This window comes from Brassica napus, chromosome C5 (assembly GCF_020379485.1).
Source record: "Brassica napus cultivar Da-Ae chromosome C5, Da-Ae, whole genome shotgun sequence".
NCBI lineage: Eukaryota > Viridiplantae > Streptophyta > Magnoliopsida > Brassicales > Brassicaceae > Brassica > Brassica napus.
In genome coordinates this window covers 26519576-26663754 of record NC_063448.1, presented here as the reverse complement: position 1 = coordinate 26663754, position 144179 = coordinate 26519576, and the positions used below count along the sequence as shown (strand labels likewise).

Here is a 144179-nt window from a genome sequence, read left to right as displayed (position 1 = left end):
AAGAGGCCCGACTGTCCGGCTGCAAGGGAGATTTGGCAGTCGTGGATGGAGATTTTGATCTCATCCTAGCTGACCTGAAATCTGCGTGCTTTCTTCCGACGTGTTCAAAAGGCCCAGAGGGGATAGATCCGGTGCTCGGAGAAAGCGGAGGTGATGCGGCTCCAGGCTTGGACGAAGCGACGGGTGAAGAGGGAGCGTGAGTTCTGAGGATGACTTTGGTTAGATCTCTTGCGAGAGATTTTTTTTTTTTTTATGTTTGATGTTTCGGCCTTAAATGGCCTTATTTCATATTTCGGGACTGGCCGTATGTGGCTTTGAATCCCTGCCGCTCTGCGGCTTTCTTTATATGACAAGATGATCGAGTTGCATTTTTCATAAGTTTACGTATGGCGTGGAAGGAGGGTGATGAGTTGTCGTCTCATATCCTTCTTCGCTGTGAAATGTTTTGGTCGAGATCCGTTTCGAGAGTTTTTCCGCGAGATATGGACTTTGCGGGATATCTGAAGATATCGAATATATAAACAGAGGCATGGTTTTGGGATCTCGTATCTTTTGGATATCATGCCTTGAGATGTTAGAGACCAGTGCGCTGGGTTTAGGGCAAGACCTAGGTTTACTTTCGGTTTTAAGATTTTATGCGGTGACTAGCTAGCTATCGATTTATCTGTCGCGATTTTAACCTGATTCGTACTGATTTAAAGTCCGCGATAGGTTCTCGGCTTATATGACTTGTTAGATATGAATCGAGCATCTCTCTGGAGACAATTTTTAAGCCAACCGGAAGTGCTGGACCAAAATTTCGGGTTTCTATTATAGCGCTATTATCCTTGTGTCGGATGTATGAGAGTCATCTTCCTGAGATGGCTATGTCTGTTTAGGACGTTCGGGAGTTCGATGTGATCAGCACCGGACTTGGCGGCAGATGCCGTCGTTTATAGTTTTTGCGCAAAATATGTGTTAAAATGTTCAGTTTTTGACGGAGTGTCCGTTTTCGTCGTTCGGAAGAAGTAACTCTCGAGGCATCTCTCGCGACGTCTTGCGATGCCAAAGGCTGTTTCTCCGTAATGGCTGATTTATTTCCGAATATCGAAAATGTTTTGCGGATAAAAAATAATTTGCTTGGTTAAGATATGTCGGAAACATCGAAGGCGTGGTCGGATGTTTTCAAATTTGAGAGTATACGAGTATACGTATCCACTCCCCCCCCCCTTTTTAATGACGGGGGACAGCTGAATTTGCCTTTCGACAAACTGCCTACGTACTCCTTATGGAGATCAAGCCGTCTCGTAGTTCGGTCATTGCGAGTTGGTTTGTTTAGTGATAGTATTTTTTGAGATGCATCGCGTTCCAGGTCCTTAGAATTTTTATGCCTTGCATGTTGGCTATTTCGTAGGAGCCCGGTCGGACGACTTTTTCGATTTTATAGGGTCCTTCCCAGTTTGCCCCAACTTTTCCCGCGTTTCGTTCAGCGGTGTTTTGGAAGACTTTGCGAAGGACCAGATCTCCTTGATTAAATCTGCAATTCCGTACGTTGGAATTGTAGTACTTTACGGCTGCGTGTTGGTAATTTTGGATTCGGATGAGCGCTCGATCTCGGCGCTCGTTAATGAGATCGAGATCATCCAGGAGCATGGCGTTATTGAGCTCCTCTCGTTCAGGAAGTAATCTTCTTCGAACACCGGGGAACTCTACTTCTGCGGGAATCATGCATTCCGCTCCGTTTAAATTAGGAAAGTAGGAGAACCCTAGTTTCCCAGAGGTCCCAGATATCTGCTAATACCACACGCTAAGCAATCAGAACACGAGATAACAGCGATAAATTATATGAAATCGTTAAAAGAGAGCAAAGAGAAGTCTTATTCCGAATTTGCGTATGAGCGTTTACAACAAGGTATAAGCCTGGGCTCGAGAGCTGTCGGCGAGATTCCTAGTTCTAACAACCCTAAGACGGCTAAACCTAATTGAGTCGCAGCTCGAATAACAAAAACGGAAAGTTGCCTAATTGCCCTAAGTGCTAAGTTTTCTCTGAGAAAAGTCTTTTTCATGCTTCTCGCCTAGGACTCCTTATATACTGGCTCCTAGGTCGGTTTGCGCTTTTCCTCTTCTGCCCTTAAGCCGTCATAGCGTAAAAATGGAGATATTCCATTTTTTCCGATCTTTGTAATTATCTTCAAAATTTCGTATTTATCCGCGGAAACTTGACATTTATCTTTCCTTGCGAACCAAGCGTAAACCGTCATGCGGCTTACGGGATGTTGGTTAAGAAATCGTAAGTTGGACCTCGAGTCATGTCTTAGGTCCCTTTGGGCCGTCTTCTGACTCGAAGCGTTTATTACGGCTTGTTTCGATAAAGAACGAACTTTCCGCGGTTTTTACGGTAAAGTTTGATCGATGACTTAGAATGGCGGGAAACATGAAATGGGTTCGCTACGACCTTCGGGAGATAGCATCGAAGGGTAGACGAGAATGCATGGACTAATGTCGTATCGACGTTTCGGAAGAGCTCGGTCGCTACATAGCGACCGAGGGGAACGGATGCTCGGTCACTACGTAGCGACCGAGCTTGGCTCGAGCTCGATCGCTACATAGCGACCGAGCGGAACGGACGCTCGGTCGCTACGTAGCGACCGAGCTTTGGCTCGAGCTTGGTCGCTACGTAGCGACCGAGCGGAACGGACGCTCGGTCGCTACGTAGCGACCGAGCTTTGGCTCGAGGTCGGTCGTTACGTAGCGACCGAGCGGAACGGATGGTCGGTCGCTACGTAGCGACCGAGCTTTGGCTCGAGCTCGGTCATTACGTAGCAACCGAGCGGAACGGATGGTCGGTCGCTACGTAGCGACCGAGCTTTGGCTCGAGCTCGGTCGCTACGTAGCGACCTAGCTTGGATCGAGCTCGGTCGCTACGTAGCGACCGATCGGAACACGCATTCGGTCGTTTCGTAGCGACCTTTTTCGAGCTCTTGTCCGATATCTCGTGTTTCCTCCGCAAAGCTTTGCGTAAGAAAGAATCTATTTCGAAAAAGTATTTGTCGAAGAAAGTTCTCATTTTCTTCTTCGGACGTTTTGAATGTTAACTTCGTCGTAACCGTTTTTGACCCCAACAGTTTTCAGGTTTTGGGGTGATCTGGAGGAAAGTGGTGATTTTGGTGCATTTTGGAGATAAAATTAGGGCTGTTCAATATGGTAAAACCGAACCGTACCGAACCGAACCGAACCGAAATAAAAAATATAGTTTGGTTTTGGTATATACCATATAAACCGAATGGATATAATTTTATAAAAACCGTAGGATTTGGATATGGTTTGGTATATAACCGATTAAACCGAATAAACCGAACAAAACCGATTAAAAGTAGAAACATGTAAATATGTATCTATTTTATAACAAAACATGAAAATCTATTTGTTATATAAGTTAAATTTGTGTTAATAACTATTACCATAATGTTATAGTAATAAAGAACCTTATATAATTTGTAAAACATTTGAATACATCGTAATTCAGACATCTTATTTTCTAAGTCTTTTTTTTTTTTTTTTTTTTATCTTTTTGCTTTATTTTAGTATTCACTAAATTAATATGAAGATGATAAATTTGATGGAAAATAATTAATGGAAAATTTTCACAACTTTTTTCTTATCTATAAACAAACAGAGTTTTGTGTTCAATCGAAAAAGCATGACTTTAATGAACACTAAATATGGAAGAGTGGAAAAACGTTTCTTTCATGTTTCTGTTTTGTTTCATATTTTTATTTTCAAATTTTTAGGCTCTGATTTTAATTATAGATTTGATGATTTTATTTGATGGTAGAAGCATTTTTACGTTTTTGTTCATTTATTTGAACTTGTAATATATTTTTAATAAATGAATGTATTGACAATATGACTCTAAAATTCATTTTATATGATCTCAAACTAAATAATTATGTTTTTTGGTATAAAACCGAATAAACCAAAAACCGACGGTATATAAACCGAACCGAACCGAAGTAAATATGGATTTAGAATGGTAGTTATATTTTACTAACCGAAATACCGAAAACCGAAAAAAACCGAACCTAAACCGAACCGATATCCGGATTGAACACCCCTAGATAAAATGATAAAGATCCGTAGCTGACCATCGACCAGTCTAGCGATCGATGATCGAGGATGATAATCGATCAACACACATTCTGTGTTGTCGATCGACGGCGAAGCGCGCAAAGGCCAGATTGGTTCCAGACGACTTTAAGCCCAAGTCCCACAAGAATTACCAGATTACCCCTGATGAGTTTTAACCTAATATTTATGTGCTCTGCCATTGCTCTAGGCATCACACGCTTTCTTACTTTCATACAACAAAATACTTAGAGTCTTAAGTTTGGGGAGAAGATCCAAGAACTCCTTCAGAGATTTGTGAATGAAACTCCAATTTTCTACTATATTCTATTTATGCAGTTTTCTTACTTCTTTGTGATGAATTGCTTAGCTATGTTTGAGTAATTCTCCTTGTTAGATTTAGGATTCAGATATTCATGAGGGATTAGCCCAAAATATAGAATTGTTAAGTATTAGGATATCCATCAATTAAACTGTTCTTAATGCATGTGTTCTAGAGTAGATAACTAGGACTTTGCCTATAGATTTTAGGGCGCAAGTGGAAGCTTGGTTCTCTGTCTGAATTAGTTTAGATTGTGCTATGATTGTTAGAAACAAGCGGAAGATGATTTAGTTAAACCTAGTGAACATGTCAAATCCGTGCGTAACGCTCCCTGGAAGGTTCATAGATCGACAACTCATTATTTGTATCGATCGACGGGCTGAAAGGTGTATGGACTGATAAATCGTTGTTAGTATCGATCGACACTTTCTCAGGACCAACAAGCGACATCTGAGGTCCTAGATCCGGCGATAGATAGTCTAAAAATACGGAAGTTGATCGACTATCCTTATTGTTTGAGTTCTAAAATATCCATTATATGCTTAGTATCCATATCTCTGTAATCCTGATTGTCTGAATAGAAATCATAAGTCTAACGCTTTCCATATATGTCTTAAAAACCCCAAATCAATCAACTGAACAATTACTTGTTCACAACCTTGCTATTTACATTTAAACATGTTTGCCTAGCTTAATCACATAACTAGTAGATCTATTGTGTGCCTTAGCTCCCTGTGATTTCGATCCCTAGGTACTGCAACTCGACCTCTTATTTGAGAGAGTACAAATCACTTATAGGGTAATTTGAGTGATATCAAATTTGGCGACGCTGCTAGGGAGCATCGATCGCCATTAGATCAAATTTAGTTAGGTTTAGTCTAGGTTTTTGTTACTTGCAAAAACTGATAAAATTATTTCTTGTCTTTTCAGGTGCATGCCTAGCAGTACCAGAAGCAACAAGGAACAAACACTGCTCTTTTCAGATCCTGCCACTTAGAACGCTCAATCTGCAGAGAAAAACTCACTGCATCGATCGACAACAACACCCGTTCGTCGACCGACACTCGCCTTCCACCGTCAACTGAGACTACTCTTCTGTCGACCGCCCATACCCACCCGACATCAATCGACATTCCACCTAGGACATTGTTCGATACTGAACTGCGAGACATGGTTGTGACTATAGTTCTAATTCAGGATGAGACTGGAAACATGCATGACCATGAGGGTCATCTGCGTAAGGCAGCAGGTCAGAAGATAGATTTGACTATTGACCGATGGAGACAAACAAGGATCGATCGATATCACCTACTCCACATCGATCAACAGAAAGGTTGCATCATGCGCAACAGTAAGGATTCTAACTCACGAGAAGTTTGCAGCTAAACACCCTCATCCACCCAAACCCTTACGCATCAAGAAGTCAGACATCGATCGGCATCATGAGCCAGCTACCGATCGACAGATATACTCCACCGACGTTCGACACGACCCATCCATCGTCGATCGACGACCACCTCTGACGTACCGAGTGCAGCTACCAAAGATAGATGTAGCATGCCTGAATGCTATCTGAAACCCATATCAACCTTCAAAAAACATTGCAGACAACTTCTGTCAACATTTTGACGATGCACCAGAGTCTATGCAAGTTGATCAGACTTCTGAGAGGAGAACCTTGAGGAGAAGGAATGAAAAGGTTCCCAAGCATCTAAAGAGAGGAGTTAATGAGAAGGAGATGAATAATTTCATCAAAAGAGTTCGCAGGATACCCTTGGACAAGCCGTTTGAGGAGGCTTACTTTACCCACAGGTTGTGGATGTTCTTCAGGGAGACCAAGGAAACTGAACATGACATACATAGGATCTTCAATCAGATGAGAGAGAAGATGAAGCAGAGGATTACAATGAAGAAGAAGAGTGATCCTGAGAAATTTGCAGTGCCATGTTTAGTGAAAGGCATTGAGTTTCCATGTGCGGTGTGTGACACAGGTTCATCAGTCAGCATACTACCCAATGCATTGGCAGACCATCTGGGTCTAAAGATAGACACTTCGGAGGATTCATTCACTTTTGTGGATCATTCTACGAGGATCTCGGGAGGAATCATCAGAGACCTTGAGGTGCCGATTGGCAATGCATTATTTCCAGTTGACTTTAATGTCCTGGAAAACCAGCTGAACAAGAACCATTCTCTACTACTTTGGAGAGTTTTCATGGCTACTGTAGGAGCAGTTTGCAACATGCAGACTAATCAGTTGTGTCTAACACTGATAACCCCTGATGTCTACTATGATCCAATCAGAATTGTTAAGCCACAGACGTCCAACACTGGAGTTAACACATTGTGGGAACCGGAATTCACACCGTCGAGATTTGTTAATTGGAGGAAAGCCAAGCTAACCTAGCCTTCCCTGAAGGTCCCGGTTATCTGCTGGGCCATGCACAACACAATCAATATGAAAGAGTCGAAAGTAAGAAATCGTAAAAGATCGAAAAGAGAACAAAGAGGTCTTATTTCTGAATTCGCGTTTGAGCATGAACAACATGTAAGATCCTAGGCCACGAGAGCTGTCGGTACGTTCGCTAGTCTAGCCACCTAAGTTCTAACCTAGTCGAGTCGCAGCTCGATAGTAAAAACGGAAAAATGCCTAAATTGCTCTAAGTATTAAGTTTGCTCTAAGAAATCTCCCCCTTGCTCCTCGCCTTAAGCCCTCCTTATATACTCTCTCTACGTCGGTTTGCACCTTTTCTTGGGCCGGATTCGTCTCGATATGGGCTTTTCCATTTTTCGTCACCCTTCATGATTATCTTCGGAAACTTGACATTTATTTTTTCCTGCGAATAAAAAATAGACCTTCATATCAGCCTTAGGGTCAATCCTGTTCTAAAATCGTAATTGGGCCGTTTAGCCACAGTTCAGGCCCCTTTTGGGCCGTTTTGGGACTTAGACATTTTTACGATTTTTCCTAAGAAACAGCCGTTGGTTTTTCCGAAAGGATTCCAATTCCCCGTATAGTTAAGGCAACTGGTGTTCAAGCTAACCATAGCCGTTTTATACGGCAGGCAGGAATCCGTTTCGATGACCAAGTTTTTTATAACTTTTCCCGAGACATGGGTATTGCGTCCAAGGGCCCGAGGATTGTGTTACGGGAACTTAGACGATGATGCGCGGTTTCGGGACAGGAGGTCGGTCCTCGTCCATGGGCGAGGTGACCTCGGTGCGGGTCGTCCTCGCCCATGGGCGAGGTGACCTCGGTGCGGGTCGTGCTCGCCCATGGGCGAGGTGATCTCGGTGTGGGTCGTCCTCGCCCATGGGCAAGGTGACCCGTGTTGAGACAGTCGTCGCCCTAGGGCGAGGTGGTCGGTCCTTGCTTATGATTGAGACCTCATCCAGACTGATCCTCTTCTCAATGTTCCTCGGTTCGCATCCGCGAAAAACTGTCTTTTACTTGATTTAACCATTTTCCGGGAATGTCTAATTTTCAAGGATCGATCGAGAGTTGGTTTTCCGGGAACTTTCAGGCATTGATTCCGTCGTCACCGGTTTTGACCCCAACAGTTAGCCCCCCAGCTAGCTAGGATCCGTGGACCTGGGTGTGAGGTCCTAGCTTGCGGTATGACTTGTTTTGATGGAATTAGACGTAATCGTTTGTCGAAAGTCCGAAAATGAATAGTAACCTTTTTTCTTATATATAGGTGGAGTAAGTTTTTTCAAAGTCTTTATTAACTTCTCTTCACAAGAAAATTTCTCCAAGGTAGAAATTTCTCTTTACCTTTGTGTCAAAGTTTTTGTCTTTCAAAAAATGACTTCAAGAAAGAGATCCTCTAAGAAAAAGACTTCCCCTCAATCATCTCCTGGCAATCCTTGTACCAATGAGGAGATTGTTCCCAAAGAGGAATTCGAGGTCGAGCAATAAGAGAAGGAAGCGTACTGGGACGCTTTATGCGGTTCAATAACTCCTCTGCTCGAAGTCTTCTATCCCAAGACCCGCGACGCAGCTTGATCTTACCCTTCCGAGCAGGACCTTTCCCGCCTATCTTAAGACCCTTCGGGAGTTTTACAGAGTCCCGAGCAGGGTTGTGTTTCGAGTCCCGGTGCATGGGGAGAGTGCAGAGGATCCCCCGGAGGGATTCTTCACATGCTACGAAGCTTTCCTGACACGTTGTCGCATGTGGTTCCCGATTCCTGAGGCCATAGTCCGCGCACTCGACCGTTCTAAGCTGTCGATCATTTAGCTAAACGTTGCGGCGTTGCAGAACTTTTTTGGTGTGTTGATCCTGAGCTACGAGCTCGAAATGAACCTCAGCCCCGACTTGATGAGGACATTCAACCAGAGCCGGAACCAGACCTAACTGAACCTGATATCCAGGACATGATCAGCAACATAACCAAATCAGAGACAGTTCAAGAAGTGCCAGTACCAACCGTATTCAAGGGAGCTATCACTAGACAAAGAGCTAAGATACTTCAACATAAATTTAATGAAAGCATGATACTTGCTTCTGATCTTGGACAGGTTAAACTAGCTGGTGAATCAAGCTTGAAGAAAGATGAACTAAAGGGTGAAGAACCAGCTAAGGAGAAACAAGCATCAAGTGAGGTTATGTGGCCATTCATCTCGGAGCAAGGCCACACCAACCTGATGATCATTACCATGGAAGATCAACTTGCCTAGCAAGTCTCTTGGACGAATCTAGCAACTAGGCTAAGCTCTTTGTGTGTGCTCTTTTTCCCTTACTCTTGGTTTTGTCCCAAATGGGTTTTCCGGAGGAGGTTTTTAACAAGGCCACAACTTGCTTCACACTTATACCAAGTGCTAAGTTCGATCCAAGGCTAAGAAGACTCATGACCTTATTTCATGTTTTACACTATAGTTTGTTTCCTTATTTGTATTTTCGTGACCTAAGTGGAGCCTGTTCCCTTGGTTCTATTTATATGTTTTTGCAAGCCCACTTTTGGGGCAGACTTTGAATAAACATAAACTTTTCTTTTAAAGAAAACCCTAGAGCTCTCAAGCTAGAACTCGCCTCCTTCTCTTTGCCTTGTGAGACCAGTACCTCCACGGCCTAGAGGAACCTTGTGTTGTATCACGAGCCTTCCATATCTCGTGTGGTGCACTTCATTCCATCAATCCGTTCCAGTTCAGATCCTCTTGGTTGATTAGATCAGTCCATCCGGATCACCCTTGTGTTAGATCGGTTCCTTCTCTCTTGCTTGGGAACATACAGCCTTTGATAGCTCAGGCTTGTATCATTTCTGGTATCAGAGCTGAAGTTCCTTCAGCATCAGGTTTTATCTATCCTGTCTGTTTTATTTACAATTGTTTTTAGTTTCATTTGTTTTTGCATTCATATAAAACCCATAAAAAGTCATACTTGTTTCTGTTGCATCTAGTTTATCTTGTTTCTATTTCATAAAACCATAAAAATTTGTGTTCTTCATCCTGTCGAGTTTAGTGGCTGCTAGATCTTTATTTTCATTCAAAAAATCATTAAAACTTGTTAGTAAAAGCTTGCAAATCCGAGTTTCCTTATTTGGTCGAGTTTAAAAAAAAAAAAAAAAGTTTCCTTTCTTTCAACCGTGTGATCAACCTTTTCCTCTTTTACATCCAATCTAATATTCCTTTGCATATTGTCGATTTTAAATTAAATTTTCCTTTTCTAAAGTTAAAAAAAAAAAAAAAAAATTCATATTGCATATTTCCTTTACTTTGGCCGATCACAACTTAAGTTTTCTTTTATTTTCTCTTAGGTTTATATTACAAGAGAAAAGCCGCCATGGGAGAAGAAACTCAAGCAGCTTTGATGCAGGCCCTCCGTGATCTGCAAGAAGAGATGAAGAACATGAGACAAGAACTTGGAGGCAGGATGGACCGGATTGAGCATAGGCCAGTCATTAGGCCACAGAGACGAGTTGACTTTGGAACAGCTCAGGCCAATACAATGCCAACGGGCACAGCTCTAAGAAGAACCGGAATACACTTCAACGACATTCCGGAGGCTAGCAATACTCATCAACAACCAGAAGATGACCCCAGACCTTTCTATCCCCAAAACCAGAATCAAAGGAGAAGTGAGGAACAAGATGACTATGGCGAAGAAGATGAAGAGGATGAGGACTTCTTACCCCGGCCAAGAGCCCCACGCAGGCAAAACCGCAACCAAGGGTTTGAAGAAGGAGACTTCTTACCGCCACAGAGAGCTCCACGCCAACAAAACTATAATCAAGGACCAGAGCACATCAAGATGAATGCTCCCGGCTATGCGGGAAATGTTGATCCAGAAGCTTACCTAGACTGGGAGAAAAGGATGGATCACATTTTTCCCTACTATAACCACCCTGGTCCTAAAAGAGTTGCTTTGGCTGTAGCTCAGCTCATGGACAATGCGCTTTCCAGGTGGGATAGATTGTGCTCCGATAGGAGAAGGAACGGCCTGAGGCAACTAGACTCTTGGTTAGACATGAAATATGCGATGAAGCAACGGTTTGTGCCTCAACACTTTCACAGAGACTTGCAAAGGAAGTTACGGGCACTCAAGCAGGGCAGCAAGTCAGTGGAAGAATACTATGAAGAGTTTGAGAAACTAAGAAACCGCTTGGACCTTAATGAAGATGAGGAAGCTACCATGGCTCAGTTCCTCGACGGTTTACATGAGAGGTTAAGCTGCAAGGTGGAGAGACATGTTTATGCTGACATGAAGGACCTGTTCCATCTAGCTATCCAAGCTGAACAACACATCAAGAAGAAGAGCTCCAAGGGCAAGTCTCAAGTTTCTTGGAATTCAAGCAATATCAACTACAACAAGTCGGTGGACAAAGGAAAAGGGGTTGAAGGAGACAGCCGGCCTAAGCCTCGCACCACCGAACCCACGAAGGACAACAAAACCGAGCCAGCCAAAACTACCAACCCCCAACGTGCCAGAGACATCACCTGTTTCAAATGTAGAGGCCGAGGACACATGGCAAGAGAATGCCCAAACCAGAGGGTTATGCTGCTCACTGATGACGGCTATGAGTCTCGTGATGAAGGAGAAGTACCTGAGATTCAAGAAGAGTATGGAGAGGTTGAATATGCTGATGTGGGAGAGAGCTTGATGATCAGACGTGTGCTTAGCGTCCTAGTGCAACCCGTCGAGACAATCCAAAGAGAAAACATATTCCACAGCCGTTGCACCATAAAAGGCAAGGTATGTAACCTTATCATAGATGGTGGGTCTTGTACTAATGCTGCTAGTGCTTACATGGTAGAGAAACTTGGCCTAGAAAAGACAAAGCATCCGCATCCATATAGGCTAAGGTGGTTAGATGATAAGGTTGAGCTTAAAATTAAAGAACAAGTGACCATTCCATTTAGCATTGGTAAGTATCAAGATGAAGTAGTTTGTGATGTAGTCCCTATGCAAGCTGGACATGTATTGTTAGGAAGACCATGGCAGTGGGATAGAGAAACTAAGCATGATGGTAGAACTAACATGTATACATTCATGCATGATAAGCGTAAGATAAGCTTAGCACCTCTCACCCCAGCACAAGTTCATGAAATTCATTTGCAAATGGTTAAGGAAAAGGAAAAGTCTGTTAAATAAAACTTTCTTATCCGTCCTAGCTGCGTAAGAAAGGCTGCTGCTACCAAACACACAATGCTACTAATGATCTTTAAGGAGCTTTTGAGTGCAGGTTCTGATGAGTTAACTCTTCATCCAGAGATTACTAAGCTTCTTGACATGTTCAAAGATGTGTTTCCAGAGGAGATTCCACACGGTTTACCCCCACTCTGAGGCATTGAGCACCAGATAGATTTTGTGCCAGGAGCTGCTCTGCCAAACAAATCGGCTTATAGGGTGAACCCGGAAGAGACTAAGGAGTTGGAGAGACAAGTTCAGGACCTATTGGACAAAGGATACGTGAGGGGGAGCCTCAGTCCATGCGCTGTACCTGTCTTACTTGTACCAAAGAAGGACGGGACATGGAGAATGTGTGTAGACTGCCGAGCCATCAACAACATCACCATCAAGTACAGACACCCCATTCCACGGCTTGATGACATGTTAGATGAGCTAAGCGGAGCCACCATCTTCTCCAAGATTGACCTTAAGAGTGGGTACCATCAGGTAAGAATGAAAGAGGGAGATGAGTGGAAGACAGCTTTTAAAACAAAGCAAGGTCTATATGAATGGATGGTGATGCCATTTGGACTTAGCAATGCTCCTAGTACTTTCATGCGTCTCATGAACCACATTCTTAGACCATACATCAGTAAGTTTGTTGTGGTTTATTTTGATGACATTTTAATTTACAGTACTAGTTTACTTGATCATGTGACACATCTTGAGCAAGTACTAGACACACTTCGACAAGAAGGGCTTTATGCAAACCTCAAGAAGTGCACATTCTGCACTGATAAACTTGTCTTCCTAGGTTTTGTTGTGAGTTCACAGGATTTACAGGTTGATGAAGAGAAGGTTAAGGCCTTTCAAGAGTGGCCAACTCCAACGAACATCAGCCAAGTCAGAAGTTTCCATGGTCTAGCTAGCTTCTACAGGCGGTTTGTCAAGGATTTCAGTAGCATAGCTGCACCCCTTACTGTTGTGGTGAAGAAGAGTATTGGGTTCATTTGGGAAAAATCTCAACAGGAAGCCTTTCAGACCTTGAAGTATCGCCTGACCCATGCACCAGTACTGGTCTTACCCGACTTCAACAAGACCTTTGAAGTAGAATGTGATGCATAAGGGATTGGGGTAGGGGCAGTTCTTATTCAAGAAGGAAAACCCGTGGCTTACTTCAGTGAGAAGCTTGGTGGAGCAGCTCTCAATTATCCGACCTATGATAAAGAGCTGTATGCCTTGGTGAGAGCTTTGGAGACATGGCAGCACTACCTGCTGTCTAAAGAATTTGTGGTACACACTGACCATGAAACCCTTAAACATCTAAGAGGGCAAACCAATCTCAAGAGGAGACATGCGCGCTGGTTAGAGTTTATTGAGACATTTCCCTACATTATCAAGTATAAGAAGGGCAAGGAGAACATTGTAGCAGATGCACTCTCCAGGAGATATGCTTTGATTGCAACCATGGAAGCAAAGGTGTTGGGATTTGAGTTCATCAAAAGTTTGTACGGAGAAGATCCGGATCTTGCTGCTATCTACTCAAGTTGCACCAAAGGACCACAAGGAAAGTTCTACTTGCATGAGGGATTTCTTTTCAAGGGCAGGAGATTGTGCATTCCTCAATGCTCCTTGAGAGATCTAATCACTAGAGAGGCTCACGGAGGAGGGCTCATGGGTCACTTTGGAGTAGATAAGACACTTGCTGTGGTCAGGGAACATTTCTATTGGCCGCATCTTAAGAAATCAGTAGAATCTCATTGCGCAAGATGTGTAACTTGCAAGAAAGCTAAGTCTCGAGTCCAGCCTCATGGCCTTTACATGCCACTGCCGATTCCTACAGCTCCTTGGGTAGACATCTCCATGGATTTTGTTCTAGGATTACCAAAAATTCATCACAAGGATTCAATCTTTGTTGTCGTGGACAGATTCTCCAAAATGGCACACTTCATACCTTGTGCCAAGGTGAATGATGCGTCCAAAACAGCTGATCTGTTCTTTAAGGAGGTGGTGCGCTTACATGGGGTGCCAAGGACTATTGTATCTGACCGAGACACCAAGTTCCTCAGCCACTTTTGGAGAACACTATGGAAGAAGTTGGGTACAAAGCTGCTATTCTCTACTACTTGTCATCCCCAAACTGATGGGCAAACTGAAGTTGTCAACAGGACGCTCTCTACGCTGCTTAGGGCAACCATTGGGAAGAACGTGAAGAATTGGGTTGATTGTATCCCATTCATCGAATTTGCATACAACAGAGCTCAGCATTCAGCCACTAAGATGTCCCCCTTTGAGGCAGCCTATGGGTTCAACCCGAAAACCCCTTTGGATCTTAAACCTTTACCTCCAGCTGAAGTTGTCAGTCTTACCGGGGAAGCTAAAGCTGCCTATGTCAAGGAACTCCATCAGAAGGTTCAAGAGAATTTGGAGAAGAGGACTGAGCAGTACACTAAACATGCCAACAAGGGCCGCAAGGAAATTGTATTTGAACCAGGAGAGTGGGTTTGGTTACACATGCGGCAAGAAAGGTTTCCTAACCAGAGAAGTTCCAAACTGAAGCCAAGAGGAGACGGCCCGTTTCAAGTTGTTGAGAGGATCAACAACAATGCCTACCGTCTTGATCTGCCAGGTGAGTTGAATGTGTCTTCTACTTTCAATGTTACTGATCTATCTCCTTGTTTTGCAGATGAACCAGTATTGAGGTCAAAACCTTTTGAAGAGGGAGGGAATGATGAGGACATTCAACCAGAGCCGGAACCAGACCTAACTGAACCTGATATCCAGGACATGATCAGCAACATAACCAAATCAGAGACAGTTCAAGAAGTGCCAGTACCAACCGTATTCAAGGGAGCTATCACTAGACAAAGAGCTAAGATACTTCAACATAAATTTAATGAAAGCATGATACTTGCTTCTGATCTTGGACAGGTTAAACTAGCTGGTGAATCAAGCTTGAAGAAAGATGAACTAAAGGGTGAAGAACCAGCTAAGGAGAAACAAGCATCAAGTGAGGTTATGTGGCCATTCATCTCGGAGGAAGGCCACACCAACCTGATGATCATTACCATGGAAGATCAACTTGCCTAGCAAGTGTCTTGGACGAATCTAGCAACTAGGCTAAGCTCTTTGTGTGTGCTCTTTTTCCCTTACTCTTGGTTTTGTCCCAAATGGGTTTTCCGGAGGAGGTTTTTAACGAGGCCACAACTTGCTTCACACTTATACCAAGTGCTAAGTTCGATCCAAGACTAAGAAGACTCATGACCTTATTTCATGTTCTACACTATAGTTTGTTTCCTTATTTGTATTTTCGTGACCTAAGTGGAGCCTGTTCCCTTGGTTCTATTTATATGTTTTTGCAAGCCCACTTTTGGGGCAGACTTTGAATAAACATTAACTTTTCTTTTAAAGAAAACCCTAGAGCTCTCAAGCTAGAACTCGCCTCCTTCTCTTTGCCTTGTGAGACCAGTACCTCCACGGCCTAGAGGAACCTTGTGTTGTATCACGAGCCTTCCATATCTCGTGTGGTGCACTTCATTCCATCAATCCGTTCCAGTTCAGATCCTCTTGGTTGATTAGATCAGTCCATCCGGATCACCCTTTTGTTAGATCGGTTCCTTCTCTCTTGCTTGGGAACATACAGCCTTTGATAGCTCAGGCTTGTATCACGACTACTTTGAAGGGCTATGGTTGACACGAAAGACCTCGATTGACTACTCATACCGTATGGCTCCTAAGAGACATATGTCGATAATCCAGGGGCATACTTCAAATCCCAAGGGATGGTTCAAGCGGTTTTTCTATGTTCGAATTGATGGCGCATCCGTCGAGGAGAACTGTCTCCCCTTGTTCTGTGGAAATGGAACTTTTATCGTGGTATGATGGTTGGAAATTTGGTTCGTATAGATACTCGGAGGTATCTAACGCATTTTATTTATTTATTCATTTTTTTTTGCAGCAAACAGTATCCGGAATGCAGTGGCGCTCTACCAATCGCGAGGCATCTCCCGACCTTTACGTGCATCGGATATGGACGAGCCACACCCCGACGCTGTTCCCGATCAGAGGGAGAGAGTTAGGACCCGAAAGGACAAGGGAATCACTCTCAAAGACAGAAACTTTGTCTCAGAAGATCTTCCGCTACCCGGATGGAACCCGGGTTTCACCCCGGGTGATGGGAGTGGAACCAGCGAGGCTCCCCTTCCGAACGACTTCTTTGCCAACCTTCCTCCCGGTTTTACTACTCCAGCATCACTGGATGAAGCGTCGAGGAGAGAAGTGGTCGCGGAAGGTTCTCGGTTGATCAACGAGGTTTAATCTCCGAAAAATTATTTTTTTTGGCGAGTCTTCGTTTGTCACTTCCATGTTTTGACCCTTGGTTCGTGTAGGTAATATTAGGAGTTTTCAAGGCTCCTAAGACAAATGTTGTAGTATAAAAGATTGTCGAACCAGTTCTGAGGGATATCAAAGCACCGAGAATGCAAGTACTCACTTAATCTAAGTGCAACCAATGATTTAGATGAGTTTTAAACTACTACTAATACTAGAAAGCAATAACATAATGATACTTTCTTGACTAAGGGAAAAGAGAACTCATGGGCATAGGGATTAGACCTTGGGTGATCAAGTATCGAACTAAGGATGACAAATGATCAATCAAACTATCAACCTTAAGCCTAGACACAATTCTAAGCAAGCTCTATGTCTAGATGAATGCTCATTTGCTAACATATCTCAAACATCAAATGTCTTTGGTTGAATAATATGAAAGCAATCATTACTAACAAGTCTATTAGCTATTTAAGCACCTTTAACAACAAATGTCTTTGGCAAAGTATACTAAAAGCCTAGAAGAGTTGTCTCAGGCATTTCATCAAACACCTTTTGGGTGGGAAATGTCTATTGATCAACTTTTGAGTGGCCAACTCAGCAGATGCATTATGAATACTCTACTAGCAAGGAACAAGAATGATCTACACTAAAACATCCTAGAACTAACCTAATCACCCTTAATCTCCCTAACCCATGAATTCAAAAGGTGATTACTCACTAATCTCCGTGATTCCTCTTAAGCCCATATTGGATTTCAGATTAATCATGTAGAGAAATAGATAAGAAATCAACAATAACACAAGAACATAACAATCAAAATCCAAGAGATGAACTTCTCAAGAGAGTTTTTTTGTGTATTTCTCAATAGATCCAAAAGATCAATCCTCATGGTGGCTTACAGAGTATTAAAACATAGGTTTAGAAAATAAAAACGTGCATAATGAAATGACCAAAAGGCCCTTAAGTAAAATAGAAAATTGACCCAACAATAGACTCGGAGCGACCTCGGCATGTCGCTCTGAGAGGTCGCTCTGGCCTTCGGGAGCGACCTCAGTGGGTCGCTCTGAGAGGTCGCTCCGGGCTTCGCTTCGTGTCGTCTCGCCATAGAGACGCGAGCGACCTCGGGGTGTCGCTTTGGGAGGTCGCTCCGAGAGGGGTGTGAGATGCGAGCGACCTCGGCGCGTCGCTCTGGGCAATTCGCTTCACTGGGTGAATATGGCGAGCGACTTCACGGGGTCGCTCCAGCTAGGTCGCTCTGAGAGGTGCTTTGGAGCGACCTCATGACGTCGCTGCGGAACCTCGCTCCCCTGCTCTGCTCGTCCAATGATCACATATTTCACCTCCTTTGAGCTCCAAATGCATCCAAATAGCCCCAAGAACTCCATGTGGCACTCCAACACCTGATAGAGACTCATCTATGCAAAATGTAACCTAAACATGGCTAAATCCTAGTCTATATGATCAAAATGCACATGGATGAATGGATAAGATAATGGAAATATGCAAGATATCAGTAGGGAATGCGGGTCTTTAATTCAACGCTTAACGGAAGTTTCAGAGAGGCGCGTCTTTCGCACTTCAAGGCCGAAGAGATCGAGAGGAAGTTCATCCATTTTCAGAACGAGGTTGCGGAAAGAGAGCGCAGACAGGCTGAGTCACATTCCCGAGCTCTCATTCGTGCGAAGAGGAAAGGGAGGAGGGCGATTGCTGTGTTCAGGAGTTTCAAGGACGCTCAAGACTACGTGTGTGACTTCCGCGAATGCCGCGGTTCGGTTGGTACCCTTTGGAAGTCGCAGAACGCTGATTTCTCTTTTCTCTTCGAGGTTGCTGAGATGTCGGGTCTCATGGATGGGTGCGCCCAGGCCGAGTCGATGGTTCCTCCAATCGAGGGGAGGATCCGAGAGCTTTGGGAACCCATCGAAGTTTCGGAGGACACGACGGAAGCGGGAGCCAATGCTGCGGACGAGGGAGTAGAAGTGGATCAGCCCGCGGACTCATTTGGATCCTCGATTTCCGGGTATCTTGACCTTGATCTCTGAAGGTCATCGGGATTGTTTTCCCTTTGCCTGTATCTCAAGATTTCGTGTAGTGTTTTAGGCCGAGTGTGGCCATTCGTTATTTGAGTGTGCTATGGCTTTGCAAGGTCATTTGACTATGTATGCGGGACTGGCCGTTGGTGGCTTCGAATCCCAGCCGCTCTGCGGCCTTTTTATATATAACGAATGTTCTTTTGGCATTCTATAGGTTCTAGTTTATACTTCTGCCAAATGTCGAGGGAAAGACACGAGTAGTCACTTCGTATCTTAACTCTTAATTTGTCGTTCCGTTCGTTTGCTCTTTCGAGGGTATTCGAAAACGTTTAGGAGTTTTACAAAGTTTCGTGAGCGTTTTAGATGTGGACGATGAGACATGTTTTAAGATCTCGTATCTGTTTTGATATCATGCCTTGAGATATTAATGGACTAGTAGGAATGGGTTTAGGGCAAGACCTAGGTTTACTTTCGGCTCTAAGGCTGTGCGACGACTAATCGGCTTTCGTTTTGCCCGTTGGCGATTTCTACCTGATTCTTTCCGATTAAAGTCTACGACTGGTCGCCGGCTTATATGACTTTTGTGGGAAGAATCGAGCACTCTCCAGAGAACGTCTGGTGTACTGACCAAAATTTCGGATTTTCTTGTATAGTGCGCTATGGGCATTTTGTATTTTAGAGTCACGGATGGTCTGTGTATTTGGATAATATCTTTCGAGAAATATTTACAACGTCTCGCTTTCTCGAAGATAAGTCTTTTGCTGTGAGATGGCTACGATCTTCGATTTTATAGAAGATGCGTTTATCCGGTCTTGCTTGACCATGAGTATGTGTGAATTATGTAGGAATTAGTTTTCGTCCTAGGACTGCTTGGACGGTATGCCCTTATCTTGGGCGTTTCTTAGGCCAACCTTAGATTACTGTGACTTATTGTAAGTGAATCGTAAGATCGGAAGAAGGTAGAATTTATTGAAAAAGTTTCAAAAATATCGAGTACATTCATGGATATTTCGGACTTTGTGGTAGTATACGAGTATACGTACCCACCCCCCCCCCTTTTTAACGAAGGGGATAGCTGAACTTGTCGATATGACAAGCTGCCTACGTACTTCTTTCGATGATCAAGCCATCTCGTAGTTCTGCTTGTTGCTGCGGGTGTTCCTACTCGCCGGATGGGATTGTTCCGGTTACTTCAGCTGTTGGGGATTCAGTTGGATCGACGAACGTTTAAGGGGTCGGGCTGTCCGCTAGGAAGGCAATGGACTCGGGGACTATGTCGCTGTCTGGAGTCGTTGCCTGGTCGGGTGATTCAGGATCACTTTTTATGGAGCTCTCGGGAGCGTTTTGAGCTTTCATAGCCCGCTTCGGGTTGACCGCGGGGGTGTTCCGAGTTTGTCGTAGTTTATTGTGGGAACCGAAATTCACACCGTCGAGTTTTGTTAATCGGAGGAAAGCCAAGTTAACCTAGCCTTCCTTGAAGGTCCCGGTTATTTGCTGGGCCACGCACAACACAATCAATATGAAAGATTCGAAAGTAATAAATCGTAAAAGAGCGAAAAGAGAACAAAGAGGTCTTATTTCCGAATTCGCGTTTGAGCGTGAACAACAGGTGAGATCCTAGGCCACGAGAGCTGTCGGTATGTTCGCTAGTAGTCTAGCCACCTAAGTTCTAACCTAGTCGAGTCGCAGCTCGATAGTAAAAACGGAAAAATGCCTAAATTGCTCTAAGTATTAAGTTTGCTGGTAGAATGCTCTCCGTCCTAGGTCCTCCTTATATACTCCTCCTTAGGTCAGTTTACCTCTTCTCGGGCCGGATTTGTCGTGAAGCGGGCTTTTCCATATTTCCTTCTTCTTTGTGATTATCTTCGGAAATTTGACATTTATCTCTTCCCGCGGATGCGATAAACAGTCATACCAGTTTTTGGGTTCAAGTCTTTTGGGACCAAAGATGGGCCGTTGTCCGCAATTCGGACCCTCTTTGGGCCGTATCAAGACTTTAGCGTTCTTATGATTTTACTCGTGAAGTAGCCGTTGGTATAGGAATGGTTCTTCCAACGGAACCCTGTTTCTTCGCATAGCCGAGGCAGTTGGTGTTAAGTTAACCGTAGCCTGCTCTACTACGAAGAATAGGAAACTGTTCGAGAGACATAACGTTCCCAACTTCCCGAATACTTTCGACAATGTTTTTTAGACGGAACATTGGTGTCGTATCCACGGACCCGAAGACTGAGTTACGGAAACTTCGGACGAAGATGCATGGTTATGGGATGGGACCGGGTTCGGAATGGTCCACGGAGAATTGGCAGCGGTCGCCGGGCGAGCCGATCCGCGGCACGATTGAGCGAGCCGACCGGCAACACGGACGTGCTCACCGGGAGAGCTGGCCCGTGTCACGGCCGAGCTCGCCGGCGAGTCGACCGGCAACGTGGCCATGCTCGCCGGGCGATCTGGCCCGTGTCACGCCCGAGCTCTCCGGCGACTCGACTGGCAACGCGGCCGTGCTCGCCGGGCGAGCTGGCCCGTGTCACGGCCGAGCTCGCCGGCGACTCGACCGGCATCACGTTCGTGCTTGCCGGGCGAGCTGTCCCGTGTCGCGGCCGAGCTCGCCGGGTGATCCGTTTCGGCTATTCGTTTTCTTGGCTTTTGAAGTTTTGACCAAGATTCGGTTTTTCCAAGGACTTTCGGACATCGATTCCGTCGTGACCGATTTTGACCCCAACAGTTAGCCCCCCAGCTAGCTAGGATCCGTGGACCTGGGTGTTAGGTCCTAGCTTGTGGTATGGTCTGTTCTAGGTGGAATTTAGACGTAATCGTTTGTCGAAAGATCGAAGGTGAATAGTAAAAAAGAAAAAAAATTGTATAAGTAAGGGAAGTAAGTTTTTCAAATTCTTTACTCACTTCTTTCCTTAAGAAAAGATTTCTCCAAGATAGGAATTTTTTTCTCCAAGATCTCTCTTTGCTCAAAGAAAATGCCTTCAAGAAAAGGATCTTCAAAGAGGAATTCTTCCTCACGCTCATCTTCGGGTGACTCTTCTGCCAATGAGGTGATCGCCCCGAAAGAAGAGTTTGAAGTTGAGGAAGAAGCAAAGGATGCGTACTACAAAGCTCTTTGCGGCTCGCCTCCGCCTTCGCAAGACATTCTGATTCCTAAGAGGCCCGTGAGGTCGCCAAACGCACCCCTTGCACCGAGCATGGTCTCTTCCGACTACCTCACGACTCTCAGGGACTTTTACCAGATCCCAAGTGGAGTCGTATTTCGGATCCCGAACTGCAACGAGAGTGCGAAGAACCCTCCGGAAGGTTTCTTTACTTGCTACGAGGCCTTTCTGGTGTATTGCCGTATGTGGTTTCCGATCCCTGTTACCAACGTCCGCGCGCTTCGCCACTTTTGGCTTTCGATCAGCCAGCTAAGCGTTCCGGCCTTGCAGCATTGGCTGGGCATGTTGATCTTGAGTTACGAGCTAGGAATGGACCTTAACCCTGGCGACCTCGAGGGATTTTGGTCTACGAGAGGAACGGGGATCGATGGCTCATACCGCATGGCGCCAAAGAAGGGTATAGCTATAATTCAGGGGCACACTTCACATCCTAAGGCATGGTTCGAGCGCTTTTCCTTTGTCCGGATAGATGGGGAGTCTGTCGAGGAGAGCTACCTCCACCTATTCCGTCGGGAGTGGAACTTCACCCGTGGTAATACGAATAGCTATATTTTTCGTTTTGATACCTTAAAAACATACGAAGACGTTTTTTTATTATCTTGCAGTGAACAGGATCCTTCCGCCGACTCATGCCGATCTTTTTGCCAAGTGAGATCTCCTCCGCAGCAGGCCGTTCTTCTGGAATTCCTTTACCGTCGAACGGATTCGAAGCGCGGTGGAGCTCCATCGATCTCGAGCCGTCTCTCAGCCTCTGGACGTTCCGTATGGCGTAGAATCGGTCATTGATGTCTTGCCTACTCAGAGGCAGAAAATCAGGTCTCAGAAAGGCAAGGGAGTTGCCTCCGAGAAAGTTGCCTCCGAGAACGTCTTGGGAAACCTTCCACTGCCAGAATGGAACCCTGGTTTCTCCCCAGGGGAAAGGAGTGGAACCAGCGAGGTTCCCCTTCCCAGCGACTTTTTTCCCGAACTTCCTCCCGGTTTTACTACTCATAAGTCGTTGGACGAAGAGTCGAGGAGGAAAGTAGTCGCCGAAGGCTCCAGCCAGCTTAGTCAACGAGGTTTATCCTTTGAACTTTGATCTAAATTATGTTTTTTTTTGTTTCCCTTTCCGATCTTAAGTTCGTGTAGGGGATGAGGGTGTTTAATGCGGCGCTCGATAGAAGTTTCCGGGAGTCGCGTATCTCTCACTTCAAAGCCGAGGAGGCTGAAAGGGAACTCTTTCGGTTTCGGAAGGAGGTCGAAGAACAGAGCCGGAGACAGGCTGAGCTCCATTCTCGGGCCCTTGTCCGTGCGGAGAGGAGAGGAAAGAGAGCGATTGTCGCCGAAATGAAGCGGAGGGCTGCTTTGTTTGCCAGCGAATTCGAGAGCTTTAAGGATGCTCAAAAATTCGTGGGCGATTTTCGCGAGTGCCGTGGCTCGGTCGCTACCCTCTACGAGTCGCACAAAGAGGACTTTTCTTTTCCTGCTGAGGTCGCCGAGATGTCGGGTCTTATGAACGGGTGTGCCCATGCCGAATCCTTGGTTCCTCCGATCGAAGGAAGGGTCCGACAGCTTTGGAACTCCATCGAGGTCTCGGAGGACACGGCAGAAGCGGGAACCGGTGTCGGTGATGAAGGTGCCGGAGTTGCGGACGGAGAGGTGGATCAGCCCGTGAGCTCGTTCGGGATCTCCATGTCCGGGTTCCTCGACTTCGAGCTTTGAGGATTGTTGGGATTATTTCCCTTAGTTTTATTTCGAGGTTTGATGTATCTAGGCCGAGTGTGGCCGTATTTTATTTATGTGTGTTATGGCCTTGCGAGGCTATGTTAACTATGTGTTTGAGACCGGCCGTTTGGTGGCTTTGGGTCCTAGCCATTTTTTGCGGCTTCTATATATATGATGAATGATTGACATTCTGTGCGTTTTAGTTTATACTTCTGCCAAGTGTGAGGGAAAGATACGAGTAGTCACTTCGTATCTTAACTCTTAGTTTATCGTCTTGTTCGTTTGCTCTTACTGAACGAGGGCGTTCGAAAACGTTTAGGAGTTTCGCGAAGTTTCGTGAGCGTATTAGATATAGACGATGGGATATGTTTTTAAGATCTCGTATCATGTCTTGAGATGTTAGTGGACCAGTAGGACTGGGTTTAGGGCAAGACCTAGGTTTACTTTCGGCTCTAAGGCTGTGCGACGACTGATCGGCTCTCGTTTTGCATGTGGGCGATTTCCACCTGGTTCTTTCCGATTTAAAGTCCGTGACTTGGCGCCGGCTTATATGACTTGTATGGAACGAACCGAGCACTCTCCAGAGACCGTCTGGAGTGCTGACCAAAATTTCGGATTTCTTGTATAGCGCGCTATGGTATCCTCGTCGGATGTAAGAGAACCTTTACTTTTACGAAAGGTTAGACTACGAGTTCTTTTTTTAGAGCGTTTTTGGGTTTATCCGTCGGGGCCAATCGACGGGCAATTTTTAGAGTCGCGGACGGACCGTGTGTTTGGGTAATGTCTCTCAAAAATATTTACGACGTCTCGCTTTTTCCGAAAGGTATATCCTTTCTAGTGAGAAAGTTACGATCTTCGTTTTTAGAGAAGATGTATTTTGTCTTGCTTGACCATTGATATGTTGTGATTGTTGTTTAAGTTAGTTCCCATCCAAGGACTGCTTGAAAGGTATGCGTGTTTGGAGACCCTTGTCTTGGGTGTTTCTTAGGTTAATCTCCGATTGTTGTGGCTTATTGGAAGTGAATCGGGAGACCGTAATAAAATGAGTTTTATTGGAAAAGTTTCGAAAATATCGAGTACATGTGTGGATATTCCGAACTTTGTGGGAGTATACGAGTATACGAGTATACGTACCCACTCCCCCCCCCCCTTTTGGAGAGGGGGATAGCTGAACTTGTCAATAGGACAAGCTGCCTACGTACCTCTTTCGAGGATCAAGCCATCTCGTAGTTCTGCTTTGTTGTTGCGGGCGTTCCTACTCGTTGGATAGGGCCGTTTCTGCTACTTCGGCCGTTCAGGCTTTAGTTAAATCGGCGGCCGTTTCGTGAGTCGGGTTTTCTGCTGGTAGGGCGATGGACTCCGGGATCGCGTCGCTGTCCGGAGCCGTTGCCTGGGCAAGTGATTCCGAATCGCTCTTCGTGGAACCTTCGGGAGTACTCTGAGTTTTCTTGACTCGCTTTGGGCTAACCGTAGGGGTGTTCCGAGTTTGTCGTAGCTTATGCTCGGCCAAAAAGCAGAGCCTAGATTGTTTCTGGCATCCGAAGATTACTGCTGTTCCGTTTGGTGTTGGGAACTTGATGCTAAGGTGGTAAGTCGACGGTACCGCCTTCATTGCGTTGATCCATGGGGTTCCCATGATAACATTATAGATGGCTGGATTATCAGCGAAGTCAACGATTTTCGTGACTTCCTTTGCCTTGACCGGAAGTTTGATCGATCCGAGGGTCATTGATGTTGTGCCCGAAAAACCGGTCAGTGGTTTTGGTTCCGGGATGATTTCCCGAGTTCGATGTTCATTCTCCTGAATCGTTCTCGGTTTTTCGAGGGATACCCATTGCCGGAATTTCGACCGGTACCAGAGAGTTTTCTTCAGAGCATCGATCGCCACTTTGTCGCTGATCCCGGTGACTCTTGCCATTACTAGCTTGAATCTGTTCCTGAACTCGCGAAGTGGGTCGTCTTCTCTTTGAGACAGGCTCCAGAGATCGATGTCCGAGGTTTCTCTATCCATGAACATGGAATACTGCTTGAGAAACTCTGAAGCAAGTTGGCGGAAACTTCCGATGGAATTTTGTTTTAGGCGAGAAAACCATTCGAGCGCGACTCCTTTGAGGTTTTCGACGAAGAGGAGGCAGTAGCCAGCGTCTCGTTCGCGTTCCTTGAGTTTTCACCTCCCCATCGCGATCTGGAAAGACTGCAGGTGCGCTTTCAGGTCGGTGGTGCCATCGTAGATGGGAATTTTGATCTTCCCCGGGTCCGAGACGTTGGTCTCAGTAATCCGGACAGTGAACGGGGTTTTGCGTGCTTCCTCGAGAAGTCTATCGATCTCGGGCGCAGCGCTTGTCGCGTGGTGGATTTGTGATTTCACCGCTTTCACCTCCGCTGCGGTTTTCGCGATGTACTCGCGGAGATCGTGGATCTCATCAGGATTTCTGGCAGCCTTGCGAGCTTGTCTCCTCATGTTCTACCCAATAGAGGTTTTCTTCTTCCTCGGTCATGGGTTTTTCGAAGGACGCATCCTGCCGAGCGGACTGGCTTCGCGTTCTTCTTGGGTGGATGTCAGCACTGTCGTCCGAGTGCTCGGACTGGTCGCTTATATCCAGGCCGATGCGCTCGATTTCTTCTCCTTCGTTGCTCCCGGTAGGAGGTGGAAGGTTCTCCGCAGTTGGCTGTGCACCTGGCTGGAGCATTTCATCAGGGTTTTGGCCTGAGGAAGCCTTGTCCGCGTGTGCAGCTCGATTGCCCGGAGTTTCGAAATCAAGTCTTCTGCCGCTGCGGGATCTTGTGGTTCAGCGCGGGGCTTTGCTCCTGGCCTTCGCCGTTAAGGTTTCCACCTGTTTTGCGAGAGAGGCCACGAGTTTTCCTTGTCCGTCCGTCTTTTTTTGAGCGGAGGCGAACATTTCCTTCATCTGGTCTAGTATCACGGCGTCGGCAGTGACCGTTGATACGTTTCCAGCTGGAGTTTTATCAGCGTTGGCATCGACGGGAGTCCCGTCGTGCGTTAGCGGGTCTTTGTCAGCGTTGGTCATCATATCGGACTGAGCGTGTGTGGTTGCGAGAGAGATAGATCTGTACCCCCCTCCTTCTAGCGCCAAACTGTGGGAACCGAAATTCACACCGTCGAGTTTTGTTAATCGAAGGAAAGCCAAGTTAACCTAGCCTTCCCTGAAGGTCTCGGTTATCTGCTGGGCCACGCACAACACAATCAATATGAAAGATTCGAAAGTAATAAATCGTGAAAGAGCGAAAAGAGAACAAAGAGGTCTTATTTCCGAATTCGCGTTTGAGCGTGAACAGCAAGTGAGATCCTAGGCCACGAGAGCTGTCGGTATGTTCGCTAGTCTAGCCACCTAAGTTCTAACCTAGTCGAGTCGCAGCTCGATAGTAAAAATGGAAAAATGCCTAAATTGCTCTAAGTATTAAGTTTGCTCTTAGAATGCTCTCCGTCCTAGGTCCTCCTTATATACTCCTCCTTAGGTCGGTTTACCTCTTCTAGGGCCGGATTTATCGTGAAGCGGGCTTTTCCATATTTCCTTCTTCTTAGTGATTATCTTTGGAAATTTGACATTTATCTCTTCCCGCGGATGCGATAAACCGTCATACCAGTTTTTGGGTTCAAGTCTTTTGGGACCAAAGATGGGCCATTGTCCGCAATTCGGACCCTCTTTGGGCTGTATCGAGACTTTAGCGTTTTTATGATTTTACTCGCGAAGTAGCCGTTGGTATAGGCATGGTTCCTCCAACGGAACCCTGTTTCTTTGCATAGCCGAGGCAGTTGGTGTTAAGCTAACCGTAGCCTACTTTACTACGAAGAATAGGAAACTGTTCGAGAGACATAACCTTCCCAACTTCCCGAATACTTTCGACGATGTTTTTTAGATGGAACATTGATGTTTTATCCACGGACCCGAAGACTGAGTTACGGAAACTTCGGACAAAGATGCATGGTTATGGGATGGGACCGGGTTAGGAATGGTCCACGGAGAATTGGCCGCGGTCGCCGGGCGAGCCGATCCGCGGCACGATCGAGCGAGCCGACCGGCAACACGGCCGTGCTCGCCGGGCGAGCTGGCCCGTGTCACGGCCGAGCTCGCCGGCGAGTCGACCGGCAACGCGGCCGTGCTCGTCAGGCGAGCTGGCCCGTGTCACGGCCGAGCTCGCCGGCGACTCGACTAGCAACGCGGCCGTGCTCGCCGGGCGAGCTGGCCTGTGTCTCGGCCGAGCTTGCCGGTGACTCGACCGGCATCACGGCCGTGCTCGCCGGGAGATCCGTTTCGGCTGTTCGTTTTCTCGGCTTTTGGAGTTTTGACCGAGATTCGGTTTTTCCAAGGACTTTCGGACATCGATTCCGTCGTGACTGATTTTGACCTCAACATTTTTGCTCGGCCAAGAAGCAGAGCCTAGACTGTTTATGGCATCCCTAGATTACCGATGTTCCATTTGGAGTTGGGAACTTGATGCCAAGGTGGTAAGTAGACGGTACCGCTTTCATGGCATTGATCCAAGGAGTTCCCATGATGACATTGTAGATGGCCGGGTTATCGACTACCGCGAAGTCAATGATTTTGTCACCTCTTTAGCCAACACTGGGAGTTTGATTGATCTGAGGGTCATTGACGTTGCACCTGAGAAACCGGTGAGAGGTTTTCGTTCCGGGACGACTTCTCCGAGTTCAATGTTCATCCTACGGAGGGTATCGCGGAAGATGACGTTGACTGTGCTTCCCATGTCGATAAGGATCCTTCCCACTTCCAGGTCTCGGATTACCAGATCGATAACCAATGGGTTGCAGTGAGGTTTGTCGATTCCGATGGTTTCCCGCTCTTCGAAGACGATCGTATCGTTACGGGCGTCGTCGGTTGGGGACCGAGGCAGCCAGCTTGAACTCGTCTCAGCCTTCCATCCATAAGCTTTGATCGACGGGATCGAATCGCGATAGAATTGCGATCCTCCGATGATCATGCTCACCCTTCGACGGTTGATTAGTTTCCACGGTCATCCTGCCTCCTTCCGCGTTTCTCGCCCGACTGATTTTCGCGGGTGTCATTTTCGGGGGACTCTTTATTATTTTTGGGAGGGCGATCGGAATTCAGGAGGAGGTCTTATATGCCTGTGACCTTCGAAATTTCACCGGCGAGGAGCTTCGCAGCAAGCCTTGCGCCGAGAACCTTGCAGTTCATAGTGGAATGACCTCTGGTTTGGTGGAACTCGCAGTAGGAATTATCCTTGAACTGGTTCCTGGCCCAGGTATTTCCGGAAGTCTTTCCCTGTTCGGAGTTGATAGCGTAATTATGCTCGCCCTGGAGATCTTCTCCCTCGTGGTGGACATACCTGTCGTTACGAGGGTTTTTCATTCTCGCGGACGTCTTCTGCGGGTTGTACTTCTGGGAGAGGACTTTCATCTCTTCTTCCATCATGATGAAGTCCGTTGCCTTGTGAAGAGCGGTTCTCGGTTTTTCAAGGGATATCCATTGCCGGAGTTTCGACCTGTACTAGAGAGTTTTCTGCAAAGCTTTGACTGCCACTTTGTCGCTGATTCCAGTGACTCTTGCCATTACCAGCTTGAACCTGTTCATGAATTCGCGGAGGGGTTCGTCTTCTCTTTGAGATAGACTCCAAAGGTCGACGTCTGAGGTTTCCCTATCATGAACATGGAATACTGTTTGAGAAACTCCGAGGAGAGCTGACGGAAACTTCTGATGGAGTTTCGTTTCAAAAATGAAAACCATTCGAGCGCGGCCCCTTTGAGGTTTTCGACGAAGAGGAGGCAGTAGCCAGCGTCTCATTCGCGTTACTTGAGTTTGCACCTTCCCATCGCGATCTGGAAAGACTGTAGATGCCATCGTAGACGGGAATTTTGATCTTCCCAGGATCTGAGATGTTAGTTTCCGTGATCCGGGCAGTGAACGGAGTCTTCCGCGCTTCCTCGAGAAGTCTGTCGATCTCGGGTGCAGCGCTTGTCGCGTGGTGAATCTGCGACTTTATCGCCTTGACTTCTGCCACAGTTTTTGCGATGTACTCGCGGAGATCATGGATCTCATCAGGATTTCTAGCAGCCTTGCGAGCCTGTTGGCTGCGGTGGATCCGAGCCTGATTCTCGGCCAATTCTTCCTACTCTACCCAATAGAGGTTTTCTTCTTCCTCCGTCATGGGCCTTTCGAACGACGCGTCCTCCCGAGTGGACTGGCTTCGCGTTCTTGTCGGATGGACGTCGGCACCTCCGTCCGAGTTATCTGACTGGTCGCTTATGTCCAGATCGATCCGCTTGATATCGCCTCCTTCGTTGTTCCCGGCGGGAGGTGGAAGGTTCTCCGCGGTCGGTTGTGCGCCTGGCGGGACTGTTTTGTCAGGGTTCTGATCTGAAGAATCCTGGTCTGCCCGTGTGCCCCGATCGCTCGGAGTCACAAAATCGAGTCTTCTGCCGCTGCGGGCTCTTGTGGCCCCGCGCGGGTTTTTACTTTTGGCCTTCGCCGTTAAGGTTTCCACCTGTTTTGCGAGAGAGGCCACAAGCTTTCCTTGTTCGTCCGACTTTTTCTGAGCGGAGGCGAACATTTCTTTCACCTGGTCCAGTATCACGGCGTTCGTTGGATACGTTTCCAGCTGGAGTTCTTTCAGCGTTGGCATTGACGGAAGTCCCGTCGTGCGTTTGCTTGTCTTTATCAGCGTCGATCGTCATACCTGACTGAGCGTTCGCGGATGCGTGAGAGATAGATCCGCACACCCCCTCCTTCTAGTGCCAAACTGTGGGAACCGGAATTCACACCGTCGAGATTTGTTAATCAGAGGAAAGCCAAGCTAACCTAGCCTTCCCTGAAGGTCTCGGTTATCTGCTGGGCCACGCACAACACAATCAATATGAAAGAGTCGAAAGTAATAAATCGTAAAAGAGCGAAAAGAGAACAAAGATGTCTTATTTCCGAATTCGCGTTTGAGCGTGAACAACAGGTAAGATCCTAGGCCACGAGAGCTGTCGGTACGTTCGCTAGTCTAGCCACCTAAGTTCTAACCTAGTCGAGCCGCAGCTCGATAGTAAAAAAGGAAAAATGCCTAAATTGCTCTAAGTATTAAGTTTGCTCTAAGAAAGCTCCCCCTTGCTCCTCGCCTTAAGCCCTCCTTACATACTCTCTCTAGGTCGGTTTGCACCTTTTCCTGGGCCGGATTCGTCGCGAGATGGGCTTTTCCATTTTTCGTCACCCATCATGATTATCTTCGCAAACTTGACATTTATCTTTTCATGCGAATAAAAAATAGATCGTCATGTCAGCCTTAGGCTCAATCATGTTCTAAAATCGTAAGTGGGCCGTTTAGCCGTGGTTCAGGCCCCTTTTGGACCGTTTTGGGACTTGGGCGTTTTTACGATTTTTCCTAAGAAACAGCCGTTGGTTCTTCCGAAAGGATTCCAATTCCCCGTATAATTAAGGCAACTGGTGTTCAAGCTAACCATAGCCGTTTTATACGGCAGGCATGAATCCGTTTCAACGACAAAGTTTTTTATAACTTTTCTCGAAGTCTTTCTTTGATAATCATAAGCGAGACGAGACATGGGTATTGCGTCCAAGGGCCCAAATATTGTGTTACGGTAACTTAGACGAGGATGCACGGTTTCGGGACAGGAGGTCGGTCCTCGCCCTTGGGCGAGGTGACCTCGGTGCGGTTCATCCTCGCCCATGGGCGAGGTGACCTCGGTGCGGGTCGTCCTCGCCCATGGGCAAGGTGACCTCGGTGTGGGTCGTCCTCGCCCTTGGGCTAGGTGACCTCGGTGCGGGTCGTCCTCGCCCATGGGCGAGGTGACCTCGGTGCGGGTCGTCCTCGCCCATGGGCGAGGTGACCTCGGTGTGGGTCGTCCTCGCCCATGGGCAAGGTGACCTGTGTTGAGACGGTCGTCACCCTAGGGCGAGGTGGTCGACCCTTGCTTATGATTGTTCTTCGGTTCGCATCCGCGAAAAACTGTCTTTTACTTGATTTAACCATTTTCCGGGAATGTCTAATTTTCAAGGATCGATCGAGAGTTGGTTTTACATGAACTTTCAGGCATTGATTCTGTCGTGACCGGTTTTAACCCCAACACACATGATTCATAGCAGCATGCTACTGCGATTTTGAGGATGAATACGAGACAGAGTATTCAGGATTGATCGATAGCCGAACCCAACCATCGATCGACAGTGCCATTCATCCAACGATCGATACCCATTCCAGAGAATCGATCAACAGTATTCCTGCGAATGAGACTTTCGCCTTGCTAGAACACTGCTATCCAAGCTTTGCAGTTAGTACCCAGACATCGATTAATTACCGTCACGGTGAGAAGATCAGCAGACAAGGCGACTATTCTATTGACAGTCGGGCGGAAGATAGCCATCACGAGATCTTTGCAGTAGACACTACCTGAGATGTAATCTGATGAGTATGACGAGGATTGCCACAGAGAAAAGATTATTGAGTACCATGGTCTAGCCATGGATGATAGAGGACTTCTCCATACATCGCTTGCAGATGCGAAGCCAACATCGATCGACAGCAACATCAAGCCATCGAAAAGACGCTCATCACACACCATTTTGAGGTACATGTAAAAGATAATACAGATTATGGTTATCTAACTCCATATGAATTTGGTATTGTCAGGGATCCAGAAGGCCAAGCACGAGTCATGGATGGACGCATTCTCAACATATCCAAGGAGGACATAGCTGAAATCATTGCCACGAATGGGTCCAGAAACTTCCTGGACACGCTGAACAGAGCTGTGGATCCACCATCGATTGACGACGCAGCTGCACTATCGATCGACGACCAGTTCGATTTCAGACAAAGCACACCTATTCAGAACAGAAAAAGGAAACCTCGCTGGGAGAGTAGAGACGAGTATGGTGTATACAGAGATGAGGATGGATTTGCACGTGCTGAAGATGGCAGAATCATCCATGTGTCCAAGGAGGACATCCGAGCTATTATGCCCGCAATTGTTGGCAACACCCGTATTGTTCTACCATAGTACGCAGAGGTACCCATACCTTATGTGCCAGACGACGCCAGTTACAACAAAGCAGAGATTGATGAGATGGTAGCAGAGATCTACAGAGTTCTTCGGACTTCAGATGATTATCATTCAAAGAGGCTCGATGACATCTACTACCCATTCGACAACAATATCAGCTGGTTGACCACACACACATATGAGATGAAGCACGACAAAGACATGATTCAGAAACAGCATACAGTGGGCGCATGAGCATCGAAATCGATCGACGATCACACTCAGCCATCGATCGAAGCCCACACTCGAACATCCATCGACGCTCGACTTGCATCATTCGAAGACATGCTTCAATCATTCACCTACAGGCTTGATGGTGTCTACTATCCGCTCCGTGACGATATCGATTCATTGACCACACACATGAACGCGTGCAGCAGGAGATAGACATGATTCAAAGACAGTTAGATTTTCAAGCAGAACACTTACCATCGATCGACAGACGGACACGCCTATCGATCAACAACGAGGGTCCATCACTACGAGGCGAGCTGGTAACCGAGAAGGCCTTACAGAATAAGCTTGATGAGATCACTTTCTCTCAAGACTTGCTGAAAGAAGATGTCTACCAGGAGTTGAAAGACATGTAAGAATCGACACATGCCAGAATTCGAATGCAACAACGCATCATTGGAAATCTTCAGCATAGGATGAATGCAAGTGAGGTTGCTAGAGAAAGATTAAAGAATCAGTGGACCAGAGGAGATGAGGCCATAAGAAGCTTCATTGGCACTTGGTTTCAAATGAGAAAAGATGAAGTGGACACTTGCAGACATCCAAGTGGTCACTTTGATCACTACTAGCCAAAAACAGCTTCCAAAGTCAAGCTAAATGACTATAACAAAGCGCTGAGTGGGAGGCAACCCACTATTAAGTATTTCTTTAAGTTTTTAGTGTTTACATTTATTTATTTTCGTTTTTAATTTTCTTGAAGGTCGTAAAAAAAAACAAAAAAATAGAAAAACCAGAAAAACCTAAAAGAGACCCAAGTAGCTGTTACTTGCCATCAACGGATGAGATCCAGTTGACATCGTTCGACAGCACAACACCAGTAACGATCGATAGACACTACCCTGTGTCGATCAACATCGACGTCTGCGATCAGTTATATCGTTTTCCTTGTTACATATTGTCCTTATGATTTATGTTTTCACCAAACTCCAACTAAATGTACACTGGGGACAATGTAATTTAAGTTTAGGAGAGGTTTACTGATATTAAGTTTACCTTTGAGTTTTATTAAACATTTCAAAAAGTTTTTATTGAGTCAAGAAAGGGACAATGAACTTTTACAATTTTCCTTACTTATCTAACCACTCTTTAGCACAATTCTAAGATTTATTGAGTGCAGATTGTACTATAGATGCTAAAGTGGATCATCCTGCCAGTTATTCACACTTGCTTAGAATGTTTGAAAGATCCAAGCTGACCTCCAACCTAATTGAGCTCAACTTGCTTGTCTTGGAGCTTGGTATGCATTGGATCGGAATCCTCCTGCAAGTCTGGAAGTTATTAGACTAAGTGTCCCTGGTTTTCCTTCCACCTCTCTTTGGCATCCATATATATTTAAAAAAGATTGAAATGATTTCTTGCGGTGTAGAGGGGTAGGAGTGTCTCTTGCGACCCCATTATTCTACTCTAATAGAAAGATCACACATTGTTTGGAAGCGAGAGGTAGATACATTATCGATGACCCCACTATTCGCCTATAACTTTGCCCAGTAAAAAAAAAATCGGATTAAGAGAAGAGAGAAGAGAGAAGAGGAACCATAAAAGGTTTACATGTAGGTCCAGATACTTGTTTGAGTTGATTTCATGTGTTCAGTGATCGATACTCCCAAGGTAAAGCTTACACCTTTATTATTTATATGAATGAGAATGAGGTCAGTAGAGGGGTTAGTCAGACATGCTTTGTTAAGTTGTTGGATGAATGGAATTGGTTGCTAAACTAAGATACTGCATGGAAAGTACCTATAAGTTAGGATTGATTTGATGTGGTTTGCAATATTGCTGAGGTGATGATAGTAAGTTCTAGACGACTGTAAGTCCAAGTCCCACAAGAATTACCAGATTACCTCTAACGAGGTTTAACCTAATATTTATGTGCTATGCCATTGTTCTAGGCAACACACGCTTTCTTACTTTCATACAGCAAAATACTTAGAGTCTTAGGTTTGGAGAGAAGATCCAAGAACTCCTTTAGAGATTTGTGATTGGAACTCCAGTTTTCTACTATATTCTATTTATGCAGTTTTCTTATTTCTTTGTGATGAATTGCTTAGTTATGTCTGAGTAGTTCTCCTTATTAGATTTAGGGTTCAGATATTCATGAGGGATTAACTTCAAATATTGAATTGCTAAGTATTAGGATATCCATCAATTAAACTGTTCTTAATGCCTATGTTCTAGAGTAGCTAACTAGGACCTTGCCTATAGATATTAGGGTGCAAGCGGAAGCTTGGTTCTCTGTCTGAATTAGTTTAGATTGTGCTAGGTGTTGGGTTCAAAAACAGACACGACGAAGTTAACATCCAAATATCCGTAAAAATCAGCATGACCGCTTTTACGAAAAGTGATCTTCGTAAAGAAATATTTAAGAAGAACTTTGCGGTGAAATCTTGCACTGATCTCGGTTGATTCATCGAAACTAAACACCCATAGTCGAAGAACACGTTCATAAAACGTCAGAAAAGGATCCAAACAAGGTCGCCACGTAGTGACCGGTCCACGAACGAGCCGGTCGCTATGTAGCGACCAACCAAGCCACTCGGTCGGTCGCTACGTAGCGACCGACCTGCAAACGAGTCGGTCGCTAAGTAGTGACCGACCAAACCTTTCGTTCAGTAGCTACGTAGCGACCGATCCAGTGCGGACCAGGTCGCTACATAGCGACCGAACTGTCTCGGACATCGATCAACGGGTACGACCAAAATCCGTGCATTCTTGTCTGTTCCTCAATGCTAGCTCCCATGTACCGCAGCCATATCATTTCTCACATCATTCTGATCAAAGTTACCGTTGAAACTTTACGACAAAAACCGCGAGAACTTGTTTTTGTCGAAAACAAAATCATAACAAACGTTTCATGTTGAAAGACGGCCCAACGAGGTCTAAAACGCGACTACAAGCCCACTTACGATTCTTTAAGAATGAGCTCGTAGATACTATGGCGGTTTATGTTTTTATTTTATAAAAAAAAATATAAAGATAAGTTTCCGCAGAATAAATGTTAAGTTTCCGCGGATAAACATGAAGATCGGAAAAAATGGAATACACTACAAGAAATATAGGTATTGGTAGCAGTTTGCGGTAGCACGAATTCACGAACTGCTACTAAAAGTGTCAAAATCCGGATCCTAACTCTATCGTAGCATTAAAAACGGGCTACGGATATTTTCACTTAATAAAGCCTAAAAATCACCACTATAGCGGGAAAGTCATGTTGGAGGCAAAACACTTAGCGAAAATTTTAGCTTTTGTGCCATTTAGGTAGAGTTTTTATTTCTTCTTTACAAAAAAAAAATCACTCATTCTAATTCATAGAAAAAAAACTATTCTCTCATCTTTCTCCTCCTCCATAGTCGAACTTATTTCTCTAATTAATTTGGGTTTCTTTCTTCAACTTTGACAAAAAAAAGTCGTTTCCTTTTCCTTCTCTGCTTCGACGTTGCTTGGATTGACTGAAACCCCATTGCTACGGTGTTGCAACTGGAGATTTCTGCTTCGCCGCTGCTAGGATTCTCTCCTCACTGCCAACTCCTCACTGAAATTAGGGTTCATAACCTTTGATCAGTGTTGATTCTTGTGGTTCAGTTTCTCCAAATCGGTACCAATCTTCAAGATCTCAAAACCCAGAATGATTTTTTCTTTATCTTCCCCTTTGTTGCTTCGTTCAAGTTTACACTTCCATGCTTCTTCCCACCAATCCATCGTTACAGCAAGAAGAAGTATCACCTTGTTCCACCGCCAACAAATTCGTTGTAATTTCACAAAGTTGCTGCCTTTTTCTGCAAATTGACAGTGTTGTCTAATATTTTGATATCTGCAGAGTCTATCAAAGTCAGGAGGAGGAGGTTTGCTTAAAAATTTAGAGCATGAGGATGATTCTTCTTCCTCCAGACAAGGTGTGCAAGTCTTTCCTTTTTCTCTCCCGTAGCCTTGGATTGTCTCTAATGCTTGGTATTTCTCAGGGAGAGGTTTATATACGAGGAAAAAAGCGAGCTGGTTTGACAAGTGACGAGAAGGTTTCAGGGCTTTGCATTGGCCTTGTAAGTGCTCTTTTCATGAGTAGTGTATGTTTGGTTTGGAGTGTGTGTATCTGGGGTTAAGTCTCTGCATTTTTATTTCTTCTTTTACTTTGTGTCTTTGCGTGAATCTACGAATGAAATCTTAGAGCAGCACTGCCTCTGTTTCGTTTCATTTCTATGGATGATATTATCTTTTCTATTCAAGAACTGGATTAATTAACCCGCTTGCTTACAGGTGCTGCTACCAAGTAGTGGGCATTGGAACTTGGAAGATGGTACTAACTCTGTCGCTATGGCTAAAGAGGTGAAGTAAGTACATATATATGTTATCTTTGCTCGTTTCTCTTTATTGAAAGAGTTCCTTAATTTTTAATGTTGAAACTACAGTGAGAGTCAACTTTGAGTTTTTGAAGAAACTTGGAGTTGATTGGTGGTGTTTCTACACGTGAGCTGTTTGCTTTGAACATTGGGTTTGCAACAGTGAGAAGAACCAGAAGGCTAAAGACTCTAGCTGAATATGTCATGCAGTTGGCTCTTATATGTAATATCTTTTATAAGCATTAGGAATCTTAAACATTCACAACTGATTCACGGATGGGAGTAATGTATTACACGTTGGGGAGGTTTATGTATATTTTGGTGCACTCTGCGGCACTTGAGATGGTTTAGTTTATTAATTATCCAAGAACATACAAGATATATAAATGTATATCTAAAATACTATTAATCATACTCTAAACCCTTAATTTTTAATATTTCATCATAAAATCCAAATATACCAACAAATAATATGATATAATTAAAATCTAACACTAATAATAAACTAGAAATTTTTTTTTTGCTTCAAGTTCTAAACCCTAAACATACCATAAATTCCAACATCCAACACTTACAATAAACTTCAAAATGAACATTTGTAGAAATTTATAACTAAAACAAAAGCATATTACTTTAAAAATATATAAATTTTCAACATGTAATTTAAAAAAAAAAAAAAACCTAAACCTAAACCCTAATGTTTGATGTCGGTGTAATACTTGGAAAGATTCTATGTAAGATGTATCTATTATGAATTTAATGCAATATATGTTTTAGTTATAAATCAATTTGCAATTTGCAATTTATAATTTATAAAATATAATCTTAAATTTAAATTCTAAATCTCAAACACTAAATCTTTAATCTACCCCCTATATCAAATACCCCAAACCTCAAACCTATGATATAAATTTAAAAACCAAACTCCAATTATATTCAAAAACTCAAACCATATACTTGATCCTAAATCTTAACCATGTACCTAATAGAACTTATATCCAATATATAAAAACATTTAATAGTTAAAATCCTATTTTTTAAAAGATTAATTTCATATTTTAAATATATACTTTAAACAATCATCCCCCAAACTCTAAACCCTGAATGATAAATCTAATCTCCAAATTTATTTATTTTCATTTTAACTCAAAATCTTAAATGTAAACTTTAAATCTATTTCGAAACTTTAATTTCTGATTTTCAACTTAAACCCTAAACTCTATTTCATATACCTCAATATCAATAACAAAGTTTAAAATTTAAAATTTAAAACTATAAATTTAATTCTAAAGATTAATTTTTAACATTTAAATTGTGAAATCTAAATCTTATTTTTTTCTCAAAATTTTATCATAAATATTCTATATATTAAACACACAAAATAGAAAAGGAAAAAATGGTGTTCCAAGAAAAAAAGAATAAAAAAACAACAACAAAACAATCTGATTGGTCAACACATATCGGCCAGTCACGTTTAAGTGCGAGGATCAAGCCTTATAAAATAACAGCCGTCGATAGAAGTGAATCCAATGGACAAAAATGCACAAAGATGAAACACTTTTCTCTCTCTTACAATATTCTCTGCGAATCTTTCATTTTTCTTTCTAGATCTACAAAAAAATCATTTCTCCTTCTCTTACGATTCTTCTTTTGATTCTCTCACAAATTTTCATAACTTTTAATCTATACCCTCCATCTCTGTTATGAGGAATCAAATCCTCTTCATTCTCTTTTTTTTCGAGATCTCTCGAATCATCATGTTGTTGTTGATGATAATCTTCCTTGAGGTAGGGATTACGTCCAAGGGATCCGGTTTGGTTCATGAGATTAGGGTTTATTGTACCACCACCGTTGTTGTTGCCGTGTGTATTCACCTCCTCACCACCACACATTTCAACTTCACGTTCTCATCATGTTCTTATAAATGTGTGATTAATTTTTGTTTTGTGTACTGATTTATTAAGAAGCAGGGAAGGAGAAGCAGTGGTGGGACATAGCAATGTCTCCCGTCAAGCGTGGTGTGAAGGTGGTATTCTCATAGAAAGTCTTTTTCTTTGTCTCGATGCCATTCCAAGGAGATATCCTGCCAGAGTCGGAACGCGCCGGAGTCGAAGAGGGAGTGGAGTCGGAACGTGCTGGAGTCGATTGTGAAGGAGCCGGTAAAGGTGGCAGAGGTGGGAGCTGGCAGAGGTGGGAGCTGGCAGAGGAGGCTGAGGGGCAAAGAGTTAGGGATTTCTAGGTGTAATTTTTTTGGTTTACAATTAAACCAATTTTGGTTTAATGTTGTTTTGGTTTAATGTGTAAACTGATTTTATTTGTAAAAAGATTATAATTAATAAATAAAATTAAAATTTTATTTGTAAATTGAGTTTTGATTTAATTCTAATCAATTATTTTAATTAATTAATTTTAATTAGTTAATTTTAATCAATTAATTTAATTAATTTTCATCAACTAATTTATTTATTTTTTATTAATTAATTTATAATTATAGCATTATATCTACATCATTATAAAATATTTTATAACACTAAAAATAAGCTATGAAAAATTATATCATAGCAAGAATCAAATGTTATAGAAAATTAATCTATAGCTGACGATAAACGCTATAATATGTCTATTTATTATAGCACACGAAAAACGCTATAATAAGTGGGGGGTCTATTATAGCTGCGGCTGTCACGGCGTTCATGGAAACGCTACGAAAACGATATGGTAGTACATTCTCGACGCTACTAATGCCGATATTTTTTGTAGTGATATCTCCATTTTTCACTAAAGACGGCTTAAGGGCAGGAAGGGAAAAGCTAAAATCGACCTTGGAGGAATATATAAGGAGTTCTAGGTGAGAGGCACAGAGGAGAGAACTTTTTCAGAGAAAACTTAGCACTTAGAGCAATTTTAGGCAACTTTCCGTTTTTGTTATTTGAGCTGCGACTCAATTAGGTCTTGCAGTCTTATGGTTTTAGAAATAGGAATCTCGCCGACAGCTCTCGTAACCCAGGCTCTTACCTTTTTGTAACGTTCAAACGCGGATTCGGAATAAAATCTATTTTGCTCTCTTTTCGATTTCTTATTTTTCTCGTCTTTATTTCGTGTTCTGATTGCTTGGCGTGTCGTTTAGCAGATATCTGGGACCTCTGGGAAATTAGGGTTTTCTTAACTTTTCTTATTTAAACGGAAATCGACAGTGCGAATTTTGGTTCTCAAAGTTTGGCGCTAGAAGGAGGGGGGGATACGGATCAATCTAACTCGCAAAAGCCACTCAACGATCAGAAAAGATATGCAAAACTCGATCTGTGCAAACGTCATCTCGTTCAAAGGGGGAGAAACAGTCGATCAGACCAAACCTCGTAACGATCTCCTTGTTATTGAGTTAACGATTCATGACATCGATATCGCAAGGGTATTAATCGATACTGGAAGTTCGGTTGATATCATCTTCAAAGATACTCTCGAGAAAATGAAGATCGACCCATACGAAATTGCGGAAAATCCTAGCCCGCTAATGGGACTCTCAGGAGAAGCCACTATAGCTTTCAGGTCGATTAATCTCGCGGTCAAAGCTGGAACCATGACAAAGGTCACAGAGTTCCTAATTGTAGACCACCCTGCGTCTTGCAACGTGATATGGGTACGCCATGGTTGAATTCCATGCGAGCGATCCCGTCAACATACCACCTTTGTCTCAAATTTCCAACTCCTCACGGAATCAAAACAATATGGGGAAATCCGAGAGTACCATACGTGTGTTTCGCTGCGGAACTAAAACGAAGAAGGCCAAACTCCAAAACTACTCCTAGGAAAAAGTTGGCCTCCGACAAAAAGGCCCAAGAACAAGATTCGGCAGAACTCTTCTGGCAATTGCGGAAAGCCGAGATCTTAGAAGAAAAATGCGAATCAACCTGTGAACCCGTGGTGACGGTAAGTCTCGACGAAGCGTTCCCAGAACGATGTGTCGAGATCGGAACCAATCTCCGCGAGCCTTTGAGGACTGAACTCATAACCTGTCTGACAAAGAACCTCCACAGTTTCGCATGGGCTGCGGAAGATATGCCAGGAATCGACATTAACATAACATGTCACAAACTGAATATCGATCCAACTTTCAAACCGGTCAAACAAAAAAGACATAAGTTAGGACCCGAACGCGCTTCCGCAGTCAACGACGAAGTCGAAAAACTTCTTAAGGTAGGATCGATAACGGAAGTGAGGTATCCTTATTGGCTTGCCAACCCTGTCGTGGTCAAAAAGAAAAATGGGAAATGGCGAGTCTTCGTTGATTTCACCGATCTCAACAAAGCATGTCTGAAAGACAGTTTCCCCTTACCGCACATTGATCGACTGGTCGAGGCAACAGTGGGAAACGAACTCTTATATTTGATGGACGCATTCTCAGGATACAACCAGATCATGATGAACCCTGATGATCGCGAGAAAACTGCATTCATTACAGATCGCGGAACCTATTGCTACAAAGTAAAGCCCTTCGGCCTTAAAAAGGCCGGCGCAACTTATCAGAGACTTGTGAATCGAATGTTCTCCGAACAACTCGGAAAGACCATGGAGGTCTATATTGATGACATGCTCGTCAAATCCCTTCATGCAAACGATCACGTTTCTCACCTCGAAGAATGTTTCGCACTGTTAAACTCACATAACATGAAACTTAACCCGGCTAAATGTAGGTTCGCCATAGCATCGGGCGGGTTCCTCGGTTACATGGTAACGTATCACGGGATCGAAGCTAATCCAAAATAGATCGATGCACTAATCGGGATGGCTTCTCCCAAAAACAAGCGGGAGGTACAGAGGCTGACTGGAAGAGTCGCGGCCCTCAACCGTTTCATCTCTCGGTCAATGGACAAGTGCCTACCTTTCTACGATGTCTTCCGGGGGAATAAAAAATTCGAATGGTCAGACAAGTGTGAGAACGCCTTTAAACAGCTGAAACACTATTTGGCTACTCCTCCAGTTCTCACAAAACCCGTAGAAGGCGAACCCCTATTTTTATACATCGCGGTATCAGCGACAGCCGTAAGCGGCGTCTTAATCAGGGAAGAGCGCGGAGAACAAAAACCAATTTTCTACATAAGCAAAACATTGCTAGACGCCGAGTCACGGTATCCTCTAGTGGAAAAATTGGCATACGCGGTCGTAACATCAGCACGAAAGCTCATGCCATATTTTCAATCCCACACCATCATCATCCTCACAACCTTCCCTCTTTGGACTATCTTGCATAGTCCGAGCCAGTCAGGAAAACTAGCCAAATGGGCAGTCGAGTTAAGTAAGTACGATATAGAATACCAACCAAGAACGAGTGCAAAATCCCAAGTACTCGCAGACTTTTTGGTAGAGCAACCGACAGGAACCGTGACTAACAAGGAACCAAATTCAACATGGGTCCTTCACGTCGACGGATCGTCATCTAAGCAAGGATCAGGCATCGGAATTCGCCTCACGTCACCAACCAGTGAAATCCTAGAACAATCGTTTAGACTGAAATTTCACGCGTCCAACAACGAGGCCGAATACGAAGCGCTCATTGTAGGGCTACGATTAGCTCACGGATTGAAGATACGCAACATCCATGCCTACTATGATTCTCAGCTACTCGCAAGTCAATATAGCGGAGAATACGAAGCAAGGGATGAAAGAATGGATGCATATCTCAAACAGGTCCAGAATCTAGCTCAAGATTTCGACTGTTTCGCTCTCACGCGAATCCCCTGCTCCGAAAATGTCCAAGCAGATGCTCTCGTGGCCCTGGCATCAAGTTCAGACCCATGTCTTAAAAGAGTGATTCCGGTCGAATTCATTGAACACCCGAGTATCGAACCACCAGTCATTGTCAACCTCATCAGGGATCAAGACAGCGATGTAGAGGAGGTCGCAGTACAGCCAGAAGAGAGATCGGAATAATCCGACTACGGCTGTGATACGCCATGGCTGGAAACGATTCGAGCCTACATCATCGACGGAAAATTACCTCCCGACAAATGGGCAGCCCGCAAAATTCGAATCCAGGCCGCGCGTTACGTAACAGTCGATGGGGAAATTTACAAATGGAAATTTTCCGGATCACTCATGACGTGTTTGGAAGGAAAAAAGGCGAGAAAATTCATGGAAGAAGTCCATTCTGGATCCTGCGGAAACCATTCCGGTGGAAGGTCACTTGCAGTGAAAATCAAACGCCACGGATACTACTGGCCAACGATGATCGGAGATTGTGAGAAATTCGCACGAAAATACGAAAAAAGCCAAAGGCATGCTCCGACCATCCGACAACCAGCAGAAGTTCTTTCTTCCATCACGTCACCATATCCTTTCATGCGCTGGGCCATGGACATCATCGGATCCCTTCACAATTCAAAGCAAAAGTGTTTCCTCTTAGTCCTCACTGATTTCTTCTCAAAATGGGTGGAGGCAGAATCATACGCAAGTATAAAAGATGTCCAAGTTGAAAATTTCGTATGGAAAAATATTATCTGTAGGCATGGAGTTCCTTACGAGATCGTAACTGGCAACGGATCTCAGTTCATCTCCACCCGATTCGAAACATTCTGCGAAAAATGGAAGATACGATTAAACAAATCAACTCCCAGATATCCACAATGCAACGGTCAAGCCGAGACAATCTATAAGACCGTTCTAGACGGACTTAAGAAATGCCTCAACGCTAAAAAAGGCAGGTGGGCAGAGGAGCTCAAAGGAGTACTCTGGTCGCACCGTACAACCCCAAGACGAGCAACGGGAGAAACGCATTTTGTCCTCGTGTACGGGACAGAATGCATGATTCCCGCAGAAGTCGAATTCCCCGGCGTCCGAAGAAGATTACTGCCCGAACGAGAAGAGCTCAACAACGGCATGCTCCTAGACAATCTCGACCTCATCAACGAGCACCGGGATCGAGCACTCGTCCGAATTCAAAATTATCAACACGCAGCCACAAAATACTATAACTCTAACATTCGAAATCGCCGATTCAACGAAGGGGATTTAGTTCTGCCCAAAGTTGTCCAAAATACTGCCGAGCGGAACGAAGGAAAACTCGGAGCAAACTAGGAAGGACCCTACAAGATCATAAAAGTCGTTCGACCGGGTTCCTACGAGATATCCAACATGCAAGGCGTAAAAATTCCAAGAACTTGGAACGCAGTACATCTCAAAAAACACTATCACTAAACAAATCGCTTCGCAACTACTGAACTACGAGACGGCTTGTTCTCCAAAAGGGGTACGTAGGCAGTTTGTCGAAAGACAAATTCAGCTGTCCCCCTCTCTAAAAAAGGGGGGAGTGAGTACGTATACGTATACTCGTATACTTCCAAGTTTAAAATATCTGACCATGCTCTCGATATTTTTGAAACTTTTCTACCTTACAAACCGCAGAATCATCTTTGGTCCACAAATTATATTCGAGTCCTAAAAGAACTCGCAAATTCACCAGTCACCAGGGAAAAATCAACCTTTGGCACTGCGAGACATCGCAAAAACGCCTAAGAAACTACTTCCCATCCGACAAAACAAAACCTTCGTCAAAAAAATACGCACTAACATCTCCTCAAACACGTACTCTTCGCGAAGACCCAAACGGTAGTATCTACCACCAAGTTCGTTGCTGATCACATCGAACTCTTAAACGTCCTAAACAGACAAGGCCATCTCACGAAGATGACCCTCATACATCCGACAGAAGGATAATAGCGCTATAAAAGAAATCCAAAATTTTGGTCAGCACTTCTAGGAGACTTAAAAATTGCCCTTAGAGAGATGCTCGATTTCAACCAGACAAGTCATATAAGCCGAGTACCTATCGTGGACTTTAAATCGGTATGAAATCAGGTCGAAACTGTAACAGGATACGTAGGTCGAATTAGTCGTCGCACCCCCTAAACCAGAAGTAAACCTAGGTCTTGCCCTAAACCCAGCACACTGGTCTTTAACATCTCAAGGTATGATATTGAAGATACCAGATCCTAAAGCATGCCTCTATGCTTATATTCAACGTCCTCAGAAATCCCACGAAGTTAGGACTTTGCGGAAATTCTCGAAACGGACCACGAATATAGCATTCCACTTACGAGAAAGATATGAGATGACAACTCATAAGCTTCCTTCTACACCATCCACTTACTCGCATAAAACGAAAATTGGTCATCCATTCATAAAAAGCCGCAAAGCGGCAGGGATTCAAAGCCACAAGCGGCCAGTCCCAAAACATAAACATGGCCATACAAGGCCAGAGAAAGTACTAATTCATAACATAAAAAAAAAAATCTCTCAAGCGAGATTGTAACTTTGATCGTCATCTGGAATCTAAACCTCCCCTTCACCCATCGCCTCGTCCAAGCTCGGGGCCGCACCGCCTCCATTTTCCCCGACCGCAGGATTTTGCCCCTCTGGGTCTTCTGAACACGTCGGAAGGAAACACTCGGACTTTAGGTCAGCCAAGATAAGGTCGAAACTCTCGTCCACGTCCGCCAGATCTCCCTTGCAAGCGGACAATCTGGCTTCCTCGGCCTGTAAGGACGAAGGGGTTTCACCTTGGAGTGCCTGAACTACAGCCATCCCACCATCGATAGTCGCCAGGGCCAAATCTCTGCTGCGAATGCACTCAAGGGAGGCTTGAAAGTCGGAGATCTTCGCCAAACGGGTCTGGAACTCCACGCGGAGCGCATCCTTGGCCTCCTCGACCCCACGGTTCGTCGACCCTTCACCACTCTCAATCCGACGCTGAAGTCGACGTGCCTCCGAGGACTTGGTCTTTCTGGCCATTTTCTCCTTAAGCAAAAAATTCGCCGTCTTCCCAAGGTCCCTCTCGAGCTCCCCAATCTGAACCTCGAGCTTAGACACCTTTGCGGAATGAGAATCCTCGATAGCTTTCAGCATGGCTTCAGATTCAGAAAATTTGCCCTGCGTCTCTGTCAGATCTCTCGCCAGACGACTGACCTCGGAACCTCATTCGCTGATCATCCCATCGATCAGCGACACAAACTGCGAGATGAGGTAACAATTAGAGATACAAAGCAAAACAGGGCTAAACAGAATCCAACGCTCTAAGAACAAAAAGCCAAAGTGAAGAACTAACCTTTCCGCGGAATCCGGACGTCAGACTCAATCCATCCTGCTGCGAATATTCCCCATCATTGCCCCTGGTGCACCTTCCCTTCCGGCCCTTTTGTTGAACAACCGGAGTAGCACTAGGAGCACGCAATGCCAAGACAATCTCCTTCCTAGCTGGAAGAGGAGGCATCGACTCAGCGGCCTTTTCTTTGCCCTCAACGAGAATCGGAGTCGAAGACAATCCAGAAAGCTGAGCCAAAGCATCTGGCACGCACGGAACGCCCGTTTCTACTTGCGCTCCTACGTCTTGCGGAACCTAAACCTCGGGTTCATGAATCGGAGTGACGACCAGAACGGAAGAGGACGGAAGCTCAGTGTCAGCATGGACCGGTTCCTTCTCAGCTTTGCGGCGAGCTAGTTTCTCTCGGAAAGAAAAGAAGCCGGCGACACAAGCTGACGCACTGTCGGAGGGAACCATTCCTAGAACTTGGGAGGTGGCCTCACCCATCTCGGCATCAGAACCTCTCTTGTCACTTTGGGCGGAAGACATATTGAAAGCTAAATTGAGGAGAGAAGCTAGAGAGAATTTGGAAAGAGAGGAAATGTGTGAAGGGAATGAAAGATGGGAGCTCACTACTTATAGAGGTATGAGCTTAGGATTTCGATTTATTATATATATATACTTCTTCGTCGATATTCTTCCGCAGAATTTTGAATGTAAACTCCGTCCAACTCACCTGTCTTGCCTAACTTGCCTAAACGTACGCTAGAATCTCAGCGACAATCCGCGATTCTAGCGGACTGGGGGCCTAACTGTTGGGGTCAAAAACGGACACGACGAAGTTAACATCCAAATATCCGTAAAAATCAGCATGACCGCTTTTACGAAAAGTGATCTTTGTAAAGAAATCTTTACGAAGAACTTAACGGTGAAATCTTGCACTGATCTCGGTTGATTCATCGAAACTAAACACCCATAGTCCAAGAACACGTTCAAAAAACGTCAGAAAAGGATCCAAACAAGGTCGCCACGTAGCGACCGGTCCGCGAACGAGCCGGTCGCTACGTAGCGACCAACCAAGCCACTCGGTCAGTTGGTACGTAGCCACCGACCAAGACAATCAGTCGGTTGCTACGTAGTGACCGACCCGCAAACGAGTCGGTCGCTACGTAGCGACCGATCCAGCGCAGATCAGATCGCTACATAACGACCGAACTGTCTCGGACATCGATCAATGGGTACGACCAAAATCCGTGCATTCTCGTCTGTTCCTCAATGCTAGCTCCCATGTACCGCAGCCATATCATTTCTCACATCATTCTGATCAAAGATACCGTTGAAACTTTACGATAAAAACCGCGTTTTTGAATATATATGGGTTACGATTGTTGTGTGTGCGGTTAGCACCTGCAAAACAAGAGTATTGGTTGATGCGTTGCTAGGTTGCATGTTTAGATATATAATGATATGAAAATGATTGATGCTTGTGAAAGATATTGAATTATATCGTTCGGGCCTCGGCTCGAGGGGTATAACATGTTTGTGATACATTGATATTATGTTGCATATACTTGTGTGATTGCATTATATTGTTGGGCCTCGGCTCAAATAGTATAAAATGTTTGATCATGTCTTAACGGGGAAACCCGTAAATCCACTGACTTGATCCGTGAGGGTCCAGCCGAGTGTCTTGAGAGTCATTAGTGTCCACTTGAGAGATGTGCCTTGTCCGGGGTCTTACCAAAATTAGTTCCAGGCAGGACGCGAAGAAACGTGTGATAGGGCTAGCAAGCCTCGACCGTGTAGCTGCATGACGATGCGGCAAGTGTGTTATCCGGGCCATCGGCTTTTTAGACTTTGTGTTTAAAGTCAATGTGCGCAAGAAGGGATGTGTTATAGACTTCATATCGAGATAGGAACCAATTGCGAGAGGCAATCCTCGACGATCGGTAATGATCTAACAACCAGTGAAGGGTGGATGCATAGGTTACTTGATTGCTTTCATTTTTGAAATTCCATATTGCTAGAAATAATTGATCTTTACTGCTTTATAATTGATGCATTGGGGGATGGTTTAATTGTTATGGAACCTGACTCACTGAGAAAATTAGTTGCTCACTATACTCTTTGTTTCGCATGTAACCGTAGGAGTATCTTGGATTGCGAAGGAGCTGCTAGCGTAGTGTTTGTGCCTTTTTCAGATAAGTATGTATTGTAATATGTGTGTTTTACAATTACCGCTCAGATCTATTGATATCGTTTGAATGTATTTCAAAGTATTACATGAATAACAAAGGATTGTGAAAGTGTTTGGATTTCCATATGATATCAGTCCTAGTCCGGGACGAACCAACTAACGGTTTCAAACTCGGGTTGCAAAGCCTTAACTTGGAATCACTAAAACCCCTGTTTTGGGCATATAACCTTGGGGATTTGGGATAGGATCTGGGAACCTCGGGTCGAATGTTTGGAAACAGATAATAGCATCCTCGATCTAGTTAAAGTTCTTTAGTTCGTCGTGCATGTTCTTGTTTGATTGGTGCTCGCCAAACTCATTAACTTTAATTCGATCCGGATCAGGATTGTTACAGCCGGGTTTTAAAATTGGGATCAAAAGGATCAACTATCATGAATCAAAACCATACTGCTCTTCTAGTCTGGATCATATCCAGAGTCTTATGTCTTTGTAACAGTACAAGTTGATTTGTAGTATCACTTGCTTTATGCAGCAATACTCTGTGTTTTTTCAATCTTCCCAATTGTGTAATCTGCTGGCTTTCTCATAATCTTATCATTTCTTAGTTTGATTTTGTTCTTGTCTTATTGGATTAGCATAGTTCCTTGCAGATGTATTGTAGCTGTCATAAAAGAATCATAATTCATCAAAGAACATTTGTTTGCACGAGTGAAAGAATCATCACATCTGTACAGTGTAATGTGTTTTAAAAACATTTTACTGGTCGAAATGTTGGAGCTCGATGTTCCAGTTAGATGCTAATTGCAACAAAAGATGGTCAGGAGCTAGACCTTCCCAGTCTCCAGGAGGATCCATTGTTAAAGAAGCTTCATGTAGATTCAACAGAATCTCCTTTTTTAACTCCAATGGTATTCCCATAAAGTCTGCTCCGTTTTCTACACTTACTTCTAGCAGCTGGAGATAATATAAACAAAGAAGAAAGCATTAGTAACACATGTATCTCGGAAAGAAGAGGAAGGATTTTGTTTTTACCTGTTGAATCCAAGATAGACATACGTCAAACAGAGTATGATCCGGGAGAAACTGTGCAATAGAATTGAGAACCTCGTTTCCAATATCACACGACAGTTGATCAAGAACGGGACCTGTCTTGTCCATTAACTTGACAAGCAAAAGATCGTCACCGGTTGATAACACCTCAGCAAATGCAGAATCTGTATCACCAACTCGGAGTGCGTGCATCGCATTGCTCCAACAACTCCAGACAGGGTCCCGCTCTTGTCCTCTACGGTCATCATTGTCATCGTCTTCCATTATTGCTTCTGCTTGGGGAATAGATACTCTCCTTGTCCTTGACGTTCCTCCACCGTCTTCTCCAGCCACACGTATAGCTTCGAGTGTAGCTTCATCTTTTGAAGCTTGCCATACGCTTCTAGCAGAAGGTCCTTCACCTAGTCTGATTTGTACAGAGCTTTTGTCCCATGCTCTTCTGCTGTTACCTGAGTGCTCGGACTCCATAGGACCATTGCCACGTGTTCTTCTCGAGCTGGTCTGAGCGTTTCTCGAAGAAGCATAGCAAGGACCATCCCATCCATCTACATTAGACCTCCGTGGTGCACCCGCCTTTCCCCTCGCATCTGAAGCAAATGTCATTTTAGGAAATAATAAATATCTTTCTTCAAAGGGATGCAACAAGTTAAATTTATACTTGCCAGGTTGTATAGACATTTCTCTTGACATCTCTTCAACGATCCTCTCAAGACCTCTCACACGGTTCTCCAAACTTCTCATGCCGTCATGTGAACCACCCATGAAATCCTGCAATGGTAAGGAAGTTACTTACCTTTTACGAGTGAAACTACTTCAAAGCGAATCCCTTTATAGGTTTAAAAAAAAACAGAACAGTACCTGCAACATGTTCATTATGTGGGTTTGTTGTCTCTCCAAGTGCAATAACTGCCTCTGTAAAGGTGGCCAATCCCCTCTGCTTTCAGATGATGCCTCCGCCTGGATTACTTCGGTCTCATCTGCCTCAAATGCTCTTGCAAAATCTCCAAAATGTTGTTGTTTGGGATGTGCACCTGCTATTCTGCACAAACCTTTTGGCCGACTCCTCGATACTGAAGCATTGGCGTCTGATTCATCCTCTGTGTTTGAGTTCGACGAGTTCTTTTGCCTAGAGGGAAGAATAACTTCAACAGGCATATCTCCAGAGTCTCCTTTCTCTAGTTTTTGGAAAAACTCTGGGTTAAGATCTTTGCCAGTCAACCTAGGTGCTTTCTTCCTCAAGATGAGAACTGCTTTCGAGATGGAATCTGAGTTACTGCTCAAGTCATCTGAAGAGCCTTGCATCACCGGATCGGTTTCTCCATTTGTTTCCAATGTACATTGCTCAGATGACACATCCTTCTGGTCGACTGATGTTCCAGATTCACCTTTCCCGGCAATGTTCTTCCAGACGTTTAGTGCTTCGGACAAGCTCTCTCTAACAGGTTTTATCTGCAAGACAAAGCAAATATAGCTAAGCCAGCCACTTATTGGAATTATGCAAAAACAAAATGTGGGAAAAAGTAACAATTTGATGGATATATAAAACAAAGACGAAATGTATACTCTTGTTTTCTATCTGGTCGCATATTATGCAAATTCTTTCGCACATAGGAACACTACAAATGTACAACGAACATCTGCTATAGCTTCCTCTTCTTTTTTTCTAGCCTTAGATATATGCCAAATACTTCCTCTTCCATAAAGACCAGAGAACAAAAACCATACCTATTGCTAACTGTTATAAGCTAGGATGGTAAAACGTGAAACGGTTTCTTTAAAGAGATTCACACGACTGTTTTTACAGAATGAAATGATAAACGGCGTTCTCACCTTATCAAAACGACAGGCCTCGAGAACTGTAAGAGTGGAATCCGTTTTGTCTGCAACCAAACTGGTAGAATGGACGGCCAAGGCTATCAAGACATCAGAGGCTGCCTTACGAGTAACCCAATCAGTACATCTAAGGCACTCATGGATGCTGTGCAGCAATGATTCCAAGCTCTGGGGTGCAATAGCTCCAACCTGCAAGAATGTAAGATACCCAGTAGATTTGACCATCAATCAGATCACAAATGACCAATAAATTCAGACACACCAATCTACTTTCATGCCATTCCTCTAGAGAAAATTAAGACCAAACACACCGCTTTTCTCCAGTCTAATGCCAGAGAAACATTTCAAGATTACATAAATTAAGATTCCAAAACTCTAAGCATATATTCCAAACACAAGTAGCAAAAAATAGATTTAAGCACCAAGCAGATCAGAGATGAGCAATGAAATTTAGATACACCAATCTACTTGCATGTCATGTCTCTAGTAAATGAGACCAGAACACAGCTTATCTGCAGTCCAATGCCACAGAAACATTTCTAGATCACATTAACCAATATTCCAAAACTCTCAGCATATTTATTCACACAGAGAAGCCAATCCCAATTTCATACACAAGTAGCAAAATCTAGAGACCAAGCACAATAAAATTGCAGCTGAACATAAGAGGCATTGAACAGATTTGACCATCAAGCAGATCAAAGATGACCAATGAAATTCAGACACACACCAATCTACTTTGGTGCCATTCCTCTAGCAATTAAGACCAGAACATAGCTTGTCTCCTGTCCAATGCCACATAAACATTTCAAGTCTACATAAACCAAGATTCCACAACTCTAACCAATTCCAAACACAAGTAGCAAAAACTAGAGACCAAGTTGCAGCTGAACACATAAATACATTGAAGGAAGCGGACAAGAGATTAGCCACATTGCGCAAACAAACCTGAGACAAGCTTCCAACAACAGGCAGGAGAGAAGCCTTAGTAAGATAGTTAGGGCTATTCAAAAGCTTAGAGATTCTAGGGCAGAGCTTCTGAAAAGCCGCAACGGGAGGCTCCGTCGCAGAATCAACCATCTTCCCCATACAAATGGCAGCACCAGACTGCAAGCTTTTGTTCTGCTCCGCCATAGCCTCGAACAGAGGCTTGGCAAAGAGCCCCACCATCGAAGCCCCACCACCGTCCCCCTCCGTCAGAAACTTCTCCGAGAGAGAGCCAATGGCGTCGCGACACGCGTCCCGGACTCCGTTGTCCGCGTCCTTGAGGCGCTTGACGATGTGCGAGATGATCTTGGCGAGCTGCGAGGAGGTGAGATCGGAGTAGGTGAGGCAGAGGAAGGAGAGGAGGCGCGTGGATTCTCGCTTCACGGGGGGTTTAGGATCGGCGGAGGAGTCGAAGAGGCAGTGGAGGAGGACAGGGAGGGTTTCGGGGGAGTCGGAGACGGAGAGGACGACTTTCTCGAGGTCGTCCACTGCGATCTGGTAAGTGTCCCGATCGCCGATTCTGGCGAGGGAGGTTAGGATCCTCTGTTTCTGTTCCACCATTGCCGAGTGTGACGAGGATCTGAAGGGGAAGGAAGGTTTCATCGAAGGTACCTTCGTAGTGGCTATGGTGTTAAGAGAGACATTGCAATGATGGAGACAAGAAATAAAGGTCAGAGGACAAGGAAGAAGAACGGACGTCTGGGTTTTCTCTTCTTCTTTTTTTTCCCGGCGAGAGTGGAGACCACGTCTTTGCCATGTCATGCTTCATGCTTAGTTGTTGTTTTTATCCATTTGTTTTTGCAAATTGGATTATTTTCAAATATTCTCCTATACTTTGAATTACGGAGATATTTTTTGGCCAAAAATGGAGATTTTTTTTTTTTTTAAGTCTAATTAATTATGCTATTACAACGATGAAAAATATTACATAGACAATTCAACCGTCGATAATTCTACCATCATATGAGAATGCACGTCTGACTGCATCACTCCGAGCCGCCCTATGAGATCTTTGTTCGATGATACGACATGCACTATGCTGAAGATCTCTTGTAACTTTTTTTTCTCCATAATCTGCATAATTTGCGTTTTCTGGGGTTTGAACCCCAGACCTCCTGGCGTAGAAGCATCAATAATGAATTCTTAGTCAAACTCCAGGTAATTATTAAGTTTACTTTTTGGTGTAGAACCTCCTGATGTAGAACCCCAGACTTCGTGGACTAAGGAGACTTCCACAAAATGGGGATTTTCTTAATCTTTTTTTTTTAATTATTTTTCAGATAATTATTAAGTTGGAAATATGTTTAGCTGTTTTTTTACGGATTCTTAACGTTAAAACCCCTCAACTAAGTTTGTTTTGGGTAAAAATCCCCAAACTAAGTATTTAAAGAAAAAACCCTCGAACTAACGTTATTTAATGAATTAAACCCTATCAGATCATAATTACTATTACTACCGGTAAATCTTTAATTTAGGAGTTTCTACATTAAGTAAACATAGTTGAGGGGTTTTACCATTAAAAATTTTAAAAACAAAAAAAATCAAAATTTTATAATATTATTTAAAAATTAGTAACTTTTTTTTTACAACATAAGCGAGAACTAAGTAACTGGACCGCGCAATTCAGAAAGCCAAACCGAAAGTATTGAATCGACATATAACATAGCTGAAGGAGAACTCCTCGCACCAGTTGCAAGCATGTCAGCCATAGTATTTTGTGCTCTTGGAATATGTCTGATCCGGAAGTTAGGGAAGAAAGTCTTACTGCGTCTAAATTCTTTATATAATTTTTGTTATATTTTTTTGGCTTTTACATTTTTAATTTATACATATATAATGTTGATGTTAAAAACACATCAAACTCATATATTTACAAAAAAAAAATTAAAAATGCTAATTTTGAAAATTTAAGTTACTAATTTTTATATAATATTATAAAATTTTGATTTTTCTATTTTTAATGGTAAAACCCCTCAACTATGTTTACTTAATGTAGAAACCCATAAGCTAAAGATTTACCGGTAGTATTGATAATTATGACTTGTTAGGGTTTACTTCATTAAACAAAGTTAGTTTGGGGGCTTTTATGTTAAATACTTAGTTTGAATGTTTTTACCCAAAACAAACATAGTTGAGGGGTTTTAACGTTAAAAATCATTCTTTTACGGTTTGAGACAAACTAGCTTTTCTAGAATAAACCAAAAAACAAAAAATCTTCAAAAACAAGAAAGAGGCTAAATTAGGAAAAATATCTACAAATATATTGCTTTACATATTAGGGAAAAACATTTATTCTGATCGCAAAAAGTTAGAAGACTTTGAATTTATGAAGAATTTTAGTTTTGGATTTGTATATAATTAACTGGAAACAAAATCTAATTTTCAGATTTTTCTACAGAATTGTGACAAAAATAGCTTTTCTAGGATATAAGAAACCAGAATCTTCCATTAGTTTTGAATTTATAATACTAAAGACAGTTTACATGCCACATAATGATATGTTGGCTGGCACATACTGAAATCTAAAGGTGGAAAACTAAACTATAAAACTGGTTTTTTTTTTACTCCATCTGTTTTGCACAAATAGATGCTTCAAAAAAACAATTATTTCACTAAAGATACTTTTTGATATTTTATGAGTTTTTAGTTAGTTATTAATAATCAAATGTAATTTAAAAATAATAATAATTGAGTTTATTATGTTATTATTAAAGTAACGTTTTTTTTTTTTTTTTTTTTTTACAACAAACGGCTCTTCTATTACTCAAACTTGAGGTGGTCTGGGAAGCCAGGCCGGAATAGAACAACCAATAAAACATAATGATCTATGAAAAGAACGTGCATTTCTAGCAAGCGCATCCGCAATCTCATTCTGCGTCCTCGGAATATAGGTAATTTTGAAGTCTGAAAAACACAACCGGAGAGTTTGAATGTTTTTCAGCTCAGTTGAGAAGTTGGGCCAATCTTGTGGTTGTTCCATCATTGCTATCAGATCCTTGCAGTCCGTCCCAAACTCTTGACAAGTCGAGTGTTGTATCATGCTCTCCATTGCCCACTTTAAAGCTTCCAGTTCCGAGTGTAACGATGTCTCCCTCCTCCGTAAGTTCCTTGACCCCATGAGTTGTATCTTATCGATTGCATCCTTCCAGACCCATCCTATTCAACTAAATTGAGCTGTGTAAGTCCATGAACCATCCACCGTGTAGATATTACCCAAGCTTAAGACTTGTGGTTCTTCAATAGTCTGTACATTTGGCAGAACCGGCACCGAGTCTCTTGCATTGTACCAAGCTTGGCACTCACTCTCTGCATACCTGACTAGCTCCAATGGATCTCTGTTTATGCCTCTAAACAACTTATCATTCCTAGCTTTCCAGATAAACCAAATTATCCAAGGATAAGGGTCTCTGTCCTCTTCTGGTTCCAGAATATCATTCTTCCTCCAAAAAAGGAAGTCCATATTAGCGTAAATACTCGATACAGGAAAGATTCCAGAGCTCGATGGTGTTTGTGATAACTCCCATACTTGTAAGGCCGGTGGACACTCAAAGATAGCATGAGTAACGGTCTCGTCTGGCGCTCCACATCTTGGGCAGTAATTATCACATCTCATGTTGCGTCGTACCAGATTTCTTGTTACGGCTATCTGTCCAGATATTAGTTGCCATATAAGATGGCAGATCTTTTGTGGCACGTTCACCTTCCAAGCGAAGGCTTGAAGTTTTATGATGCTCGGCTGTAGAACTTCTAACTCCTCTTCATCTTTCATCAAGTTTGTCGCAACCCAATATCCCGATTTGACAATATATTTTCCAGTCTTTGTGTAACTCCAGCAAAATGTATCACGTCGATGAGTAGGACTAATGGCCAAACTCTGAATCATCGGGATGTCTTCTTGAGCTACATATTGCTCCAGTAATCGAGTGTCCCACTCTTTGGTGACAGAATTAATAAGGCTGCTTACAAGCATCTTAGGATTCACTGCTGGAGCTCGGGCACTCGCCGGCCTAGCTGGCATCGTAGGGATCCAAGGATCGTCCTACACATTAATTTCGTACCCTGAGTGCACCTTACTTCTAATTCCCAGAAGCAATAACTTCCTCGCGGCAGATATACTTGTCCATACATAAGATGGAGTATCTACAGTGCACATTCGCAACGGCGAACTGAGACGGTAATATCTTCCTCGGAGAACTCTCGCTACTAGTGAATCCGGAAATTGCACAAGCCGCCATAGCTGCTTAGCTAGAAGAGCTAGATTAAATTCATGGATCATACGGAAACCAATTCCTCCCTCTTCTCTAGGCGCACACATCTTTTCCCATTTTGCCCAGTGAACTCCTCTTTTCGGAGGATTCGAGCTCCACCAGAACTGTGCAATGGCACTTGCTAGGTTCTCACATATCTCCAAAGGAAGTAGGAAACTGGATATGACATAGGTCGGGAGAGCTAGTAATATCGATTTAATCAAAACCTCCTTCCCACCCTTAGATAACCATCTACCAGTCCAGCCATTCACTCTATGTAGGAGCTTCTCCTTGAGGAAGGCAAATAATTTGCACTTTGAACCACTAATATCCTCTGGGATTCCTAGATATGAGCCCATCCCACCTTCATTTTGTATACCAAGAGTGTCCTTTATCTGATGTCTAACATTCGCTGGGACCCTTTTACCAAAGAGTAATGAGGATTTGTCAAAGTTAATGCGTTGACCTGATGCTTTCTCATATTTCCTTACTACTTTCATAACTTCTTCACATTCACGGGGCTCCGCCTTACAGAAGAAAAGACTATCATCAGCAAAGAGAAGGTGGGATATCGAGGGACAAGCGCGAGCAGCTCTCATCCCCGTTATCTTCCCTTGATTCTCTGCTTGATTAAGAAGGCTAACGAGCGCTTCCGTGCATAGAATAAATATGAAAGGAGATAAAGGATCTCCTTGTCGTAAACCTCTCCCTGGGACTATGTTTCCCCTTGGTTCACCATTCATGAGGACTTTATACTTGACCGAAGTAATGCAACGCATAATCCAGTCAATCCACATCTCGGAAAAGCCCATCTTTCGGATGACTGCTTCAATGAATGACCATTCCATCCTATCATATGCTTTACTCATATCAGTCTTTATAGCCATCCGTTTAACCCTTCCTCCCGGCTTAGTTCTCAAAGCATGGAACATCTCCTGAGCTATCATGATATTATCCGTGATCTGTCTACCCGCAACAAAGGCTGACTGGGTCTCTGATATTCTCTGTGGGAGAACCTTCTTCAATCTTTGGCATAAGACCTTAGATATTATCTTGTAGCTGACATTACATAGACTAATAGGTCTAAATTTTGTCATCTCATTCGGCTTTGTCGTCTTAGGGATTAAACAAATATTCGTATCATTAAGGCCATGTGCCATTGTTCCGTCAAAAAGGAATTGATTAACCATACGAGTTAAGTCATCTTTGACAATATCCCAGAACTTTTGATAAAAGAGAGCTGTCATTCCATCTGGTCCTGGGGCTTTTTCCGGATGCATAGCGAATAATGCTAATTTTACCTCCCATTCAGTTACAGGGGCTGTAAGGTCTGCATTTATTGATCCTGTGATCGTTGTTGGAACCTCTGATAGTGCCTCAGCTATATCCTCTGGGTCAGAGGATTCAAATATTTGCCTAAAATAACTAGTAGCAATGGCTACTAGCCCCTCCTCATCCTCCACTATATTTCCATTCTCATCCAGGAGTTGCGTTATCCTATTCCTTGCTCTTCTTTGCTTCACCAACGCATGAAAACATTTTGAATTCCGATCGCCCTCCCTTAACCAAAGAACCCTACTTTTCTGTCTCCAAAACATCTCTTCTGCCTTAAGAGCAGCAGATAGTTCCTTCAGAGCTTCAGATATTTCCTCTGTAGTAGCTTCATCATCCAAATACAGTCCCTCCACCTTCTCCTTTAGCTCCTCGACTTGCTTTGCCGAATTCACATTGTTTTGCCTCCTCCATTGACTCAGTGCTTTCCTACAGCTAGCAATATGCTCCATTATATTCGCATCTGGAGGCAAATCCTCTGACTTCCAACCTTCCAAAATGACATTCCTTAGTTCCTCATTATCCAGCCACCGCTTATCAAATTTAAATTTTTTCTTTTTCCTGACTGGCTTTGTGAGAATATCCGCAAGGATCGGACGATGATCCGATCCCCACAGCCTAAGGTACTTCGTCGCGGTGTGAGGGAACTTTTCATGCCAATCCTCATTACCCACTGCTCTATCCAATCTGCATCTAACAGTTACTCCTTTTGATCTTTTCCCCACCCATGAAAGCTTATTCCCAGTAAATGGAAATTCCAGCATTCCACAGTGGCTTAACATCTGCTTGAAAGGTAAGAAAGAGCTATCAGATCGCTTTCTCCCTCCCTCTTTCTCGCTGTGATCCGTTATTTCGTTAAAATCACCTATCATGAACCAAGGTCCATTTCGTGTCGTTGAGAAACGCGTAAGACGTTCCCATACTTGTTCCCTACGTTCTAAAACAGGGTCTCCATAAACAAACGTCATAAAGACTTTTATTCCATCAATGACTGCTTCAATGTCAATCATTCTGTTATTCGAAAATAAAACATTAACTTGAAAATCATCCATAAACAAAAGAGCTAAACCTCCGCTAAGACCAAGTGGCTCAACGGTAAACAAATGATCAAATCCTAAGTCGGCCTGTATGTTTTGCAACAATGGCCTCCTGTTCTTCGTCTCAGAAAGAAACACAAGTCCTGGGTGATGCTTCCGACACATCTCCGTAAGGCGTCGAACTGTGAGGTCGTTTCCAATCCCTCGACAGTTCCAACTGAGTGTCCTCATTGATAACGGTGGGATGAGTTTTTGGACCTCATCGAACCATCACCTTTGGACCCGTTTGACTCTTTTCGTGAACCTGACCGGTATCGGCCCGCCTTGTCAACTCTCTCTGATGCAAGTGAACCAGACCGAGCCGTTCTTTTACTTGGAGAGCCCCGACGGAGGATCTCAAACTTACGACTTGAACTACCCAACGGGGCACTTCTCTTGATGTCGAGTCTCTTGTGCTTCGCCTTCAATAACGCGTCTCCTTCCATCTCCATGAGCTCATCGCCCAATAGATCATCCTCATTAGCATTCGTATCCATTAAGCCGTTGTCCTGTTGATCGACAAGGTCCATATCACTTAAAGCTCCGATAATCTGATCATCGACGAGGCCTTTTGCTTGTGGAGAAAACGTGAGAAGCCTTGCATCTGGAACTTCATCAACCCTGCCCGAACTGTCACATTTTCTGAAGATCTCACTCGTGACGGAGTGACAATTGCACTAGCCAGCTTCCTAGTACCAGATGTGTCCTCTTTATTTTCCTCCCTACTCGAGAGATCATTACCAGAGATCAAAGGATCGTGAGATCCTGCGCCTAAGAAATGTTCATATGGAACAATCTCGTTCCTCTTGTTAGCCACCCCATTACCATTCTGCTCAGAATCTATTGCATTATTGAGTTTTGGTTTAACTCGCCACGACCGTCCTTCATTGCGATCATACGGCCCCGTACGAGCACGTCCACCACCATACCTGTCGCTCCTCTTGAACTCATCTTTGCGCCTGATGATCCTACCCGCATGACTTCTTTCACTTCGATCCTTCCCCCATGACCGGGAGTAGTTGTTGTTACTCTCGCCTATCCTATTACGCATATCCGGTCTGGCCTCATACTCTTGCGAATTGCGATTATACATCTCCCTTTTCATCAGCGAAGACTGATGATAGTTACGGTCATTACCTTGAGTATCACGAGCACTTTGTCGAACAGGTAACTGCACGCGAGTGAAAACATCTGATCGCTCCATTGAGGGTTGTAGGACCTCGATGGAGGGACAATACCCTTTCTCATGTGAGAGCATACCACAAATGGTGCAATGCTTGAAGAGCTTATCATACTTAATCTCTATCGTGACCTCATCTCCTTCATATTCAACCTTTCGGGAAAACTTCAAAGGCCGTCGTGTGTCAACATCAATAAGCATTCGTCCTTCCGTAAGCTCAATAGTATCAACATAAGCAATTCGACGACCTATAGTCTTGAGGTTCATGTCTGTCCACAGATGGAGAGGGAACCCGATCAACTGAACCCAAAAAGGGATGATCCACGGGTAGTCGTCATGGACGATTGGCTCCCAACGAACCAGCACAAACATACAAAAGTTATAATGGAATGGCCCCTTCGCCATGACGTAGTTAAGATCCTCCACGTTCGAAAAATTAAACAAAAACTTCCCATTCCCTAGGTCATTAGCCGTGATTCTCTCTGCCAGGCCCCATTGTGCAGGCATCGTCTGAAGTAGCTTCTCGACGTTCTGCTTCTTTGGGTTTAGAACCTTCCCGATCAAAGTCAAGCCAAGCTCCTTGATGACAAAAGAATCGTCTCGATCCACCAACTTGATTGGCGCATCATCATCTTCATATGAGATCCCCTTGCCTTTGGTATCCGCATGATGCGACGACTTCATGCGAAACGATGACCCCATGTTACCGTCTCTACGGTCTTGGTCGGAGGCTCAGCAAGGACTGAGTGTTGAATTATCACCACTTGAGATCTCAGCAAAGGCTGAGATTTATCAGAAGAACCACCAAAAGACTGATCGTATGGTAGAGATCGTTCAAACACACCAAAGAGTATGTTGACGTATACGATCAGAGATGAAGGTTTGTTTCTTGGGGAATACGTCAGTAACCTTCCTCTTCCGTTGCTGGGAATCCAAAGAGGCCACAAGAAGTGTGGATAGTCTCCCTTGTGCCGGAGAAGAAGCTGTCGGGAACGTGTTGGAACTGGATCACCGTCGAGATCAATCAGATCTGGAAATCGCCATCTCTGTCGCTGGAAGCCCTAGCCGCTTTTAAAGTAACGTTATTAAGAATTAATAATCATACAAAATAATAATAAAAATTAATATATCCCCTTTAATATATGACTCATAGGTAAAAACAGTCTCCTTAACTTTCCTCTATATTCTCATCTGAAAGCTTTTAAAAAAAGTGAAACCGTGTTCGGTGGCCGGTGGTACACCTCTCCTCTTTTGTTTTTGCTTTGAAGAATCCGATTATGTTTATAAGTCTAGTCGCGGGTTCGTTTTCCGTTTAGCGGATTTTCTTTTTCCGATGCGGATAATAAATTTCCGATCTAAAACCAGGTTACTTTTTCCTTTGTGGATTTTGTCTCCGGGTTTGACCGGATCTCTCTTCCGTGAGATTAATGTTTTAATCTGATTGTTAGGGTTTGATTTATCTTCTACAAAGGTTATGATCAAAATATTTTTCTATGAAATCAGTCTTCACCAGGCATTAGTTTCTAGCCGGTTAATCGGCTTTGGGTGAAGCTTTCTTAAGGAAAAGATGATGGTGAGAATGGATAAATCTTAGTTGATGCAGAAGAGATTTAGTAGAGATTGGCGTTCTTTGTGAATGGTCCAACAAAGGATTTTCTTTTGCTTGATTGAGAAGTCCTAGAGCTTTACAACCGGAGGTGAAAGAGTTTCACATTCTATCATCAGCGAAAGACGGAAGAGATCTCAAGATGGTTAGACGTTTACAAAGAGGTATCCATGGAGCTTCGTCGGTGAGAAGCAAAAACGGAAGATCGGTACAGAAGAGTCCCGGCGGCAAAGATAGAGGCGACCAAAACTGTTGCCTCAATAATCAGACACGTTTCATCAACACGTGTCTTCAGCTTCTTCAACAAGCAGCACGTGGAAGGACAGATATCAAACACCGATCTTAATTTGGGTCTATTTTATTTTGTATTGCTTCTCTAGAGTTTATGGTTATTGGATCCTATTTGTAATGTCTTAAGATCATAATTATGGCGGTTTCTGAAGCCCGATTCCGTGTGATTTTAATGCGTGGGTTCCACGTGTTTTTTAAAAAACGGTCGTGAAAGTCGCGAGTAAAAGATCGGTCTTGGGCTGGTTTTTTTATTGTTTACGGACTCCATCGATACGTGACGATCCGCAATTGGTTCAATTTTTTTTCTTTTTTAAGGACAAAAAGAAATCAAAAAAAAAAAATTAAGGACTTCGTATCGGATATCAAGCGATAATCATGCTCTAAGAGCATCCACAATCTTTAAAGAAGAGTCTTTAGAAAAAAAATAATTAAATAATCGTATTCAATCCTTAAAATCTCTAAATAAAGATTTTTTTCTTAGTGAAATTTTACACTATTTATGGTCCCCACGACATTTGGCAGTCTGTGATTGGTTAGTATTTCTCCTTTTTTTTATCTAAAAAAGAAAAGATAAATAATAATTAAAAAATCAAAAAACATTTTTTCAAAAAACTCCAATGGGGTATCACCATTAGAGATGCTCTAACCTATGTAAAACATCCCGTTGGGTTTGTTAATGAAAATATATTGGAAAAAAAAGAAGGAAAATCGCATTTTAAACATTGAGAATGTTACTTTCTGGCACTTTAAACATTGAAGTTTTTATACTATCACTTTAAACCTTCAAAATGAAATGTTTATCATAATAAAATTCCAACGACATTTTCCTGTTCATAGGTGACCGGTACTGTTCATTTTACAGGTTAAAATAATGACGTGTCAGTTTTTTTTTCTTAAAAATAAAAATAAAATAAAAATACGTAAAAATACATAAAAATAAAGAAAAATCCGAATGAAATTGGAAAAAAATATAAAAAATTCAAATCAAAATTAAAAAAACAAATTAAAATTTAAAAAAAAACATAAAAATTTAAATTTCAAACATCAAAATAAAATAATAATATTAAAAATTCAAAAAATTATAAATAAGATCTAAAATTAAAATGTTAAATTCAAAAACGAAAATAAATTTTTAAAAATTCTAAAATAAGATCTAAAATATTAAAAAAATTGAATTTTTCTTTATTTATTTGTATTTATATATTTAGAGTATAAGAGTCTTTTGCATCTTTAATGAAATATTTTGGTCATTTTCTTTCTTAGAAATTTTTTTGGGACAAAACTCAAAATAATCTATTTGAGAGAATTATTAGCCCTGCGTGTGGTCACCATCAATTAACATGGGGTAAAATTGGTGGCCCTCCGAGATGCTTTCTGCGCAGTATAATTAGGCGCTAGTCGGGCTATGTAAGGTGTCTGGATATTCAGATTATAAAAAAAAGTTTTTGATGGTAGCAAGTTTTGATATATTATTTTTGATGGTGGCAAGTTTTGATATCATCATAAGTGACAGTCACTTTAATTGGATGAAATTTTAAAATAAATATAACTTTAGATCATATTTTAGAATTATTTTAAAAAAATTTTAAAAAATTCTTTTTAAATTTGACATTTTAATTTTAGATCTTATTTTTGAATTTTTAGAATTTTTAATATTTTATTTTATTTTTAAGTTTGAATTTTTAATTTTTATGCTTTTAAATTTTTAGATTTTTGAAAATTTTGTTTTGAATTTTTACAATATTTTTTTTCAATTTCATTCGAATTTTTCTATGTTTTCTGTATTTTATATATGTTTTTTTTAAAAAAAAAAACCAACACGTCATCATTTTGACCTGTAAAATGAACAGTACCGGTCATCTATGAACAGGAAAACATCTTTTGAAGTTTATTATGATAAAATTGTCACTTTGAAGGTTTAAAGTGCTAATAAAAAAACTTCAGTGTTTAAAGTGCTAGAAAGTGACACTCTCACTGTTTAAAATGCGATTTTCCCAAAAAAAAAATATGACTCATATGTTTATTTTGTTTAGATAATAAGAAAAGAAAAAAATGAGTGGATAATAAAAGGGGAATTGCATCATACATCCATCAAACAAATTATAATTCACCCACTACCTAAAACCCCTGTTTTTTCAATATACACTGTACACATTATAGATTATTGTCATATTACCCTTCTCAACCAACCGGTGAAACCTACTAACAAAAATAATTAAAAAATATATAAAAAACTCTTAGCCACATCTTCTAATCCATCACCACCACCGCCACGTCTCTACTCCACCATCTCTTTCCACTGTCTCTCTTTCTTCTTCAGATTATCAACAAAATCATACATTTTCTTCTGTCACATAATTCTTCTCTTTCAATACTTCACCAAAAGAACAGTCAATTGTTCTAAAGAAGAGACAACGATTAAGTCATAGACGGTGAGCACACACAATAACTCTTTCATTTCTTTTCTTTTAAAAAAAAAAATCTATTGATTCTCACAATCATGCTTTTGTTTTCATACTTTGTTTTCGTTTCTGTTTTTGTTTTAAAGATCCAGTGGTGAAGAAGAGACAACGATGAAAGTGTAGACGGTGAGCACACACAACAACTCTTTGATTTTCTTCTCCCTTTTTTCTTAGATCAAATGATTCTCACAATCATCCTTTTGTTTACATATTCTATTTTCGTTTCTGTTTTTGTTTTACAGATCCAGTGGTGAAGAACAACAACGGCGAGTCGGTAAAAGCATCATCGTGTCGGAAAAAATAGAGGAGATGAAGACGATCTCTATATGGTAGTGAAGAATAATGATGGTGGACGAAATGAATGTGTATCAGCCTGTCTAAAAAAAAGAATTGAAGAAGATGAACTCGCCGTCTATACTATATTTGGTGAAATGAATAGTATAGTATATATTCTTAAGTATAGCTACCTATGTATGGTTACCATACTTGCCATACTATTTGAGACATATTTATATACTACTCCTTAAAAATGTAATAATATGTCATGTTTTTAAATTTGATAGGTCTCTTCTTTGTCATTTTGTGTGATTGATTGTAATATGAAATTCATTTTTCGAGTGTTGGACAAATTTGATTATTTGGAACATTCGTTTACTATACTACTTAGACTATATGGAATATAAGATATGCAACATGCTAACCAAGTAAATGTGCTTTCAAGTGTTTAATATTGGAAAACAATTTATAGATTGTATTTGGGTTTATAGGTTCCTGCCTAGAGTTTAGATTTACTAAGTAAATATTTGGGTATAGTAAACCATATTATATACATTCTATTTGAGTTTATACTTCCTTGATTAGGGTTTAGCTTAATCTATTTATTTAGGTTTAGAGTATATTTGGATTAGGGTTTAGTGACTAGAATTTAGGGTTTAGTATTTAGACGGTGAAGGGGTATGATTGGGGTCAGCATTAACTTCTTCCATCCAATCATAGACATTTTATAGTTTCACCAATATGTACTATGTTATTTATTTTGTTCTATTCTATTTGGGTTTAGGGTTTATATTTGAATTAGGGTTTAGTGATAAGAGTTTAGGGTTTAGTATTTGGAAATTTATGTTTGGGTTTTGTGTTTATATTTGGGTTTATGGTTTATACATTTTTTATTTTTTAAAAATTTATGTTTCTATCCACTCATTCTACTGCATATATATAGTAAATAAATATGTTGTAAATAAATTTGTGACATGAGTTCTTTTACGTGATGTGTTTGTAAATAATAGTGATTCATTATTGACCAGCAATAAAAAAATTTTGGGTGGATTAAATTGGTACGTAGCTGCATATGTTTCTATCAAATAAAGTAGCATTAATTTAATCTTCACCCTATGTTATTTTGACCAAGTCATATCTACCAATACAATATTACCTGATGATTACAGAAAAAAATGGCAGATCTAGATAATAATTGGCATAAATAATAGCTATTACATTAAGTCAAAATCAATGTCACTCGCTTAGTTTTCACGCCAAAGTTGGTTATTCGGCAAATTCACCCGTAATAAAACCACTGAATCTGCTTGCTTCAGTTGAAAGCATTAAGAGACAGAACAGCAATGGCTTCTTCCTCTTCTATCTCATTCTCATGCGCACCTCACTTGTCTCCACGAAATCAATCAACCATTCTTCTACACGGACGCTGCTATCCTCTCGGTTTCTTGGAACCCGAAACTTAAAACTTCGTATCCGACCCGCCAGACTCGGGCCCTCAAACGGGTCAAGAACCACTTGCTGGTTCAAGTTCGGCAAGAACGGCGTTGATGCCGAAAGTGCCGGAATCTACGGCAGTCAGTCTCGTGATGACTTCGACAAAGACGACGTTGAACAGGTTTTGTCTTCTTGTCCAATCAAAATCACATCGAGTTAACCACTTTGGTTCTTGAAAGAAACTGATATGTATAGGTATATCTTGCTTCTGATGTAGTATTTCAATTACATGGGGATGCTTGCGGTAGAAGGCACCTATTCAAAGATGGAAGCCCTTCTTAACCTAAACATTCACCCAGTCGATATTCTATTGATGTTAGCTGCCACGAAAGGTGACAAACCTAAGTTCGAGGAGCTGCTCAGAGCTGGTGCTAGTTACACGGTCAAAGATGCCGATGGAAGAACCGCTCTCGACAGAGCTAACAGTGAAGAGATCCGTGACTTGATCCTTGGGTACTCCACTCAGAAGGCTTGAGTTCCATCTTCAGTTTTTAGTTTGAACACTTGAACTGCGCAAGTTTTGTTATGTGCTAGAACAAACTGTCTTTATAGTTATAACCTTTTTGTCTTTCGCGCATGTTTCTTGTTTCTACCTTTGAGGGTTCTTCTGTGGTGTTTGGTGTTACTGCAGAGGAAGATCTTTTCACAGGTAGACAATCCACCTTGGTTGTTGCTCTGAAACTTGGTTTAGTTGTGTCTGTGTTGATTCTTGCCGGACTCACAAAATTTGTAGATTCATCATATATGGTTTTTCTGAATCTTCTCTTTGGGATGATCCATTGTTAGTCTTGGAAGAAGCTATCTCAGCAAGAGGAGTTGAACTCTCTGAAGCAGTAACACCAGCGTTTTCGTCTCCAACAAGCAGAGGAGAAGGAGAGATATATCTTCTGCAATTAAACAATTTAATCAAGCAATAAAACATTAACTCTATAACCTTTGACCATTTTAAAACCCTAAAGCTATGAAGATCTAAACAATTTTAAGCCTACTTAGTGGATCGGTGCTAAGTACATAACCAGCATACTTTCTAGGGAACCGAAAATACCCAACGAAACAGTAATCCTGAGGAGATTCTTACCGCCGAGAGGAGAAACAGATGTTTGCAAATGTCTCAAGTAAGACATATTTATCAGTTTTCCATACACAATCCAAAAAGGTGGTGGTGCACTCTTCATCCTCTGGATAAAACTCGCGGAACACCTGTATTGCATCAAATAGAGAAGACAGAGTTTACTGACATGATCACTGAAAGTGTGTAAGAAGAAATCAACCAAAGGGTCCACAGAGAAGCTTAGACCGACCTCAACCCCATCATGTGCTATATTTACAGACTGTTTCTCCAAGGATGTAGAGGTTACCAAATTGAAAACTGAAACAGCATCAAGTAATATCTGCAAGAACCCAAACCGACGAACATGTAACACGAAGATCAATCACGGTATGATACAAGAAGCTGCCTAGAATGTTTTTTTAGTTTCTTCGGACGGATCAGACAGAACCAAAAAAAAAAAAAGGTCGACTTACTTGTTGAATCAACACTCGGAGACGTGAAAGCAGCGCCAAAAATGTCACAGAAGATCCTATGAAAAATGAACAAGCCAGCAGAATGGATATCCCACTGTAACACAAATTTGAAAGAAAAACCATTAAAACTTGAATGCGATCAGCTCTAAAGGAATTATACAAACAGTTCTGATGTGCCTAGCTGCCTTCAAGATGGGTTCAGAACACTCGGATCTTGTTCCTATCTATGACCTGGTATGATCACAGCTTGTCTCTACCCGAGCAACAAAGAAAGATCCATAAGAGTACCTGTGAGAGTAGATGAAGAGCTCCACGAAGCAGGTCAAAGATATTTGGTTTGCCACTATCAGATTTATTCAACTTCAAGCTGCATAAACCCCAAAAATGGCAGCTATGCTCCAGTCTCAATTCTCTCATCATAAATCAGTAATAAACATATGGAAGATAAGCATACCTCTCCAGAACATGAAGTTTCTGTTTAGTTCCTTTCCCAGAGATAAGTATAACATGAAAGCATGGTCTCAGAATCTCCTCCATGTTTGCTGTTCTCAAAAGCCTCAAATCTCTCCTCACCTGAGCAATAAAAATCCAAAACAGTTGAAAGAAAAGTATATAAATCCTTCTTTACAACAAAAAAAAAAAAAAAAGACAAACGAAGTAGATACCTTGAGTAGGTAGTGAAAATAGGAGCATCTCCTATGCTGGTTCTTATTCTTGTAAACCATTCTCTCGAAGACCGCGTGCTCGACTTCAAGCTGACGAAGCTCACTCTTCAGCTTCTCCTCTATATCTTTGCTTGTATATCATCGAAACTGCTCTATACTCGACGAAGACAATAAAAGTTAGCGTCTATTGTACACATAAACCATTAGTGAGAGAGAAAGGGAGGTTTAAATTAGGGTTTAGTGGTTTAATTCAAACCGATCTGTTTACCACTACCGAACCGAGCTAGCAATCGGTTATCATCTCCAACCCGAGTTGGCCAAACTTTTGGTTCGGCTTAACTCTGGCAAATACGGCTCGGCTCAGGCGCTGAGGGCCTGTTGGAAAAATGAGTAGCACGAAAATAAGGTGACGTGCCAAGTTATTCCTAATTTTTGTAATTTTTTTTAAGGATCCTAATTTGAATATTTTACTCTTTTTACTGTCTTTGTTTTTTCTTAGTAGTTTCTTAAATATTTATTTTCATAAAAATTAAATTAAATTCTTAAAAGAGAAAATGACACAAAGAACACCAAACAAAGTTTTCCTCCCCAAACTAGCACTCATGATCAGAAATCACAAAAATAGGTTTCACTAAAGGGGTAATTTACCCTTATGCCCTCTTCTTTAAGTAATTAAAAAGAAAAATTTGAAATCAATTGTCGCCGTCCTCGTTTCATCGCTTCTTCTTCTCCTCATCGCTGTCTTTCGTCGTCGTCGTCTCTCCCTCGTCGTCATCGTCGTCGTCTCTCCGTCGTCATCATCGTCATCGTCTCTCCGTCGTCGTCATCGTCGTCGTCTCTCCGTCGTCGTCTTCGCCTCTCCGTTGATCCGTCGTCGTCGTCTCTCCGTTTATTTATCGTCGTCGTCGTCGTTTCTCAATTGATCTGTCGTTTCTACGTCTATTCATCTCATTCTCTCTCTCGTGTGTCTGATTTGATTAAGGTTTGAATCATTTCATTTTGTTATACATTATCTAGTTTTTGTAATATATTATTCATTTGTTGATGAATTGAAGTTGATTTTGTAGAACAATGGAAGTTTTGTGCATCTGTGGACAATGGATCTCAAAAGAATATCTCCAGTGGGAGTTTCTTGTTGATTTGAAGAGGAATGCATCAATCATTTCCATAGAAAAAGATCTATTGTATGAAGATTTGATGAAGATTGTCTCTGAAGATTTTAGTGTTAAAGAGGAAGAAATCAGTTTGAGTTATGGTATTTCATTGGATATGAAATGTATTATTGAAAGTTTCCCCCCACTCACGATAGGTAATACTCGTCAGCTCAGAACTTTCATTTCCAAGACTAGAGCATTTGATGGAACCTGTCGTTTGTGTGTTAAGGTTTGTATGATTTTTTTTTTCCTTAGACTTTTCAGGATATGCTTCCTAATCAAGTATTATGCCTTACAGAACTACTCGACTTTTGCAGGTTAGTACTGATCCAGCTAGCTGTAACACTCAAGCTTCTGATACATTTGCTTCTACTGTTCCATTGAATGCCAATCCAGTGATTCTTTCTACTGTGCAGAGAGAAAAACAGGTACATTGTCCCTAATTCCCTTTTTCTGTTTGTGTTTGCATGATATGCTTCATAATCAAGTATTATGCCTTACAGAACTACTCGACTTTTGCAGGTTAGTACTGATCCAGCTAGCTGTAACACTCAAGCTTCTGATACATTTGCTTCTCCTGTTCCATTGAATGCCAATCCAATGATTCTTTCTACTGTGCAGAGAGAAAAACAGGTACATTGTCCCTAATTCCCTTTTTCTGTTTGTGTTTGCATGATATGCTTCATAATCAAGTATTATGCCTTACAGAACTACTTGACTTTTGCAGAGTCTTCTATATGAAGGTGTTTCTACAGTTCCTCTGAATGCTCTTCCGGATTTTAGTCCTGTCCATATTGGACTTTTGCAGGTTAGTACTGATCCAGCTAGCTGTAACACTCAAGCTTCTGATACATTTGCTTCTCCTGTTCCATTGAATGCCAATCCAATGATTCTTTCTACTGTGCAGAGAGAAAAACAGGTACATTGTCCCTAATTCCCTTTTTCTGTTTGTGTTTGCATGATATGCTTCATAATCAAGTATTATGCCTTACAGAACTACTCGACTTTTGCAGAGTCTTCTATATGAAGGTGTTTCTACAGTTCCTCTGAATGCTCTTCCGGATTTTAGCCCTGTCCATATTGGACTTTCACCAACCACGAGAGGAGCTGGCGATATTAAGGTGAATAGCTATTTTAAGACAAAGAGAGAGTTGATGTTGAGGATGAAGAAATGGGCTTTAGAGTGGAAGTTTGAGTACAAGACTGTCTCTTCTAACAAGTCAAGAGTGCTTTTGAGTTGTGTTGATGAAAATTGCACGTGGAGGATGCGTGCTATCAAGCTACCTCTTTCAGATTTTTTCGTTGTTAAAAAGTATGTTCATGAGCATACATGCGATACAACACACAGGAAAGCCAACCACAGACAAGCATCTGCAAAGTTGTTGGGTTCTTTGATTTGCAGCAATTATGGAGAAAAAAAGGAAGGTCTCAAACCGAAACAGATCATTGAACAGGTCAGGATGCTGCATGGTGTTCACATCAATTACAAACAAGCTTGGAGAGTGAGAGAAGAAGCTCAGATTTTGGTTAGAGGGACTCCTGAAGACAGCTATTACAATTTGTCTAGGTGGTTGTATAAAATCACAGAAACAAACCCTGGTTCCTTGACTTATCAACATGTGGATGCTGCAGGAAAGTTCAAGTATGCATTTGTGGCTTTTGGTCCTTCGATAAGGGGATTCTCATTGATGAGGAGAGTTATTGCAGTAGATGGTACATTTCTGAAGGGAAAATTCAATGGGACTTTATTGGCAGCTTGTGCTCAAGATGGGAATTATCATCTATATCCTCTCGCCTTTGCAGTGGTTGACGCAGAAAATGGCGCCTCTTGGAAATGGTTCTTTAGAGGTTTGAGCCAGAAGATCCCGGACGCTTCGGATCTTGTTTTTGTATCAGACAGGGCTAACTCCATTTCTTCAGCGTTGGAGGATGTATATCCCTTATCTCACCATGGAATTTGCAGGATCCATCTGCTCCGCAACATCACTCCTACATATGCGAAGACTGGGTTGCTACCTCTGGTGGAAAGCGCTGCTGATGCCTATACGTGTCACGAGTTCTGGTTAATCTTCAAGGACATAAAGGATAAATGTCCTGAATTGGCTAAGTATCTGGAAGATTCTGATTTTAGGAAGTGGGCACGAAGCTATGCGCCTGCGAACAGGTATAATATCATGACTACCAACATTGCAGAGTCTCTCAATTCTATGTTGAGGATGCCTCGTGAGTTGCCCATTATCTCTCTCCTTGAAACTATCAGATTGACGATGACCACTTGGTTTTTTGAGCGACGCGAAGCGGCTGCGAAACATAAGCACCTGGTTACTCCAAAAGTTGTGCAGAAATTGGTATCTAGGTTAGGGGCCGCAATGTTGTTGAATGTGTATCAAGTTGATCGAAGCGAGTTTGAGGTGAAGAATGAAACAATGAAGTTTGTTGTTGACTTGGAGAAGCGGCATTGCACATGTAATGTTTTCGACATTGACAAGATCCCCTGCATCCATGCCATCGCTGCTGCTAAGCATATCAAGAGAGATGAAAACCTTTTTGTTGATGCTTCTCACTTGACAGAAACGTGGGCTAAAGCTTATGCTGAAAGCATACATCCTGGTGGAGAGTTGTCAACGTCCACCTATCCAGAGAATATTGATGAACTGTCTTGCCCACCTCCAGCTACCAAAAAGAAAAGTGGACGCCCTCCTACAAAGAGAAAGAGATCCGTTGGCGAGTTTGGGGTTCCTGGATCTAAATCTCAGTCCCACAAGTGCAGCAGATGTGGCACAGGAGGGCACAACAAGAGCACATGCGAGAGGCCTATAGGATGAAGTTCTACATTTTTATTGATTATTATTTGGATGTTGGCTATTTGATGGTTACATGATATGCACCAGACCATATACATTTTTTCTTTTGGAACCCTATCCCGAATAAGTATGATTTCTTCCAAATTTTGTAATATACAACATTATCTTTTGATCTCATTTCAATTCTTAGTTTAAACTTCTTTGCTAGAAAAAAACACAGTAATATTCAACTATTCTGGAATCCCATCCAGAAATCCCGAGTTCCTTTCCAAGGTTTATAATACAACATTTTCTGTTAAGAATATTTATGTGGAAAAGTGTAACAGATGATTCTCTTCGGTCTAGCGGCTAAAACACTTATCTGTCGAAATTGTAATGCTTGACTCGACCCGGGTTCGATGCCCATATTATTTTAAAAAAATTTAAGTTGAATAAAAATAAAAGAAATATATTACTTTACTTACAACATGTAATGACTGAAATCAACTTGGCCTAGTGGCTACTACACCTTAATTCCCTCTTTCCTCCTAGTCATCTCCAGGTTCGAATCCTAGTAGATGTGTATATATATTTTTTTTCCTCCAAAATTTGCAAATCACATTATCAAATTTTCCAAATATGTAGATATTAATCCTTAGTTTTGATCTCATTTTATTTTTTTCTAGTTTAAGAAAGAAGCACACTAATATTCATGTATATTATTCATGCATACTCTGGAAGCCCATCCTGAACTATCAAAGATCTTTCCAATGTATTATACTATAAATTATATGGCTAAATTCAATTATTTGGAAGCAACTAACAGATGATTCTCCTCAGCCTAGTGGCTAAACCACCAAACCTATGATACCGAAACATTTGTTCGACCCGGGTTCGACTCTCTTACGAGTAATGGTTGATTTTTTTTTTTTGTTCAAGCATATATCTCAGGAATCGAAGAGTCTCTTCCAAACGACATCGAGTTGCTTGAAGATATTATCAAAGCTGATGGAAAATTTGATTTTTGTAATATACAACCTAGGTTTTAATGCATTACTCTCCAAAACTCCAAATCACAATTGGAAATTTCCTTATTTTTTGTACTATACAATCTTATCTTTTGATCTCATTTCAATTTTAGTTCAAATTTCTTTGCTAGAAAGAAACACAGTATTATTCAACTATTCTGGAATCCCATCCTGAAACTCAGAGTTTCTTTCCAAAGTTTATAATATAACGTTTGCGGTTAAATTCATCTATGTGGACACTTATATCAGATGATTCACCTCAGCCTAGCGGCTACACCACCTATCTTTCCAAATCTGAAACACTTGTCCCGACCTAGTTTCGATACCCCTTGGAATCAGATTTTTTTTGTAAAATTATAGTTGAATACAGATAAAAGAAATATATTCTGTTACTTACTTCACCTAACGATTGAAACACACTTGGTCTAGTGGTATACCTTATTCCGCCTTTCCTCCCAGACATTTCAGGTTCGAATCCTGGGAGATGTGTATATTTTTATTTTTTTTTCTCCAAATTTTGCTAATCACAATTTGTACGGTTAAATATGTTTATGTGGAAAAATCTACCAGATGATTCTCCTCGGCCTAGCGGCTAAACCACGTATCTTTCGAAACTTATACACTTGTCTCGACCTGGGTTCGATTCCCCTTGGAATCAGATTTTTTTTAACGGTTCCTTTCTAAAACAGACATCATTTATCTCAGTAACCGTTCAATAATCGAAAGGTTGCTTTCTAAACCATTTTATAGTAATCGAAGGGTTACTTTTCGTTCTATATATACAAGGGAAGATATCAGATCTCTCTTTTACTGACTTTCATTTCTTCTGTGTTTATTCTTTTCTCATTCATCAAGTTTCAATGGAAGGATCAAAGAAGATGATGAAGCGTCCCATAAAGGAGGTTTACGGATCTGATGCTTCCGATGGTTTCAACAAAGGAAAGGCGGAAACTGTGGAACGTTACAGGGCTCTTCTTCGTTTGTCCAACGAACACAGGCTATCTGAAATTGAATGGCATCAGGCAGCCAGCAAAGCAAATTCCATTGCTTCCCAAATCGAGTTGCTTGAAGAGATTATTAAGGCTAAAGGAAAATTTGACTTCACTGCTGAGTTGGAAAAACTCAAAGAAGAACTCATGGAAGCGGATGGAATGCTTGCTGATGTGAAGGTCAAAGTTCCTGATTGGTGTAAGCTTGAGGAAAAGTGGCTGTTGGATGAGTAATCTCATGTTATGATCTTCTCTTTTTTTATGTTTTAAAGCTTATGTTTTAAGAAACCACATTATGATTTGTTTTAAGAAACCACATTATGATTTGTTTTAAGAAACCACATTATGATTTATTTTAAGAAACCACATTATGAGTAATCTCATGTTATCATCTTCTTTTGTGTTGTGTTTCAGTCAAAACAAAACAAAAACACTGATTAAAATGTAGAGGATTAGTGGTCTTATATCTGGCTAATCTCGGTTTCATATTCGTTTCTGGAAAGCCATCCTGAATTTGACATAAAATGCGGTTAAATTCATTTATGTGGACACATATATCAGATGATTCACCTAAGCCTAGCACACTTTTATTCATCTTTCGAGAGTTCACGAGTTCAATCCAAATCGGATCACATTCTTTTTCATTTTTTTTGTAAACATTAAAGGAATTTGTTTTTGGAAAGCTATCCTGAATACCTAAAATGATATCCAGATTATATAAATCTATCGTCGGTGATTAAATAAATTCACATTTACACTGTTATCGAATATCCACCATAGCCTAGTGGCAAGCCCTTCTACTCTTAGCGTACCCTTATCACACAATAAGCCGTGTTCGATACCCGTTGTGTATACTCACATTTTTTTCTGTTTTTAATTAAATATTCAAAAGTTAACGAGTTCAATTGACATCGGATCACATTCTTTTTCATTTTTTTTGTAAACTTTAAAGGAATTTGCTAGGCTATGGTGCATTTTGCTTTCTCACTCTTTTTCTGGAAACCCATCCTAAAAGTACCATAAGCATTTGACAATTCATCAAGACATCCTAAAAAATTTTCAATAACAATCTAAATGAAAAAAACGTTAGGGATAATTCATTACAAACTTAAACTTAAACGTTAGGGATAATTAACGTCAAAGTAGAAAAACAGAGTAAAAAACAGAACAAATATGACATTTTCACTTCCTTTGACCTTCCTGGAAATCTTTATCCATAAACTGGTCGAAGATCTCACAACATAGCTTGCTTCGTAAGTCCATCGCAGTTTCATCATTTATATTAGCCATGCTCTTCAATCCCAGTGACCTGCATTCCAGCATCTTCACAACAAAAATACCACAGTTGTATGGAAATTTTGTCTTTGGAAGCCCTTCTGCAAACTTAACTTGAAATGGACTGATATCTTCGAAATTAACCTCTTCACCAAGAAGTTCCATCTTTATGGCACTAATCAACACTGTCATAAATACCCAAAATTATACAATAAATTAATCACCAACAGACAACAAAATGAATATGTAAAAATGCATCACAAGCACAAGCAGCAAGAGACAAACTTTTATTTTCTAAATTAGCTAAAATTCTTTTTTCAGGATACGCATACTTTCACAATCCTATCCATAATCAATGTAACAATATAAATAAAACTGATTTTTCTACACTGAATGATAAAATTAATAAATCACAAAGAGTTTTTACCTGCCAGTTCTTGGATTTGATTAAGAGCACGTTTGATATTTGCTTTTGGAAGACCACAATGGAAGAGTGTGATTGTGTTATCAATCAATTGTATCTCCACCCCAATATAGTGATAGCTCAACTTATCTTCAATGACACCATATATAACATCAACATCTTCCAGCCATACCTTCTTTGGATGTATTAAACCTTTCACAAGTTCGCCTACACAGCCCTCCAATAACGTTTGTTTTTTCTTATGTGGCTTCCTGACAGATTCATAAGCGTACCCAACCACTTCTAAGAATCTGACTGGTACAAAGCATGCTGCTGGAAGATTGTTGTTGCGGAACCAAGCACCTTGCTCAACCCTCTTACAATTTAGCATTTCAAATGCAACATTTATGTGCTGCCAATGTAACAATATAGTTAGAAACTTCATATAGAACTGCTATAACATGGACATCTAACATAGCTCAACTCAACCTCTTCCTAAACATATGACACAATCAAATATCCACAAAGCATTATTACCACTCAATAAGAATCGAAACAGAGTTTGTAAATACAAAACTCAATCATATCCTTTTCCTAATCACATTGCATCATCCAGAACCACATTAATTATTAACATTAAATAAATAGAAGACAGAACAGAGTGTTGATTACCTCTTTGTTGAGATTCTTTTCTGCATCGTCCATTTTTTGAAAGAACTCTTTTTCAATTTCTCTTCCATTGATATAAAACGGTCTGTAGTTGATAAAATTAACTAGTATCAATCGAAACTTTTACAAAATAAATTAGGAATATTTATGCAAGGACAAAAAGTTGCTTACACACGATATATGCCCCGTAGATCCATCCAGTGTGCAAGCCTTGAAAACCGAGGAAATTCAGGTGTCACAAATGGATCAATTGGAAGGATTACCTCAGGTGTTACAGGCATAGGAGGGTTTCTAGGTCGTATTGGCCTCTTCTCTTCTCGCTGTAGAAAAGGAAGCAAATCTACTGGCTGAGCATTTGCTTTCTTCTTCTTCTTACAAGCGACAGCCTTCGCCTTCCCCTTTTTGAATGACAAAAATTCAGATACATTTATATCTTAATTCCTAGTATGATGTATAAATATTTCATACCTTTTTATCACCATCTCCTTCACTTGGATTCACACTCTGCGTCTGCTCTTCTTCTATCTGAAAAACAATACCGAGATATTAAACAAATGACATTATTTTTCAATTCAAGTTATCCAAGGCATTTGTTTTACCTTTTCTGTCATCTTCCAAACACCATCTACCCATTTTCTTGGTTTTCGCATCTCAGAATGGTTGAAGTAAATTTGTTCAGTAGAATTGTTCAAAGAGACAAAACACGTGCCATCAAACAAAATGACTTTAACTTTTCCAGCGCACCAGGCACCATTGTCGAACACCTCTACGTCATCCATTAGCTCATAACTTTTCTTCGCTCCAGGTCTCTCAGGTGGTGGTTGAGGACGTATTCTGTCAATTGATACACGTGTCTCAACACTCCTTTTCCTCTTCTTTTCGTCCAGAGACGGTGCGGAGTACTCAACTTTCACCATCTCAACCCCATCAACCAAATATGTTGCCAACACATTTCCTGGATACCATTTATGACAAGTATTGTCATCTTGTGATGAAATCTCCACATTTGCTCCGATCTCAAAGGTATTTTGAACTCTGCTTTCTACATCCTGTGATGGTTTAGATTCAAGGATATCCAGTCATTTTGATAGTTGCTTTATATTTATTAAAGGTTTTAAAATAAAAGTAATACCTTATTTTGCTCGTGAGTCTCCTGAATGTTTGGTGAAATGTTCTCATTCATAAGCTCGTGAGTCTCCTGAATTCAGGAATGGTTTCATGAACACGTACAAGGGCTTCCAAAAATTACTTGAAAAGTCCATTTTTTTAAAGAATGTACCTGTTGCGTCTGAATTGGAGTAAGGACTGGAGTCTCAATATTCTGTTGAGCTATTGGAGAACCAGGTGTCTCTTTCGTGATCTCATTCATAGGCTCTCGTGTATCCTGAAGTCAGGAATGGGATTATGAACACGTACAAGAACTTCCAAAAATTAATTGAAGTACAACCAAATTCATAATTTTATAAATACCAACAGTTTTCAAAATTATACTTGCCTCATTGTTAAGTTGTTCATCTGCTTGATCTGTATTGGCTTCACCTTGTCTGGAAGCCGTCTCATGAAATGGAGTTGTGTCAGTCTGTGCAAGTAGAACAAAAATTAGGAAGGCAATCCTAAATATGTATAACATCTTCCAAAATTACTTGACAACTCAAAAAAAAAACTGAATCAAGAACTAGATAAACATTAATTTTAATTTCCGAAAAAAAGTTACCTCATTGTTTGGAGTTTCATATGAAGTAACTCTTTGTAGTTTCTCTAGTTTTGTCACACGTTCTTTAATCTGTTTCCTGTCTTTTTCAATCAAACACAAACGATCGTTCATGATCCTTAAATTATCTCCCACCATCTCGCTGATTCTGTTGATCTTTGATTCCAAAGACTCCTCCTGATACGAAGAAGAAGCTTGACTCATCCCTCCATTCCCAAACAGTAAAGATGCTCTTCTTATTTGTTCATTAGCACCGTATAGGTCTACTGACATGTTTCGCCAATCTCTAATTTTAAACTTATAACCTCTCTTGGATAAATCGGCCATGTCATCCAGATCTTTATTAGCTTCGTCTTCCATGCAAACATCAGCTTCTGGATCATTAGGAATAGGAGGTAGGATGCATATGACCTTAAGCTGAAACCATAAAAATAATTAGCTTTTAAATGGAGAATCATAAGGCAAAACAGAAACAAGAAAAAAATAATGTAAAAACTTACATGATCTTTGATTTCAATTAGGAGAACATCTATCAGCTGTGGAGAAGCTATTTGAAGGTACTTCTCACACAAAAATATTGGGGTAGACGGTTGAACGCTCAGAATAGGAACCACTTGACTGAATGCATACTGTAGCAAAGGTACTGACTCAAGTATCCATATAAGAAATGCCATAGGGAATCCTTGCAAATCATAATTGTTTTTGTCGAGGCTTTTGTCGACAGCTCTCTGAAGTGATTTTAACAGCAAATTATAAGCTGTTCTCCCCCATGGGTATGTCATCAAGACATCCATATCCTGCGCTATTTTCACATAATCCAAAGTAAAAGTTGTGCCACCGTCGAGAAGGCTCTTCTGTAGTAGTATGCTCTCAATCAGGAGGAGCATTGCAAGGCAGAATCTCTCATCAGAAGCATCTTCTCTTGTGTTTCTGAGCTGCTTCTCCACGTCCTTTACTGTATGAGTACGCCCTTTTAGGAAGTCCCACTTAAATCTCTCGGTTTCCTCTCGTGGTTCTCTTGCTTCACCACTACATTTCAAACCAGTCACCATGTGGAATTCTCTTATAGAGAACCTCATTGGCTGAGCACCAAAATGGAACCAGGATTCGTGTCTCTTCACTGTCTTGATGCTTTTGGTGAGAACTGCGTGCACTATCTTAGCTGATAATTTCAAAGACCTCTCTCCAAGCTTGATCACCGGTCCCAAAAACGTCCCTCTTATTCTGTTGAACTCATCATTTCCTAGAATTTCCTTAACAGTTTTGATATAAGCAACTATCGAGTGTTGGTTTATCGATATCGTCTTCTCTGGCTCTGATCCAATCGGATATCTCAGCTCAGGCAGTGCTAGTCTTAAAGGTAATGGATCTCCCATCTTGTTTCAGGAAGGGTTTCCTGAAACAATACAAATCCTTCCTGAAGTCTATACACATGCTTTCACATGAACTAGAATTCTACCAATCATATTAGGTTAAAACGAGCAAGTCAATACACAAGCAAAAACCAGGAGACCAATCTCTCAGAAAAAAAAAACACATAAGGTTGAATCTGCAGGAAGGGTTTCCTGAAACAATACAAATCCTTCCTGAAGTCTATACACATGCTTTCACATGAACTAGAATTCTACCAATCATATTAGGTTAAAACGAGCAAGTCAATACACAAGCAAAAACCAGGAGACCAATCTCTCAGAAAGAAAACACACATAAGGTTGAATCTGCAGGAAGGGTTTCCTGAAACAATACAAATCCTTCCTGAAGTCTATACACATGCTTTCACATGAACTAGAATTCTACCAATCATATTAGGTTAAAACGAGCAAGTCTATACACAAGCAAAAACCAGGAGACCAATCTCTCAGAAAGAAAACACACATAAGGTTGAATCTGCAACATACCTTAAAGAGATAGAGCTCTAGAAATGGTTTTTCTCGGAGAATAGAGAGAGCTCGCGTAAAAGATCGAGAGAGAGAGAGAGTTCTGGAGATGGGTTTTCGTCGGAGATCGAGAGATATGGAGATGAGAGAGAGATTCGAGAGGCGGAGACGAGTGAGATTCGAGAAGTTTGAAACGGCGAGAGTGTTGAGACGGCAAGAGTTTTGTCTTTTTCCAATCGAAATGTATTGGTTTTGGAAACCTATCCTATATTAATTGGTTTAAGTATGCTTATGTAATATTCTTTAACAGATGATTCACTTCAGACCAGCGGTTAAACCGAGGCATTTCATAACACAAAAGTCTCTCTATCCCCGGGTTCGATAAGTGGTGGATTCAAAATCAATTTTAATTTTTTTTTGTGTTACAGTTTGGAGTTAAATACAATTAAATGTAATCCATTAACAGATGATTCTTCTTTGCCTAGTGGCTAAAATCCCACACTATCCAAATACGCAAACTCTCTCCCTCTGGGTTCGATCCTTTTTGGATCTAAATTTTTTTTTTTTTTTTGTCTGTAAACATCACAATTTTAAGCTTACAATTTTTTCTGGAAACCCATCCAGAAACATTATTTAACCTTCCAAGATATATGATACCCAATACTTGATATCCTCTTTCTTATCCAACAATTTTTTTTTGTCTGTAAACATCACAATTTTAAGCTTACAATTTTTTCTGGAAACCCATCCAGAAACATTATTTAACCTTCCAAGATATATGATACCCAAAAAAATACTTGATATCCTTCCAATCTTTCTTATGTAACCAGACGCCAACAACATAACAAAATAAACAGTCATAACTAAAACCGAGTCTTAACTAAAACAAAAAATGTTTTGATGCATCATTCTCATTTCCCAAAGCTCTCATCCACAAATTGGTTGAAGATCTCACAAGACAAGGTTCTCCTTAGCTCCAATGCATTGTCATCATTAATCTTTGTCATGTCTCCTATCTTCAATGACTGGCACTCCAGAATCTTGACAAGAAATATCCCACAGTTGAAAGGATGTTTTGTCTTGGGTAAACCTTGTGCCTGCTCAACCTCAAATGGAATCATCTTCACTTTATCTACCTCATCACCAGAAGATTCCACCAGCAGATCAGAAATCAACACTGTCATATTTAAAAATCAATATCAAGATAGAATCAGTTGAATATTTCAAACCAAGAAACAGTTGAATACATCAAATACAAATTGTTTATACATACCTGCCAACTTTTTCACTTGAGGAATATCAATGTTGTTGCTTTCCTTTTGAAAACAATCATATACTGTGATTCTTTTCTTCTTCAAATGAATTTCCATCCCAATCCAGACATTGCTTTTTTTTCCAAGAGTAATCCCATACACAACATCAACATCTTCTCCCCATGTCTTCTCTGGATATACCTTCCCTCTTACAATATCTTTAAATAAATCGTTGAAAATCTTTTTACCTTTGACCTTTTCTTTCTTGTAAGCCAAATCATGAGAGAGCAAGCAATGCAAGAACTCCATAGGTAGGAAGCACGCCTTTGGAATCTTGTAGTTGTGGAACCAAGCAGCATTCTCATTTCTTCTGCAATTTAGCATTGCAAAGGCTCCATCAATGTGCTGCAAAAAAAAATGCAAACATTATCTATTTTGTTACTATCTAATTCCTGAAACTAAACAAATCCTTCCTGAATTTTTTTTTTAAAAAAAGCTCAAGGCAAGAACATATGTAAAGAAATTACCTCTTTCTTAAGGTCCTTTTTTGCATTTTCCATGCTTTGAAAGAAAGATTTCCTTATCTTATTATCATTGATTGATAGGGACCTGCAGTCGATTAAAGATTCAAAGGAATTACTAAACCTTTTATACATAAATATAAGAATATATAGACAAGGACAGAAACATGCTTACGTTTCATGCATGCCGGGCTTTAATGTCATCCAATTTTGAAGCCTTGAAAGCTTATGTTCCGCAGGAGTTGAAAACGGATCAACTGCAGGTATAATCTCAGGTATTACAGTTAAAGCCGGATTTCTGTCAGACTTGAATGGAGTTTTTGTGTCTCTAGATCGTTTAGGCACCCTCTCGCTCCTTCTTAGGAAAACATTATCCATTCCTGAATTTTGTGATGAGGCAGCAGCTTTCCTTTTCTTATCAGGCTTCACCTTTAATCAAACAATAGACACCAAGCAAAATATTATCAAATTTGTTGCAATCGGAATTTCTGGAAACCATTCCTGAAACTAAAATGTATGTATATCAAACAATTCACGTGAAGTATAATTCAAGTTATGATTTACCTTATCTGCCATCTTCCAGACTCCATCTTTCCATTCTCTATGAATTCGCAAATCTGAATGTTTGAATAGAATAGTTTCCATAGAAGTATAGAGACACACCGAGTATGTGTTATCACCAAGTACCATGCTAATTTGTCCGCTGCTCCAGCCATTGTTGTAAAAGACTTCTACCTTATCCATCATCTCAAAGGATTTTTGGTCACTAGTTGGTGTTGCAGGACGTATTTTGTCAGCCGTGATAGTATCCTGAAGTTTCTGAAGTCTATGTTGGTCTGCGAAGAGTGTCGTGTACTCAACTGTCAGCTCCTCTAGTCCTTCACACAGTTTAAGATCAACAACCTTTCCTGGATACCATATTTCGTCATCAGTAGACAAAATCTCAACCTCTGCGCCTATTTGAAAGTGAGCTAGAAGCCTGCTTACTTCAACCTATGAAAAATGAAGATTCAGTAACATCAGCGGTTTCAAATTGTTAGAATAATAATTAAAGATCAAATATACTCGATGCATACCTCGTTTGTTTCTGAAAAATCTATAGCACTTGTCTGAAGATGCTCTGTTTTCTGAGTAATAGGCGGTATCTTCGAAACATGCTCAGTAGTAGGTTCAGTAGTAGGCTCTGTGGAAACTAGCTCAGTAGTAGGTTCTGTAGTATCCTTGAGATTTTCTTCTGCTTGATTCTGCTCTGATGGTGTCTCATCGGATTGCTCTCCCTCACTTGTCTGAAGGTGCTGTGTTTGCTGAGTAAGAGGCTGTGTAAGAGGCTGTGTAAGAGGCTGTGTCTTCGAAACATCTGTGGAAACTAGCTCAGTTGTATGTTTTGTAGTATCCTTGAGATTTTCTTCTGCTTGATTCTTTCTGCTTGATTGTGTCTCCTCTCCCTCACTTAGAGAAAAATATTGGGTCGCAGTTTCTGTCTCACTCTATAAGACAAAAGTAAATGGTAAGAGTTAGTTGAATAGAAAAATATTACATAAACATTTTAAATATTTCTTCTTACCAAAGCATTCTTATTTTCTTCAATAACTAGTGCAATTAGTGAAGACAATGGAGAGGAAGGTGTGTGATGCACAGCATGTGTATCCTCCTGTAATAACAATAAAATAAAAGAGGTAGTTATGAAGAAGTTTCTACAATTTAAAATTCAAGTTGTACTTATGAAAGACATTTCTATGCTTACCTTTTTATTGTTTGCTGAAATGATCTCAGTCAATGGCTGTGTAGCCTCATACGTTCCCTCTGTTACCGTCTGCAAAAAAACAAAAAAAGTCAGGAAGGGGATCAAAAACACGTACAAAAGCTTCCAAACATTACTTGAAATCTCCAAGATTTTTTGAGCATTTACCTGCTGTTTCTGAATTGGAGTAAAAACTTGAGCCTCAATACTCTTTGGAGATATTGGAGAAGAAGGTGTCTCATTCATTTCCAGTGTTTCTTTTTGCAAAACTTGAGTCTGAGCAGCAGGTGACTCAATCACAATCTGCAAAAAATATCAGGAAAGGTCATCATGAATACATTCAATTATAATTTCTAGAGTAAATATTACCTCATCATTTGTTTTTCCTTCTTCTTGATTAGTTTTGGGTGGCGTCTCATCAGTAGAGGTTTGTGTTTCCCTCTGCCAAAAATTAGAAAGGTCTATATATGTAAATCACCCAAAACTAATTGTAAACTCCAACTGTCATTGAGCATATACCTCTTTTGTCAGATTAGGAGTGAAAACTTGACTATCAAGGGCAGGCGTGTCATCCGATGGCTCTCTCTCAATCTGTAAAAATTATCACGAAGGCAATCCAGAGTACGTTCTAAAGCTTCCAAACATTAACTTAAAAATCCAAGATTTTTTTTTGACCATGCTGAGTCTGACTTGGAGTATAAACGGGAGTTTCAATACTCTTTGGAGCTATTGGAGAAGAAGGTGTCTCATTCATTTCCATTGTTTCTTTCTGCGAAACTTGACTCTGAGCAGCAGGTGACTCCTTTGTTAATTTCTCTCTCACAATCTGCAAAAAAATATCAGGAAAGACCATCATGAATACATTCAACTATAATTTCTAGAATAAATATTACCTCATCATCTGGTTTTCCATCTTGATTAGAATTGGATGGCCTCTCAGCAGGTGACTCACTTGTTTCTTTCTGTCAAAAATCAGAAAAGCCTTTATATGTAAAAAAAATCACCCAAAACTAATTTGTAAACTCCAACTGTGAAAACAATATCATTGAGCATATACCTCTTTTGTCAGATTAGGAGAGAATACTTGAGTATCAAGGGCAGGAGTGTCATCATCTGATTCATTCATTGTCTCCTGCAAAAATCAAGAATGCATTCAAGAATATGTACAAAAGTTTCCAAATATTACTTCAAAACTCAACAATATTTATTGGTTACATACCTCATGTGTCAAATTAGGCTGTTGAGACATTGGAGATAAAGGCGTCTCACTCGATGGTTGCGTGTAATCCTGCAAAAATCAGGAAGGCATTCAGGATTTTGTACAAGAATTTCCAAATATTTTCTTAAAATTTTTTGAGCATATACCTCATTTTGTTGAGACTTTGGAGATGCAGCTGATTCAATCATTGTCTCCTGCAAAAATCAGGAATGCATTCAAGAAGTACAAAAGCTTCCAAATATTACTTCAAAACTCAACAATATTTATTTGTTACATACCTCATGTGTCAAATTAGGCTGTTGAGACATTGGAGATAAAGGCGTCTCACTCGATGGTTGCGTGTGAGACATTGGAGATAAAGGTGTCCCACTGGATCGCTGTTTGTCAAATATTAGGAAGGCATTCAAGAATATGTACAAGATCTTCCAAAAAATACTTGAAAATGCAAATGTAAAAGAAGATGTTTTGAGAATTTACCTGTTGTGTCACGTTAGTGGGAAAAACATTGTTGTTTCCTTCCAACTCTGACACACGGGCTCTAAGATGCATGTTTTCTTCTTCCAGTAATGACATTCGATCCTTCATGCTCTTCAGATTCTCCTCCATTACCTCAATGATCCTGTTCACTTTTTCATTTACTGAATCCTCATCAATCGGAGTAGAAGCTTGGCCAGTCTCCTTATTTGCCATCATTTGAATAAGAGCATCCAATGTTTCAAATGTGTCTACACACCTATTTTCCCAGTCATCGGCTGTAAGCTTGTACCCTTTCTTTGTTACATCTTTCAGTGTTTCCAGCTCGTCACTATATTTGTCTTCAATGGAGATATCATCTTCTGGATCATGAGGAATAGAAGGTAGTATGCAATGGACCTTCAGCTGAGAGTATTTTAAAAAAGACCAATGAGAAACATATTAAAAAGAAGAAGCCAAATAAACTGAGAAACATATACTTGGAAAAGCTTACCTTTGTATCAGCTTCAACCTGTAAAACCCTATCAAGTGATGGATTCTCTACCTCAGTGTATTTTTCACACAAGTAAGTCGGCCCAGGAACCTCAACTGTTGGTACACACTTACTGAACTTATTCCTTAGCAAAGGAATCGACTCTAGTATCCAAAGAAGGAATACTAGAGGATAACCTTGCAACTCAAATTTGGATTTATTCTCCAAATGATTCGCGACAGCGTTTTGAATTGACTTCAGGAGCACAATGTAAGCCTCTTTCCCCCATGGATATGTCATATCCTGTGCATTTTTCGCATATTCCAAAGGAAAACTCCCTCCTTTGCTCTTCCGCAATAATATGCTCTCTACCAGGATGAGCATTGCGAGGCATACTCTCTCCTCAGAAGCATCTTCTCTTGTGTTTCTGAGCTGTTCCACCACGTCACTTAACTTATGACTACGCCCCTTTAGCAATTCCCAATTAAATCTATCGGTTTCCCTTCGTGGTCCTTCTAATGCACCACTACATTTCAAGCCTGTCATCATATGAAATTCTCTTATAGAGAACCTCATTGGCTGCGCACCGAAATGGAACCAGGCTTCATTCTCCTTGACAGAAACGATGCTTCTAGTGAGAATGGCGTAGACCATCTTTGCTGATAACTTCAATCCTCTCTCACTGAGCTTCATTATAGGTCCCAGAAATGATCCTCGGACTCTTATCATCTCATCTGATTTTAGGATGCTGTCAACAATGGAGATATACTCTGAGCCGGAATATTGGTTGATTGCTGACTTTTGCTTTGGCTGTGAACCAATAGGATACTTCAGCTCTGGCAGTGCTAGTTTTAGAGGTACTGAATCCCATCTTGTTTCTATCCTGCGTAAACATGGAAAAAAAAATTTCAAACTTTTCTGGAAGGCTTTCCTGAAATAACACAACAAATGCTTCCTGAAATTATTATAAACACTAGACAGTTTCACAAGCAACAAAAGACTCATAAGCAAATTCAAGACCCTATCAAAAACAAATGCTTCCTGAAATTATTATAAACACTAGACAGTTTCACAAGCAACAAAAGACTCATAAGCAAATTCAAGACCCTATCAAAAATATCAACATTCCTAATCAAAACAAGACTCAAAGCAAAAAAGTTTCAAAATGTGTTACCATATGTGTCAACATTCAATAGATGCAGCAACAAATGCTTTCTGGAAATCTTCTAAAAACATTCAATAGATGCAGCAAGAGACAACAAACTTTTATTTTATAAATTTGTACAAACACACAGAAGGTTGAATCTGCAACATACCTCAAAGAGATGAATTATGCTCCAACAACTTTGTGTTCCCACAATTCAAAAGTCTTTCATTTACTTCGCTGGTTAATAAGAAAGAGTAACAAACAAATCAAAATCAAAACGCAAGCTTCACAAATTTTAATTCAAAAACCCTAATTTTAAAAAGTTACATAGTGATTTGTGTCCGATTTTGAGAGTAGAGAGTGTGACGCTGATGATTAGATAGCCGGAGAAGATGATTAGCGAGCCGGAGAAGATGATTAGCGAGCCGGAGAAGATGATTCTCGAGCCGGAGACGATGATTCCCGAGCCGGAGACGATGATTCGCGAGCCGGAGACGACAGTGCCGGTGAGGGTTTAAAGATTCCCGAGCCGGAGACGACACGGTTCGAAGAGTCACGAGTGAAGAAATGAATTGTTTGTTTTTTTTTTATTCTTATAAGACAAGGGTAGTAGTAACATTTTGCCTTTTAATGAATGTCATTTTTGTGACTTTCATTTCCTGGTGTCATTTTTGTGACATAAACTTGAAAGGTGTTCTTTTGGACAATTGCCCTTCTTAAAAGGCTTTCTTTTCAAAAATTAGGTGTGCAAAGATATTATGTAAGCAACACTAATGTGACGAAAGATATTGCGCAAGCACAATGTGACGAGAGAAGGTAATATACATTAGTCGATGATGTTATTGTTGACAAAAAACATTAGCCGACGAATAATTGATATTTTAAATAATTTCTGACAAACAAAATTGGAGAATATTATTAAATGTTGTTTAATTTTGACCATGTAATCTCTGTTGTGTAAATTACTATATTTGCTGTTTTACAGTAGTACATTTACGAACATATATACTTTTATTTTAGATTTATTTCTCTCTTAATAAAAATAAACTTACTCTAAAAGAAGAAGAAGAAGAATTTTTTTTTTGAGAAACTGAATTATTAGCTTTGATGACCGAACTAGAAAAGACTAGATGACATATGTGTAAAACAAATCTCAGAATCAAATGATTTTAAGATTTTAAGAGACGGCAAAGTACTTAGTTCTTACTTCTTGTAATAAATAAACATGGTCATGACTCATGATTAAGACATGTAATTCGTGGGGAAGTAGTAATAAAGATTCAACGAGAATGTGGTTTATAACGTGGTAAGCAGGCGAAAAATAGTCTTCACTGATTTTTAAAACAGGCAAATAAATAATTAAAGAACAAAACGTGATGAAGATAATAGTCTGGTTAAGGCCAGATTAACAAAAGGCGACATATATATATACTTAAACCTATTGGTTTTCTAATGCGCTACTTGAAGTTTTTGAATCCGGCAGAACAATTTCTTTTTTTAATTTAAGAATGTCTTGGGTTAAAACAGCATGTTTTTGATGTAAACACCTATTTGAATTGGGTTGTCATGAAATATTTAAATAAAATTTATCTTTTTCTTGTGCAACAAAAAATTATCTTATGTTCCCATTCTTCTTCTTTGTAATTTTGGTGACGTATAAAATTTGTGACGTTAGATGATGCGTAATCATATTAATTAAGGTGTCGAAAATTTGACCTAGATTGGATTTCTTCATTGTGAAAAATTGATGTTAATACATATGTGGTTGCCACTAGTGAATATTCATTACTAATTATCGTGTGACAATTATCAAAAGAATTGTTTACATATAGTTCTAATATATGTATTTTATATATGATAGATAAGATTATACCGACAACATTAATAATCATAGTTCATTGATTAGTATTATGTTAGTGGATTTTTATCAAACAATATAAGAGCTTATAATTCTTTCAGTAACCAAATAGTATTAAATCTAAAGACTTTATATTACTTCATCCATTCTAATATTTGAGAACAATTTATTAAAAATTACTTATATATTTATAGCTTTTCAAGATCAATTATAAGAAGGCACATAATTATAACTAGATTTTTGCCCGCGTTTCAAAACGCGGAAGTAAATTTTATTTAAAGAATTATTTACTAAAAATTCAAATATTTATATATACATATTTTTATAAAAACATTTGCTTTTAAAGTATATATAATTAAACTGAAATTTATATAAATATATTTTTATAAGAATAGATAAAAATTATTTATATAACTTATCTCATAATAATGTTTCTTATATTTTAAAACATTCAAATTATAATATGAGTTTATTTTTAACTTATTATATTGGTCAAAATATATTATTACAATACAAATTAAATATATGCCATTTAATCCATCTTATACTTTATAAATATTTACATATTTATGAAATAATTCGCAAAAACCTTTAATCGTAAAACATGACCTATAGTTTAATCTACCAGATAATTAAATAATATTAATTCAACTAAATTTAGTATTTTAAGTATATAAAATTCAAATATAATAAATTATATTTTAATATTCAAATTCAAATATTTATATTAAAATAGTTATTTACTATTTTATATATATTAATTTAATAGGTTATTTTAATATTTAAAGATGTAAATTTATGAATGTATGTATTCTGTATATGTAATTATTTTAATTTTATAATTTATAAATAAATAATAAATGGATTAAGTTAGTTTATATTTATTAATTGGTGTAGTAATTTTTATTATGAATATGAACTATGAATATATAAATACTGTAGAAATGTTATTTCTTAGTCTTTAAAATACGACTTAATGATGAAAAAAATATTCATTTATAATAATAGTTAATATTAATTACGAATTTTATTATTAAAATAAATATATTTATATTTTAAGTTAAAATATATCAAAAGATATTATTAAAATGTAATCTTAGAAAAGATATAAGAACATTCATGACCCTAAAAGAAAGTTTCATGAGCTCAAACATCATTCATGTACCAAGAACGCAAAATTTAAAGGCGGATAATTTAGCACACAGTGTCAGGAAATAATTATCTTTCGTCATTCACATGGATGCGGAGTTACCGATTTGGTTTACAAAGTCAGTATGAGTCTGTTTAAATTGATGACTAAAAAGAACATTTTTTTAGATATTTAATTTTAAAATAATTAAATAATATTTATGGTTAGAGTATATATTTAATAATGATTTAACTTAGTTGTAGATAAAATAATAAAAAGTTAAATAAATGTAATTGTCCAACTATGAATTTTGTAAATAAATTTTTAGTAATGCCGTTTTAATAGTATAGATAGTTCAATCATCATCAGTTCCGAGTAGTCTATAATAGTGATTAGTTCAACTCATCCTCGAGCTAGTTATCGGTTTTAACAACATTGGACTATAAATATATATAAAATCAATTTTGAATACCCATATAGAAAGTTCTTAGAACCTAACAAGGAAAAAATAAAATAAAATTATATATATATAGAAATATTGGTATATTGATTCGAGAAAAGGGAATTCATTACGTAGAAAACGTGATTTAGATCTAGTTAGACCATGATGTTTCAGTTGTTGTCAGTGATGGATTTTTACCATTGGTATGAAAATGTTATCCGTTTTAATATTCTTAGATAATGTCAATAAGAGAATGTTATTCAATTATGTATTTTATAAAATTTAAACTTAAACACAATTCATCATTATTCGAATTATTCTAGATTCTGTTTTAAAATATATTATTATTAAATATATTATTTATAAAAATTATTTAATATTTGGTTTCATTTAATAAATATTTAAATTCATTCTTTTAAATCTAGGATTATTTAACTTTGAAGGATTTTAAACTTCTTTGTATTTAAATTAATATTAAATTATGCAATCATGTATTCTGATATAGTTTAAATCTAAACACAATTTATCGTTATTGAAATTATGATTCTTAATTCTCTTTTAAATCTACTAGAGTTTGACCCGTACGTCCGTATAATTATTTTGATTTTATAAATATAAACCTTTGATACTATCATAAATATTTTAAATATATGATTTAAATTTTAGTGTTATATATTATGTAACGTTATAATCTTATTGTTTAAGTTTTTTTATATGACATTATTAATATATAGTATTTTTAACACATTTGACTTTGTTATTAATTGTTATTACTTGCTAATATATTTTGAATTTAGTACAACAAATTCATAATCTGAAATAATCAAAAAGAGAATCTCCTTCAAAATATGTTTTTTTTTTAATTCAACACTTTGCATACAATATATTTTTAAATTTATTTTGTTATACTATAGAAAAGATATTTGTTTAAGATAATTTATATTTCCATATTGTGTTTAAAGAAATATACTTTAACATCTATCATTTTAATATTTTCTAGATTTTATAAGTAAATACGTTTTTCTATTTTGATATTATAGTCTTATTATTTTAGTAAATTTTATACATAACATCATCTATCATATTATTTTATTATATTTTATTGATATAAAATATTTTCGATGTCCTAGCTTTAAATTTTCTGATCTTGTGTTATTAAATTGACGTTTCAAAATATTCTATACTTTTGATTTTTACAACATAATATTTTCGTGTTGCATTAAAAAATTATAATTCAACATTTATGATTTTATCTTTCAAAACTTGGAATATTATCATTTTGAGTTTGAAACATTTATTTCAAAATTATATATTTGGTTAAGAGAAATTTGGAAAATTACACAACTATTTTTGAGTTTAGAATATTATATGACTTTTGACTATATATTTTTTTTTTTAAATTAACTCATTATTTTATAAAAAATATTTAAATTTTGGTAAGATTTATTATACTTTTCTTAACAGATTTTATTATAATTAAAACTAGATGATATTTTCATATTCATGCAAGGATATAAATATTTACAAAGTAAATATATTATAATAATTTTTAATATCTTATTTTATTTTAAATTAGTTTCTAATTTATATTGTAATGAATGTGCATAATTTATTTTAAATAATGTCATGTTATTTAGATCTATGTTTTAGAATATATAATAAGTTTTGTTTGGTTATTATTTGGATATATTGAATAACATCTAATTTATTAATTCAACCATAATTGTTTTGTTCAATAGATTAAAAAATTAACTAATATTGTTATTTTCATTTAGTTGATTCATGTCTTAAATTTGTAAATATATTTTAGTAAGACTATGCATAATCTAATATATTTTATTTTGAAAATCAAATAGTAAAAATAAACTAAAGCGTTGATCGATTCAAAGTTACATAAATGAATGAATACAACGACGATAGTCTTTTGAAACCTCATGAGTATAAATAAATTATTAAAAAAACTTAACTGTAATAGTTGATTAATATCTCGATAACACTGTTTGAGAATTTCATATTTATTAATATGTTGATTCGCTCTAAATTTATATGTATAAAATATTACTATAAATAATAATTTATTATTATCTTAGATACAATTTTGTTTTTGGATATAAGAATTTGGATTGGTCCTCTTATTGATTTTTGGGTGTATTGTGTTATATATTCTTTCAAATTAAATTTCAACTATTTTTAATCTAATTCAACCAAAACAAATTAATTTTATTCATTGTATTAGTTTGGTTTTTCATCTTTGATGTGTAAGTATATTTTTATTTTTGAAATAATATTGTATATGCTGGTTTTTAAAAATAAAATAAGAAAAAATAAAGTAATGATCGGTACGAAGTTACATAAAAATATAACCGGTAAATGTTTGGAGAATTTCTATGTTTACCGCTTTCTTGGTACCATTATACATGTTTACCACAGCTAAAGAAATATTTTCAAAAATACATTTTTCATTAGGTGGCAAAAGAATTTTATACTCTTGTTCTTTATATATATAATAAATAATTATGTTTAAAAAAAATGTTTTCAAATTATACTTTTAACAAATTCAAATTTTTTTATAATTTTTTTTGAATTTTTTTTGAATTTTTTTTCCGAAATAGTTTTTTTTAAATTTCTTTTTGATAATAAAAAATTATTTCTGAAACTATTTAATTTTTTGTAAAATATTTTTAAATTATTTATTTATATATTTACTAGAATCCTAAATTTCACATTCCAAAAACCCTACCCCACCACTCAACTCTAAACATGTCTTTTGCCTTTTATTAAAAGTGAGGGTAAAAGTGGTTAGTGTAAATATGAAAATTGATACTATGAATGTTGTGTTTCCCTAAATCTGTAAAGGGAAGATTATTTATTTACTTTAACATCTAGATTATTTTTGTAAATTTTTATTTTTATGAAATCACATTATATATAAATATACTTTCGTTTTAAATTTTATAAATGATTTCTTTATTATATATGTTATTTGGAAAAATACAAAATGAAACTTAAATAACAGAAAAATTAAAAAAATATATTATTTAGTAAAGATATCTCAATTTGTGTTATTTAAATTCTTTTTGTAATACTTTGAGTAATTGATTGATTTAAATAAAATACTTATTACTTTTAAAATATATATTCAAAAGGGAAAATTATTATTCACATTAAAATCATGATTATTTTGTGAACTTTCCTTTGATGAATCACATTATATAAAATATATTTTGGTTTTAAAGTTTTATAAATGTTCTTTATTATATAAGTCATTTGGAAAATATAAATTAAAAGGAAACTTAAAAAAAAGAGAAAATATTTTTTAATAATGACAATTAGATATATTTGATTCATTAAGAGTATCACTGTAATTAACGTTTGAAGAATTAATGTGTGCGTGACACATAAGAAACTGACTTCCCAACATGAGAACTAAAGGTTAGTTATATACTATTATATTTTGAATATAATCATTTTAAGATAATATATTGCTATGAGTATCAAAATAAATAAAAATATAATATATAGTTATACATATAAATTTTAACATATGTTAATAATTTTAATTTGTGTATAAAAATATTATATAGTTTAACTCGTTTTAACGGTGATGAACTGATGATAGTTAATTCAAATGAAATAATTTTTTTAAAGAAAATAGAATTTACCAGTTTCATATTGTTCTGTCAAATTTAATTCATATATCATTTATATTTTAATATAATATAGAATATAATTATGGGGAATATAATATTGAATATAATTATGGAGAATTTCCATGTTTAGCACTTTGTTGTTACCATTATTCATGTTTACCACCACTAAAGAGACATTTTCAAAAATACATTCTTCATTAAGAGGAAAAAAAATCTTATACCCTTGTTCTTTATATATATATATATATATATATATATATATATATAATAATTATTTAAATAAAAAATAATTTTTTTTATGTTTTCCATAATACTTTTTCAAATTCTAACATTTTATAATAAAAAAAATTCGATTTTTTTCTAATTTGTTTTTTTTCAAAATTTCTTTTTGAAAATCAAAAATTATTTTTGAAACTATTTTTAAATTTTATTTTCTATTTTTAAGTATTTATTTGTATATTTATTAGAATCCTAAATTTCACATTCCAAAAATCTTACCCTATCCCTCGACTCTAAACCTTAAGTGTAGATTAGTAAACCTTAGAGTTATAAATGTATTTTTCCTCTTTAAAAATGAGGGTAAAAGTAGTTATTGTAAACGTGAAAAGTGATATTATGAATGTAGTATTTTTGGTAATTTCCCTATAATTAGAACATTTACAAAATATCATATATTTTACTTTTGTTTATAATAAAATTAAATTTTAAATAACATTGACCGTAGTAATATTTTATTACTAATTAAAAATTAAAATGTTTATATAAATATCTAAAAACTTTAGTAGGATTTTGTAAGATTTTCTCAAAATATTTTGTTATAGCTAAGAAAATTTAAATTTATAGTTAAAATTAATTTATTATTAATATTTTTATTGATTATTTAAGTTTTCTATAAATATATATTTGATTGATTAATATAAATAATCAAATATGTCATATATTTGTCAACATTAGATTAAAATAGTGATTCTATTTTAATATAATAGAGCGTTATTGGATATGTTATTTATAAATCTTATATAAAATTTGGTGTTATTCAATGAATTATTTAAATCCAATTTTTTTAATCTAGTATTATTCAACTTTTAAAAAACTTATTTCTATGTTAAATTGATTTCAAATCATTTGTTGTGGAATCTCATGAACAAATATCTGAAATCAAAATGTAAGGCATATTACACAGATTTTAGAATTTTCTAACATTAAACTATCTTAAAATTATAAATTTGATGGATTGCATTGATAATTGATTTTAGATTGAATAACACGCCTAACTGAATCTTCTGGATTAATTATGTCACGGCTTACCAGTATAGTATATATACATTTCTTTTATAAATACAATTATTCATATTATATGTTCTCCTATGTATTACTAGAGAATCATTTAAAAAGTTGTAACCTTAAGTTTGTATTAATTAAAAAATACTTTTGATTAGGTGTCACTTAATTAGGGTGTCAATTAGGCTTACGTGACAGCATAAAAATTATCAATTAAAAAATTAGTAAGTCTAAAATCCAATTGTTAAGAAAACTTATATTAACCCAAACATAAAAGTATATGTTAGACTTAATACTTGACGATTTCATTAACTTAATACTCGGACTAATATATATATACCGTATATGGAACACATTGAAAGAAGTTTTTATGATTATGTCATTCGAATATGAGCGTATCATGCATTCTACAAATCATTCGAATATGGTTTCGTTTGGAAATTTGGTCATATCATGCGTTCTAAATATCATAGAATGAATTAGCAGTCTAATGTTTTTTTTGTATAGTAACATTATACATTGTCTACAATCAGTCTAAATTCATATAAAGCCGAGGAGTAGGGTGTGATCTGCGTATAATATTCAAGCAGTGGTTGTATCCGAATATATAGAATGATGGAATATATTTCAGACTAATATCAATGGAAAAATAATGAATATCCGGTTTATACTATTTTGATGTTGGTTAAGATTTATTTAAATTTTAATTTAACCAATCTGTAATCAATAAATAATATCATCGTATCAAATTTATGGACTGTGTAACACACTCATATACTTAGGGGAATTTAGGTAATTATATATTATGTCTTTAGTCAACAAGGAAATACATAAATACACAAAGCTAGATCCACAAAATATTATATACATCAAAAATATATGCTTAATCGTCAGTTCACCTTGAGCAAAAAATGGTAAGTTATATTCAATACTAATAAAACTTTGGCACCAAGTAGTCAATGCCCAAAAAACCCTGAAAACTAAGGAAAAATATATATTTGATGTACAAAATAGTTAATGCTCTTATACGAGAACTTAAATCTAACAAGCAATCTTATATAAACTAGGGGTTGTTCTCAAACCAACATTCTTCGAGCTATCTATTCAGCTTCAGATTTAAAGAAAAAAAATGTCGTCTTCAAATATTAATTTAAAAATCGGGTTTGTCAATTTTTTGTTGTCTTAATATGGCCTATAAGTATATTATTTACTAACTATAGGTTAACCCAATCTGTATTTTTTTTATATAGGGGATTTTCCATTTTATGTTGTTAAATAAAAAAATTAATGACATTCCAAATTCTTACACTTAATTTTGATTATATTCAAATCTTAATCAACGATATGTTAATAAAAAGCAAAATTACATAATATCTTCTATAACTTTCATATTTAATATAAATACAAATAATATAATTATATAGTTTTCAAATACACTAAAATAAAATGTTAAAACACTACTAACAAAAAATGTTAAAACATATTGATTTTGTAAATTAGATTTTGTTGAAAATATTCTTACGCTTTTAAAACGTGGGTTAAAATCTAATTTTAGTTAAATTACGGTTGGATAAGTCATATTTTAATTGATGAAACGAGATATTTAAACGATATGTGATTTCTACATCAATTTTTGGATGAATGAAATTAAATTCGTGATGTTAACTACATAACATCATTAAATTGAGGGATGTTGTCATGCATAACATATACGAAAGGTATACATTAGTTTAATTTCCATGGTTAGCCATGTGATGACCAATACTTCATGTAGTCAGCGATCATTTTTTTTATATATATATACATTTATTTTATAAATGAAATTATTCATATTATATGTTTGTTTCTCTAAGATTGAGCAACCTCACTTTAGAGACCAACGAGACTTGTGAAACGTGCACAATCACATTATCCACTAACCCACAAGAAGGTCCACCACTTTCCCTCATTTGTTATTCTTGCACATCAAGAAACCAAACTACTCGATCTATATATTTTAAATATCTGATATGTGACTTTTTTTGGTTTGAGTCTAAATTTATTTGTTAGCCTTTCCGCATATAATTTACGAACATGTAAATGCAAAGTGAAATGCAGATGAAAATTAATTTGTGTAAATTTTGTTTCTTAATTTTCGTATCTACATTTTCAGTTCGTACAAAAATACTTGACAAAACAATGCTTTTAAACTTTATAAAAAGATATGTTCATATATAAACGGAAGCACATATCTTTGCCTCATTTAGATGGTGGTGTGAATCTTGCCACCCATTTTGTCTTTGAATTGAAAAAAGTACATATCAAGGATCCAACACTAGTTGATATTAAAAAAAGCACTAATACAATTTAAAAAATAAATAAAAGAATTAAAAAAACAAAAATTACAAACGGACCAAAATGTGCCACACCTACACCTTCCATGATCTCCTTCTCTCTTTATCCTTTCCTTTATAAATGAGACCCTGTCTCATAACAAAATCATTTGGCAACAAAAGTCTCAGCTTGTACATACACATCTTTCTTTTGCATACCCCCCAACACTTCAATGGAGAACTCCGTAAACAACTGCGTGAGACAAAAGGTATTCTCTAATCACCAAGTCAGAACGATACACGAAGAAGAAGATCAAAAGGAGGAGAGTAGTTGGCTAATCTACTTTGAAGACATTGATCACGAAGACGAAATGGTCGAAGAAATGAGTCATTACTACGATAATGATTCATCGATGATCTCAGACGCTGCATCTCCTGTCCACAACACAAAGATATATAACGTTGCTCGTCGAAAGGCTAATAGTACTAATACAAACCCTAAAAAGAGACGTATCATCCATCAACACAAAAAAGAAAAACAACAAGAAAAAGGAGATGAAGACGAAGAAGAAGACACAGCCTCTTCTCCTTCGAATAAAACTAAGGTTGGATATATATCTGAGTATATCTTAATTTGTGGAGTTGGTCTTTTCGTTTTGTTAAGTTTCTAACATTTTTGGTGTTTAATCAGGGTTTTCATGTGTTGGATGGTGGTGAAAATAATGTAAATGTTACATCAGAGGTAATATACAAGAAACATTGTGTTGCAAGAGACACAAGATCGAACATAAATGAAGTAATAAATGAAGAATTCTTATCCGCAGAACTGAAGAAGAGAGGACTTTGTCTAGTTCCTTTATCAATGTTTTCTAATTTTATTGCTTGATGATTCTTGTTTAAAGAAAGGGTTTTTAACTGTGATCATTATTTTTATTCTTCTGATTCTTTGATGTAAGATCTTTACTATTATTGACAAGTAAATATATAGAAAATGGAATACAGATTGCAAATTTAACACTTTGGAAATGTCTAATCTATGATCAAAGTGAGACTGAGCTTATACTTTATACCATCTTTTATTTTATTTTTTTTTTTTATTTTTTTTTTTTTGTGCACCAATGTTTTCATTAAGAGATTCAAACCGTTACAAGAATAAAAACAGCATCGTACAAACCACGATGTGCGAACTGATCAAATAAAACCCCGACATTTAGTTCAAAGGAATACAAGGATAGATACACAAACTTAAAAAAGTTTGATAAAACATTATGAAAGATATAGAAGTTGCCACCTACGATCAAATCTAAGGAAGACTCAAACCGTACTTCTAAATCTTCAAGTAACACACGATTAGTCACAATAGCATATGACGTCGCAACACCTTCCAAAACCTCGACTCTCATCGGAGAGAGGGTCGTTGTATCTACCGGCCCCAAGTGGACCATCACATAAGATAACAAACGGTTAGGAAATTGGTAACTTTTTCCGGTTAACACCGGAAGAGGATCACCTCTTGTAAAGAGGGATTTTGATGGAACAATTCTCTCCTTGGAGAAGGAGGATGTGGATAACAATCTCTCTCGGCCCTGACGATTGACTCTCGGCCATATCTCTCGGCTCTCGGCCTCTTGTAAAGATGGATACCATCTTTTATTTACAATTCTGCTATATACACTGTTTAATTACTATAGCCTGCATCTGAGAATATAGAGGGGTTATAAAATGATAAAAGAGATGCGTTTCAGTTTCTTGTTTTGTTTCCGAAAGATTCTTTATTTTTTGCCATCAACGAAAAATTCTTTAATTATTAGAAACTGGAGTATCACCTCAAAAAGATTTCCAACAGGTCCATGGTCACATATAATAACAGTCAGTTGTTCTAGCATGGTTTGGCGCTAACTTAGTTGACAAGAAGGTTCCATAACTTTCCTAACTAGTTTGTGTCTAACCATTTGAGGTGCAACTTTTCCAAGAGGATATCATGGAAAGAAAACAACAGTGTAACATATTATCAATATTTTGGGGAGATTTATTTTGATCTTTACATATGTAGACAGCTTATAAGATACAAAGTTCATGGTGATAGTATTTGAAAGATATGTCAAATGAGGAAATCAAATGGTGAAGATAGGTTTCAAGTCTTCGCTATAAAAAATATTGACATGAAGAAATAAAACCAAGAAGTTTTTATCTACCAAGGTCTGCCCAAGGTTAAAGCAAATCAAGTAAGACCTGCCAGAATGAACAGTACCCGCAGAGGTACAGTAAAAACATACATATAATTAGCTTCCTTAGTAAGCCAAGGGTGTTTGGCTACTAGAGTAAACTTGTTCTATTATGCTTCTTCTCTTGATAACCTATTGTAATGATATGTTTCAGATCTAATGAAATTATTCTCTCTTACATTTTGAACTCTCTTATTTTCTTCATGTTCTTCATTCTCCAGAAACTAATATTCTACTACATCTCATATTTTCACAATTCTAACATGGTATCAGAGCCTTATGCTCCTGAACCTCACAAACGCTTCTGCAAGTCTATCTCTTTCTCAGATTTTCTTCAAAATCTGTTGAATACATCCTTTTATCCACTAGTCCAAAGGTCTTCCAAGAGAGAAGAACCTCACCAACACTAAAAATAGATGAGTATACCTTATTATCTGGAATCAAGAAAGCTTCAGCCATATCCAGAAAGCTTCATCAAGTCCAGTCTATCTCAAAATTACTAGGAACAGTCTATTGTCCACTGGTCCATATCTCTCCATGAGGGAGAACTCAAATATGGTGTTGGTTCCAGAGTACAAGAAGGCCAACAACATAAGAAGCGCAATATGCGAAGAAGAAGTGATTTGAATCTTGTTAGGAATGTAATCAAGGAATTTGAGCATCCATCGATTCAAGGAAAAACCATGTATTCATCTGTCATTGGTGTTTCAAATGAAGGAGGAACATGGAGAAGTACTGATAGTGCAGCCAACACTGATGGTCCAGCGACCATGAGTGACCTACATGCCTTTATCAAAGCCTTTATCTCATCCAAGAAGGCAGGTACACACTCTCTTGACTCTAAACCTATCATTATAGATTCAGGAGCAAGCCATCATATAATTAGTGATAGGAACTTGATTAGTGATGTCCAGCCTGCCTCAGGGAATGTTCTTATAGAAAGTGGTGATAAGGTTAAGATACAAGGGATAGGAAACCTTAGGTTGTTTGATAGGGAACCAACTGCCTTGTATATGCCTCAGTTTACATCAAATCTGCTATCAGTGAGGAAGGCTACGGTTGATCTTAGTTGTCAGGATGTCTTCAGACCAGATGAGGTTGAATTTCAAGACTTAAATACAGGCCATGTGATTGGAAAAGGGCACGTTCACAACGAACTTTATCATCTTCAGAAGACAGGGGTGTCTAGACCATCTACTTCTTGTTGTTTGGCCAGTACCTCCAGCGTGGTTGATAGCACATTATGGCATGCTAGGCTGGGACATTCTTATACCAGAGCCCTAAACCTGATGCTTCCAGGTGCGGTCTACAAGAACGATAATTGTGAAGCTTGCATATTGGGGACACATTGTAGAGCAGTCTTCCCATAGTCTAGCACCATATATGAAAGATGTTTTGACCTTGTTCACTCTGATGTATGGACTGCTCCGTGTGTGTTCAGAGAGAACCACAAATACCTTGTCACCTTCATTGATGAGAAGTCCAAATACACTTGGGTGACACTGATTCAGTTTATGGACATGGTGTTGGAAGCTTTCCAGAATTTTCATACCCATATATGTAACCATTTCAATGCCAAGCTGAAAATTCTAAGGTCAAATAATGGTGGAGAATATACAAGTCAGGCATTCAAGCAATATCTTGCTCAACATGTGATTACTCACCAGACAAGTTGTCCTTACACTCCTCAACAGAATGGAGTTGCTGAGAGGAAGAACATACACTTGATGGAGGTAACAAGATCAATGAACATCAATGTTCCAAAAAGATTATGGAGTGATGCTGTGATTTCTGCTACTTATCTGATCAATAGGACTCAACTAAAGTCTTCAACGACCAGTCTCCATTTGAGGTCCTAAACAAGACCAAGTCATCTTTGGACCACATGCATGTGTTTGGGTGCCTCTGTTTTGTGATGATACCCGGGGAGCAGAGGAACAAGCTTGATGCTAAAAGCTAAAAGACTATGTTCATTGGTTACTCTCCAACTCAGAAGGGGTATAAGTGCTATGATCCAGAGTCAGAAGGATTATTGTCTCAAGGGATGTGAAGTTTGTGGAATCAAAAGGGTACTATGATAAGAAGAGTTGGGAAAGCCTTCAAGATCTATCACAAAGACCTTCAGATAGGGCAAACAACTTGAGAATTATTTTGGAAAACTTAGGCATTAGCCAGCCTCAGACCAGTGGAGTACCAAGAACTTCTACAACACCTCTAGATGTTGATGAAGATGCACCAAGGGTAGAAACAGTCCATCCTGATCCAGAAGGAGGCAATGAACCTGAATCACAACAACAAGAACAACAACAAGATGATTCAGCCGCAACACAAGATCAAGATGGAGCTGAATCTGATCAGTCTAGTAAAGATCAGTGTAGTGGAGAACAAGGGCAGGAAGAGGCGGTGGTAGAAGTGCAATAGATTCAACCTTTAAGAAGAAGAACTAGAGAGAAGAAACCATCCAAGTGGGTCGACACAAAAGTATACTTCAACAGCAATGCAGTGGCTCATCCTATCCAAGCAACCTGTTCTTTGGCGAGTTACCCTCAAGAGCAGATAGTCTTTATCAGCAATCTGGATCAAGAGTACATTCCAAAAACTTATGAAGAGGCAATGGAACTTGATGAGTGGAGAGATTCAGTTGGAGATGAAATCAATGCCATGATCAAAAATGATACTTGGTATGAAACTGAGCTTCCCAAAGGAAAGAAAGTAATAACAAGTCGCCTTCTCTTCACCATCAAGTACCTAGCTAATGGGAAACTAGAAAGGAAGAAGACAAGGCTGGTTGCAAGAGGATATACTAAGTCTATGGAGAAGACTATATGGGTACCTTTGCACCAGTAGCTAAACTCCACACTATAAGGATTCTTCTTTCCTTGGAAGTCAACTTGGAGTGGTATTTATGGCAGATGGATGTTAAGAATGCTTTTATCTAAGGAGAATTAGAGGATGAGGTTGACATGAGGCCACCTCCTGGTATGGAAGATCTGGTTAAACCAGGGAATGTCCTTAGATTGAAGAAATCAATATATGGATTAAAGCAGTCACCAAGAGCTTGGTATCACAAATTATGCACAACTCTCAATGGAAGAGGGTTTGTGAAATCAGAAGCTGATCATACTCTTTTCACCCTCACAAGCAAACAAGGAATTGTGGTGCTTCTGATCTATGTAGATGATATCATAATCACATGAAGTGACAAGGAAGATATCATCACAACCAAAGCTTTTCTTAAGTCTACTTTTGATATTAAAGATTTGGATGAGCTAAAGTAATTTTTAGGGATATAAATATGCCGCTCTAAAGAGGGCCTTTTCGTATCTCAAATAAAGTACACACTTGATATGTTAAATGAGGCTGGAGAACTTGGAAGAAGAGTAGCCAAAATACCACTTGAAGAAGGGTACAAAGTCTTGCGTGAGGGAGAGTTTGAAGACACACTATTTGGAGACTTCAAGCTCTTTAGGAGGATGGTTGGAAAGCTGATCTATCTTACCATTACAAGACCAAACATCTGTTTTGTTGTGAACCAAGTCAGCCAGCATATGCAAGCACCAAAGGTCCATCATTGGAATATGGTGGAAAGGATCATACGATACCTAAGGGAGGCTCCATGTCAAGGTGTTTGATGGGTTGCAACAAGAGCACATAGATTGTGGGATATTGTGATGCAGATTGGGCTGGTGATAGAGTGGATATGAGGTCTACTACATGTTATTACACCTTCATTGGAGGCAATCTAGTTACGTGGAAAAGCAAGAAGCAAAAGGTGATATCATGTTCAAGTGCTGAGGCAGAGTATAAAGCAATGAGGAAGCTGACTAGTGAGCTCATTTGAATCAGAATGCACTGTGATAACCTGGCAGCCATTCATATAGCTTCAAATTCAGTGTTTCATGAAAGGACAAAACACATTGAAGTGGACTGTCACAAGGTGAGACAAGCTGTGGAGCAGATCATTCTACCTTGATACACTAGAAGTGAAGACCATCTAGCTGATATCTTCACCAAAGGAGCAAGTACTAAGGTCTGTTAGTTCATTCATCCGAGATTGGGACTCATAGACCTGACTAGATCATGATCCCCTTAAGCCATGAAGTATTTACTCTTTTTCTTTTGTGTGCTTTTTGTTCCATTGGATTTTTTTAACACAAAAGGTTTTAACGAGGGATGTCTTCATGTGTTCCAAGCTTAGCCATACCTTATGGTAAAGCTCGAGAGGGAGTATTGACATGAAAAAATAAAAAGAAGAAGTTTTATCTAGCTAGGTCTGCCCAAGGTTAAAGGAAATCAAGCAAGGCATGCCAAAATGAACAGTACCCGCAAAGCTTAAGTAAAAACAGACAGATATTTTATTTTAGCTTCCCTATTAAGCCAAAGGTGTTGGGCTACTAGAGTAAACTTGTTTTATTCTGCTTCTTTCTCTTGATAACCTATTGTAATGATATGTTTCAGATTTAAGGAAATTATTCTCTCTTTCTCTAGCTCTTACATTTTGAACTCTCTCATTCTCTCTCTCTCTCATTCTGTAGAAACTAACATTCTACTACATCTCATATTCTCACAATTCTAACAAAAAATGTATGATTTGCATATACCCATGGAAAAAGCTGAAATTTCCGTAGCAGTTATGGCATCCGCAAACAAGGTCCATAAAACTCACAGAGCTAGTTCTGATTATTTCTGAGAAATGGTGGCACGACACCAAAACCTTCGTTTTCCCTTGGGGTGACAACCACAACACTTGAAGATGTAATGGTTCTTTAAGGTAGAATTCTCTGTTTTAGGTTTGAACATGTATCTTTCCTTGTGTTGTGGTTTAGCTATTTGTGTGTCCATCTACACTTTTAACATCTCTATGAAACTATTTTTCCAATCGTTGTGCATCTTTCAACTGGTACACAGATCCCTCTTGCTCCACCTGTTCTTGCACATTATAGATTTCACCAAATCGAAGACAAGATTGATCTTAGTGCCTTGTTTAAGTTGGTCCAAATTTAGACATGGGAGAGATTAAGGAACTGCAGCCAAAGATTGGCTAATTATGATGACGTGAAACAAGCTTTTGTACTAATTAACATCTATTAGAGTCCCAGAAAATAATCTGTTTTTATAGTTATGGAAAGCTCATTAAATTGTGGTTTAATAGAGTAACATTAAGCCAGGCGATCAATTAGTAAATGGGGTTTCTTCTCCCTAACCAAGAGAGACAATATCGGTTAACTTGAAAATTTGTGAAGACTAAGTTACTTGTAGGGGCTGTGCGAACGAAAACCTTCTATTCCACAGATAATGACGCAGGCTCTCTACCTGAGAAGACCTTAGGCTAAGCTCCCTTCTTTAAGGTGCAATGAAGTCCCTAGTCTAGGTCACTCATCTTTTTGTTTACGAGTTGACCCTGTCTAGGTAAGTGATTTGCTCAGTGACGCGTGTCTTATTTATATCAAAGTTCCAACTTCTCCTCCATTTCTCATAACCGATATGTGCGATCTTTGCTAATCTCACACTATCCCTCATTCTTGTTATTTAAAGACGCACAGCTTGCCGTTTCAATGCTCCCTTTTTTGAACGGTGTGTCAGATAGGTTTCAAGGCTGGGCAAAAAATCCGAATCCGAAGAACCGAACCGAATTCGATCCGTTAAATGTAGTACTGAACCCGAACTAAAATTAGTTAAATATTCAAATGGGTTCAAAACTTTGGTAACTAAAGAACCAGAACCGAACTCAACCCAACCGTAGTATTTTGGGTATCCAAAATAAATTTATGTACTTAAATATATCAATTAATTTAATATTTAATATATAAAATAATTCCAAAATATTAAATATATATACAAATAGTCAAAATTAAATATCTAAAATATCTAAACAATATTCAGAAAATCAAAATTACTTGAAATATCTATTGACCCTCTATCCAAATATTCAAGACAAACCAATTTATATGTTGAGTTTAAGTATCTTGACATACATTATTCAAATTTATATGGAATATATTATTATTTTAAATTCTGACATATTTAAATTACATATGAATTTTAATTTTTTAAAAATAATTTAAAATTTAAACAGGTTATCAGAATCCGGACCGAACCCGAAAAGATCCGAACCGAACCTAAATCAAAATTTATAAATATTCGAATGGGTGAAACCTTAAACTCCAATAGTACGAAACCCGAATAGAACCTGTCATGTCCCCGATCCTAGATAGGATAGTCCGGGACAGATTGTGGTACGAGGCGATGTACTGGATGTTGGGGTCAAAAACAATTATTTCGAAATCAACGGCTATGATTATTTCTTATTCACGGATTTCTCGCAAAATATTCACTGAAAGAAAGATCGGAAGTGAACGAACGAGCGAATCCCGCACAAAAGCCACTCGCCGGAGAGCTGAACCGTCGCGTGGTTGTGCTCGCCGGCGAGTTCGGCCGTCACGCGAGTCGGCTAGCCCGGCGAGCTGAACCGTCGTGTGGTTGTGCTCGCCGGCGAGTTCGGCCATCACCCGAGTCGGCTCGCCCGGCGAGCTCGACCTGATCCCGGCCTGTCCGACTTACTTCGACTCCTGTATCTTCCGTATAGCTGTGATATCCGACCTTCGAGACCATATACTTCTCGTTTCGTTTTGATTAAAGTTATTCTCGAAGTTTTATGACCAAAACCGAGAAATCGTATAACCGCAAAAAGGCCTAAGAACGGTCCGCAAGGATCCAAGCTGGTCTAGTGGCCCATCTACGCTCTCGGAAGGGATTCGAGCCCATAAAAGTTATGACGGTTTGTCCTAACTCGCAGAAATACGATAAATCATAAGTTTCCAAACATAAATGCAAAGATTCGAGGATAACTATCAAGATCGACGAAAAATGGAATATTTCCGAAAGAGATAGACTTGGGCCCGAAGGCGAAGGATGGGCCACCGACCTAGAGCGACTATATAAGGAGAGCAGGAGGAGAAGAAAAAGGGATCCGAGAATTTAGACTTAGGGAACTCCTGCTAGCTTAGAGAACTTAGGGCTTAGGTGGTTAGACTAGTACGACAAGGTTTAGGACGTCTTGGCCGCCTCTTGTCCTGTTGTTCTGATAGTTAGCATATCTCTACTCCTCTCGGAGAAATCTTGTATTCATACTATTCAATTAAACGCCTCTGAGCGATTATCTATCTTTTTATCGTTCTAAAGTGATTACGTAGAGAATTCGGACCTTCAAGGAAAAACGGGTTCACTCGGTTTTCCTCCATTATTATTTGTTATAATTGACGGTGTGAATTTCGGTTCCCACACTGGTCAGGTCATATGACCTTGAGACAAGCATACCATGGTCCGAAATGATGGTTAAGGACGTCAGGCAGGTAAGACTTAACCAGGATACGATGGAGACAAGGAAATAAGAGCTGGACGAGTGATCCGGGAGTTGGACAAGGTCCGGGTCAAGCTCAATCAGCTGGGTGCAGCTTGGAGCTAGCTCACCTGAACTTAATCAGCTCACTGGAGCTGAAGGACTAGCTCACCTGAACTTAATCAGCTCACTGGAGCTGAAGGACTAGATCACTGAGCTGGGGAAGCTGTGGGTCATCTAATCTCAGCATGGCGGAGTGTTTTGGTCCGGACCAGTGTGGATGGGTCGGAGCAGTTACCAGACGGTTACTGGACCGTACCGCCGGTCCGTGTGGGACGATGGGTCCTTCTTGGACAACGATCGGACCAGGAACTTTGGAAAGGTTCCAGCAGTCGGTTTTTGATGAAAGGAACCGACAAGGGGGCAGTTACGGACGGTTACCATGCGGAAGGAAGAAAGGGAACAGTTGCGGACGGTTGCTTCTTCCCTTGGAACCGATTCGGCCTTGGGCAGTTACGGACAGTTAAGTCCGACTTCCTCCTATAAATACCTGTTGTTGGGGTCAAAATCGGTCACGACGGAATCGATGTCCAAAAGTCCTTGGAAAAACCGAATCTAGGTTAAAACTTCAAAAGCCGAGAAAACGAACAGCTGAAACGGATCACCCGGCGAGCTCGGCCGTGACACGGGCCAGCTCGCCCGGCGAGCACGGCCGCGTTGCCAGTCGAGTCGCCGGCGAGCTTGGCCATGACACGGGCCAGCTCGCCCGGCGAGCATGGCCGCGTTGCCGGTCGACTCGTCGGCGAGCTCGGCCGTGACACGGGCCAGCTCGCCCGGCGAGCACAGCCGTGTTGCCGGTCGGCTCGCTCGATCGTGCCACGGATCGGCTCGCCCGGCGGCCACGGCCAATTCTCTGTGTACCATTCCGAACCCGGTCCCATCCCATAACCATGCATCTTCGTCCGAAGTTTCCATAACTCAGTCTTCGGGTCTGTGGATACGACACCAATGTTTCGTCTAAAAAACATCGTCGAAAGTATTCGGGAAGTTGGGAAGGTTAACTTAACACCAACTGCCTCGGCTATGCGAAGAAACAGGGTTCCGTTGGAAGAACCATGCCTATACCAACGGCTACTTCACGAGTAAAATCATAAAAACGCTAAAGTCTCGATACGGCCCAAAGAGGGTCCGAATTGCGGACAACGGCCCATCTTTGGTCCTAAAAGACTTGAACCCAAAAACTGGTATGACGGTTTATCGCGTCCGCGGAAAGAGATAAATGTCAAATTTCCGAAGATAATCACAAAGAAGAAGGAAATATGGAAAAGCCCGCTTCACGACAAATCCGGCCCGAGAAGAGGTAAACCGACCTAAGGAGGAGTATATAAGGAGGACCTAGGACGAAGAGCATGAGGGAGAGCATTCTAAGAGCAAACTTAATACTTAGAGCAATTTAGGCATTTTTCCGTTTTTACTATCGAGCTGCGACTCGACTAGGTTAGAACTTAGGTGGCTAGACTAGCGAACATACCGACAGCTCTCGTGGCCTAGGATCTCACCTGTTGTTCACGCTCAAACGCGAATTCTGAAATAAGACCTCTTTGTTCTCTTTTCGCTCTTTTACGATTTATTATTTTCGAATCTTTTATATTGATTGTGTTATGCGTGGCCCAGCAGATAACCGGGACCTTCAGGGAATGCTAGGTTAACTTGGCTTTCCTCCGATTAACTAAACTCGACGGTGTGAATTTCGGTTCCCACACCTATCTCTGAAAGTCGAATTCTTCATCATTTTCCTTGGGGAAACTCAGACAAAATTCTGAGAGAAAGATAAAGAGAGAGAGAGACCGTCGGTTTGGCAGTTACAACCGTGTGTGGTGGTTCTTTATCATTTCCGGTGAGAGTTTGACCGTGGGAAGCAAGGCGTGATGGATACTCGACTGAGAGAGAAGGAGAAGGAGAAGGAGAAGGACTTGGACCCAGGAGAGCGTACGCCTAAGGTCAGTGGTGTGGTTCGCAAACCATCGGACATAGCCGGCGGTTGATCCGTCCGTGCCTATGGTCCGATCTGTTTTGTTGGTTACACCCATTTCCACTTTCTGATTATTCCATCTAATATTCTGGATAATTATAGTGTGGTCTGATGGATCAGACTTGATGGCACTGAACCAAGGCCTTGGCCGGTTCAGGAATGATGTCCATGGCCTTGGTCGGTTCAAGAATGATGTCCATGGCCTTGGCCGGACTTATCATGGTCGAGATCTATATGATCGCGACCGAATTGATAAATTCTGACTTGACCAATCTCTTAGGTTGGATTTATCTTGAATTATCATGGTTTTTATTGAGTTTTATCGAATTGATTTAGAGATGGTCAGTTTGGCCGGTGTGGCTGTTCGTGGTCGAGATCTATAGGATCGAGACCGGTTCTGTGAAATCTGACTTGACCATTCTCTTAGTTCGGATTTATCATGGATTGTCATGAATTTTAATTAGTTTTTGGAGCATTTTCGAAATTGGTCAGACTTGGGCCTGATGAGCCGTTTGTATGCTTAGATGTAGAACCAACCATGCAATGATAGATCTTTGTGTTAAGTTATCTGATCATATGCTTGTGTGTTGTAATTGTGGTTCCAGGTACATACTTGGACCGTGGTAAAGGAAAGGGACTGTGAGGACTCTAGCCGTGGGAAGATATGTGGTGATTGGGTCTTTGTTGATAGATGTGAAGTATTTGTAACCTATTGTGCTTGTTGTAAATTTATGATAGCCTAGTGTGCAACTTAAGTATGATGAACGAATGAATGATGTATGGATCTATTTTATTATCTATAAAATATCGATTTGCCCTTATATGAATCTGATTGTCTAAGTTAGAATGGATGAACCTCAGAACACTGAAAAATACTTAGAAAAATATAGCACTTGAACTCGGAAATAAAAGAATCAAACTGAATGGAATTGTTAAGTAAGCCGCGGTCTGGTTGGGTTGAGGAATCCAGGATCGGGTCTTACAAGTTGGTATCAGAGCATGCTTGATTCTTTGATTAGTTTGGGTTATTGGGATCACCACACATCCGACTGTTGAGACTCGCGGGAAGGTTGTTTGTTTACTAGTATTGACAGCTTGATTGGTTAAACTTAGGATTGATTGAGGTTTTGGTTTTCTGTTATGAACTAACCTTTGTGTGTGTTTTGAATCCTAAGGGTACCAAGAGGAAGTCAAAGAAAGGAAAGGAGGCTGCTGGAGCATCCGGAAATGTTGAGGCTGTTGGAGTCAATCAGACTCAGGTGTTTCCTACTGATGTGTTGCCAACCCAGTTGGGTACGGTTAACATTGGAGCCGGATTGCCGCAGGAACCAATCCTTCCAACTGAGGTTCAGGTGGGGAACGTTGGAGATCAGCATGACCAGGACCAGGAAGAACAAGGGGAAACTTCCCATACTGAAGAACAGGTTGGTCTTAACCCCACTGGTGCTGCGGTTGATGATGAGACCGGTCCGGATGTGGAAGTGGCAGAGCCGTCCATGAAGGATGTGCTGGAGGCTATGAAGCTCATGGGTGCACAAATTGTGACTCTGACCCAGGCGTTCGCACCTTTGGTGAATTCCTCTGTGGGTCAGGTTACTCCTCCGGTTCGTGCGGCTCCACAGGCTACTAGTGGACGTTTGAGATCAGTGGCTGAAGTGGTGGAGATCGATCCACCGGACAGAGTGGCGGACGAGGTTGATTACCTGAGGATTTTGGAACGTGTCTCCAAGCTGGGGACCAAACACTTTGCTGGCAGTGTTGATCCTATTGAGGCAGACGAGTGGAGGAGCAGATTGGTACGTAACTTCCGCTCCACTCGCTGTCCTGATGAGTACAAGAAGGACATAGCTGTTCACTTCTTGGAAGGTGATGCTCACAACTGGTGGTTGGCACTGGACAAGCGTACCAATGGCACCATTGAGCGTTATGCTGACTTTGAGGTTGAGTTCAACCACAAGTACTTTCCTGCTGAGGCGTGGGATCGTTTGGAGTTTAAGTTCTTGGACTTGACGCAAGGCCGCAAGACAGTTCGTGAGTATGAAGAGGAGTTCAACCGGCTCAAGAGGTTTGTGGGAAGGGAGTTGGAGGACGAGGCAGTACAGGTCCGCAGGTTCATCCGGGGCTTGAGAGCCGAAATCAAGACCTACTACTCGGTCTGCACCTTCCGCACTGTGTCTGAGTTGGTTGAGAAGATGGCAATCCTTGAGACTAACCTTGCTGATGAGGCAAAGGTGAAGTCTAGAAGTCATGCGGCTTCTAGTGGATCTGGTGGTGACCGGAAGAGAAAGAGAGACTCGGCTGAAGAGGGTAAAACCTCAAGTGGTAGGCCAGAGTGCTCTAAGTGTGGAAGACGCCATGGAGGCAAAGTGCTGGAGAGCCATGGGGGCTTGTACTCGTTGTGGTAAGATGGATCATGCAGCTCGGGACTGTCCGGGACTGGAGCAAGGCCAGGGACAGGGTTCGGGTGGTGGTGGTACCTTTCACTGCCATGGCTGTGGCAAGGCCGGACATCTCCGTAGGGACTGTCCCAAGTCACAGGGTGGCCAGGAAAAGAGCCGTGGAGAGGCAAGCAAGCCGAGCCAGAACCGGGGCCAGTCATCCACACCAAGGGTGTATGAGCTATCTAAGGACACATATGAGGCTGGACCGTTCAAGGCGATCACTGGTAAAACTCTTGACTTATTCTTTTCAATTCAGTAGAATTGCATGGTATGAAACCTAGGATGGTTAGATACTTTGAATGGACCTTGTGTAGGGACCTTGAGTATTGGTGGTGTGGAAACACATGTACTTTTCTATACTGGTGCTACACATAGTTTTGTGAGCCCAGGAATGATCGGAAAGGGTTTTTTTCCGGGTAGGAACTGAGGATGAACCCTGCATAGTGAATGTAGCTGGTGGCCAACAGATGCATTCATTAGGGCAGATTAAGGGGATTCTGGTTGTGATCAAAGACAGGGTAATGCCTGCGGATCTGATTATTGTCCACCTAAAGAATCATGAAGTGATCTTAGGTATGGACTGGCTTGGAGAGCATAGGACCACCCTTGACTATCGCCGTGGAAGGGTGCAGTTTGAGATGGGTTGTGAATCCCCGGTTAGCTTCTAAGGCCTATGTCCGACCCCTGGAAATATAGTGGTGTCAGCAGTCCGAGCAGAACGGATGCTTGAGAATGGTTGTGAAGCCTATTTGGCTACCATTACCACTAAGGAGGTCGTTGGGGGTGGCGACCCGGACGGGATCCCACTTGTCAGTGAGTTCGAGGATGTGTTTCGGGCGCTACAGGGGATTCCCCCTGATAGGGCTGACCCGTTCATAATAGAACTGGAACCAGGGACCGGCCCAATGTCAAAAAGTCCCTACCGCATGGCTCCTGCCGAGATGGCCGAGCTGAAGAAACAACTTGAGGAGTTGTTGGATAAGGGCTTTATACGTCCTAGTGTATCACCTTGGGGAGCCCCAGTCCTCTTTGTGAAGAAGAAGGATGGAAGCTTCAGGTTGTGTATTGATTATCTGGGGCTGAACCGGGTCACTGTGAAGAACAAGTACCTATTTCCTCGGATTGATGAGTTGTTGGATCAACTCCGTGGAGCTAAGTGGTTCTCCAATATTGACTTGGCCTCTGGATATCATCAGATTCCAATCGAGCCAAGTGATGTGAAGAAGACGGCGTTCCGGACCCGGTACGGCCACTACGAGTTTGTGGTCATGCCATTCGGACTGACCAATGCACCAGCTGCCTTTATGAAGATGATTAATGGTGTATTCCGAGAGTACTTGGATGAGTTTGTGATCATCTTCATTGATGATATACTCGTGTACTCCAAGACAAAGGAGGACCATGAGAAGCATCTCCGGGCAGTGCTGGGACCCTTGGAGCAGAAGCTCTATGCGAAGTTAAGCAAGTGCAGCTTCTGGCAAAGGAGTATTGGATTCCTTGGGCACATTGTGTCTGATCAAGGTGTGCCCGTTGATCAAGAGAAGATCAAGTGTATACAGGAGTGGCCGCAGCCAAAGAGTGCTACGGAAGTAAGAAGCTTCTTGGGGCTGGACCGGCTATTACCGGAAGTTTGTCAAGGGATTCTCGAGCATAGCTCAACCCATGACACAACTGACATGCAAGGACGTGAGGTTTGCATGGTCTGAGGCATGTGCGAAGAGTTTCACAGCCCTGAAGGACATGTTGACCAGCGCACCGGTCCTGGTGTTGCCTGAGGCGGATCAGCCTTACGTGGTATATACTGATGCATCAATCACTGGAATGGGATGCGTCCTGACACAGAACGGGAAGGTGATAGCCTATGCTTCACGGCAGTTGAGAAAGCATGAAGGCAATTACCCAACCCACGATCTGGAGATGGCAGCTGTGGTGTTTGCTTTGAAAATATGGAGATCGTATATGTATGGTGCTAAGGTACAGATACTCACGGACCATAAGAGCCTGAAGTATATTTTCACTCAGCCTGAGTTGAACCTTAGGCAGAGGAGGCGGATGGAGTTTGCTGCAGATTATGATCTGGACATAGCTTATCATCCTGGAAAGGCTAATCTCGTGGCAGATGCCTTGAGCCGCAGGAGAGCGGAGGTATCGGCCGAAAGGGAGGCTGATGAGTTGGAAGGGATGGTACGGTAATTGCATCTCAACACCCTGGTTAGCCATGATGAGCCATTGGGGTTGGAGGCAGTGGACCAGGCCGATCTGCTTACCAGGATTCGTCAAGCACAAGGCTTGGACGAGAACCTCAAGAAGGTTGCTTCCAATGACAAGACGGAGTACCACACGACAAGCAATGGTACCATCTTGGTCAATGGAAGGATTAGTGTTCCTAATGATAAGGAACTGAAGGAAGAGATTATAAGACAAGCTCATAAGTCTAAGTTTTCTGTTCACCCGGGGTTGAACAAGATGTATAGGGATCTGAAGAGGTATTATCATTGGGTGAGGATGAAAACTGATGTGGCTGAGTTGGTGGCTAAGTGGCCAACCTGTCAACTCGTGAAAGCAGAGCATCAGGTTCCCAGTGGTCTGCTTCAGAACCTACCCATACCAGAGTGGAAGTGGGATCACATCACCATGGATTTTGTGACCGGTTTTCCCACTACCCGGAACCGGAAGGATGCTGTATGGGTTGTGGTCGATCGCTTGACCAAGTCTACACACTTTCTGGGCATCCGGAAAGGAGATGTTGTAGACCAGATTGTGCGGATCTACTTGGATGAGATAGTGCGGTTGCATGGTGTTCCAACAAGCATTGTCTCGGATAGAGATCCAAGGTTTACTTCTTACTTCTGGCAGGCTTTCCAAAAGGCCTTGGGTACCAGAGTAAATATGAGTACAACATATCATCCGCAAACGGATGGACAGTCGGAAAGGACGATCAAAACCTTGGAGGATATGCTGAGGGCGTGTGTCTTGGACTGGGGAGAGTCTTGGGAGAAACACTTGCCTTTGGTGGAGTTTGCTTACAGCAACAGCTTCCACACAAGCATTGGCATGTCGCCATATGAGGCATTGTATGGAAGACCTTGCCGGACACCCCTATGCTGGATCCAAGTTGGGGAGCGCAGCATGTTGGGACCTGAGATTGTAGAGGAGACCACTGATAAGATCAGGTTGGTCAAGGAAAAGATGAAAGAGGCGCATGACCGCCAGAAGAGCTACGCGGACAAGCGTAGGAAGCACCTTGAGTTTAAAGTGGATGATTTTGTGTATCTCAAGATGATTACCTTCAAGGGTAGGACCAGGGTTTCTGGAAGAAGGAAACTGGATCCTAGGTACTTGGGACCGTTCAGGATCATTGAGAGAGTGGGAGCCGTGGCATACAAGTTGAATTTGCCATCGGCCATGGATGCATTTCACAATGTGTTTCATGTATCCCAACTCCGGAAGTGCCTAACCGCCCAAGACATTGTGATGCCTGAGATCCCTGCTGATCTTGGTAAGAATTTGACCTTGGAGACTAGGCCAATTCGAATCATTGATCGGTCAGAGAAGACAATGAGAAGGAAAATGGTTCCCATGATTAAAGTGGAATGGGAGTTCAAAGGCAAGAACATTATCACTTGGGAAACGATGGCCAGGATGAAGGCTCAGTACCCGGAGTGGTACAGCCAGTTCCTTCCTGATGAAACATCCAACTTGGATTCGGGGACGAATCCATTGTTAGTGGGGGAGACTTGTCATGTCCCCGATCCTAGATAGGATCGTCCGGGACGGACTGTGGTACGAGGCGATGTACTGGTCAGGTCATATGACCTTGAGACAAGCGTACCATGGTCTGAAATGATGGTTAAGGACGTCAGGCAGGTGAGACTTAACCAGGATACGATGGAGACAAGGAAATAAGAGCTGGACGAGTGATCCGGGGGCTGGACAAGGTCTGGGTCAAGCTCAATTAGCTGGGTGCAGCTTGGAGCTAGCTCACCTGAACTTAATCAGCTCACTGGAGCTGAAGGATTAGCTCACCTGAACTTAATCAGCTCACTGGAGCTGAAGGACTAGCTCACTGAGCTGGGGAAGCTGTGGGTCAGCTCATCTCAGCATGGCGGAGTGTTTTGGTCCGGACCAGTGTGGATGGGTCGGAGCAGTTACCAGACGGTTACTGGACCGTACCGCCGGTCCGTGTGGGACGATGGGTCCGTCATGGACAACGATCGGACAAGGGACTTGGGAAAGGTTCCAGCAGTCGGTTTTTGATGAAAGGAACCAACAAGGGGGCAGTTACGGACGGTTACCATGCGGAAGGAAGAAATGGAACAGTTGCGGACGGTTGCTTCTTCCCTTGGAACCGATTCGGCCTTGGGCAGTTACGGATAGTTAAGTCCGACTTCCTCCTATAAATACCTGTCTCTGAAAGTCGAATTCTTCATCATTTTCCTTGGGGAAACTCTGGCAAAATTCCGAGAGAAAGATAAAGAGAGAGAGACCGTCGGTTTGCCAGTTACAACCGTGTGTGGTGGTTCTTTATCATTTCCGGTGAGAGTTTGACCGTGGGAAGCAAGGCGTGATGGATACTCGACAGAGAGAGAAGGAGAAGGAGAAGGACTTGCCCCCAGGAGAGCGTACGCCTAAGGTCAGTGGTGTGGTTCGCAAACCATCAGACATAGCCGGCGGTTGATCCGTCCGTGCCTATGGTCCGATCCGTTTTGTTGGTTACACCCATTTCCACTTTCTGATTATTCCATCTAATATTCTGGATAATTATAGTGTGGTCTGATGGATCAGACTTGATGGCACTGAACCAAGGCCTTGGCCGGTTCAGGAATGATGTCCATGGCCTTGGCCGGACTGATCATGGTCGAGATCTATATGATCGCGACCGAATTGATAAATTCTGACTTGACCAATCTCTTAGTTGGGATTTATCATGAATTATCATGGTTTTTATTGAGTTTTATCGAATTGATTTAGAGATGGTCAGTTTGGCCGGTTTGGCTGTTCGTGGTCGAGATCTATAGGATCGAGACCGGTTCTGTGAAATCTGACTTGACCATTCTCTTAGTTCGGATTTATCATGGATTGTCATGAATTTTAATTAGTTTTTGGAGCATTTTCGAAATTGGTCAGACTTGGGGCTGATGAGCCGTTTGTATGCTTAGATGTAGAACCAACCATGCAATGATAGATCTTTGTGTTAAGTTATCTGATCATATGCTTGTGTGTTGTAATTGTGGTTCCAGGTACAGATTTGGACCGTGGTAAAGGACAGGGACTGTGAGAACTCCAGCCGTGGGAAGATGTGTGGTGATTGGGTCTTTGTTGATAGATGTGAAGTACTTGTAACCTATTGTGCTTGTTGTGAATTTATGATAGCCTAGTGTGCAACTTAAGTATGATGAACGAATGAATGATGTATGGATCTATTTTAACTTCTATAAAATATCGATTTGCCCTTATATGAATCTGATTGTCTAAGTTAGAATGAATGAACCTCGGAACACTGAAAAATATTTAGAAAAATATAGCACTTGAATTCGGAAATAAAAGAATCAAACTGAATGAAATTGTTAAGTAAGCCGCGGTCTGGTTGGGTTGAGGTATCCAGGATCGGGTCTTACAGAACCCTAACCGACTGGATATCTGAGTGTCCACTATGCGATGGGTTTCTATTTGTGTATTATATTCGTGGCAGAGAGTCAAAACTGAGAGAGAGCTTATGACAATGATTTATTCATTCCATTTTATCATTACAGCTTTGCTATATACACTAGTTATTCTGGTCTCACTGCACCTGGGAGCTTAGGTTTCTCGGGTGCTCATTTCTTTTCCGGAAGCTTCTCCAATCAACTCAGGTATCTCCAACAAGTCCGTACTCAGCTACGTACCTACATTTTCATAGCCACTCACACCGACGTTATTTTTGAAACTGCAGCTTTTTATGAAACCACAAGGCACAAACGGTGTTGTTTTACTGGTCAAAGGTCAAACTTAATTTTATTATTTTAATATTTATTTTAAAAATAAAATAAAAAGGTCAAAGTTCAAAGATCAAAACTGATTTACTTCCCTTCGATACTAGGATTAGATACCATAATTATAAGAGAAAAAAACAAAAATAGCACTAAATCAAGTTTTTGTTTCCAAACTAGCATTCAAGGTCAAAAGTCACAAAAATAACACTTAATGTTTTATCAAAAGTCATAAACTTAGGGTTTAGAGTTAAAATGTGGGGTTTATGATTTAGGATTTAGGGTTTAGAGTTTAGGGTTTAGGGTTTAGAGTTTAGGGTTTAGGGTTTAGAGTTTAGGGTTTATGGTTTAGAGTTTAGGGTTTAAAATTTAGGGTTTGGGGTTTAGAGTTTAGGGTTTAGGGTTTAGGGTTGAGAAATGAGGTTTTGGGTTTAAGATTTCAAATTTTGAAATATAAAAAAATTAAAATTTTCAAAGGATAAACTTATAAAGATGCTATTTTGGTCATTTTAGTTTTTGATTGCTATTTTTGTGATATAAACTAAAAAAAATGTTATTTTGGAGATTTGCCCAAAATTGATTTACTTCCCTTCCATACTAGGATTAGATACCGTAATTATAATTCTATGATATGATTCCTTTCTATTTTATTTAAGAAAGAGAATTACAAATATATAAACTTTAAATGCTGAAAAATCTTCATTCCGTTTAAGAGAAAGATAACATTTGAGTTTCGTTAAGTTGGAATCATACAGGAACAGGTTAAGAGAGAGAGAGGCAGCCATGGTTTCCACCACCAAGATCAAGTCCGTTGATTTCTACAGGTAACCACCCTTTCTTGCATTTACTCTCTTGTGTCTCAATTCTGATGATACTATTGGTTTTTGATTCACGTGCATAAAGTCTCGACCTTTACTCTGTATATTTGGATAATTACTCTGAGAATTGTATACTTATGCTGAGTGTGATTTTGTGTTGTTCTTCAGGAAAATCCCAAGAGATTTGACAGAGGCATCTCTCTCTGGTGCTGGATTGTCCATTGTAGGTGCCCTCGCTATGATCTTCTTGTTTGGAATGGTAACCTCTTTGCCTTGTTTCCATCTTCACAATTTTACTGTTGTGGCTGTGAAGAGTATCATATGCTTCTTGCATTGTCCGTCCGTTGATTCTAGCTAATGGTTTAACTTGCAGGAGCTGAGTACTTATTTGGCAGTTACCACTAATACATCTGTTATAGTTGACAACAGCTCTGATGGGGACTTCTTACGCATTAATTTCAACGTCAGGTAGAATTAAACAACAACCAACATGCATCAGAGTATCCATTGTTTTTCTATAAGGCTGGTCATTTCTTGATAAATTGACCATTTTTTGTAGCTTTCCTTCCCTCTCATGTGAATTTGCATCGGTTGATGTCAGCGACGTGTTAGGAACCGTAAGTTTCTGTTTCCAATTCTCAGTCTTGTCTGATGATTGTTGTATATACTAAAATAACAAAGTTTGTCATTACAGAGAATGGTTCTTAGACTGTATGTCAGATTATGCAACTCATTGGTTATGTTGTATAAGCTATGGTTAATCTTTGTTAGTAAATTGTTCTTTTTTTTCAGAACAGGTTGAATCTAACGAAAACGATTAAGAAAGTCCCTATTGATCCGCATTTAAGAGCCACTGGTGCAGAAGTCCACTCCACCTCTGGCTTAGATCTCATCAACCATGGAGACGAAGATCATGGAAACAATACTTATGCTGCTATTCCATTAACTGGTGCTACTTTTGACAAGTTTTCACATCAGTAAGTTGGCAACTTATTAGTACCTGTCCAAGTGTTCAGAGATGCACAACTGAAATGGAACCTTCGTTGTGCAGTTTTCAAATCTTGGTTGTTAATTTCTATGCGCCATGGTGCTACTGGAGTAATCGCTTGGTAATGTTGGTTTGATTACCTATGTTGGGTCCATAAAAATATGTAAATGCTTAGTATTTTACAACGTTTCTTTTGTTCTCTCTGCTAAACATTTTCAGAAACCATCTTGAGAGAAAGCAGCTGAAATAACAAGACAAAGGTATGTAGTTCTGTTTTTTTTTTTTTCTTTCTGTTTGTTACTAAACGTTGAAGAATCATCAAGTTCATGCTTTTCTGATGATTTCTGTTTGGAATTGCAGATATAATCCTGAAACTGATGGGCGTGTTCTTCTAGGAAGCGTTGATTGCACAGAAGAAACTACTCTATGCAAGAGGTATATATACCAAGTTTGATGTTTTCTCATCTTTTTTTTTTGTTGTAGTTTAATGTATCAAATGAAAATTTTCAGGAACCATATACAAGGCTACCCATCTATCAGGATTTTCCGCAAAGGCAGTGATCTTAAGTGAGAAAATTGATCTTCATGTCATCTACTTAAAACCATTTATTATTCTCTCTTTCTATAACTCCACATCCTCTTTGATGATAATGTTCACTCTCAAATCGTTGTGCAGGGAGGACCATGGCCACCATGAACATGAATCTTACTATGGAGATAGAGACACAGAGAGCATACTCAAGGTAATACTAATCTCAATTAGATTCAACCATTAGGAATGAATATATGATTGCACCAGTTTGTACAAATTTACAATGATTTGTTTCATCCAGATGGTGGAAGATCTGCTCAAACCTATCAAAAAGGAGGACCACAAGTTAGCTTTAGATGGTAAAACTGATAATGTGGCTTCAAGTATTAAAAAGGCACCAGTTAGTGGTGGTTGTAGAATCGTAGGCTATGTGCGTGCCAAGAAGGTAAAAGTGAAGTTATCAATGTTCTAGTTTTTATCTTCTAATGGTGTGCCATTTTGGTAGTGATATTGGTTTTTGATTCAGGTCCCTGGAGAAATCATTATCTCAGCTCATTCAGGAGCTCATTCGTTCGATGCTTCTCAAATGAACATGTCTCATTATGTTTCCCATCTCTCCTTTGGTAAAATGATTTCAGAAAGGTTGTTGACTGATATGAAACGCTTAATGCCTTATCTTGGCCTAAGCCATGACAGGCTTAATAACAAATGGTTCGTAAATGAAGGACAGTTTGCTGCTAATGTTACCGTAAGTCCCACAATTTTTTTTTTTTTTTTTACTTTCCTAGTCGGGGTTTACACTTTTAACGTGTGAAAATACAGATCGAACATTATCTTCAAATAGTCAAAACAGAGGTCGTTTCAAGAAGATTCGGTCAAGAACACTCAGTGATTGAGGAGTATGAGTATACGGCTCATAGCAGCGTGGCTCATGGTTACTATTACCCTGTTGCCAAGTTTCGCTTTGATCTCTCTCCTATGCAGGTTTCTCTTCTCTTTCAGCATTTGATCTCTCACCAGTCACCAATGTCAATTCATGCTCTTCTCTCTTAAAAACCTTCCCTATGTTTTTTGCAGGTCTTAATAAGTGAGAACCCAAAGTCATTCTCACACTTCATCACAAATGTTTGCGCCATCATAGGTGGTGTTTTCACGGTATAGTATTTTTTTTTGTTCATTCTCTCAGTCTTAACTTTGTTTCATTTGCTTATGTACTCCATGGTGACTGTATGATTCTGCTTGTTGGGTTTTAGGTTGCGGGGATACTAGATTCGATATTTCAAAACACATTCAGACTGGTGAAGAAGATCGAGCTTGGAAAAAACATTTGATCAAGAGTGAGTGAGTGGTTTAGATGTTACTTCTTTTCAGTTTCTTGTAAGATCTTAAAACCATTAAAAAATCTCAGTTCTTACATACCTTGTAGACTATGTTTGTTTTGGAATATCAGTTTCAGAGGATAAGGAAACAATGTTGGCTGTACATCTTTATTTCTTCATGATTCTTGATCTTTTTTAATCTTTTCCATTCATATTTGTATATAGGTCTAATGGTATTATGTGTTAAGCTAGATAAGCTTCCAACCTAAAATCAATTGTGGGATATCTATCTTATATATTACCAAAGATCCCTTCCAACTACTGATTTGGGATATTTTGTGTCTAATACGCTCCCTCGAGATGATGGCTCTTTGAGCGTCAATTTCGGAATGCTCGGACAAGGATCGATGGACCAACTTTTGGGTCAGATCGACGTTGATCGGGTTGGACTGCGTGAACCTGGCTCTGATACCATGTTAAACTAGATGGTCTTCCAACCTAAAACTAATTAATGATAAGAGGAGTGACTCATCTATCTTATATATAATGTTAAAGATTCCTTTCAACTACCGATGTGAGACACTTTGTGTCTAATATTATAAATAATGTATATCATTTACACTAGCTGAAAAGAGAGAACAATACACACACGCGTAGACACTTATTTATTATTTTACTAACAAAAATGAACAAAGAAAGAAACAGAAGGCAAAGCATAAGGAGTCTAGTGTAAGTGATAGAGCACTGTATTTTTCAATATGTATAATATTAAATGTATTACACTCTTAGCTCGTTGGATACACGAGTCAATCCCAATCTCATGTTCATACCAAAGACTCAAATCTTCTAAAACAAGCCGAACATCTAACAACTTTTGGGCAAAACTTGTAATTTTTTCAAATCATCATTAAATTCGTGGGCGGCTACGGTGTCGATCGATACTTCGAGTACGGTGTCGATCGATGCTTCTCCTAGAAACAGCCTCCGACTTCAAATCTTTCCTCAAATCTCCAAAATGACCCAAAAGTTCCAATTATCTCCAATAAACACCTAGACCTGAAAAATTCTAAAACAACTCCAAATGCATATAAAAGACTCTAAAAACATACTTATATCATTGTTGAAAATAGATAAAATCCATGACATATCAACTCCTCCAAACTTATCATTTTGCTTGTACTCAAGCAAAATTTAGAATAAATCCGTGGAAATAGTTTGAAGACACAGAGACTCACCAGCTCTTAAGAACACAACTTTTATCTCACATCTTTCGCAGCCACATCTGAGGTATTTCCACGTACTTTGGACTAGCTTAGCAAACTGCATACACACAACTTACCAGATACCATCTGACATATCCCTCTCCTGACCACATTTCTTACATATAAAGGTGTAGGCTTTATCTTGGGAATATCGATCATAGAACACATAGATTCTTACTCAAACAAGTATTTGAATCACATGTAATTTTATATGATCCCTTTCTTCTCTATTTTCTCTCCTCTCTGATTCTCTTTTTCTAATCCTTGATGAACAGTGATTGTGCTACATTGTAGCACACTAATGCTGCTACAGTTCCAAACTTATCATTTTGCTTGTACTCAAGCAAAATTTAGAGTAAATCTGTGGAAATAGTTTGAAAACACAGAGACTCACCAGCTCTTAAGAACACAACCGGGGGGGGAGAGAGAGAGAGAGAGAGAGAGAGAGAGAGAGAGAGAGAGAGAGAGAGAGAGAGAGAGAGAGAGAGAGAGAGAGAGAGAGAGAGAGAGAGAGAGAGAGAGAGAGAGAGAGAGAGAGAGAATGGAATCAAATGCACAAAGCTTTATCTTTCAAACATGTAGGGTGAATCTGATCAAGTGTATAACAATCCCAAAACAAGCAAATTAAATTGATTTGGTTGGAGGTTAACTTTGGTTTCTTCAGACTTCTCAAGACGTGTGGATGTTACAGGCGTGTTGATCTGCTTTGACTTTTCCATTCAGTATAATCTGAAGAAAAACAACTCAGAATGGTGCTAGAATGTGGCTAAGTGGGATTGTTCCAAGAAAATGTTCATAATCTCCAACTGACTCTGTTTGACTCAATAAAAGAAATTAAAATGGAACGTTGAAAATTAAAACAAAACATAATACTAGTAACTACTTCTCCAGATTTAAACAACATTGTCCCCAGTGTTATTCAGCCTAAGTTTGGTTGATGAAAGATAAAACTAGTATGTGGCTGATTAAAGACAGAAAATTTCGTACCTCTCTGTCTCGAGTGTCACCAAGACTTAAACAACACTGTCAAGACTTAAACAACACTGTCCCCAGTGTTATTCACTCTAAGTTTTGTTGATGAGAGATAAAAATAAAATTTCGTATCTCTCTGTCTCGAGTGTCGATCGCCACCACAAGCATGGTGTTGATTGACACTGCTGAGACAGAAAATTTATGCGCCCATTTCAACGTATCAGGAGAGTAGCTCGTCAGTTTTGATTCATCAGCAAGCAAAGTTAGCACTCGAAGGCACAAAGCTTTATCTTTCAGACATGTAGGGTTAATCTGATCCAGTGTATAACAATCCCCAAAAAAGCGAATTAAAGTGATTTGGTTGGAGGTTAACTTTGGTTTCTTCAGACTTCTCAAGAAGTGTGGAAATTACAGGCGTGTTCATCTGCTTTGACTTTTCCATTCAGTATATTCTGAAGAAAAACAACTCAGAATGTGGTTAAGTGGGATTGTTCCAAGAAAATGTTCATAATCTCCAACTGGCTCTGTTTGACTCAGTAAAATAATTTAAAATGGCACATTGAAACTTAAAACAAAATATAACATCAATAACTACTTCCCCATACTTAAACAACATTGTCCCCAGTGTTATTCAGTCTAAGTTTGGTTGATGAAAGACAAAAATAGAATGTGGCTGATTAAAGACAGAAAATTTTGTACCTCTCTGTCTCGAGTGTCGCCCAGACTTAAACAACACTGTCCCCAGTGTTATTCACTCTAAGTTTGGTTGATGAGAGATAAAAATTGAATGTGACTGATTAAAGACATAAAATTTCGTACCTCTTTGTCTCGAGTGTCGATCGCCACCACAAGCGTGTTGTTGATCGACACTGCTTAGACAGAAAATTTATGCACCCATTTTAACGTATCAGGAGAGTAGCTCGTCAGTTTTGATTCATCAGTCAGCAAAGTTAGCACTGTTTGACATCCAAACGCACGTTAGGAACAAGAAAATTAATATCACTTAAACTACCCCAAGGAGTGACTTGTACTCTCTCAAATAAGAGGTCCAGTCGTAGTTCTTAGGGATCGAATCTACAAGGAGCTAAGACACGCAATAGATCCTAACTAGTTTATGATTAAGATAGGTAAACAATTAAATAGTAAATAGCAGAGGTGAACAAGGCAGTTGTTCGATTGATTGATTGGTTGGTTGTAAACAATTATGAGAAATAGCTAGATTTAGGGTTTCAGGTAATTGAGATTATAGTGATATAGATGCTAAGGTTTTCAATCCTAGAACACGGATTCTAATTGCAAAGTATTCCAGCTTCCGCGTGCGATTAAATCCTATTGACTAAGTCTATATCTCACCCATCGCTTGTTGATATAGTTCGAACGTCGATCAATGCTATGTGACTAGCGTCGCTCGATGTTTACCTAAGCAAGCGTTGCCGAGCTGTTTGATAGGTTCGCTAGTTTGACTAAATTAGATGTTGCTTGTTTCTACCAATCCTACCTCAAAGGAATTAATTCAGGTAAGAGACCATGCTTTCTCTTGCGCCTAATTATCCTAAGTTCAGGGTTCTAGTTAGCTATTCTAGAACACAATCATTAATAACAATTCCTATAATATGAAATCTTTGTCACCTTAGCGTATCTATATTTTGGGATAATCCCTCATAACTTTACTTCTAACCCTAATTTTTACAAAGTAACTACTTAGACATAGCAAAACAGAACATAACAAATATTTGAATAAACTGCATAAATAAAATAAGGTAGAAAAATTGGAGTTCCAATACAAAGCTCTAAAGGAGTCTTGAATCTTCTCTCCAAAGTGTTAAAAACCCTAAATATGATTTACTGTGAAAAGTACAAAGTATGAAAGCGTGTGTTGCCCAAAACAATGGTAGAGCACATAAACATTAGGTTAAAATTGGCCAGGGGTATCTTGTAAATGATGTGGAACTTGGGCCATAAGTCAGCTGAGAACCAAGTTGGCCCTTGTGCGCTTCGCTGTCGATCAACAACAAGAGTTATCCGTCAATCGACGTTTGACTCTGAATGTCGACTCGTGACTGGTTCTATGGGCAGCAACGAGTTTCTTCTAGCTTTATCTCCAAAATGCTCCAAAATCACCATATATCTCCAAAACACTCATGAACCTGTAAATACTCTAAAAAGACTCCAAAACATAATAAATAACTCCTAAAATACTTATATATCATGGCTAAAAATATGTAAAATCCATGGTATATCTACTTTTCCAGACTTACTCGTTTGCTCTCCTCAAGCAAAACAAGAGCAGTCCTAATGAAAGAGCTTTTGAACACAGCAGGGACTCACATAATTTAAAATCACTACTCTCACTTCTGCAAATATGAAAGGTGGAAGTGAATCATTACTAACCTTGGATGATTCAATGTACCACGCTCTAACTTAGTCACCATTACCATACATCACACAACTCCACTGATAGCGCCTGACATACCCCTCTACTGACTTCATTAAAGTAAATGTGTAGGCTACATCTTGGGAGTATCGATCAAAGGATACATGGAATCAACTCAAAAAAGTATCTGGACCTACAGGTAACCCTTTCCGGTTTTCCCACTCTCTTCTCTCTTCTCTGAATCCTATTTTTTTATATAGTATATATAGTATTACTGGGAAAAGTTGTAGAAAAATAGTGGGGTCATTGATAATGTATCTACCCCTCGCTTCCAAACAATGTGTGATCATTCTATTATAGAATAATGGCGTCGCAGGAAACATTCCTACCCCTCTAAACCGCAAGAAATCATTTCAATATTTTGTAAATATGAATGCCAAAGAGAGGTGGATGGAGAACCAGGGACACTAAGTCAAATACCTTCCAGACTTGCAAGAGGACTCCGATACAATGTATACCAAGCCCCAAAACAAGCAAGTGGAGTAGACTAAGGTTGGAAGTCAGCTTTGGTTTCTCTAGACATTCTTAGTAAGTGTGGATGTGAGTAACACGTGATACACTGGGGTGTTTCCATCTAATACATCCTGCTGTCAATAAATCTAGATGGTGCTAGAGAGTGGTTAGAGTAGTAGCTAAATTGTAATAAGATCATAATCCTTTTCTTGACTCGAAAAAGCATATTGAAAACATTTTTTTTTATAAGACTCAAACTAAACTAGTATCAGTAAACCTCCCTCCGGACTTAAACAACATTGTCCCCAGTGGTTATTCAGTCGAAGTTTGGTGAGAACATAAATCGAAAATACTTAATGTAACAAGGAAAACAATATACCTGCCCAATGATGCCAGTGTCGATCGACACAAATAAGTGGCATTCGATCGGTGGCGGTGGTGTGCTGTCGATCGATATCGACTGTGTCTCATCGGTTGATGCTTAGAGCAATCGTCTCCTCGGATCTAAATTTTTTTCTGAAACAAAGTAAACACGAAAATAAGTAAAACTAATCAAAGAAAACTTAAATAGTCATTTAGCTTGACTTTTGGAGGTGGTTTGGCTAGTAAGGAGGTAGGTGACTACTTGTTGGGAAACAAGTGTCTACATCTTCAAAGGACATATCGAACCAGGTACCAACAAGGATTTTGATTGCTTCTTCACCTTTGGTTTTGTGATCTTGCTGCCTCTGAATAATCCATTAAGTATAATCCAATTTTTGCTGCAGCTCCTCCATTGTTTTGCTGATCCAAGCAATGTTGTTGTGGAGAGGGTGAAAGAGTATGTCCATTGTTTGTTGCATCTTTTCGTACATCTTATCCTGGTTAGACATTGATTTCTTCATGATTTCCATGACCTCATCTCTAGTGTATTTGTATTCTTCTGGTGAAGGTGTAGGTATGAGATGGATTCCGGGCATCTGAAAACGTCCCTCATACTGTGGTAGACTCAGATACTTCCTCCTGATTTATCAGCCATCTCCAATATTGCGTCTATATCTTCCTTATAAACATTGATGATCCTTCCATCCAGTGCATGTGTGTTGCCATCTTCATCTATGTATACTCTATACTCGTCTGGCTGTACGACACGGATCATCCTTTTTGAATGGGTAGAAGTGTGTGAAGCTAGGTTGGTAGTAATCATTCTCCCAACTGTCGATATATCCTTCTGGAAAATCGACTATCTCATTCGCAAGATAACAGTCGATCGGTGCTTCTAAAGCTCTGTCAATCGTCGCTTCAAATCTACAATCGAACGACGGCTCAGGTTGAGTGTCGATTGATGCTCCATTATCTGATTCACGCTCAGCTCCAGAATCGGAGAACAGACTGCTATGATCATCTCCAATCTCCATGTAGAACGTCTGTGGCTTGATGTTGGGGTCAAAAAAGGTAATCTCGAAATCAACGGCTAGGATCACTACTAACGTAAAGCTTCCCCGGAACTACTTCGAGAAAGTCGAGAATCTATGAAGACCCGACTTCTTTGAATAACTCCTGGGAGAGAAAGCCGAGGTTCGACCTATCCCGACCCGCTCGCCTTGGCTTATCCCGTCCCACTCGCCTTATTGCGAGTGCGGCCTTGCCCGGCCCGCTCGCCATATGGCGAGCCCGGCTTGTCTCGGCCTGCTCGCCATATGGCGAGTGCGGCCTTGTCCTGGCCCGCTCGCCATATGGCTAGTGTGGCCATTGTGGGAATCAAAATTCGCACTGTAGATTTCCGTTTAAATAAGGAAACTAGGAAAACCCTAATTTCCCAAAGGTCCCGGATATCTGCTAATACCACACGTCAAGCAAATCAGAACACGATAATGACAACGAAGAAGTATAAAAATCGTAAAAAGAGAGCAAAGAGAAGTCTTATTCCGAATTTGCGTATGAGCGTTTACAACAAGGTATAAGCCTGGGCTCGAGAGCTGTCGGCAAGATTCCTAGTTCTAGCAACCCTAAGACGGCTAAACCTAATTGAGTCGCAGCTCGAAATAACAAAAATGGAAAGTTGCCTAATTGCTCTAAGTGCTAAGTTTTCTCTGAAAAAGTTCTCTCCCTTTATGCCTCTCGCCTAAGACCCCTTATATACTGGCTCCAAGGTCGGTTTACGCCTTTCCTCTTCTGCCCTTAAGCCGCCATAGCATAAAAATGGAGATATTCCATTTTTTCCGATCTTCGTAATTATCTTCAAAATTTCGTATTTATCCGCGGAAACTCGACATTTATCTTCCCTTGTGGACCAAGCGTAAACCGACATGCGGTTTACGGGCTGTTGGTTAAGAAATTGTAAGTTGGGCCTCGAGTTGTGTCTTAGATCCCTTTGGGCCGTCTTTCGACTCAAAGCGTTTATTACGGCTTCTTTCGATAAAGAATGAACTTTCCGCGGTTTTTACGGTAGAGTCTGATTGATAACTTAGAAATGGCGGGGAACATGAGATGGGTCGCTACGGTATTCGGGAGATAGCATCGAAGGGTAGACGAGAATGCATGGACAGATGTCGTATCGACGTTTCGGAAGAGCTCGGTCGCTACGTAGCGAACGGGCTCGACCGGAAGAGCTCGGTCACTACGTAGCGACCGAACTCCGGCTCGAGCCCGGTCGCTACGTAGCGACCGAGCTCCGGCTCGAGCTCGGTCGCTACGTAGCGACCGAGCGGAATGGGCGTTTGGTCGCTACGTAGCGACGGAGCTTTGGCTCGAACTTGGTCGCTACGTAGCGACCGAGTGGAGCATGCGTTTGGTCGCTGCGTAATGATCCTTCTCGAGCTCTTGTCCGATGATTCGCGTTTCTTCCGCAAAAGTTTTTCGTAAAGAAGAATCTATTTCGAAAACATATTTGTCGAAGAATTTTTCTACGTTTTTCTTCTTCGGGGATTTTGACGGTAACTTCGTCGTAACCGTTTTTGACCCCAACAGTTAGCCCCCCAGCACATTGGGAACGTGGATTTCTAGAGAGGTCGCAATGCGTGGTATGGCGAGTTTGGACGAGATTGCTGTATGGGCGAAGTTCGTGTCCAAAAATCCGCAAGTAAATAGTAATTTCTCATGCCTATAAGAAGGGAGGTAACTTCTTCATAACCTTCACACTTACTCATTCTTATAGAGAGGTTTTTCTTGAAAAGTTCTTTCTCTTTCTCTCTGTCATTTCCTCCTTGATTTTAAAGAAAAACACGAGATGTCGAGTAAGAAGAGGAGTTCGAAGAAAGGGTCTTTGCCCGCGAATGTTTCTGAAGAGCTTCGAGTGCCGAAGATGGAATTCGTTCCTCATTCGGTAGACCCCGCCGAGAACGAGGCATGGTGGGTGGCGTGTTACGGTTTGATCACGCCTCCCATAGAAAAATCGTTCCCGGTCATGAACCATCGCCCGGTGGAGGCAGGTGCACCGAGTAGGAGCACTAGCGGATTTCTCGAGGTCATGCGGTCGTTCTACCATTTTTTGGACGCGGTGGAATTCAGGGTTCCTTGTCAAGGAGAGTGCACTAGTAGTCCCCTGGAGGGGTTCTTTACTTGTTACGAGGCATTTGTAGTGCGTTGCCGTTTATGGTTTCCGATCCCCGAGATCATCGTCCGTGTGTTGGGTCGTTTCGGGGTGGCGATAAGCCAACTGAATCCTCTTGGCATCCAGCACCTCATAGGGATCCTGGTCCTGAGCTACGAGCATGGTCTTTCTCTCACCGTTGATCACTTCGAAGCGCTTCTTCGATTACAGATCATTAGGGAAACGGACACGTACAGGCTGGTTCCTCGGAACTTCATGTCAATGGTAAAGGGGTTCACTTCTAACTTCAACTCGTGGAGGAAGTTTTTCTTCTTCGTTCGTGTAGACGCAGCGTCCGTTGAGGAGAGTTGTATCCCACTATTTCGGAGGTTGCCGAACGATCGTCCCTCTATCAACCCTCTTGCTCCGTTTCCTGAGGACATTATTGCGATGAGGGATCTGCTCAGGAATGGTCCTTTTTTCTGGACTTCTTTTACGCCGAAGAGAGTTCGTAAGGCGTTGAGGTTTGTGCATCCTGGTCCTGCTTTGGGCGGAGAAACAAGGAGTGATTCCGAACCTGAAGACCAAGGTCCCAACGCCGGTCCCGACGCCGCTCCCACTATTGTGACGGGGCCGAATTCTTCGAAGGGGAAAGATATTGATCTCGGCGACCTGGAGTTTTCGGTGGACAATTGCATGCTTCCAGGATGGGATCCGAACCTTGCTTTCGGCGATGGAAGTGGTACGAGCGAGGTCCATATTCCGGACTTTGACGATTTCTTCGCTGGTCTTCCGTCGGGCTTTGACGCTCCTCAGGCCACGAGCGAGTCAGGGAGGCCGAAAGTTGTTTCGGAAAGATTTCGCATCATTAACGGGGTATAAATTTTAAGAATTCTGACGATCGTTATTATTATTTTTTGCTTATAACGTGTCAATCGGTTTACAGGGTTTGAACTTGCTTGGATCAGCCATTGAGGCGAGCCATAGAGAATCCATGATCTATCGCTTTAAAGCGGAGAAGGCGGAAAAGGATCTTGCTCGCATGCGAGACGAGATGTTGGCGCGAGACGCTCAACTCGCTGGTGATCATGCCAGGGCTGTTCGCAGGGCGGAACGGAAGGGCAAGAGGGAAATTGTCGAGGTGATGAAGACTCACGCTTCTCAATTCCAGGTTGAGTACGGGAATTTTAAGGGTGCTTTCAACTCGCTGGGCGACTTCAGTGAGTGTCGCGGCTCCGTCGGGAGCCTTTGGAAGACGCCGGAAGATGACTAAGTTTTCGAGAGGGAGATGAAGTTAATGAAGGGTGGCATGAAGGATCATGCTCACGCTGAGGCGACCATTCCTCCGATCGACGGGAAGATCCAGGGATTCTGGGATCCCATCCCGGTTTCCCCTGATACCATAGAAACTACGGCTGATTTTGCCGGTGACGATGAGGAAGTGAACTTTCCCGCGGATGCATTCGGGGTTTCCTTGTCTGGGAGTTTTAACTTTGACCTGTGAGTGTTTTGACGGGAAGGAGTTTTTCCCTTTATCTAGTATTTAGCGGCCGAGTGTGGCCTTTGTTCATATATGTCTGGCTGAGTGTGGCCTTAAACTCCTACCTCTATGCGGTTTATATAATGGATGTCTGTTTGGGTTACTTTGTTTAGATTGGGTTTGAAGTGAACATGAGTTGTCGTCTCATATTTATCTTCGTTGAGGCGTTCAATCTGTTAGTTCGTTCGAGACGTGAGTTTTCGTAAAAATTATTTACGATTTTTTAGGAACGTTGAGTTATGAACGAAGAGACATGTTTTAGGAATCTCGTATCGTTTAGATATCATGTCTTTGAGATATTTGAGACCAATGCGATGGGTTTAGGGCAAGACCTAGGTTTACTCTCGGTTTTAAGGTTTGTGCGGTGACTAGCCGGCTATCGGTTTTCCTGTTGCGATTTCTACCTGATTCATACCGATTTAAAGTCCGCGATAGGTTCTCGGCTTATACGACTTGTATGGTACGAATCGAGCATCTTTCCAGAGACAATTTTTAAGCCAACTGGAAGTGCTAAACCAAAATTTTGGATTTTTTTTTGTAGCGCGCTTTCGTCCTTATGTTGGACGTTTGAAGATCAAAAGAGTGATCAGGTTGCGTTTGTTTAAGACGGCTGATGTGTTCGTCGGGGCCAATCGACGAACGAAGTGTAAGATTTGTAGTGGTCGCGTTCAGACAATTTGTTCGTATCATCTCGATTTTTAACTTGGCGACGCCTCGCAGTTATTTCGAAGACTATACGTATATTGCTGAAGTGAGATTGTTTTGCGATTTTGTCTTAAAAAGAGCGACGAATATTTCGTAAAATTTTTTGAAATCTTGATAGAATTCGATTACAATAACGCATCTTTTCCTATGTGGGAGTATACGAGTATACGCACCCACTCCCCCCCCCCTTTTTGGAGAGGGGGATAGCTGAACTCGTCTTTCGACGAGCTGCCTACGTACCCCTTTCGAGGATCAAGCCATCTCGTAGTTCTGTTTTATGCCCCGAGCATTTTTACTCGGCGGTTGTCGCCGTTCTGACCGCCTTGATCGAGATGATCGTGGCAGGGTCAGTGTTCTCTTCCGAATGTTGCGGTTGAATTGTAGTGTCGGCTCTGGCCTCTTGTTGAGTTTCGACGCCCGAAGCGTCTGCGTCGGCAGACGATGTGAAATCATCTTTTCTCAAAACGTTGTTGGTCCAAGATTTATCGATCTTCGTGCATTTGCGATTTGCCGTTGCAGAGGTTGTCATTTGTCTTAACTTGTGTTCTGGGAGGAAGCACAGTCGACTGTTTCTGACATCCCCAGATAGATGCGACTCCGTTTGGGGTCGGGAATTTGACGCCCAGGTGGTACGTCGACGGAACGGCTTGCATAGCATTGAGCCACGGGGTTCCCATGGTCACGTTGTAGATGGCAGGATGATCGACTACCGCGAACTCTACGATTTTTGTGACCTCCTTGGCCATGACAGGTAGCTGAATTGATCCGAGGGTCATCGATACTTCGCCAGAAAAGCCTTTGAGCGGTTTCGGAGTTGGAGTTACTTCTCCGAGTTCAATGCTCATCCGATTGAGAGTATCGCGGAAGATTACATTTACCGTGCTCCCCGTGTCAATGAGTACTCTTCCGACTTCCAGATCTCGTATGACGAGGTCTATGACGAGCGGATCGCAGTGAGGCTGATCAATCCCGCTGGCTTCCTCCTTTGTGATGGTGATTGAGCAGTTCTGATCATCTTTGGTAGGAGACCATGTAGGCCAGTTTGCGCTCGACTCCGCCTTCCGCTGGTAAGCCTTGATGGCGGAGACCGTATCGTTGCAGAATTGCGATCCTCCGATGATCATGTTGACTCTACGACGATTGTTATCGTTCCCTTTGTCGTCTGGCCTCCTACCGCGTTTATCCCCGGATTGGTTTCTTTGGGGAGATCTCTCCGCGGGAAGATTTCTGTCCGGCTTCGGGGGGCGATCGGTCTCGAGGATGAGATCTTTCATGCTGGTTACTTCCGAGAGTTCTCCGGCTAGTAGCTTCGCGGCCAGCCTCGCTCCCAAGACCTTGCAGTTAGTCGTGGAGTGTCCTCGGGATTGGTGGAACTCGCAGAAGGTGTTTTCATCATATCCTTGGCTGCGAGTCCACGTATTACCCGTGGTTCGGTCCTGGTCTGAGCCGATCGCGTAATTATGTGCTCCTTGGAGTTCTTCCCCCTCGTGATGGACATACTTGTCGTTACGAGGGTTCTTCTTCCTTGTTTTCGGGTCTACATCTTTCGAGGACTATCTCGCCGACTTATGCTTCTGCGATAAGATTTTCGTTTCTTCCTCGATCATGGTGTAGTCCGTCGCCTTGTGGAGGGCATCTTGGATCGTCCGCGGTTTTTCAAGGGATATCCATTTTCTGAATTTCGACTTGTACCAGAGCGCCTTTCTGAGCGCGTCGATGGCCACCTTGTCGCTTATCCCGCTGACCCTGGACATCACCAACTTGAACCGGCTGATGAACTCGCGGAGGGGTTCCTCTTCCCTCTGGGACAGACTCCAGAGATCGACATCGGAAGTTTCTCTAGCTTCGGCTCGAGCTCGGTCACTACGTAGCGACCAAGCGGAATGGGCGTTTGGTCGCTACATAGCGACTGAGCTTTGGCTCGAACTCGGTCGCTACGTAGCGACCGAGCGGAGCACGCGTTTGGTCGCTGCGTAACGATCCTTCTCGAGCTCTTGTCCGATGATTCGCGTTTCTTCCGCAAAGGTTTTTCGTAAAGAAGAATCTATTTCGAAAAAATATTTGTCGAAGAATTTTTCTACTTTTTTCTTCTTCGGGGATTTGGACGTTAACTTCGTCGTAACCGTTTTTGACCCCAACAGCCATGCCCGGCTCGCTCGCCAAATGGCGAGCACGGCTTGTCCCTGACCGCTCGCCATATGGCGAGTGCGGCCTTGCCCGACCAGCTCGCTATATGGCGAGCGTGGCTTGTCCTGGCCTGCTCGCCATATGGCGAGTTCGGCCTTGCCCGGCCCACTCGCCATATGGCGAGCGTGGTTTATCCCAGCCCGCTCGCCATATGGAGAGCGCGGCTTGTCTTGGCCTGCTCGCCATATGGCGAATGCGGCTTGTCCCGGCCCGCTCGCCATATGGTGAGCGCGGTTCGTCCCAGCCCGCTCGCCGTATGGCGAGCGTGGTCTGTCCCGACCCAATCTTAAACGTCAGTGCCATGCGTCCTCGTGGCTATACTCTCTGAACCCGTGGCCGAAAAAACTTAGAAACCGTAAAACAGCCCAAAGAGGCCTAAAGACGCGGCTAAAAAGCCACTTGCCATTTTAGACGAGTTAGAGCCGAAGACTACTATGACCTTTTATCTTTTACTCGCAGGAAAGGATAAATGTTAAGTTTCGAGGATAAATGTCAAGTTTCCGAAGATAACTACAAAGATGGGAGGAAAATGTGATATGTCCACAAAGGGATAAACTCGGGCCTAGAAGCAAAAAGGAAAGTGGCCACCGACCTTGGATACAAAGATAAGGATAGCTGGAGCAAAGGGCGCAAGGATCCGAGATTTTAGACCTAGAGAACTCTTGTTAGCTTAGAATACTTAGGATTTTGGTGGCTCGACTAGCGAAGTCATACTTATAACGTTTTTTCCGCTTTGTTCTAGGATTCTATTGTTAACAATTCTCTATTCATCTTTTTCTCAGCGAAATTCTGTAATTGTACTCTTATTAATCAATAAAACGCCTCTGAGCGACATTTTATCGATATCATGTTATCCATCTCTTTTTCGATTTCGTGTGATTACGCAGATAGTCCGGACCTCCAAGGAAAGTTAGGTTTACTTGACTTTCCTTCATTAACTAAATCTCGACGGTGTGAATTTCGGTTCCCACACTTAACAACTCTCACTGGATCATAATAGCCATGAAATCTCTCACAAGTACAACTTGTTAGTCTTGCATTTTGCAAACTGCTCCTACAGTAGCCATGAAATCTCTCACAAGTAGTAGAGAATAATTCCAGTTAAGCTTGATATCCAAGATACGTAAGTATACTGGAACTAGGGCATTACCAATCTTCACCTCAAGGTTTCTGATGATTCCTCTGAGTTCCTCTTAGAATAGTCCACAAAAGTGAACAAATCCTTTGAAGGCTCTATCTCCAGACCCAGATGGTCTGCCATCACTTTTGGTAGAATGCTGACTGAAGAACATGTGTCGCATAGCGCGCTAGGGTAGTCACTACAAACTTTCCAGAATCACTCTTCTTCTTCAGTGTAATCCTATGTCTCATCTTCTCTCTGACCTGATAGAAGATCCTCTCATGGTACTACAAATTTTCCAGAATCACTCTTCTTCTTCAGTGTAATCCTATGTCCCATCTTCTCTCTGACCTGATGGAAGATCCTCTCAAAGTCCTGTTCAGCCTCCTTGGTTTCTCTGAAGAACATCAACAATCTGTGGGTAAAGTAAGCCTCATTGAATGGCTTATCCGTGGTTATCCTGAGAAACCTTTTAGTGAAGTTATCCATCTCCTTCTCATTAGCTCCTCTCTTCAGATGCTTGGGAACTTTTTCCTTCCTTCTCCTCAAGGTTCGTCCTTCAGTAGTCTGTTTAACCACCATAGGCTCTGATGCATCTTCAGATTGATGACTGTTATTGTCTTTTGATGTCTCTGAAGGTTTAGATGGGTTTCTGAGTGCATTTAGTCTGGCTACATCGATGCTAGGTAGCCGCACTCGGTAAACGAAAGGCTGGTGTCGATTGAGGGACTCATGTCGATCGTTGCCTAACTTCTGGTGTCGTTCGGTGGCTGATTGTTGTTGCCAATCGATGTCTTCCGTGGTGACAAGGTAGGGTTGGGGTGGATGAGGGTGTCGATCTGCGAACTCCTCGTGAGTCATGATCCTCATTGCCTCACACGATGCAACGGATTCCATAGGAGGTGTTGATCGATGCTGGACAGGATATGTTGGTTGGTGCTCGGATGACTCTGTCGGTCGATGCTCCTCTCTTGGTGTTGATTGGCACCAGTGTGAACTGCCGAAACTCATAGAGCTCTCAACTTCAAAGTCACCCTCTTGAAGCTTCCCATGCTTAATCACTTGCCATAAATCATCATCTATGATGGCACTCACGTGGTGTTTTAGTGCTTCTTCTCCTTCACCCTTGACTGAGGCCTCTTGCCTCTTAACATCTTCTCATCTCTAAACCACTTGAATCTCCAACTTCTTCACATGTGTGCTCAAAGATTCAAACTTTGTATTCATGTTGGTGTAGGCATCATCTATCTTCCCATTGAAACCCACTGTCAGCTGCTGTAGGTCTTGAAGAACCTGATCAACCTTTTCTTCAATCTTTCTCTCCTGGGTCTCTGGCGGTGGTTTCTAGTAAAAAGAGTTTCAATAGGGTTTAATGATGTTGTTTTAATTGTTGCTGTAGGGTTTCTGGAACTTCGAACTCTGGTTGTAGTTGCTCATCTGTCCATTGCCATAAGAGTTTATGTATCCACTCTGATTCGCAGGCCTCTGATGAAGTTCACATCTTCCTCGGCATTTTTGTCACTGTTGACGTCTACAGTGTCTACATCTTCTGCAAAACTAACCTGCTTCTTGAGAAGCTTATGAACACTATCCAGCTTGGGCTTTACGTCGTCCAACTGCTCATTCCCAGGAGTAGTGGCCGAAATATTCCTCTCAAAGTCAGTGTTCTTCGTGCTGTTGGTGGATGCCAAGTTCTTAATGTGTCTCACAGCCTCTTCTGGATTCACAAGGTTGAAGTTTCTATAACGACCCGGTATCTCTAAACCGGGCTTGTAAATTTATTTGAATTAATTACTGAACCAAACCGGGTGCATTTATATAAGTTGTAAGTATCTCCCTCTAGCTAAAACCTAAAACTCAGCCGCCAGCGTTGAAACATGTGAGTATAGAGAAGTTGCCGATACGTCTCACCACCTACGTTATCTCCTTCTTCTTAATGGATTTCTCTTGGTGTAAAAGGAGAACCATCAGCCGTGTATCACCACCATTGTCCACCTCTTCTTATCGCTGGAGCCACCGATCATCACCAACTACCACGGCTCAACGACTTGAGTTATCACAGTCCACCGGAGAGACATGCCGTGATCATTGCCGTTACATCACAACACCACCGTTCGTCAAAGTCGTAATCAGAGGATCACCATCGTCATGATCATCTAACCGGAGGAGGGTCTGAGATCCTTGCCACGCCAGAACCTTTATCAACCCTCGTCATGACATGGTGGAGATCACCAACCGTTACCATCAGATACATGGCTAAGGAGTTGTTTTGCGAGAGGTTTCTAGTACGATCCAGGGGATTATAGGGTGCGCGCCATGTATTTTGGGATAGATCTCATTTCCAGGAATCTGTAGCAGCAAACGGAATCGAGATCGGAGTTGTGCAACAAAAGTTATTGCTGTTGCTTCTTGGGCAAGAATAAGCTTAAGCTGTTGCGCTGCAGAGACAGTTCCGACCAGTCTCAGTGTAAAGGTGAAATGGTCAACCTAATCAAAATATTTCAGTCTGGAATTTTGTAAGTAAATAGTTAACTATTTTATCTATCATCTCCAAGAAGCGGATCGTTATTCCGAGTTATATTCTGAGAGTTATACTTGTTTTCGCGAGGGGATCTGCTGCAGTCTTTGTTTACGGCCAGCCTGGAGCTGAAGCCATTTTTGCTTATCAAATGTTGTCCGATCGGAGTAAACTCGGTGGCTACAGAAAGAGGACATATAGGAATACATTCTGACCGGAGGGATTGAAAAGTTAACGAGAGTTCTGGAGTTGCTCTATTTTAGAGCCGTCAAGGTCCATTATGTGTTTTGTCAGATTATCTTCAGAACCCGTGGCAAAGGTGAGGGTCTATTCCGTAAATCCCGTACTAGTGTAGAATTCTCTCTATCGTAGTTTAGATTTCGAATCATGATCCATCTGTTTGAATTGAGTCTTGATTTTTAGATAGTTCATTTACTGTAAACTGGAACTAGGGGTCTAGAGGATTCAACTGTAAACTGGAACTAGGGGTCTAGAGGATTCAACCGTTGTGTGATGTTAAGAGATGCGATATATATATGTATGTACACATAGCTATGAGTATGGACTATGTGCGCGGGCGGGGGCTCAGAGATGTCGGGGCTAGCGACGCTACTTGATTGTGCGGGCAGGGGTTCCGAGCCGTCTGGACTTGCGATGCTACTTGTGCGGGCGTGTGGTGCAGAGACGTTTGTACCATGGACGCTACTTGAGAGGGCGGGGGTACAGAGACATACTGTACTAGCGACGCTACGTATTATATATCCATATGAGGAGATGCGGGGTGTATGGATTAGCTATATGCTATCATCGCATTGTTTGTGTTGTGTTTGTATGATGCTTTAGGCGTCTTGTTTGTTCATGTTAGAGCTAAACTTCCATAGTGGGAGTTCTATTACTCAAGTCAGTGGTTTGCGTGTTTAGCATCCCATACCTCACGGAGCAACTCCCCTGTTGCTCACCCCTCTTTCTTCCCCTTTTAGATGAGACTGACGAGCAGGAGTGATTGCTATCGGGCTGGTGCTTTGGGAGTTTTATTTTGTTTCTTTTTCAGACTTGCGGTTTTATGTTTTTACCGATATTTTCGGGATTTATTACGTTATTTGGATTTATGGCTATTTAGTGGATTTATGCCTTTGGAGTTGACTTTTGAGAAGTAATATATGGAGATTTCAGACTTTTTATTTATCTAAGTTATTTCGGAAAATACGGGTGTTACAATTTGGTATCAGAGCGGGGTTCCGTCCCGGCTCCGACCCGGGATGGCGATTTGTTGGGACATGATTTCGACTCGGTTTTGCTCAGTTTTAATTCGGTTTAATCGATTTTAAAAGATTTTTGAATTTGGGGATTTGGGAGTTTTAAAAGAAGAAAAATACAGCACCTTTCCGTTCAGTGACTTCTAATCCAATTGTCTTTTTATTGACGATGAGTTTACTCATCGTCATCCGTTCTCTAGCTAACAAGGTTTCAGCCAGATGTTCGAGAGATGGATGATGTCACAGTTTGATAGATTGCTCAGGTGTGTATCAGCTTCGTCTGTCATGTTCGGAGATTGTCCTCATGTGGATATGTGATGTTGTTGCCACCACCCAAACTTCAAGCCATCGCTCCACGAGTTGTTATTGGAGATTATGTGGTATGAGATGTGAGCCATGAGTTGGCATGTGTATGAGTATATTTACTGCCTTGGAGGCATGGTTATTTTGTAAACTCGTGGGGATCACTTTTGGATTGGGGTGCGACAGCTTGTGTTGTGTGATATTGGAGTTACGCTTGGTATATTTTCCAGTTTTTGGCAGTGTTGATCATTTCAGAGATGTGTCAGTTCGTACAGCCTACATAGAAACATTGGGAGCTATTTATATTGATTGCGGTGTACTAGTTATGCTTGGAGGGCCGATTGGTTCAGAGACTCGTTAGAGATGGAGTTGTGTTTTGCGATATCATTCTTGGGATGGACTTGTTATCACGAAATCGAGTACTTTTGGATTGCCTGAGGGCAAGAGTTCACATTTCTGGAGTAGAGCAGATTTTAATTGCATACATGCTACATGCAGAGGAGTTATTGGATATGGGGAGTAAATGGATTTTGGTGATCATTTCGATGGTCTACATGAGTTGCCGGATCTTCTAGTTATTTCAGAGTATGGAGATGTATTTGAGGCCTTTAGAAGGGCTGTCACCAGCCAGAGGAGATGTTCTTACGATTGAGTTGGAGTCAGGGACGACTCCGGTTTTACGAGTTCTATACCGATTAGCGCCAGCAGAGATGGCTGAGCTGAAAGAACATATGGAAGATTCATCTGACAAGAGATTTATCAGGCCGAATAATTCGCCGTGGGGAGCACCAGTGTTGTTTGTAAAGAAAAACAAAATGATGGAGTTTCAGGCTTTGTATCGACTACATAGACTTGAACATGGTAACCATCATATTGATGAGTTGTTGAATAAGCTGCATGGAGGTTCATGGTTCTCGAGGGTTGACTTGGCATCAGGACATCATCAGATTGCTATAGTTGAGGAGTATGTACGGAATGTGGGTTTCCGTATACGTTATGGATATTATGAGTTTTGGTGATATCATTTTGGATCGACGAATGCACCGATAGCATTTGAGAAGCTTATGAATGATGTATTTCCCGAACACTTGGACAAGTGCGCGATTGTACACATCGACGACCCCATTGAGTTATTCTTGGAATAGAGGGAGCATGATGAGCATTTGCGGATTGTGTATTGATGCATGAGGATCAGGTCATTCCATATACATTGCATTAGTTGAGACCTCAGGAGACCTACTACCCTATCCATGATTCGTAGTGGCTGCAGTGGTATTTGCGTTATAGTTTTGGGGATTGTAATTGTACAGGAAGGAAGTTCAGATTCTCTGGATCATTGGAGTCTGAAATCTATCTTCATTCATTAAAACTTGTACTTGGATAGTGCAGTTGGATTGATTGCAGGCTACAATTTGGATATTGCATACCATCTGGTAATGCCAATCAGGTGGCAGATGCCTTGAGTAGACGCATGAACGATGTTTCAGGAACCAAGGAGGTTCAGGAGCTGACTGGGACACTTGCTAGTCTCAGATTGTGTGCAGTTACCGCAGAGGGAGAGACTGCTGGTTTTGAAGCATTGGAGCATGCATATTTATTATGGAGGATACGCAGAGCTCAGGATAGTGATGATGCTTTGGTTAAGCAGATTAAGATCGAGAGTATTGGATATCATAAGTGTTGAGCGGGATAGTTTTGAGCGGGATGTACCTGTACCGAAACCGAGTTGTGTGTTGGACGATAAGCTGTTAAGAAAAGGGATCTTACAGCAAATACATCACTTGTGTTTCTCTACCCATCGGGAACACCAAGGGGTACAAAGATATGAAGTGTTAACTATAATTGGTCTAGTAGGAAGAGAGTTGTAGCTTCATTGCGTCACAGTGCCAGACATATCAGATGGCTATGACAGAGGATCAGTTATCTATCATGTTATTTTTGAGCTTGCTTTTGCCGGAGTTGAAATGAGGCATGGTGATTATGGACATTGTTATTGGATTTTAAATCACCATAAGTGGAAAGGATGCTACATGGGTAGTCATGGATAGACTTACCAAGTCAGCCCATTTCCTAAGTAATTAAGAAGACATGCAGAGGTAATCAGTTGAAGCTGACCTACATTATTGAGTTTGAGAGGTTTCATGGATGTCAACATTCTATCGGATTGGGATTCAAAGTTCACGTCTACATTTTTGGAATCATTCAGAAGGAACTTGGGACAAAGATCCACAGGAATACAACTTATTATCAACGTACAGATGGTTAGTCAAAGAGAACTATTCAGACTTAGAGGACATGCCAGATTTGCGTATTACAGTGGAATGGAAGATTGGAAAGCATTACATCTAGCAGAGTTTGCCTACATCGACAGTTATCATTCGAGTATTGAGATGGCACCATATGAGGCACTTTATGGTAGGCATTGTCGTACACCACTTTATTGGACAAAGTGGGGGAGATACGAGACGTAGAACCATCAATGGTTCAGGAGACAGTAGAGCAAGTTGAGATGCTTAAGGTTCGGCTTAAAGAAGTCCATGACCGTCAAAGGCTTATGCAGATAAGCGCTTTAAGGATTTTGAGTTTTAGGTGGGCGACTTAGTATACCTGAAAATGAAGATATTTCAAGAAAGATTTGAAGTTTCATTTGGATGAATTTGTTTGCATGAAAATAAAGATATTTCTAAGAAGAGTCAAGAGTTGAATGTGGAAGAAGCTTAAGTTGAGATATATGGGACCGTACTCCATTGTGGAGTAGATTGGAGTAGTGGCTTATAGATTGCAGTTATCATCAGAGTTGTCAGACTTTCATGACGTATTTCATGTGCCAGTTTTGAGAAACGTTGTGGGAGAGCCATAGCTCATTTTGCAGCCGCCGAGAGAGAAAAAAAAATTACATGCACCTTGCCGCCCAATGGATATTATAAATTGGAAAGGGAAAGAGGTTCAGAGAATGATGACAATGTTTTCAAAGTTTGTTGATAGAGGTACAAGATTCAGAAGGAGACTTTGGAGACCGAGACTCAAAAGAAAATTGATTATGCAGAGTTTTCTTTTTTTTTTCAGGATGATATTGGACACCCAGCACATGATTTGAATTCGAGGACGAATTCTTTGTTAGTGGGGGAGAATTGTAACGACCCGATATATCTAAACCGGGCTTGTAAATTTATTTGGATTAATTACTGTACCAAACCGGGTGCATTTATATAAGTTGTAAGTATCTCCCTCTAGCTAAAACCTAAAGCTCAGCCGCCAGCGTTGAAACATGTGAGTATAGAGAAGTTGCCGATACGTCTCACCACCTACGTTATCTCCTTCTTCTTCTTAATGGATTTCTCTTGGTGTAAAAGGAGAACCATCAGCCGTGTATCACCACCATTGTCCACCTCTTCTTATCGCTGGAGCCACCGATCATCACCAACTACCACGGCTCAACGACTTGAGTCATCACAGTCCACCAGAGAGACATGCCGTGGTCATTGCCGTTACATCACAACACCACCGTTCGTCAAAGTCGTAATCAGAGGATCACCATCGTCATGATCATCTAACCGGATGAGGCTCTGAGATCCTTGCCGCGCCGGAACCTTTATCAACCCTCGTCATGACATGGTGGAGATCACCAACCGTTACCATCAGATACATGGCTAAGGAGTGGTTTTGCGAGAGGTTTCTAATAACGATCCAGGGGATTATAGGGTGCGCGCCCTGTATTTTGGGATAGATCTCGTTTCCAGGAATCTGTAGTAGCAAACGCAATCGAGATAGGAGTTGTGCAACAAAAGTTATTGCTGTTGCTTCTTGGGCAAGAATAAGCTTAAGCTGTTGCGCTGCAGAGACAGTTCCGACCAATCTCAGCGTAAAGGTGGAATGGTCAACCTAATCAAAATATTTCAGTCTGGAATTTTGTAAGTAAATAGTTAACTCTTTTATCTATCATCTCCAAGAAGCGGATCGTTATTCCGAATTATATTCTGAGTGTTATACTTGTTTTCGCGAGGGGATCTGCTGCAGTCTTTGTTTACGACCAGCCTGGAGCTGAAGCCATTTTTGCTTATCAAATGATGTCCGATCGGAGTAAAATCGGTGGCTACAGAAAGAGGACATATAGGAATACATTCTGACTGGGGGGATTGAAAAGTTAACGAGAGTTCTGGAGTTGCTCTATTTTAGAGCCGTCAAGGTCCATTATGTGTTTTGTCAGATTATCTTCAGAACCCGTGGCAAAGGTGAGGGTCTATTCCGTAAATCCCGTACCAGTGTAGAATTCTCTCTATCGTAGTTTAGATTTCGAATCATGATCCGTCTGTTTGAATTGAGTCTTGATTTTTAGATAGTTCATTCACTGTAAACTGGAACTAGGGGTCTAGAGGATTCAACCGTTGATTGATTGCGTGATGTTAAGAGATGCGATATATATATGTATGTACACATAGCTATGAGTAGGGACTATGTACGCGGGCGGGGGCTCAGAGATGTCGGGGCTAGCGACGCTACTTGATTGTGCGGGCAAGGGTTCAAAGACGTCTAGACTTGCGATGCTACTTGTGCGGGCGTGTGGTGCAGAGACGTTTGTACCATGGACGCTACTTGAGAGGGCGGGGGTGCAGAGACAGACTTTACTAGCGACGCTACGTATTATATATCCATATGAGGAGATGTTAAGTGTATGGATTAGCTATTTGCTATCATCGCATTGTTTGTGTTGT

The 144179-nt window shown here is 40.6% G+C and overlaps 7 protein-coding genes, 2 long non-coding RNA genes, 1 other non-coding gene and 2 pseudogenes across 11 annotated transcripts; 7 read left to right on the top strand and 5 right to left on the bottom strand.

The window, feature by feature from the left end:
- The first annotated feature begins 32977 nt into the window (after positions 1-32977).
- On the top strand, positions 32978-38396 carry LOC111210272. Its single transcript, XR_007324387.1, has 2 exons — positions 32978-36853; positions 36932-38396. It is a non-coding gene; the product is annotated as an uncharacterized LOC111210272 (long non-coding RNA).
- A 10394-nt stretch (positions 38397-48790) lies between these two features.
- On the bottom strand, positions 48791-52779 carry LOC106431039 (TORTIFOLIA1-like protein 1). Its single transcript, XM_013871831.3, is given in 8 exon segments — positions 48791-49086; positions 49165-49769; positions 49845-49950; positions 50041-50631; positions 51013-51204; positions 51964-52682; positions 52685-52727; positions 52729-52779. Coding segments are annotated over 8 exon segments (2490 nt in total). The 5' UTR covers positions 52765-52779; the 3' UTR covers positions 48791-48888.
- A 1987-nt stretch (positions 52780-54766) lies between these two features.
- Positions 54767-58549, bottom strand: LOC125587176. Its single transcript, XM_048757356.1, has 4 exons — positions 57006-58549; positions 56129-56669; positions 55216-56041; positions 54767-55158 (listed from the first exon to the last, which is right to left on the bottom strand). Exons 1-4 carry the CDS (start codon positions 58547-58549, stop codon positions 54767-54769), a joined length of 3303 nt encoding a protein of 1100 aa, XP_048613313.1.
- Positions 58550-60492: 1943 nt separating this feature from the next.
- LOC106431040 lies at positions 60493-61885 on the top strand. Its single transcript, XR_001286119.3, has 2 exons — positions 60493-61072; positions 61341-61885. It is a non-coding gene; the product is annotated as an uncharacterized LOC106431040 (long non-coding RNA).
- A 2549-nt stretch (positions 61886-64434) lies between these two features.
- LOC111210487 lies at positions 64435-66536 on the top strand (annotated as a pseudogene).
- A 3756-nt stretch (positions 66537-70292) lies between these two features.
- LOC125587175 lies at positions 70293-72134 on the top strand. The gene has a single exon (XM_048757355.1). The coding sequence runs from the start codon at positions 70293-70295 to the stop codon at positions 72132-72134; it is 1842 nt and encodes a 613-aa protein (XP_048613312.1).
- Positions 72135-80838: 8704 nt separating this feature from the next.
- LOC106384503 lies at positions 80839-84464 on the bottom strand. The gene is made up of 10 exons (XM_048758807.1): positions 84453-84464; positions 83728-83862; positions 83563-83631; positions 83383-83469; positions 82895-83305; positions 82383-82811; positions 81994-82247; positions 81825-81906; positions 81318-81702; positions 80839-81221 (listed from the first exon to the last, which is right to left on the bottom strand). Exons 2-10 carry the CDS (start codon positions 83803-83805, stop codon positions 80956-80958), a joined length of 2061 nt encoding a protein of 686 aa, XP_048614764.1. The 5' UTR covers positions 83806-83862; positions 84453-84464; the 3' UTR covers positions 80839-80955.
- Positions 84465-84489: 25 nt separating this feature from the next.
- On the bottom strand, positions 84490-88725 carry LOC125587747. 2 transcript variants are annotated; one of them, XM_048758809.1, is made up of 6 exons: positions 85797-88725; positions 85256-85657; positions 85057-85155; positions 84925-84972; positions 84779-84847; positions 84490-84691 (listed from the first exon to the last, which is right to left on the bottom strand). In XM_048758809.1, the coding sequence occupies exons 1-6, from the start codon at positions 86727-86729 to the stop codon at positions 84602-84604; spliced, it is 1641 nt and encodes a 546-aa protein (XP_048614766.1). In that variant the 5' UTR covers positions 86730-88725; the 3' UTR covers positions 84490-84601. The 2 variants fall into 2 exon arrangements, with proteins under 2 accessions (XP_048614766.1, XP_048614765.1); XM_048758808.1 differs by having other exon boundaries at positions 85746-88721.
- An 8443-nt stretch (positions 88726-97168) lies between these two features.
- Positions 97169-98615, top strand: BNAANNG18100D (vascular-related unknown protein 2). Its single transcript, XM_013826909.3, has 2 exons — positions 97169-98148; positions 98235-98615. The coding sequence occupies exons 1-2, from the start codon at positions 97777-97779 to the stop codon at positions 98427-98429; spliced, it is 567 nt and encodes a 188-aa protein (XP_013682363.1). The 5' UTR covers positions 97169-97776; the 3' UTR covers positions 98430-98615.
- Positions 98616-103115: 4500 nt separating this feature from the next.
- LOC106383665 (uncharacterized mitochondrial protein AtMg00810-like) lies at positions 103116-103609 on the top strand. The gene is made up of 2 exons (XM_013823739.1): positions 103116-103392; positions 103446-103609. Exons 1-2 carry the CDS (start codon positions 103116-103118, stop codon positions 103607-103609), a joined length of 441 nt encoding a protein of 146 aa, XP_013679193.1.
- A 1414-nt stretch (positions 103610-105023) lies between these two features.
- On the bottom strand, positions 105024-105185 carry LOC125588053. Its single transcript, XR_007324449.1, has one exon. It is a non-coding gene; the product is annotated as a U1 spliceosomal RNA (small nuclear RNA).
- A 12859-nt stretch (positions 105186-118044) lies between these two features.
- LOC106385236 lies at positions 118045-121371 on the top strand (annotated as a pseudogene).
- Positions 121372-144179: the final 22808 nt, after the last annotated feature.

What these genes read in the sequence shown, in the direction of transcription:
- BNAANNG18100D (XM_013826909.3), top strand. Translation starts at nt 97,777, where the DNA reads ATGGAGAACTCCGTAAACAACTGCGTGAGACAAAAGGTATTCTCTAAT. An exon ending in CTCCTTCGAATAAAACTAAG is followed by an intron (nt 98,149 to 98,234) that starts GTTGGATATATA and finishes GTGTTTAATCAG; the next exon opens with GGTTTTCATGTGTTGGATGG.
- LOC106383665 (XM_013823739.1), top strand. Translation starts at nt 103,116, where the DNA reads ATGTTAAATGAGGCTGGAGAACTTGGAAGAAGAGTAGCCAAAATACCA. An exon ending in AAGGGAGGCTCCATGTCAAG is followed by an intron (nt 103,393 to 103,445) that starts GTGTTTGATGGG and finishes ATTGTGATGCAG; the next exon opens with ATTGGGCTGGTGATAGAGTG.
- LOC125587175 (XM_048757355.1), top strand. Translation starts at nt 70,293, where the DNA reads ATGCCTTACAGAACTACTCGACTTTTGCAGAGTCTTCTATATGAAGGT.
- LOC125587176 (XM_048757356.1), bottom strand. Translation starts at nt 58,549, where the DNA reads ATGACGTTTGTTTATGGAGACCCTGTTTTAGAACGTAGGGAACAAGTA. An exon ending in CGTTGCATTACTTCGGTCAA is followed by an intron (nt 56,670 to 57,005) that starts GTATAAAGTCCT and finishes CTTTGGTAAAAG; the next exon opens with GGTCCCAGCGAATGTTAGAC. An exon ending in CTGTAGATACTCCATCTTAT is followed by an intron (nt 56,042 to 56,128) that starts GTATGGACAAGT and finishes ATTAATGTGTAG; the next exon opens with GACGATCCTTGGATCCCTAC.
- LOC125587747 (XM_048758808.1), bottom strand. Translation starts at nt 86,729, where the DNA reads ATGAGTCTTTTGTTGCTTGTGAAACTGTCTAGTGTTTATAATAATTTC. An exon ending in CAAAGTCTCAACAAAATGAG is followed by an intron (nt 84,848 to 84,924) that starts GTATATGCTCAA and finishes TGATTTTTGCAG; the next exon opens with GATTACACGCAACCATCGAG. An exon ending in AGCCTAATTTGACACATGAG is followed by an intron (nt 84,692 to 84,778) that starts GTATGTAACCAA and finishes TGATTTTTGCAG; the next exon opens with GAGACAATGAATGAATCAGA.
- LOC106384503 (XM_048758807.1), bottom strand. Translation starts at nt 83,805, where the DNA reads ATGAATGAGACACCTTCTTCTCCAATATCTCCAAAGAGTATTGAGGCT. An exon ending in TCTGGAAGATGGCAGATAAG is followed by an intron (nt 82,248 to 82,382) that starts GTAAATCATAAC and finishes GTTTGATTAAAG; the next exon opens with GTGAAGCCTGATAAGAAAAG. An exon ending in AAAAGGACCTTAAGAAAGAG is followed by an intron (nt 81,703 to 81,824) that starts GTAATTTCTTTA and finishes TTTTTTTTGCAG; the next exon opens with CACATTGATGGAGCCTTTGC.